Source organism: Neomonachus schauinslandi, chromosome 6 (genome assembly GCF_002201575.2).
Source record: "Neomonachus schauinslandi chromosome 6, ASM220157v2, whole genome shotgun sequence".
In the NCBI taxonomy this organism is placed as follows: domain Eukaryota; kingdom Metazoa; phylum Chordata; class Mammalia; order Carnivora; family Phocidae; genus Neomonachus; species Neomonachus schauinslandi.
In genome coordinates, this window is record NC_058408.1 from 106,999,712 (window position 1) to 107,103,362 (window position 103,651).

General features: G+C 53.5%; 2 protein-coding genes across 3 annotated transcripts; one reads left to right on the forward strand and one right to left on the reverse strand.

Moving 5' to 3' along the window:
- The first annotated feature begins 5,126 nt into the window (after positions 1–5,126).
- On the forward strand, positions 5,127–11,863 carry PPIF (peptidylprolyl isomerase F). 2 transcript variants are annotated; one of them, XM_021699637.1, is made up of 6 exons: positions 5,127–5,397; positions 6,585–6,615; positions 7,150–7,238; positions 8,995–9,091; positions 9,597–9,672; positions 10,854–11,863. In XM_021699637.1, exons 1-6 carry the CDS (start codon positions 5,194–5,196, stop codon positions 10,987–10,989), a joined length of 633 nt encoding a protein of 210 aa, XP_021555312.1. In that variant the 5' UTR covers positions 5,127–5,193; the 3' UTR covers positions 10,990–11,863. The 2 variants fall into 2 exon arrangements, with proteins under 2 accessions (XP_021555312.1, XP_021555313.1); XM_021699638.1 differs by having other exon boundaries at positions 10,935–11,863.
- A 23,728-nt stretch (positions 11,864–35,591) lies between these two features.
- Positions 35,592–92,743, reverse strand: ZCCHC24 (zinc finger CCHC-type containing 24). The gene is made up of 4 exons (XM_021699878.1): positions 92,491–92,743; positions 80,577–80,777; positions 43,325–43,489; positions 35,592–35,922 (listed from the first exon to the last, which is right to left on the reverse strand). The coding sequence occupies exons 1-4, from the start codon at positions 92,734–92,736 to the stop codon at positions 35,809–35,811; spliced, it is 726 nt and encodes a 241-aa protein (XP_021555553.1). The 5' UTR covers positions 92,737–92,743; the 3' UTR covers positions 35,592–35,808.
- Between the last annotated feature and the right edge of the window lie 10,908 nt (positions 92,744–103,651).

Genomic DNA, 103,651 nt, shown 5'->3' on the forward strand with positions numbered 1-103,651 from the left:
AAATAAATAAATAAATAAATAAATAAATAAATAAATAAATAAATAAAATCTTAAAAAACCCCACTCATAAAACAGCCCTGGACACACCTGAGGGTACATACACGTCCAGAGGGCACAATATCATTCCCTCAAAATCACACCTTCTGCTCTGATTCTGACTCCTCCGCTGGCCTGGGCTAGATGGGATGCATGCATACATTCATTCATTCATTCATTCATTCATCGAGGCTTTAGTATGTTCAAAGCCCTTCACCATGTCCTTCGCCTTAATACGGACAATTCTATGACATGGGCATTATTAACCCCTCTTTACAGATGAGGACAGTGAGGCTCCAAGAAGCCAAAAATGAGTTCTCTGGGGTCCACAAGAGAGAGGACCTGGGGACTTGGAGCCAAAAATGACCTCCCTGAGCTCACACAGCTACATGTGATTTGGTCCCAATGTGTCCTCCTGGGCCACGCTGGCCCCTCTCATAATGGAGTCCTGCCCCCAGCCCCCGCCAAGCGAGCACCTTGCTTCACTCGTGCGCAGCACATACCACCGTCCAAGAGCATCTTCCTTCTCCTTTGCTTTTTTTATTGTTGTTCTCTCTCTTCCCAGTGAAAACCTAAGTTTACTTTTCTGTTCAATGACCACAGTTATTTCGAATCCCTGGAGAGGTGGCAGGTGCACAGCAGGGGTGCAGAGCAAAGGTAGGGAGTGAATGAATGAAATGGGAAGCCAGGTTTCCAGCAGCGTTCTGCCTGTCTCAAAACCCACACTTTCGGGACCCGGGGCTGGTTGACAGTCACCCCTTCCCCCAGGGCCTGCCTCCATGGTCCCTCCCAACTTTTCCCTTTGGGGACAGCTTCTCAAGAAGACTTCCTCAGCCCCCAGGGACCACCCACATCATGGTGGCTAGCAGATGCATTCAGCAAGTCAGCCTCCTCCACCCTCTTCTGTGACCAGGTGGCTTGTGGGAGAGCTGAGCGGCTGGGGAGGTGGGGATAGGGGGCCAGCCCAGCCCACTGGCTGCCTCTCCTAGGGACCCACAGCACCCACACACCCAACTTTTAAAGCCCAGCCGGACTCTGGAAAGGTGAGTTTCCCCAGACCCTCCTCTTGAGCCTCTCTCTGGGCACGGTGTCTCCCACCCCCCTGGGCCTTGAGGGAAACCTCCCCTGCGGGCCTCTCCCTGCTTCCCATCATGCTCTGGTTTGCAGCGTGCTCAGGAACAGAGCCACCCGTGGTTCCTGGAAGCCAGCAGAGGGATGCTGATGCTTTCTGCTCTATGAAGGCTGGGAAAGGCACGGGGAGGGCCCCAGAGTGCGGCCATCCCAGGGGCCCATGAGCTGGGTCTGGCTTGCTTTCTGAGCTCTCAGCCAAGGACTTCTCTTCCGGGCTCCCTGTCAGCGCCCATGACAGATACTCACCTGGACCTCCCACCCTGCCCCCCAACGGAACCAAGAGAGACCAAGTCCAAGGCACATTGTCCCCGTGACTGATACGGCAACGATCATTCATGAAAATCCACCCCTTGTCCACAGCAGGGCCACTTCCCTCCCAGCCCCTCCTGGAAGGGTCTCCAGGGCCACCGTAACTTCATCCCTCACAACAGCCACAGTATTCACCCCTGGCATGCACACGGGGCTGCCTGGGAGAGGCTTGCTCAGTAGCACTTATAACCACACACTCTAAGTGCCTGTCCTGCACTTTGTCCTGTATCTCCAGGGCAGAGTTCAGGCCTGACATATAACAGGTGCTCTGAAAACATGGCTGCTGAGTCAGTCTTGCAGAAAGGGTCCTGGCAACAGTGAAGAGAGGGGTTTGTCCGCAGTCCCAGTACTTCCGGGCTGTGTAACCATGGGCAGGTCCCTGTCCCTCTCTGAGCTTCAGTTCTCTCATCTGTATAGTGGAGATCAGAACTTGCAAACTCCTGGCCCAGAGGTCCCATCTACATTGTGGATGTGTTGTTTATGGCCCATTCAGTGCTTAATTTTATTTTAAAATTCATTCCCAACATTTTAAAATAGGGAGATTTCCATAAAACCTAAGGTTTTCAGCTTTTGTTGAAAAATGAGAAGATCTGGCTATACTGGGCCCCTAGTCTCACATATACAACTGGCTGGCCTGGGCAGCAGCTACCCCTTTAACAGGGGTGTTTGGACACAGCGCTGCCTCCCCTCACTCCCTAGAGCCTTGCCCAGTATGCTTCACTTGTATATGTCACTGCCTGGCCCCCATAGGCATCTGAATTTGTCACCCCTGAATGTCAGCATGACCTGTCTACTCTTTGGCTCTATGATACCTAAAGGAATCCTACGGGATCCCCAGGTGACAAAAAGCCACTTCAGCTGAGAGGAGCGAAACTGCTGTTTCTAAGGATGACACAGAGTCTATAAATAGCCTCAGAGCCAGGTGAGTGCTGACACCTGCCCAATCTCACCTGGGCCGGGAGTCCTCGAGGGCTGGGCATGTTTCCGTTCCGAGCTCAGCCCAGGGACTGTCCCTCCTCCTGATGCCACTGAGGACAGACAGTACAAGTAGGGATGACTTCACAGCTCAGCCTCTCCGGCTTGGGCAAGAGGTAGTGATGACATTTGATTTTCCAAAGAGGGTAGGAGTAACATGAGTGAATGAGGCCAGTTCTCAGTCTGGGGTCCTGGGGATGGGGGTACTGCACCATCAATGGCTCCCGGGTGCTATCCAATACTGTTAGACCTCAGCCTGGCCTTCAGGACCCTCTGTGATTGCCCCCTACCCACACCCCAGCCTTTCAGCTTATGGTCAACATTGCAGCCTTTCCTTGAAGGTACCCTGGCCTGCCTCTGGCTTATTCCCCCCCTGAAATCTCCTCTCCACATCTTTGTGTCTCTGCCCCTCAAATGTGGTTGTGTCTAGGCTGATCCTCCAGGCAGAAACCATCTTCCCTGTCCCAGTCCCACAGCCTCCTCTGGCTAACTCCTCAGCTTCTCTGTTGCTGTGTTGTCTGTCCCCGGCTTGTCTCTCTTGCCCTCCCCATCCCATTCCAAGCTCCATGATGGCAGTGGGAAGGGTCTGGCCTCTGCAGGACTCCCTGGCCCTGGAGTCAGACAGAGTCCTCCCAGCTCCAACACTCTAGCCCTGGGCAACTCACTCACCCGTCTCTTAGGGCTTTCCTTCCCCATCTGCAAAATGGAACTGCCTCCCAGGCTATGGGGGGAAACAGACATACTAAGGACTGGGGAAGGGCTCCAAGAACTAAAGGGGTTGAGTGAATAAAGGCAGCTCTTCCCTGGGTTAGGGCTGCTCAGGCTTCGCTGGGGTGGGGGATACACGGAGGCCCCCAGGAGCAGGCTTGAAGGACAACAGGGCACCACCTATCCACCTGGAGTAGCAAAGGGCTGTGTGAGCTGAGGACCTGGAACTGACATGGGGGGTTATTCCTCTCTTCCTCTTTCAAATCTACAGTATGCACTGATGCGGGGGGATCTGGGAGACTGCTCAGGGCCCAGATGGGGCAGGGAGCATGCCAGCTCCCCACTCATGCCCGTTCTACTCAGGGCACAAAATCATGAGAAAAGAGGAGACATTCCCCAGGACACAGTGAGGCTCCCTCCTGGGCTGGACCCTGGGGAGCCTCTGGGCTCCAGGATACAGCTGGAGCATCACTGAGTGACCAGGCTCCTCGTGGGCCAGGAATAGAGAAGGGGACTGTAAACTCCCAGAAAAGGGGCAAGCCAGAATTCTAATGAGCCTAGGACACGCTGACCTCATGAATTTACTCGTGCCAGCATTTTGCTGTCTGACCCCTTCCCAGGAGCTGATTCAGGTCTCAGCTCAAGCCCACTTGACTCCAAGGTTCAGCCCATACCCTCTTCTTGAGCCCCTTGGACCTCTGAGCCCCTGCAGCTGAGACCCACTGCTGTCTGTGCCCTAGACCTGAAGCAAAGACAGTCTAGACCCCATCCATCACCGACACTCATAGCACAGTGCTTAACGGTTGACACATGCCTCTCTCTCTTGTTTATTTTACCCTTGAAACAGACCTGGGAAGAAGCAGGGTAAGGACTACCATCACATCCTTATTCTCCAGAGGGGAAACTGAGGCTCGGAGAGGTCTGAGAAGATTGGTGCAGGCTGGCAGTGGAAGATGCGGGGTGCTCCTAGCCCTGAGCAGTGCCTTCCTCACTCTGGGTCCTTGTTTCCCACCTGGAGATTGCAGGTGTTAGCTGAGATGCCCTGCCAGGGCCCCTATTATTTACTTACTGTGGACCCCCCACACCTACCACACTTCTATGAAGCCCCCCTCAACATGGGGGGTAAATCCTCCTCACCAGTGTTCTCAGTTCCCCTTCTCTTCCTGTCTTACCTTTTCACCCTTCCTTGCATTCCCTATGGAATGGCCGCTGTACTGTTTCCTGCAGGTACATTCTTGGGGTGACTGCTGTGGGAGGGGAGCCAGCAGTCAGTTGACCCCGTTGCTGGGGACCAGGCCTGTTAGTCTATGGGGTTGGGGAAGGGGCATCGGACCCAACCCTGGTGGAGGGCTGGGGCCTGGCCAGAGCCTGCTGGGCACCTGCTCAGTTCCAGGAGTGTGGGAAGAGGATCTGGTGTCCAGAAGCATCTGGAGAAAGGGCCAGACTGGGACTAGGAGGCCTGTGGTCAGCAGGGGGGTGGTCTCTGCCTGCATCCTCCCGCACCTCTCACTCTGATCCACCTCTCACCTCCACCTTCTTTGTCTCTCACCCACCGTCTCTCTTGGTCTCTCTGTCTGCAGGGCCTATGGGTGGAGGGGAGGCCTATACAGAGGGCTCAAACGTAAATTTTTGTTATATTCGAATAAAAACATATGGATGCTCATATTTTGGAGTTAACCACGTTTTAGCATATTTCCTTCTCTCTTTTTTTAATCTGGGACCCTTACAAAGTGGAACCGGCCCCCTTTAGCCAGGTCGTGTCTGTCCCTCAGGTCTCTAGACCTTGGGAAACCCATTTAAAGGAGCTCACGCTCTGTCGCCCCAGCCTCCTGGCTGCGCCTCCCGCCGGGGCCGCCAGGGGTCGCTCGCGAACAGGCCCGGAGGGGACGGGCGGGGGCGGGGCCTCGAGGCCGGCCCGGCCAATAAAGGCGGCGACGCGCGGCCGTGGCTGACTCTGCCCTCTGCGCGCGCTTAACTGTCGCTTCCGTCGTCTCCGCTCCTATCGCCGCTCTCCCGCCCCGACCTGCCGGCGCGATGCTGGCGCTGCGCTGCGGCCCCCGCCTGCTCGGCCTGCTCCCGGTCCCGCGCTCCGCGCCGCTGCGCCTCCCCGCGCTCCGCGCTTGCAGCACCAGCAGCGGCGGCGGCGGCTCCCGGGACTCGTCCTCCGCTTCCCGGAACCCGCTCGTGTACCTGGACGTGGGCGCCGACGGGCAGCCGCTCGGCCGCGTGGTGCTGGAGGTGAGCGCACTGCACCCGGCCGCGCCGGACTGGGCGTGGGGGACGCGCCCGGCGCTGTGCGCGACTCGCTGGGTGACCTTGCCCCCGACACCTGGCTATGGGCCTCAGTTTCCCCATCACTAGAAGGGCGCATCAGATTGGTCTCTTCCGGTGTCCTCTCGGCACCTTGGAGGCGGGAAGGAGGGCAAGTGTGGAGGAGAAAGTTCAAGGTCAGGTCGTCGACTGTGAGAGCCCGGCCCTGCTGGCTGGCCCCGGGGTCGGGGAGAGGTCCTGAGACCTCGCGGGGTCAGCGCCCAGACCCGGAGCTCCGGGGCGGGTGTCGGGGTTCCCGGCAGCGGGCCGGCGGGGTGCGCTCACGCGGCGACCCTTGCATAATGCAGAGCCGGCCCGGCCCTGCCCCCTCGGTGGGACTCACCCGCCTCCGGGCGCTGGGGCAGGAGCCGAGGTAGTTTCTGGCAGGCCAGCCGGCCTCCTCTCGTGCAGGGCCCCCGGGGCTGACCCGGGACGGCCCCCCTGCAAGTCGGGGCAGTGTACCCGGGGCCCTTCACCCCAACTCCAACCCCCCCCCCACGCTCCCGGACTCGCAAAGTAAGAAACAAATAGGGGCAACAAACGGGGTCGGGGGGAAGCTCAGGTGTAGCCCTCAAGCCCAAGGCCCTTTTGAACAGAGACCTCCGTTAGTCCTCCGTTTCCTCTTCTGGAAAATGGAGACCACCCTCCTTCTCCCTTTTATTTTACTGGTTCCACACCAGGGTGGCTCTTGAACCTTGGAGGCAAGAGGCCTGCTTGGATGGGGCTCTGGTCTCCCCTTACCCACCCCCACCCCACTCCCCTGCCTCTCTAAGCCTGTTTCCCCTCTGCGCATTGAGCTTGGACTGGCCTCTCTCCTGGCCCTGAGTCTCTGATGCTTGGGGCCCAGCTGTAGTAGCTCTGCCAGTTTTGCCCCTGGAAGTAGGCCAGGATGGCACTGTCCTCTCTTCCGATAGATAGGGAAACCGAGGCTGCCTCCTCCCAGCCTGGTTTCAGGAAACAACTAGCAGAGATGATAGCTCCCTAGGCTGCCTCTGGGAGCCACAGGCATGGAAGGGGCTCCTTGGCCGCTGTGGGGGTTGGGTGGTTGAGGAGGTTCCCTCCGTCACCTGCCTCTGGACTGACCATCTTCTCTTGTCCCTCTTCTCGCCCCACAGCTGAAGGCAGATGTTGTCCCAAAGACAGCAGGTAAGACGGGGCTTGGGGCCTTCTGAGTCTGGTCCAGATGGAGGACAGAGGGGCCAGGCCAGGTGGGTGGGATGATGAGAGAAGTTGGGGCACAGAGGCCCGTGACCAGATGGGAATTCCACGTGAGGCTCAGCTGCTGGGTACCCTGGGCCAGCTTTCTGTCCCTCTCTGAGCCTCGGTGTTGGCCCTGCCCACCAGGCCAGTAGAGCCTTGGAATCAGTAGAAGCACATGTAAATTTCCACCAGGACCACTTCCTCCCCGCTGGTGCCCGATGGGGCGGTAGCTACACGGCCCAGGGACTCCCTGCCAGGAGCGTGTGCTCTTGTCTCAGTGCTTGGACACTGGGACACCGAGCTGTAAGAAGGAGGTGACTTGCCCCGGGTCACACAGCCAGAGCAGACCTAGGGAGCGGGCCTGGGGTCTGTCCACCCCCTGTTCACTTCCTGGGGGGTAGAAGGGTGCTCGCTAGAATGAGCAGTGACCCTGCAGTTGCGGCCTGGCCCTGTTGACCTGCCTCTTCCTTCAACCCTCAGAGAACTTTAGAGCCCTGTGTACCGGGGAGAAGGGCTTCGGCTACAAAGGCTCTACCTTCCACAGAGTGATTCCATCCTTCATGTGTCAGGTATGGTGGCCCTGTCTGCCTCGGTTCCCCGTCTGTGAGGGGGGGTGATAACAGGGGCCACCTTGTAGGGTGGTTGTGAGGATTAATGAGATACCGAAGGGAGAGCGATGGATTACTCTGTGGGCCTGTCTTCTCACCCAGAGACGGTGGAGCGGGTTGGGCGGCCCTGGCCCTTGAGCAACAGGGCAGTGGCAGGATGAGCTGGCTGGCGGAGCCTGTCGGAGGGACCGGCATTGAGATCTGGACGTGCACGGGGGCGGGGAGTAGATCTTCAGGCTTTGGAGGACCAGCGTATTCAGGCAGTCTCTGACCAAGTCCCCCTGTATGTCCCACTGAGCACTTGGCACGCTTGGCGTGGGAGATAGGGAGGGAGGGAGACAGCACCGACAAGAACGAACAGGTCTGGACTCGGAGCTTCTCCTTCTAGAGCGGGGCATCTTTCTTGGTTAAATGAATGTTCTTTAGTCCTGTGTGCTGCCTGTTTTTCAAAAACATCAGTAAGGCTGTGTCAGAAGTTTGGGGATAGATGTGGACAGCAGGGACTTCCCCAGGGGTCGAGACCCCAGCTGTGTGGGGGTCACCCTCTGTTAGGTTAGACCCTGCTAAGACAGGGGTTGGGGTCTTGAGGCCCACAGACCATAGAGGCAGGGGCATGAGTGTCATGACCTCTTTGAAGTCCTTCCAGCCCAGAATTCTCTCCCCCATTCCCTCCACTCCGACCTGGGGCTGTCATCCTATTGTGGTGAGTGGCAGTGGGTGGGGGCTGGGCCTGCTGACGTGTCGAATGTGGTGACTGCAGGGATGGGAAGGGAGGCTGTGGCCATGGGACAGGCCTGGCCAAGCCTGTGGCTTTCTGCCGCAGAGGCCCTCCCAGCTCTGCCCAAGGGAGGCTGTGGATGACGCGGGAGCTGGAGGGGCTGTCCTGAGCCAGGCTAGGGTCTTCCTCTGAGCAGCATCGGGCAGGGTGGGTCCTTCCAAGGCTGGAGGGCTCTCTGAGGCATGAGTTGGCAGCACCGGGAGGCCCAGGCCAGGGTTTTGAATCATCCCTGTCTCACGGCACCCTGCTGGCATTTGTGGGTGCTTAGGTCAGGCTGGTCGGGTCATCCCTGTCACCTGAGGATTATATCTCCATGAGACCTTGGCCAGGGGCTGCGGCTGGGGCTGACAGCCACTGGGCTCTTCTGGCCACTGCTCCCTTGGAAACCTCGGGCAAGCTGTGAGGAAGGATACTGGGCCTGGGGGGATTCCGTCCTGGGTCTGCAAGGTGTAGGGAGGCTACCGGGCCTGGCGAGGGGGGAGGTGCCCGGCAGGGAGTGGGGCTCAGCGTAGGGAACTGGCTCTGTGTTGCTCCCCCGACAGACCAGACATGGGCACTGGGTCCCTCCCCTGGCCACCTCCCTGTCTCCCCTCCAAGAGTTGTGGGTAGAAAACTAGGTCACTACCTACAAATCATCTCAGAATGGCCATTAGATCCTTTGAGAATCATTTAAAAAACTTGCCCAGATTAAAAAAAAAAGTGAATCATGTGAAAGGTAGGGTAGTTATTAATGGCAGAAAATATTGAAGCTTTATTTTTGCTTATTTTCCTTGTTATTTTATGAGTCCGGACAACCTTGGATGTTTTCTGACCCCTTGGCCTGCGGGGCTTCTGGCTGGGTGGGCCCCAGGTGGGTTGGGGGCCACCTCCCCGCGCCACGGCAGCCTCCCCCTGCCAGTTCTGGGGGGTGGCCGCTCAGAAGGTGCTCTGTGCTCACAGGCCGGCGACTTCACCAACCACAATGGCACCGGGGGCAAGTCCATCTATGGAAGCCGCTTTCCTGATGAGAACTTCACACTGAAGCACGTGGGACCAGGTGAGTGGGGGCCGCCGTTCCCCGGTCTGAATGCCCTGAGCTCGGCCCGGACGCTGCCATGCCCACCATGCCCACCATGCCTGGGAGGCTGGGACCGATTGCCCCATATCCGGTGATGCTCCTTCCCTCCTTCAGCACTCCAGGTTGGAGTGTTGGTTTTCCTGGAGCTTTGTCATGCTGAGCTCTCCATTTAAAAAACAAGCCTTCCTTTGAGACGCTGGGAGAGAAAGCCTTTCAGCAAAACCCAGCATTGTGTCACGTTTAAGACCCAAGATGCAGAGTGCCGAAGTCCCATTCTGGCCCTTCCACAGAGAGCTTCCACAAGGCCCTCTCGTCCCTGGGGCAGCACGGGTGGGCAGGCCCCGGGGAGCCGCTCGTCCTCTTCATGCTCCAAGACCGTCAGACCCCAGTGGCCTTGTTGTGGGGGGAGCGGCCGCTCTTGTCGGTAGCTTCCCAGTGAGGTGCCTCCTGGGGCAGCATGGCTTCCTCCTGCCTGTTTTTGCAGGTGTCCTGTCCATGGCAAATGCAGGCCCCAACACCAACGGCTCCCAGTTCTTCATCTGCACCATAAAGACAGACTGGTGAGTCCCCCGCCGTGGGCTGCAGGCCCGCTGGGCATGAGGGGTGGCCTGGCAGTCAGAGGAGGGTCTGTGTGCTTCTTGGGGAAGGTGGCGTGAGGCTGCACTGCGCTCTGGGGCAGGAGCCCTCAGCTGGGCTGTGTGGCCATGTGGAAGAAGGACCAAGTTTGTAAAAGGACTGAGGGAGAATGTGGGTTGTTCTTACAATTGTGTCTATGGTAGGCTTCCATTTGCTGTCAGCTGGAATTTTCTCCATGTGTTGTGCAAAAGGACTTTTACCACATACGTTTGGGACATGCTGCAGAACCTACCAGGCCTCAAGATGGCCTGTGGAGGCAGCCTATTTGCTTGGTTTAAACTGTTGTTTCCCGGCTTACCTCGAGCTTGGAACGCACCTTGGAGCTCTCTTGCCCACGTGCCTGTGGATCCCACCACCTAATAAGTTCCTCTGCCCAGAGTCACCTGTGTCCTAGCCCTGAGGCATATGGGCTTGAGGGGACAATAGCAGGCCAAGAGCTAATTTTTTAATAAAGCCCATTTCCTAGGACTTTAGGAGAGCTGAGTGGTAGGTGGATACCAGCTGTCTCTGGCCCCCAAGCCGGAAGGGACAGACATGTCAGGGCGTAGGCAGGCCGTTGGCTGGCTCCGCCTGTTCTTCGCTCCTTCCGCAGAACCCCCAGCAGGGCCTGCAGTGCTGCCCTTGGCTGTAACCAGTGTTGACCTTGCTGCCACTGGACTAAGCTGCCTTTTGGATTCTTGGAACTCTCTCAGATGGAGAGCCGTGCTTGCTATCTTGGCTCTTACCTTGCCACTCATGACCATTAAGATGGTCCTATTTACACGGACCTCTTATTTCTTGAGAGTAGTTGGATACCCTGTTCACTCCCTGTGCAGAACAAGAATAATTCACTTTCCATAGCTGAGGCTACCAGGATTCAGGTGAAGTGGCCCGGGGGCAAGGTCACACGGCAGGGCAGGCAGCACGTGCCCCGGAAGGGAGGGACCCTCTGGTGTATTTGGGGGAGCTCCGCAAGGCTTGATACCGGAGCCGTAAGGGGTGGGTCCAGACTTTCAGAGTGAGTCCCTTCCAGAATCGCTGTCTCCGATAAATAGTTCCATGACCAGGTGACAATGACATTGGGTGGCATTGCACTACTCATATTCTTCCCTGGCTCAACTCACAGGTTGGATGGCAAGCATGTCGTGTTTGGCCATGTCAAAGAAGGCATGGATGTCGTGAAGAAAATCGAATCTTTCGGTTCCAGGAGTGGGAAGACGTCCAGGAAGATCGTCATTACAGACTGTGGCCAGTTGAGCTAACCGGCCTCGGCCACAGGGTGCTGGGCTGGTAGTGGCTGCCCACGTGGTGACACACCGAGGCGGCCACGTCGGACGCCAGCAACAGTGCCCCGTCCGGTTGCCTGTGTTCATGCCGCTATCACTGTGTGCTGGAGGAAGGCCTCTGCGGAGCGTCCGCTCTCCACCGGGCTCGCCACGCTGCTTCCCCAGTGTCCGCCCTCCCTCACCGCCCCATTTCTGGACGAGTATCACGGACATGATGTCACCACTCCTCATCAGGCCTTCTCTGTGATCCCCCAGCCCAAGTTCACCCGTGCCTTGGACTTCGTGGGGTGGTGATGGCTCAGCTTTGGGGACAGGTTTCTGCCTTTTCCTCGGCCGAGCGGGGAAAGCCAGCTGCCGCAAAAGGGCCATTATATCTGGGTAATGACTTCTTCTAATTGGAATAATTTGACTAACAAGATTGCCAAGAAATGAAGCTGTGACACTTAACTACTCCGTGCCATGGCAGGACCCCAGTTGGTGGCCGAAGCCACAGAACCCCAGAGCCTGGCCTTTGGAACGTAGTTGGGGCTTTTGTGCACGGTCCTCGGCCACGGCATTTATCCCCGGCCACTGTGAATCCTCTTGGTTTGCTGCTGGGGTTTTTGAGGAAGGGTCCGTGGGGGTAGAAGCAGACGAACCTGGGAACAAACCCACTGCGTACTGTGCCTAGTCCGTGAATTGGTGAAGAATGGAAATAGCCCAAACGTGCTCTGGAAGAAAGCAAACATGTCTTTTCTGGAGGGCTTTGATTTTTGTGTGTTTAATATATCTACTGATTTTGTATGTAGTACACTTGTGGGACATTTATTTGTGTTCACTTGAAATGTGAAAATAAATCCTATTTTCTATGAAAGACTATCTGGCGTCTGGTGGTTTTAGGAAGCAGGGTTTATAACTCTAGTATTTGGAGCCAACCTTTATTGAGTTTCCGCACACATGTCTGGGCTATGCTGAGGGCTTCTACTTGGACTATCTCAGTTAATCACTCCAGCAACCAAGGACAGTATTGTTGTCATCCTCAGAGATGAGATGGTCTCAGACAAGCAATCTTAGCACCCACCGCCTGTCCGTGAGCACTGGCTGACTTTCCCCCGCCCCAAAATCCCAGCTCCACTTCTTGGTGACCCCGAGTCTGTTTTCCTCAGCTGCATAATGGGGTAATAGTAATGGGCCATCATTTTAATACACACTCGAGTGACAGGGATGATGACATTTCCCATGCGCCAGAGTCTTAGAGAAGGATCCGTATTCATCTAAAGTTAGGTGTGGAGTTGACTATCCTAGATTTGCCACTTAAACTTGGGATTCTAGGTGATTCTGAACTCACCGGGAAGGCAGACTGGGGAGTGGGAGAGCAGGATTCAGAACTCAAACAGCCCCAGAGATGGCACAGTCTGAGCGATAGAATAATCGCATTCTGTTCACAAGGTGAACGGAGTTACTTCACGGGGTTCCCAGAGTCCGATTATGTGCGCTTCCTGTCATTCTGAGGTCACAGTGGCTGGAGTTGGGTCACTTGGAGTCCTGGAGGGTTTCCATGAGGGCAGTTGCCAGAGTTCAGCTGCATGGACCGGGAGCTCAGCTAGCTTAGCAGTTTTTAAACAATTCTCAAGAGCCGTAGGGGTCCCCAGAACAAGGGGGAGACAAGGGACATGGGCCCCTAAGCTCCATTTTCAATCAGATACCCTCTTTCCTTATTGAGGCTCTACAAGGGGTTTCATTTGAAGAATGGGATCTTGAGCCCAACAGTAATCAGGATAATGGTGATAATAATTGGTGATTACTCATCCAGTCCAACATTTTACAGATCGGTGAACTGAGGCCCCAAGCGGGGTCACGATGTCACAGGCGACCCTGTGAGAACAGGGGTATAGTACCTGGGACGCACCAATCCAGAGGGCTCCCTGTGGGGGGCCTCTCCCAATGCCCCTTGGTCCTTCCATCCCCACATACAGAGCTCTTGTGACTTCTGAGGTCAAAGCCACAACTTCTGTCCCTGTGGAGTTTTCTCTTGACCTCTGGGGACTCTAGGGAAGCAGTGATGCCGGTGACAAGTGTGAGGGGCAGCCCCTCGAGTTGCGACCTGCTGGCCCCGTGGTGATTTCTGAGAGTCTCAGGGTCACAGAGCCTGTGGGGCTTGCGTCGTCGACTTCACAGAGCCTTTCCCTTTCCATGAATGGGGAGTGTGTGTGTGTGTGTGTGTGTGTGTGTGTGTGTGTCCCTCCAGAGGAGTGCAGTGTGGAGCAGGGGACTGGAATGCAAGAAATTGCCTAAACACGGAGTTTCCAGAAGACGGGGCCATTCACTGCACTGGCCAGTTCTCTTCTAAGCACCCCGCCCAAGGGCCTGGACCTGGTCTTACTGGATCAAGCGGGAGCCTGATACACAGGTAAGAGGGTGACTTGCTGGCACGTAGCACCTAATGCACGAAAGAAACGGTGAGTCATACACATGCTGTCGGATGTCATCGTGTGATGCCATGGGAGCACAGGGTGTAAATATCTGGAATATCCTTTTTCTGAGACAACACATGATAAGCTTTTCAAAATGACTTCGCTGAGGTGTGATTTGCACATAAGAGAACTCACACATTTTAAGTGTACAGCTCCATCACTTTTGACAAATTCACACACCGGATTAAGTTCTGGAGCATTTCCATCTCTCTGGAGCCGCCCCTGTGCGCCTTCCCAGGCAGCCGCTGAATCCTGTCACTGTATATGACTCTCGCCTATTCTGGGACTTGGTATAATATGGAGTCATGCAAGATTTGCTTTCTGTGCCTGACTTCCTTCGTGGAGCGTGTGTGAGAACATGGGAGAATTTAACGCACCTCTGGACTCTCGTGTGTTGCTCCATGAAAGGAATGTCTGTGAATGTTTCCCGGGTCTGGTGAGGCTGGAAACAATGCTTCTAGGAATCCTGGGGTGCTGATAAAGCACGCAGAGTCCTGGGCCGCACATGAGACCTATTGAATACAGATCTCTGTGGGTAGGATGTAGGAATCTGAATTTTAAGATAATAATTCTGAAGTTTGAGAATTTGAGCACAGGCCAGGGTGGGCGACATTCAAAAGGAAACCACTAGACCACTAGCGTCATTGGATACTTCTGGAAACACTTTTTGCTGGAAGCTCTGGGGATCTGGAGCAAGCCCTCCACTTACAAAAGGTGCCTCGTGACTCTTGGATGGTGAGGGTGAGCAACCTGTCCAGCCCAAGCTTTGTGGGCTACTGCTCTTCCACAGGGCTGGCAAACATGGCTTCCCAACGCCACAGCGTAGAGAGCTGCCTTTGAGGGGAGGAGCCCTGTGTGGGGGCCTCAGCTCTTCCTTTGTCATCAGGAGGAGGGTCTGGCTTGGGTGGGTCCAGACTGGACAGCATTTCTCAGTGAGTGGCTTCTGGGAATCAAAAGTCAGCTGGGTGTCCGGGCCACTGGAACAGAGTGGGTTGAAAAAGTCTTGGCACCACTGAGCCTCCCAGATCAGTCTCAGCCTTAAGAGGCTGTCCAGAATTATGATGGTATTATTATTATTATTATTATTATTATAACATTATGACGGTTAATTTTATGTGTCAATTTGACTGAGCCATGGGGTGCCCAGCCATTTGGTCAAGCATTATTCTGGATGTGTCTGTGAGGGTGTTTCTGGAGGGGATTAACTTTCCAATTGGTAGACTGAGTAAAGCAGATTGCCCTCCTTGGTGTGGGTGGGCCTCATGCAATTGGTTAAAGACCAGAATAGAACCAAAGGCTGAGTAAGAGGAACTCCTCCTACCTAATTGCCGGAGCATCAGCCTTCTGCCTCCCAACCAAAACATCTGCTCTTCTTGGGGCTTGAGTCTGCTGGCTTTTGGACTGGAGCTTACACACATCAGTGCTCCTGGTTTTCAGGCCTTCAGACTTGGACTGGAGCTACACCAACGGCTCTTTGGGGTCCCCAGCTTGCCAACTGCAGATCTTGGAACTCCTCAGCCCCCATAATTGCATGAGCCAATTCCTTATAATAAATCTTGTTCTATATATATATATATATATATATACACACACACTATTGGTTTGGTTTCTCCAAAGAATCCTGGCTCATTTTTTCTTTTCTGCTTATAAAACCAAAATACGCTTGTAAAAATTCAAATGTTACATAAATATATAATATAGAGAATCTAAATTACCTGTAACACTATTATATTAATAGTCAGTATGGGTTTCTGCATTTGCTTAGGGTATAGAATGCTGCAAAAAACACTCTTGCCCCAACAACCGAAAAAAGGCGAATAAACTATAAAGTCATGACTTTTCTTGAGTTCGTCGGAAAGGCAACTAGGCAATCTGAGTTCTGAGGAGAGAGGACAGCCAAACCATCTCACCTGTGGCAGGAGCACTGCAGAAAGATCCGGCCACAAGACAAGTGAGGAAGATGAAATCCAGTAAAATTTTATTGAATTGTTAAGGCAAAGGACGGACTAATTTGTCTGGAATGGCTGGGGCCCCTCCGCGCAAAGCAAGTTCACATTCACTTCCAGGATCTCTTCCCCAGGCCTCCACTGGATGCTCAGGAGAAGGGCCCGAGACCTGCCTCTCTGCTGAGAGTCTGCAGTGATTTTCAGCTCTTGGCATGAAGCCTTGCTCACTTCCTCAGATGCTCTCCTATGAAGCAAAATTCTGAATCCACTAGGGAAAGGGCCATATTCCCTTCATCCCCAGGAAGAAGTAAAAGCTCATGCTGGCTGGGGGAAAGATGGAAAAGAACATCCTGTAACCCCCTGGGAGGGGCAAGAAGCCATCCAGGGCCCGAGAACCCATTCTGATACCAACCAGAAATCAGCTACCCCTGGAGAAGAACAAAAGTGCACCCAAGACATGCCTAAGACTGAAGCCGGACCAGGATAACATGCCCCTACCCCAAGCTGCGGGACAAGGAAAGGCATGGAGAGGGATACCGTCTATGCTGCCCCAAGCTGGAAGTAAGGTACAAACACTGAGAAGAAGCCTGCCACACCCCAGCTCCACCCCAAGCCCAGGTGGCTGCTGCTGCAGGAGTCTGCATGTGGGCCTCTGAAGGTAAGGACGGCGACCACAGAACCCATCCCAGCTCAACTCCTGCCTACATCAACTAATTCCCCACGATAGACCCGAAACAAAGAGCAGCATGCCCACTGCCCAGAGCGCACACTATACTGCTGTCTCTTCTGTTGTACAAATAACATTCAGCATTCAAGGGAAAAACACTGTTGATAAATAAAGCCATCAACAGAATCAGGCTCAGATATAACCCTCCCAGATGGGGACATTAAAATAACTGTGATTAGTATGTGGAAGTAACTAGTAGGAAAGATGTACAACATACATGAGCAGATGGGGAGTAATTTTAGCAGAGTGAAATTATAAGAAAGAGTCCAGCAGAGATACTACAAGGAAAAAAAATATATATATATACCGAAAACGACACCAAAAATGGAGATGTCGGGGGATGAGTTCAACAGTAAAGTCAGTACAGTTGAGGAATGTATCTGATTTGCCAAAGGATTATAGATATGACACCAATGGACCATCAACAGAAGAAAGAACAGATAAATTAGACTTCATTTTAATTAAAATTAAAAATGTTTGTGCCACAGAGAACACCAACAAGAAAGTGAAAACCCACACAATGGGAGAAACTATTTGCTGATGCTAGGATGTAAAATAGTCCAACTGCTTTGGAAAACAGTCTGGCAGTTCCTGGGATGACTGCACACAGAGCTACCAATTCCACTCCGTGGTATGCACCAGAGAGAAATGAACATCTACACAGCGACTTTTATGCAAATGCTTACAGGAGCATTATTGATAACAGTCAAAAGGTGGAAACAACCCAAATGTTCCTCAATGAGCAAATGGATTAAAAGTGGTATATCCACATGGTGGAGTATTATTTGGCTATAAGAAGGAATGAGGTGCTAATCCACGCTATGACCTGGGTGAAGCTTGAAAACATCATACTGAGTGAAAGAAGCCAGTCACAAGAGACCACAAACTATATGATTTCATTCATATGAAATGTTCAGAACAGGAAAATCTATAGAGACAGAAAGTAGATTAGTGGTTACCTAGGCTGAAGGGGTCGGTGTCGGTGGGGGGCTAAGTGGGTGATAGGTAAAATGTATGAGGTTTCTTAATGGGACAATGGAAATCTCCTGAAATGGACTGTTCTGGTGGTTGCATGTATCTGTGCCTAGACTCAAAACCATTGAATCGTGCGCCTTAAATGGATGAATTGTATGACGTGTGAACCATAGCTCAATAAATAGGCTTAAAAATATATATTAGCGAAGTCTCACAATTCTTTGGGTGTATGATCTGTTTTCTCTGGAGTCCTCTCGTTCCTCTGGAAAATGCTGAGATTTGACCTAGTTATGGGAGCGGTGGAGGTGGGTCTTGGGCATGGCCGTTCAAAGCATCTGCCCCAGATGAAGTGCTCACAGTGTTTGTAAGCAGAGACGCCTGTTCTTCTCTAACACAGGAAGTTGAGCTATTTCCACTCGCAAGGAGGGGATAGGATGACATGAGGGTTCAAGCTGTTAGTTTCATTTGGGTCCAACCAGATGTCCCCATTACAAATTTCGGGATCCCATTCTTGCCCTTTCACATGAAAAACTTAGGGAGACTATGAATTTAAATGAACTTAAACAATGAATGGAAATTTAATTCAGCAACCTACACAATTAAATGTTGGTTTGGTTTTAAGGGATCTCAGTCTAGTGTCTGTAAGAAATGAGAGAATCTTTTCAGAGTTTTCATGGAAGCTCTCTGGTTCTTGATCAGAACTTAAGCTGAGAATTTGTCGTTTTCTTTTGGTAAACAGTCAAGCATGCTCAAAATAATTCATCCCACATCACAGTCCTTATGGTCATCATCACTGCTGTAATAATCAAGTGGGGCAGCCACCTGGCCTCCCAAGGCACATGCCTCTCTCGTCACATAACCACAGGAGATAACGTGATTCATTGTGATGTCACTGCATGCCACGCATTGCTAGTATTCCACTGCCCACTAGCAGGTAGTCCAGCGCTGCCTTCAAGCCTGAGGACACAGCCAAACAAATCTCTAAATCCCATCTTTGTGGGGTTATCCCCTATGACCACTGGCCAGTGTTAATTCTATATTGGTCAGGGTCCAAACAGGATAGAGAAACAACACAGTAATTCTAACAGGGAAGGTTGAATATAAAATTTATATGCGGGCACAAGAGTAGACACATAGATCAGTGCAACAGAATAGAGACTCCAGAAATAAACCCATGCTCTTATAATCAATTAATCTATGACAAAAGAGGCAATAATATACAATAGGGAAAAGACAGTCTCTTTAATAAATTGTCTTGGGAAAACTGGACAGTTACATGCCAAAGAATAAAACTGGACCACTTTCTTACACCATACACAAAAATGTGTAAACTCAAAATGGATGAAAGACCTAAATGTGAGACCTGAAACCATAAAATTCCTAGAATACATAGGTGGTAATTTGACATCAGCTGTAGAAACATTTTTCTAGATACTCTTCCTGAGGCAAGGGAAACATAAGCGAAATTATAAACTATTGGGACTACACCAAAATAAAATACTTTTGCACAGCAAAGGAAACCATCAACAAAACAAAAGGCAACCTACTGAGTGGGAGAAGATATTTGCAAATGATGTATCCAATAAGGGGTTAGTATCCAAAATATATAAAGAACTTCTACAACTCAACACCAAAAAACCTTAATCCAATTAAAAAACAGACAGGGGATCTAAATAGACATTTTTTCAATGAAGACATACAGATGGCCAACAGACACATGAAAAGATATTCAATATCACTAATCATCAGAGAAATGCAAATGAAAACCACAATGAGATATCACTTCACACCTGTCAGAATGGCTAAAATCAAAAACACAAGAAACAACAAGTGTTAGCGAGGATGTGGAGAAAGGGGAACCCTCTTGTATGTTGGTGGGAATGCACACTGGTGCAGCCACTGTTGAAGGCAGTATGGAGGTTCCAAAAAAAATTAAAAATAGAATTACCATATGATCCAGTAATTCCACTACTGGCTATTTATCCAAAGAAAATGAAAACACTACTTTGAAAAGATATATGCACCCCTATGTTTATTGCAGCATTATTTACAATAGCTAAGATATGGAAGCAGCCCAAGTATCCATTGCTAGATGAATGAATAAAGAGGATGTGGTATATATATACAATGGAATACTACTCAGCCATAAAAAAGAATGAAATTTTGCCATTTGTAACAACATGGATGGACATAGAGGGTATGAGGCTAAGTGAAATGAGTCAGTCCAAGAAAGACAAATACCATAAGTTTTCACTCATATGTGGAATTTAAGAAACAAAACAAACAAACAAAAAAGACAAACAAAAACCAGACTCTTAAATACAGAGAACAAACATGGTTGCCAGAGGGGAGGTGGTTGGGGGATGGGTGAAATAGATCAAGGGGACTAAGGGTACACTTATCATGATGAGCACTGAGAAATGTATAGAACTGTTGAATCACTATATTGTGCACCTGAACCTAATATAACATGATATGTTAATTATAATTGAGTAAAAAAAATTATTAACCGTAACATGGGTTTATCTACTAAGGGGAAAGAGAACTCTGAAGAATTAAGTGTCTCTCCAGCGCCCTCTACTGATAAAGTTTAATATAATTCCAGATGTAAAATGAGAACCGTTAACAGTATCACAAACAGGGCAAGGGAGAATTTAGAGCTAAGAGACAAGGATCACATGTGGTGCATTGAGCTTTGCTTTCTTATCCAGTCTGACAATCTCTACCACTCAATTAAATGTTTAAACCACTTATATTTAATGTAATTATCAATATCATTAGATTTAAAATGACTGTCATGCTATTTATTTTTTCCTTGTCCCATCTGCTTTTTGTTCCCTTCTTCTTTTGGATTGAGCTTTTTCTCTCAAATGATTCCATTTTATCTCCATTATTGACTTATTAGACTTAATTCTTCATTTTATATTTTTAGTGGTTTCTCTAGGGTTGCAATATATAGTTTAACTCACCACAGATTACCCGCAAATATATTGTACCTCTTTACATATGTGTAAGAATTGCTGGATCATATAGTAATTTTATGTTTACTGTTTTGAGGAACTGCCAAACTGTTTTTCAAAGTGGCTACAAAATTTTACATTTTCACCAGCGGTGTATGAGAGTTTCAGTTTCTCTACAGCCTCACCACACTTCTGATTATCTATCTTGTCAATTCTCTCCATCGTAGTTGGTATAAAGTATTATTTCATTTCAGTTTTGATTTCACTAATGATATTGAGCATCTTCTCATGTGTTTATTGGCCATTTGTATGTCTTCTTTGAAGAAATGTCTACTCAGATCTTTTTTCTGTTTTTAAATTGGGTTGTCTTTTTATTGTTGAGTTGTAAGAGCTCTTTGTATATTCTAGAAACAGTCCTTTATCAGATATGGGATTTGTAGAGATATTTTTGCTGAGTTAAAATTCTAGGTTGACAGTTTCTCCTTTAAGTAATTTAAAGATGCTGCTTCCCTGTCTTCTGGCTTGGATTTTTTTTCCCCCTTATGCAAAGTGTGCTACAATTTTAATCTTTGTTCTTCTGTATGTAATGTACCCTTTTCCCTCTATCTACTTTTAAGATTTTCTATCTGATCTTAAGCAAATTGGATTATGATGTAATACATGGTTTTCTTTATATATTTCTTGTGTTGGGTTTATTGACCTTCTTGGGTTTATAGATTTCACAAATTTTGAAAATTTTTCTTTTTTTTTTTTTAAAGATTTTATTTATTTGACAGAGAGAGACATAGCGAGAGAGGGAACATAAGCAGGGGGAGTGGGGGAGGGAGAAGCCGGCTTCCAGCTGAGCAAGGAGCCCGATGTGGGACTTGATCCCAGGACCCTGAGATCATGACCCGAGCTGAAGGCAGATGCTTAACAAATGAGACACCCAGGCGCCTGAAAATTTTTCATTAATTATTTCTTTATATATCTTTCTCTTCTTCCTCTCCTTTGGGGAGTCCTAATTTGTATATTAGCCCAACAGGAGTTGCCCACATCTCATTGATGCCCTGTTCTTTTTTTTTTTTTTCAGTCTTTTTATATTGGTGTATTTCATTTTGGATAGTTTCTATGACTATGTCATCAAGTTCACTAATCCTTTCTTTCTTTTTTTTTTTTTTTTCAGACCACCACCACAATTTTATTCTTAAATAAATGCTCAGTCTAAAGCCAGGTTAGGCAGATAGGTGGGCCTAATGCAGAGGAAGTGCAGGTTTTACTAATCCTTTCTTCTTTTCATTTGCTGTTAATCTCCAGTGTATTTTTCATATTTCAGAGATTCAAAATTTCAGAAAAATTTTTTCATCACTAGAAGTTTGATTGAGGTATCAAAAAATATTGTTTCCATGTTTCTTTTTAACATGTTCATGCTTTCCTTTACCTTCTTGAAAATACAGAATAGAGTTATAATAACTGCTTTAATGTCCTCTCATCCATTATCTGTGTGATTTCTGTGTCTGCTTTTACTTATTTCTACTTCTTTATATGCCTAACTTTTAATGGATGCCAGACATGTTACCTTATTAAAATGTGTTGGATATTGTTGTGTTCCTGTAAATATTCTTAAGCTTTGTTGTGGAATGCAAATAAGTTATTTGGAGATCATTTTATTCCTTTGAGGCTTGCTTTTGAGCTTTGTTGAAGAGACCAGCGCATCTGTTAGTGAAGGACTAATTTTGTCCCACTTCTGAGGTCATATGGTTCTGTGTTCTGCCCTGTTTATTATGAGGTTTCTCAATCTGGCTGGTGGGGACTATTTCTGTCCCCCTGTGAGCTTTGGGCATTTAGTTCTGCCTGTTCCTTCTGGGGTGGGCAGCGGTCCTTTGGTCAGCTTTGGGTCATCTCCTCACACGTAGGCACCTATCTGTTCTCAGCTAACTGGGTGAGGGGGGCACTCTGCACAGGTCTGGACCCTCTCTCTGGGATCTTCCTCCTCTCCATGCCACTTTCCAATCTCAGGGCAGCTGTCTTCTTTCCAGTGTTCTGATTCAAAAATTCTACCTAGCCTCTGCCCGTTAAGTTCCCCAGTCTGTCTCCTCCAGTAAGGGAGCTGGCTGGGCTGTGTGGCTTCTCCTGTCCCGCCCGGTGACCCGGACACTCAATCCAGGCAGTACTCTCTGCACACCACAGGCCTCACCTCATTTGCTTGCGCTTCCTTTTCTCAGGAATCCCTGTTCTGTCCAACAGCTGGGCCCGTTGTGTCCCACGTTTTGTCTGTTGATTTAGTTGTTTAAAGTGGGAGGGTGACTCCAGGCCCTCTGACCCCAGAAGCTGAAATCTTCTGTATTTTTTGAGTTGTTTACAAGGGGAATACTTTCCCTTCTTACTTGGGTGATATACAAGTCAGCTCAGGGCGGGGGAAGTGGATGCCCACAGGCCCCTCCAAGAAAAAGCAGCCGGCCCAGCTGCCCTCAGCAAGCTGCAGGAGAGGAGTGTGGGTCAGACCTCACTCTCCCTCAGGCAGCCCCGTCCAATACCGGGCAGCGGGCAGCATCGCAGCCTGTCCCTCGCCACAACTGTCCACGCTCCCACTGGGCCAGGCCTCCTCCCCGCACCAGCCCCAAAACTGTATGGATGATCCCAGGACAGCCTCTGGGATCACAGCTCAGAGGAATCATCAGAGCGAAGGATTCTAGATGGAGCCGGATGCCCTACTGTGTAGGTGGGGAAACGGGCCTGGAGGGGCACAGCAATGAGATCAGTGACAGTAGCCTGGACCCTGGCTCTCCTGACCCCAGATCTTCCTGCTGCACAAAACAGAAAGGTGACTAAGAAAAAAAGATCGACCAATCAACAGGTACGTCACATTAATAAAAGGATAAGGACCATATGATCCTCTCAATAGGTGCAGAAAAAGCATTTGACAAAGGACAACATCCATTTGTGATAAAAACCCTCAATAAAGTAGATTGAGAGGGAACATACCTCCACATCATAAAGGCTTTCTATGAAAAACTCACAGTGAATATCATCCTCAGTAGGGAAATACTGAGAGCTTTTCCTCTATGGTCAGGAACAAGACAGGGACCGTCCACTCTCACTGCTTTTATTCAACACAGTACTGGAAGTCCTAGCCTCAGCATGCAGACAACAGAAATAAAAGGCATCCAAATCAACAAGGAAGGAGTCAAACTTTCACCATTTGCAAATGGCATGATACTATATAGAGAAAACCTGAAAGACTCCACCAAAAAACTACCAGAACTGATAAATGAATTCAGTAAAGTTGCAGGATACAAAATCAATGTACAAAAATCTGTTGCATTTCTATACATAATAATGAAGCAGCAGAAAGCGAAATTAAGGAATCAATCCCATTTACAATTGCATCAAAAATAATAAGATAACCTAGGAACAAACCTAACCAAAGAGGTGAAAGACCTGTACTCTGAGAACTATTAAACACTGATGAAAGAAATTGAAAATGACACAAAGAAATGGAAAGACATTCCATGCTCATGAATCAGAAGAACAAATACTGTTAAAATGTCCATACCGCCCAAAACAATCTACACGTTTAATGCAATCCCTACCAAAATACCACCAACGTTTTTCACAAAACTATAACAAATTTAAAATTTGTATGGAACCACAAAAGACCCCAGATAGCCAAAGCAACCTTGGAAAAAAAAACAAAGCTGGAGGCATCACAATTCCAGACTTCAAGCTATACTACAAAGCTGTAGCGATCAAGACAGTACGGTATTGGCACAAAAACAGACAAATAGACTAATGGAACAGAATAGAAAACCCAGAAATGAACCCACAGTTATATGCTCAATTAATCTTCAACAAAGCAGGAAAGAATATCCAATGGGAAAAAGAAGTCTTTTCAACAAATGGTGTTGGGAAAACTGGACCACTTTCTTGCACCACAAACAAAAATAAACTCAAAATGGATTAAAGACCCAAATGTGAGATCTGAAACCATAAAAAATCCTAGAAGAAGACAGTAACTTTTTGACATCGGCCATAGCAACTTCTTTCTAGATAGGTCTCCTGTGGCAAGGGAAACAAAAGCAAAAATAAACTGTCAGGACTACATCAAAATATAAAGCTTTTGCAAAGCAAAGGAAACAGTCAACAAAACCAAAAGACCACCGACAGAAGGGGAGAAGATATTTGCAAATGACATATCAGATAAAGGGCTAGTATTCAAAATATACAAAGAACTTATTAAACTCAACACCCCAAAACTGAATAATCCAATTAAAAAATGGGCAGAAGACATGAATAGACATTTTTCCAAAGAAGACATACACATGGGCAACAAACACATGATAAGATGCTCCACATCACTCATCATCAGGGAAATGCAAATCAAAGCCACAATGGGATGTCACTTCACACCTGTCGGGATGGTTAAAATCAACAACACAAGAAACAACAGGTGTTGGCAAGGATGTGGAGAAAGGGGAACCCTCTTACACTGTTGATGGGAATGCAAGCTGGTGCAACCACTCTGGAAAACAGTACGGAGGTTTCTCAAAAAGTTAAAATTAGAACTACCCTATGACCCAGAAATTGTACTACTAGGTATTTACCCAAAGAATACAAAAATACGAATTCACAGAGATACATGCACCCTGATGTTTATAGCAGCATTATCTACAATAGCCAAACTACGGAAACAGTCCAAGTGCCCAAGAACTGATGAATGGATAAAGAAGATGTGATATATATATATATATATATAATAGAAAATTACTCAACCATAAGAAAGAATGAGATCATGCCATTTGCAAGGACATGGATGGAGCTAGAGTGTATTATGCTAAGCAAAATGTCAGCCCGAGAAAGACAAATACCATATGATTTGACTCATATGTGGAATTTAAGAAACAAAACAAATGAGCAAAGTGAAAGAAAAGAAAGAAAGAGGAACCAAGAAACAGACTGTTAACTATATCAAACAAACTGGTGGTTACTAGCGCGGGGTGTGGGGGGGTGGCGAGATGGGTGAAATAAGTGATGGGGATTGTCGTGATGAGCACTGGGTATTATATGGAAGTGTTGAATCACTACATTGTACACCTGAAACTAATATTACACTGTATGTTAACTAACTGGAATTTAAATAAAAACTCTTATGTTTATTTATTTATTTTTAAAGATTTTATTTGAGAGAGAGAGAGAGAGCAAGAGACAGCACGAGTGGGGAAGAGAGGGAGAAGCAGACTCCCCACTGAGCAGGGAGCTTGACCCTGGGATCATGACCTGAGCCAAAGGCAGATGCTTAACCGACTGAGCCACCCAGGTGCCCCCAAATAAAAACTTTTTTAAAAAGGTAAAATGAGGGCGCCTGGGTGGCTCAGTTGGTTAAGTGACTGCCTTCGGCTCAGGTCATGATCCTGGAGTCCCTGGATCGAGTCCCGCATCGGGCTCCCTGCTCGGCAGGGAGCCTGCTTCTGCCTCTGACCCTCCCCCCTCTCATGTGCTCTCTCTCTCTCATTCTCTCTGTCTCAAATAAATAAATAAAAAATCTTAAAAAAAAAAATAAAAAAATTAAAAGGTAAAATGATTGACTTTTAAAAACAATAATGCTTCAAATCCTTCTATAAGGAAATGACAGATACATTACTCAACAAAGAAGTACAATCAGCTCTTAGACAAATGAGGCAGACCTGTGTGTTAACAGGGCAAGATGACGATATAGACAAAGCTGGTCAGAACAGCATGTCAAGTATAATCCTGTTAACGTGTGTGTGTGTGTGTACATCACATGCACACAGATTTGTAGAAGCAAAAAGACTATGGAATGATATGGCCAAACCCCTGACAGTAGCGCTCTCTGGGGGAATTTGGGCCACTGGGTATTTTCACATCCTAGTTCCTATTTCCCTGTGTTGTACCCACTTCATATCGTGCATTCATTATTTTTATAATCAAACTCAGGTATTAGCACTTGTCGATATTGTTCATGGGTGATGAGGCAGGTAGCCCTGTACAGGTGAGGTCAGGACTTAACCTGGAAATGGGGAGGAAGAAAATTCCCCCCCAGGAAGTTGCTGTTCTCAGACTCTGCCACCAGAGGGCAGCAGAGGACCGGCCGATTGTTGCAAGAGGCCTGAGGGGCGGCGCGGTTGGGGGGTGTGGGGGCTTCTGAACTGGCAAGGATGTCAGGGAAGAGAGAGCCTGACCACAAGGTTTGAAGCAGACTCCACTGTGGTGCGGGGCTGGGGTCAGTTTCCAAGGGAGAGGAGGACGAGATACATTCTAGGCAGAGGTTTCTTGCCTCAGCCCAAGGAGGAAACTGAGGCAGAAGCCCAGTCAGCACTGAACTAACAGGGTGTGGGTGCCTGGGGAGGGGAGGAGAATGGTCTACTGCCCAAGAGCCGGCAAATCTAAGTCCCTTCCCAGAAGCAAGGCCTGGGCTCCACATCTGCCTCCTGGTCAGGGTGAAGGTTTCAGAGCACAGAGCTCAAGGGTTAAGAGGCAGAGGCGGAGGGGGATCCGGGGGAGCCCACTTCTGAGCAGCACAGGCTCAGGGGACTGTCACCACCTCTGTGAGGGCTGCAGTAGCTAACAGTTCCTGAGCACGTTCTAGCTGCCAAGCACTTCGCCTCCTTCTAGTCGTAACAGGGACCCTCAGGGACATAGAAGGGCATTATCCCATCTTACGAGCGAGGGAACCGGGGCTCAGAGCGGGAGGTGACTTGCTCAGGACAACAGCTGATAAGCTGTGGTTCAGTGTCCAGTCCATCTGACCCAGAATCCCTGCCAGGATGAGGGTGGGCAGGCCGAGATGGAGGTCGAGGCAGGTACCATGGTCCCAGACTTGGACCCCAACTCGCCCCATGGGCTGCAGGAGCTGCGTGTGGAGGGGCCATGGAGGCCGAGCCCGACCTAGAGGAGTGACCAGAGGTGGGGGCGGTGGCACGATGAGAAGGGGGAAGAGGGCACTGCTGCTTGGCTCCCAGCTTGGTCTGCGTGGGGACAGGAAAAAATACTCTTCACTTCCTGGACCAAGATGCAGGATGTGGGAAGGTGGCTGGCCTGCGTGCGCGGCTCTGGGGGGAAGGAAGAGCAAGGATCCAGGGAGAAGAGGCACAGATGCTGGGCCTGGCTGACCCTGGGGACAACGGAGGCAGAAGCAGTGTTCCCCCTCATCCCCCCGAACTTTTCAAGGGGGTGGCGGGCAGGTTGGGGGCCGTGATGGGGCTGGGCCTGGGCTCTGGCTCCCACACGGCCTGCAGGAACACCACGGGGCCTGCACTGCGTGGTTATTGGCTCTGAGCAACTGCAGGAAGGTTGGCAGGCCAGGCTGGGCGGGTGTGAGGGGGCTGAGGACAGGCCAGGCCAGCCCGGATGTCTGACTGGCTGTCTGGGAGGGCACACACCTGCAGGAGATAGGCATTGGGCCCTCGGGGCTGGACATAGCCCTGGGGACAGATGTCTCTGGGAGGGGGTCCGGGGAGGGGCTCTACTCTTGTAGCCAGATGAACTTGGACAAGTCACTCCACCTCCCCAAACCTCAGCTTGCCCATCTGTCAAATGGTACCCATCCTCACGCCCAGCTCCCATCACAGGGTGTTTGCAAGCATGGAAGTCACATGCTCAGTGGCTGGGGCAGCAGGGGGCCCGCTGAATGCTGGCCAGAGCTTATTTACTCATTTATTCCACATTCAACCTGCCAGGTGCCAGGCTACATTGGCGCTGGAGACACAGAGAGAGCCCTGGCTGCCAGGTGAGAGGACCGTGGAGGGCTCTGGGTGTGGGTGAGGCCATGTCTGGGGTGCCCCCCCACCCCCACCCACACCAACACTTTGCCTCGGTGCACTCCCTCGGCCTGGCTCCCCTTGCAGCTCGTCTCCTGCCCGGGAGTGGAGAGTGCAGGACATCAGGCCCCAGGCACCCACGCCTCACGGGAGCCAACCTCACCATGCTGCCCATCCTGTATTCTGGATGATTTAGAAACAGAGCGCAGGCCTCGTCTCACCTGGCCCCATACAGCCTCCAGCATCTAATAGACGAGGACGTGGTGTTCACGCCCCTGATGCTGTCGTCACGCCTCACCATACGTGGACTCTCTCAACCGTTTGAGATACAAGGATGGACTTTCGCTCCCTATGTCAGGTCAAGGGTTGGGGCTTGGCTTCTCCCACCTACCTGAGGGTTCCGCGGTCCCCAGCTCGTGGGGAGGGACTCGTGGGGAGGCAGATGGGCAGATTCACATGGGGTCCATGACTCTTCTGGCTGGAGTTCCCTCCTCCCTAAAAGTGACCCTTGGGTCAGAGGGGTCAGGGAGAGGGGCCACCCTGGGGACCCCCCAGCTTGTGGACACTGCAGGAGCACTGTTCTGGCTGGAGAGGGTGTCCCAGGGCTCCCCACTCCCACGGGACTCCCCAGGGGCCACAGCCAGGCGTGTCTGTGGGCGGGTGTGGGTGCATGTGTGTGAATGTGTGTGAACACGTGTGTGGCGGGGCGAGGTGAGCGCGGGGCCTCTAACAGCTCTGGATAAAGTGGGTGTGTTTAGAGGGGCCTTTGTGCCTGAGGACAGACTGTTCCTGGCTCTGCACAGCGTCCCAGGGAACATCCAGATGCCTGACCTTGGAGGCGACAGCCCTCCCCCAGCAGGCCGCCCCCCCTTGTCTCAGGTCCTCCTGCCCCTTCTCCCTCTCCCAGAGGCCAGGTGGGAGCCTGGCCAAGGCAGCCCTGGCCGGGGAGCCGCTTGGGGTGGTGTTTGGATGCCGGACCCTGGGTTTCCCAGGCCAAGGGGAGAGGGGTCAGGGTGTCTGAGGGTAGGTGGGGGCCTGACTCCCAGCTCATTGAGGGGCCCAGCCACAGCTCAGGGCACCAGACCTGGCCACAAGGGAGTCCACGGGGAGTCTCCCGTCAGGATCAGAAACTGCACCGAGTGTGGAGGTCAGAGGGCGCAGCAGAGCACCCCACTTGCAGTTTGGGGCATCATAGCCCCCTCTCCCCCCAGGCCTCTGTTTCTCTACCTGCCATATTGGCATCCTGTTCCCTGCCCTGGCTCCTGCTGGGGCCGTTCGGGGCACCCGTGGGGCCGGAGAAGACACGGGCCTGAGGCTGGATGGCGGCGTGGCCCAGCCTCCTGGTGTGAGGAGTCACAGCGCGGGCCCGGAGGACGAGAAGTGGCCGTCACAGAGCGTGTCCGCCGCGGCCTGCCAGTGTGGCAGCATTGTCCGTGGCACACGGGTAAGGACACGGGGGCCCAGCGTCACACACTCTGAGAAGGGTGCTAGGAGCCTTGTCTAGGTCCCATGAGGGGTCCTAGGGCCCCCAGTGGGTGCTGGTGCCGAGACGGGAAAGGCGCGGGGGTCGAGCGCTCTGGCCTTGGTCTCCCTCCCCGTGTCTAGAGCAGGCACCAAGGGGGCTCCGTGTGCCAAGGCCTGGGCTCAGCCCCAGTGCTGCCTCCGCACCCCTGCACGGGGCCTGGGAACTCGGGGCTCAAACCCTGCCGCTGCCACCTGCCCGCTGGGCGAGCCCGGGCAAGCCTTCCTCTGGGGGCCTCGACGTGGGCCCGTCAGAAATGTGAGGGGTGCGAGCCGGTGTCGGGCTCCCAGGGAGGCAGGGGCAGGCCCAGCGCGGGGCTGTCCCCTCTGGTGCCCTGACACCCCTTTCCGAGGTGGACTCTGCTCTCTCCGGGGCCTCGCAGCCAGCTGCCTGACCGGAAACCTTTCCTGTCCAGGGGAATTACTGGTTTGCACAGCTCCGGGAGATGGCGAAACGCAAGCTGTGTTTGCCTTGGGTTTGTTTTCTTTCCACGGAAAACAAAACCAAACACACACATGGGCGCAAGCACACTGACACACCAGGGCAGATAACCGAATGTTAACCTTGCGGCCTCTGCCCCCGCGCACAGTGGGTGCCCAGTGAGCGCCTGCGGGGCCAGTCAGTGGGCCTGGGGGCCCTCGCGGTGGGGAGGCTTGGCTGCCCCTCTGACTTCCTGTGTGATCTCTGGCAAGGTGTTGCTGCCTGAGTCACGGACGATGGGAGCAACGGAGCCACGTCCCTGGGGAACCCCCGGATGCCAAGCCAGGCACTCGGCCTGGTGCTTACAAGGCCATCTGACCTGTCTGATCTGCACACTATCCCTGGGGAGGCCGGGGCTCAGAGAGAGGCGGAGGCATGGCTCAGCCTCCCACGGCCAGGGGCGGCAGGGCTGTGCGCACAGGGACACTCTGACAGAGCAGGGCTCAGGTCCCCGGATCTGTGCAGATCCCTCCTGGGGAGGGCGCCCCCTCCTGGGCTGCCAAACAGGCACTCCGAAGAGGTGATCCCCACTTCCTCCTACCGTGCTGGGGTTGGTCCCCTTCTCCACTCACCTGCTTGGCTCTGGTTCTGAGTTCAGGTTGACTCTGGCCCTATCGACCGCGTCACTCACCATGAAGGCAGGCATCTGGGGGTGAATGTGCCGGCAAGCAGGGAAGGGCTTGGTGGCTTCTGGGAGTCACTGGACCCTCCAAATAACACAGGGGGCACACTCCCTGCTTCTGAAGTCGTACTCTGCTCCTGCCTGTTCCCCGCCCCTCCCCCACTGTGGTCCCCGATCCCAAAGACCCACATTTTTTTCTCTGCTCTGTCTCAGAGGCTGCAGTCTGGAGGCAAGGGCTGGCCCACAGACACATGGTTTGACCTATATACTATTTACAACTTTAGTAGGCTAGTTGCCAAATTTAAAGTTGGAAAATTTCACATAACCACCTGGATTTCCAGGACACCCCCACCCCCATCTAAGCAGTATTTTCTTAGATAGCAGTAACTGGCTGGAGCTGAGGATGGGGTGCCCCGCCAGTGTGGTCAGAACCTCTGCCCACCGGCTTCCCCGACCCTGACATCACCACTGGCCCCACAGGATCATGAGGGACCGTTTCAAAGCCTGACATTTCTCGACATTGTACATTGGACTTCTCTGGGGGCTTTAAAGACCTGAGGACACAGGCCAAGTTCTCGAGAATCTCTGGGGTGGGACCACAGCTCCCATCGTGATTCCAGTGAACAGCAAGATTGAGAGTGACCAGAGCACTGGCCCCGGGCCAAGGGGCCCCATGTGTGGGTGGCTTCTTGAGATCCATGACTTCCTGTCTGTGGCTCTCAGCTAGAGCCCCACCTTGTGACAGCCTGGCCTCATCCTGGCTCATTAAGAAGAGAGAGATTCTCTGTTCCCTCTCCTGGGGACTTCCCAGGAGGCCTGGACACTTCTGATTGCTCATTGTGTGATGCCTGGGGTCTGAGGCCCAAATCTTGGACTTGGCAGGAGGGCCAAGTGTGGCCACGGCGGTGGGGCCCAGGGCTGCTGCCTCCAAGGAAGATTCACTCCTATATATGGTCACCCGGGAGTCCCACTGCTGAGCTAACGTGTGACCTAATGTGCTGACAATCTCGCCCAGTCTGGGGCCCGAGTTGGGGAGGGCCCTGACTCTGGAAAGAGTGTCCACTTGGGGGCAGAGGGGCTGGGAGCAGGCAAATCAATGGCGTGGAGGCAGGGCAAGGACTGGATGACCCAGACCCGGGACAGGAGAAAGGCAGCTCGAAGTCCTTCCCACCCCACTTGGCCTCATGAATCTGTGAAGACGTCCAGCTCCCCACTGATGCTCTGTGTAAATAAGGAAACCCATGAGCCTTTCTTGCTTTTAAAAGTTCTTTTAATACAGCATGAGAAGGCTATATTGCTATAGGCAAGCTGTATACAGATTTTCCAGGAATAAGGCACACAACGGAATGCCATCCCGAGGGCAGCCCTTCGGAGAGGTCGGGAGCCTTCTCCATGCACCTTCCGAGCTGGGCCCACGGGTTCTGTTTGTCTTTTCAGCTGGACACACACGTATTAACAGATACAGACACGGACAGGGTCACCACACGGGAACGGAGGAGATCCGACGACGAGGCTGGCGACAGACAGAGATGGGCCCTTCTGCCACCAGCCCTTGGGGGACGGCTCAGCCACCTCCCTGAAAGCTGGAACGCCTCCCAAACTTCAGGATTAGTTGTTGCACTGGGCTACAATGTAGTGATGTTGGATTAAATATTCACTTAGAGTAGATTCAACTCTATTAGATGTTGGAGGGCAGGTGTAAGGGCTCTGGTTGGCACATCCTAGTTCAAAGAGCATGGGGCTCAGAGGCGAGGCTCAGATGGCCAAGCCCCAAAGAGGGGCACGGAGAAGTCTGCCTCCCATTTCCTCTTCCGTCCTGGGCCCGGCTGACCCGAGCCCTCCACCAGGCCAAGGAGGCCATCTCTGGAGCTGACCAACCATGGAGGGGCTGGTTAGTCATCCTAGGCTGGCTGCGTAATACTGCGAGGCCCCTTCCTCCCCTGGCCCACACCCTGCCCCCCGACAAAGTTAATAACCAGAATAACAAGATAATAACAAGAAGGTGCAAGAGAATGGAATACAATGCTGTGTTCGTTACCCTCAGCTGAAGAGGATCAAAGGGGTCACTATTCCCTTTTTGGCTACGTATCTAATAATAGCTTCCCTTAAAAAAAAGCAATACTTTCCAAAATACACATATGTATAAATACAGGACACGAACATATTAATAAGTCTAAGCACTTGAATAATATGCTTGGCTACTTAATACTGATATTTTCATCCAAGGAAAACAACACAGAATAACAACAATATGGCTTAAAGAATTGCAAAGATTTTTTTTTTTTCCTCCTCAGAATTATGTACCAACTTCATATAATATTCTATGTAGACAATATTTCCTTCTTAATGTAGTTCAGTTGCATACTTTTTACAGATCAAAGCATAGTAAAAAATCAAACCAAAAACAAAACGAAACAAAAAAAAACCCAACAACAGGAAAAAAGAGAGTTCTCACCATAAATATTTTCTTGCAGCTCAACCAGAAGGTTTGCAAAACTACGTCCAGAAATCTTCATTTGATATTCTAGTGCCCTCCTGAAAGCTCTGAAGTTTTGAAAATGCCTTTGTTTTTTTTTAATCTCAAAAATCGAGCAATTATATTTTTCTTTTTTCTTTTTTTAAAAAAAAGGCCCTCAAATATATACAGACAAAGATCACTGTGAAGATTTTTTTCGGGAGAAGGTAACAAATTCAGTGTCGTGAGAAAAATTGGTAACCAGAAGAAATTTTAACATCTATGATTTTTTTTTCAAAATACACACATAGTATTTTTCTTAAAAAAAAAAGGAATTCTGTGTCAAGTATAACTCAAAATAAATACAAATTCACAAGTAGAACTATCGAATACTTCATATGGGTTAAACACTGTTATCTCTCAACTAGATCACTAGATCTACTGACTGCAGGCGATTGTCCCTTTTGAACATACAAACCACACACTTTCTTGTTTCCTGGGCTCTCGGGCCCTCTGAGCACTTAATCCTCGCGGTACCCGGCCTGGACAGCATCGCCTCCTGCTGCCCACAGAGAGCTCCCATGTTCAGCCAGACAGAGCCATGCAGGGGTGGGGAGTGCGGAGGGGCTGCCTCGGGCAGGAGGGCCCAGCCCCCACGTCAGCCAGCTCTGCACAGATGGGGGGGCCGGCAGCTACCAGCTGGACAGGCCTACTGACAAGGTCACTTTGGGGTGATATCCCATTTCCTACTGGCCCGGGGAAGGCTCTGGCCTCTAGCAGTCTGGAGCCTGCATTCTTTTTACGGTGTGGGCTGCCCCCACCACCGCAGCATGGTTGGCAGGCTCCGGGCCTCCTGGGGCCAAGGTCCCCCTCTGGGGCCAGGTCTCTGGAAGGGTTGGGTCCCGGTCCTCGCGGCAGAGACCAGAACACCACCCACCACTGCGGACACTACCTTCCGCAGTGCGCTAAGATGACAGTAACAGCCTTCTGCCTAGGGACAGAGAGCCTTGGGCCAGGACGACTCCAGCTCACCTTGCTGCCACGGAGAAGACAGGGAATGGCTGGGAGGGATTCCTCAGTGGCATTGTCGGTGGGAGGCGAGGGTGTTCACAGTTGGTTGCTGGGCACTCTGCCCCTGTGGGCAGCAGGGAGGTGGCCACGGGGCTCAGGCTGGAGCAAATACCCTCTTGTTAAGTGCTCAGAGGACACAGCCCCCCGACATCTCCCCTGCAGCACCCCTCCTCCCCCAGGCTGCAAACGCACTCATGCCATCTCTTCAACTTGCTCCCTGGACCCCTGGTTATCACTTCACTGTAACTCCTCAGTTGTACACAGCATTTTCATTTGAAAACAAAAGGCGACCGGGCCCCAGTTGGGTGACCTTGAGCCATGGTAAACACTGAATTTCAGGTCCATTTCATGGTCTGATTTTTTTTTTCCCACAGAGGCACAATGTTAGGGCAAAATCAAGTGACCCAGTCCTGCCAGCCGGCTCTCTCCCTCTCCCTGGGAGAAAGGAGGGATGACAGGACAGTAAAAATAGGGCTTCTCACGGGGGAGAGAGGAGAGAGGCGAGCGTGATCCCTCCCGCCAGCCAGGACAGCGGTCTCCCTGACCAATGTGACTTGCCCAGAGGCCTCCCTGCTCCCTTGGGAGGTAGGAAATCATTGTCCCCATTTTATAAACAAGAGGTTCTGTAGCTTACATCGGGGTTGCCCTGTGTGAGGGGGGATCCTTCTCCCTCATTTTTGCAGGGGTGGGGTGGGGACATCAGGCAGGGCAGGGGTTACAGGCGGTGACAGGGGGAGGACCGGCATCCCTCAGCTCTATCCTAAGTGACTGACGGGTGACCGTGCGCAGTGTGGTACTCGGTGGGCCTCTCCAGATAAAGCTCCACGTGAACCCCACAACACCAGAACTGAAATGAGCCTGTGTGCCCCGGAGCCCCTCTCTCACTTAACCAGTGGGCGCCCTGAGGGCCGGAGATGAGAAGTCCTTCCCGAGGCCTCGTAGTGTGTGAGCAGCAGGGCCGGCACGAGAACCTAGGTCTCCAGACCACCAGGCCTGTGTCCGTCCTGCCCGAGGGCCTTCCCCGCCGGGCCCTACGGCCTCGATCAGGGGGTAGACCCCAGCATGGGTGGGGGTGAAGGAGAAGGGTAGGGAAGGGGCCTGACAAAATCCAATCCCAAGCGGGAGAAGTGTGTGGTGTGGGGCGGGGGAAGGCATTGTCTGATGGGCCCCAGGTCACACCGTGGAACCCTGTCCAACATTCAGCGCCTCCCTGTCCCTGACCTCTGGGTCTAGGGTGTGCAATGTTAATGATGTCACAGGCAGTGGGGTTCGGGGCTCATGGTGGGCAGGGGGCAGAGATGCCCACTCCCCAGCAGCTAATAGAACAAATGTCAGCTCGCCAGGATTGCTGACTCAGACAGGACAGAAACATAGGGCTCTCTGAGAGTGGCTTTGCACACAGGGCAAACTGGAAGGTTCTGGGTAGAGAAGGAGGCCTGGCTAGTCTTGGGGAGACAGTCCCCTGCAGGCTTTGGGATTCACAGTACATTTAGTGCACTTGTGGCCAATACAAGGCTGCTCACCCCAAAGGGAGTCTCAGAGGAAGACCGCCGGCAGGGGACACCAAGGGCTTTATGGGGTCCTGGGTGCTGACCTCTGCTCACCCCTGTCTCCTGCACACAGACCCCAGGCCCACCTGGAGAGAGCCCCAGAGAGCCGGTGTTCCGTGGGGGCGGCCGTGTCCGTAACACTGTCAGCACACACGAGACGAGAGCGTAAGACACCCCTGCCCGGTGTGTAAGGCCGCGAGGCTGCCCCCACGCACACAAGGACACGCGGCAAGGCGGGCAGACAGGGAGGGGCGTCTCCTGCGGCGGCGGGGCCGGCTCACTGCACCCGGCGACAATAGTAGCCCAGGACCTTGCACTTCTCGCAGAGGTGCTGGGGGTGCTCCTTGCTCTGGTCGGACACGTCCAGGCCATCGGGCTTCTCCAGGGGTCTCTGCAGAGAGGAAGGGGGGAGTGGAGAGAAAGACAGAAACACAGAGAGAAGCAGGGAGAGTGAGACAGATGCAGAGAGAGGCACAGAGAGAGCACGAGACAGACAGACAGACAGACAGGGGTGGGGGTGCCCGGAGAGAGAGCCTGGAGTCACCGAGGTTGTTTCCCTAGGGGCCGGGGGCCCTTCCTGCCCCTTGCCTGTGGCCGGTGCGCGGCCTGGGGCTGGGGCTCCTGGACCCGCACGGTCTGGACGCCACTTTGCCCTCCCCCAGGACTGTCGGAGCGGTCACCCCCGAAGTTCACAAAAGCCCGGGACCCAGGCAAGACGGTGGTGCACGGACATTACCCGGATGAGGGTAGCGAGGCCCAGAGCGAGGAGGACCCAAGCCCACCTCTCCTGACCTCCAGCACACCCGGGGCTTCTCCCCAGGCTACCTGTCACTGCTGTGCTTCGGGCTTGGGGTAAATGAGCCCTCAGCTCTGTGAGGTTAGCAGCCAGTGCCCCTCGCCCCAGGGCCTGGCACAGTCCTCGCCCTGTCCGTTGAGTGGCCAAAGGAGCAGAACTCCACGTGTCCCAACAGGGAAACGGAGGCCCAGAGAAGGGAGGTGGCTTGCCAGACCTGCGATGCTACTCACGCACTATGTGAGCTCAGGGGGCCTCAGTTTCCGCATCTGGAAAGTGGGTCATCATTGCACATCGGTTGTGGGGCCGTGGGAAGAATCGGATGTCGAGATGTTTGTAAACTAAGCAGCGTGAGGCATGCAGGAAAGAGCACTGCTGCAACATAAGGAGCTTCCTGCTCCCTCTTTCCCTCCCATCCTGGCTCGCAAAAGCCAGCAGAGACTTGTTTCCTTGGAAAATTTATGGAGGCTATTAGGCACACCTCCTGAGGCACAGAGTTTCTTGGCTGGCAGGCGAAGCCCCCAGCCCAGAACGCCCACCTGCAGAAGGGTCCCCTGCCTGGATCGCGGGGACTCAAAGGAAGGTGGTCGGTGACAGCTGGGACGCACATGCTGAGGAGGGGGTCAGGAAGCAAAGGCTGCTGTGGGGTCACAGAACCTTGGTGTCAATGGCCGTGACCAGGGATGGTCCTGGAGGGAAGCTGCGGGCAGACTGCAAACCTCCCAAAAGCAGTACCTGGGCTTTTCTGGCCCCTCAAGCAATACCCGGCCCGAAGTGGACACTGAGAGCAGTCTGCGAAATGGAAGAGCCACAGGGCTCCAGGAGGTGAGCACAGAAACGGTGGAAGGGCAGGGCTCTGATCCAAGGGTCATAAAACCCATCTCTGTGCTTTCAAGCCTGAAGCCATGCAGAGAAGGTGTGCGAAAAGGACAGGAGCCTTGGCCTTGTCCAAGGGGCTTTAAGATGACCGCTTTCCTGGCCAGGGGAGAGGAGGAAGAGTTTAGCTTGAACTACGCACAAGCTGTGCGACCTTGGACAAGCCACCTGGTCCCTCCGATCCTCCATCTTCCCATCTGTAAGAGGGGGCGTTGGCAACACTTTTCTTGTGGGGTCCTTGTTACAACTCAATGGAAAGAAAGAGCAGAGCAGACAAAAGCTCTTCATATAGCTTGTTATGATTACTGATGGGGGGGGCACACCACCAAGGAAAGGGGCACTGAGGCAGTGATTTCAAGCTGGAAGGCCCAGGAAGACCCCCTGACCTGCTCTCCCAGACATCTCAGGAAGACCAACAACAACCCATGGGCATGGCCTGCAAGCTGGGGCTGGGGAGCTCCCTGGCAGCCGAGCAGCCCGGCTGTAAGAAGGGCTTCCTGACCTGGAGCTGAAATCTGGCTCCCCATCCCTCCACTCTCATTATCACCGCCACACAGGGGCCACACACTCCCATAGGTCTGAGAGAGGCGACCCTCAAGTCTCCCCTCCCCCAGATCAAACTTGGCCTGGTTTCCAGCTCTCCATGCTGGCCAGGGCGCCTCCCTGAACCTGTCTTCCAGGTGGGGCCACAGAGACCAGAGTCGGCAGGCCCCACACCACCCCTGCCCCCCATGGTTTACACCCCACAAAGCACTGCCACGCAAACCCTACCACCTAACCTGACAACCTCACTGCGAGGGGCATATTACTATCCTCATTTTTTACAGACAAGGAAACCGAGGCCCCAAGACAGTAAGGGTCTTGCCCAAGGGCCTGCAGCTTCACCTATCTACCCAGGGCTGCCGGGTAAGAGCTTTCTCCTCTAGAACCTCAACGCACCCTTCCGTAACCTGGGTGGGAGCTTAGTAACATATACTGTGTGCGTGATGGAGAGAGCAGGAACTGAGACGACTGTCTTAAAGCCCACTTACTAGCCTTCAAGAGCTCTGTAAGACTTAATAATGGCTGTGTGACCTCTAGAAGTTACTTAACCTCTCTGTGCCTCAATTTTCTCTTCTATAAAATGGGGTTACTAAGAGTACCTACTTGATAAGGTGTTTGTGAAGAGTAAATAAGATCATACATGCAAAGTGCTGGCCAGTATTAATACCATGTATTATTGCTACTATCGTTAGTATTATGGAGGGCTGGGGGCAGGCTAGGGGCAGGGAGCTAGCTGAGTCCCCGGGGAAATGCCCCTGCAATATCTTCACCATCCCTCCTCCTTGGCCGTGACCCCATCCGTGCCCTTGCCCTCCATGGGTCTGGGCTCCGCTGAGTGGAGGAGCTAGGGGAGGCCGTCAGGACGACTCCCCTCCACCAAAGGAAAACATCCAGCTGCTGGGATAGATCACCCCAGGGCCGTCCCCACCCCCATCAGGGAGGCAGAGCCCTTCAGTGTTTTCTTCTCCTGGGGGGCAGGGGCTGCAGCTGGAGCCTGACGGGAAACAGATGTGGCAGGGGAGGGAGGAGAGGGAAAGTGGAGGGTTCTCAGGGGATGGATGCAGCACAGGTCAGAGCTCGGTGGGGGGGCGGTTGGAGCAGGAGAAATAAAGCAGCCCCTCTCCACCACGGGGGGCTGGGGGCGGGGACTCCAAGTCCTCCTCTCAGCTCTTCAAAGGCCCCTGATTGCTGGGGAGTAGGGTGGGGGCACCCCCCTCCCCACCCAGCCTGTAATCTCCCTGAGGGGGAAAGGCCAGGAGAGAAGCACGCGGAGTCCAGGAGAGGAGACTAGAGGGGCTAGGCGGTGGGAAACTGGGTCCTAGGCCCCCTTAACATCGCCAGGCCGAGGAGCCTCAGTCTCCCGGCTGCACGCAATAGGGCTCAACAAATAGGGCTGTCTGACTGCGAGAGGGGAAGAGCAGAGCCGCATATTCTCAGATCCTTCTGGTTGGGTACCTATACAGAGGCTGAGCCTGAGCGTCGGGGTGCACTGCCTCCCTGCCTGGGTTGCAGAGGGTGTGAGCATTATAAGCACCAAGGCTCGCAGACCCCCAGCACACACCCAAGCCCCTGTACCTCTGAGCCCCCACAGGAAATGGGGCGTTACCGACTCCCCTCCCCAGCCTGCCACCGCGACCTGGCCCCCCTGCTGCCCTCCCGCTCTGGCCCCAAACTTGATCCTTCTTCACCTTCATCCTTCAGTTTCTCCCTCTGTACAATGGGAAACCAATAGAGCTGACCGCATGGGGTAGCTAAGAGGTATCAAGCACTGGTACGATTTTTCCCTTCTGGCCCTCTCCCTTCACGGGGATGCACCTGCGGCCTTGCCTCCTCTCTCCCGCCCTGGGAGCACGCTGAGCCCTTTGCTCCGGCACCCCCAAGCCTGTGCGGCTGAGCGGGGACACATACTGATGGCTGCCTAGCCTCAGGCCTGGGCTCCCCACACTTCAACAGACTGTCTCCAAACACAGCTGCAAGTGCAACTCCACTTGTCTCCTGCGGACCCTGGGAAGACCACGTGGCTTCTCAGGGCCCTGCTTGTTCTCCCTGTAGGAGGGGGACGAACAGAACACCGGGTCTGAGCACACAGTACGCAGGAAGGGTGTGGGGGCTGCTCAGCAAACGGCACCCAGAGGATGATGCGGGCCAGGGTTGCCCCAGGCGCCAGTTGCTAACTGGCTCCTGTCTCTCCTGTTGGAGGGCCTGGCAGCCCTGGAACTTGGTCCTCCTTCAGCACCTACTCAGATTTGGGTCCTGAGGAGCCCTTGATGAAGTGCGCCCAGTGAGAGAAGCCATGAATCCCGCTGAACGGCACTGGCCATGCCCAAGGGGCCCTGGGAGAGCAGAGTGCAACCCAAAGGGGAGTGTGCTCTTAGTCTGACACAGTGGGCAAGGGGTTTTTGGACTGGGGTCTCAGACCTTCTCAGGAATTGGCAGGAAATCAGGAACCAGGACACCGTGTCTCCTTTAAACTGCCCACCCCTGGCCCCATAGCCTGGACATGCTCCTAAAACACCGGGCCTACCCACTGGGTCATCAGGCCTGTCCTGGCACTGCTGGGCCTCAGTCTCCCCCTCGACGCCATTAGGATGTGGGCCGGGGCCCGCCACTCAGGAGACCCCCGTCCGCCGAATCGCCATGGCCAGCGTTGAGTCTATTTGTCCGTGTACCACAGTGTGGCTGATGGGAACCACAGAGACCCTCGGGGGCAGTGGGGGTGGGGTGGGGAGGGAGGGTCTGCAAACAGAGGCAGTGGAAGCCAGCATGAGGGGCATGAAATCACAAAATGTTTCCACCACGAGAATCTGCTCAGAAGGCTCCCCCGTGTTCCTAGTAGAATAAAGACCAAATTCCAGGCCACAGCCTCTGAGCCAGCCGCATGCAGCTGGGACCCCACCTCCGACCTCTGCTTCATCTCTCAGCGCCCCCAATGCTCTGTGCCTGACCCTGGCCTCCCCATTTTGCACACACTGTCCCCTCCCCCTCGGCCACTCCCTTGCAGCCCCCTCCACCCTCCACCAGAGCTCAACCAACATCAGTGCCTCAGGGGAGCCTTCCCCAAGAGCCCCAAAGCCCACCTCCCTTTCCATCCTGCCTCTGCCCCACCCCCCCGCCACTGCTCCCACCATCCTTCTCAGTGACTCAGCCTCCACAAGGAGGACTGGCCCCAGCCCTGGCTCCTCAGTGCCCCCACGATGTCATCAACATGACCTCTCCCACCGTCCCCTTGGCCGCACCTCGGACTTGGTCTTCTTCAGAACCCTGCCCCCTGTGCCGCCCCACCCAGTGCAGGCCCCCCGCTCCACCTCCCTGCCCATCAGGAACCCCCTGGCTCCCCAGGATCACGCACCATCACACTTTTGCAAATACACCAACTCTTCAGCTTTCTTCCCTCAGAAGGTGAACCTCTGCCCTGTGCCGCTGTCCACAGACTCTGGGCCGCATCTGCCCCGTGACCCCCACTGGGGCAAGTCACAGAGCCAGGCTGGCAGTGCTGGTGAGAGTCATGACCTCACACACCTCCCAGCGCAGGGGATGCAGCTCGATCTCTCCAGGAGGCCCACTTCCTCCTTCGTCCTTCCCCAAGGCCACCCACCCCTCCTCACCCTCATGGCTAGTTGAAAACCTCCTGTCCGTCCCATTTCTCTGAGAAGACAGAAGCCTTGGAAGGGAAGCTCCTCTTCTCTGCACCAGCAAACCCACCAACCTCCCTAACCACCCGCCACGTCCCGCCCCCCTGAGCCCACGGTAAGGCATCGCCCTCCCCTGCCTGTATCATCAAACTTTCGCTTCCTTCTGGCTCCTCATTTGCCTGTAACGTGCTCCAGGCCTTCCCATCTCCATCATACCCGCCTCAATGCCACCTGTCTTACCGCAGCGACTGCCCCATCGCCCTGCTGCTCTCCACAGTCAAAGCCCCTCGAGGAAGAGGACAGTGCAGGTATTCCCTCTGCAGCCCAGCCCCACAAACCCCTCCCTCCCCGGTCATGGCTCCACAGCCACCCCCAGCCAGCAGGTCCCGTGAACCCACATCCCCACTCTGCCCTCACTCTTGACCTGCAGGGCATCAGCTTCGTGGCTCGCAGAGCCGAGATGCAGTTCAACAAGATCTCCATGTCAGAGTGGTGCCCCATGAAGTTTGAGGACCACCTCCTTAGTGCCAAATCCCAAGGGCACTTTTCCACGGCCATGATAGCTGACATCTCTGCACCAACCACACCTGTCCCCTCAGATGGCACAGCCCCGACCCCAGGACTCTATGCTCCTCCGTGCTCCTCCGTGCTCCTCCTTGATGGACTTCTCCTCCATCTGACCCCCCAGTGTTGGGCTTCTGCAACACATGGTCTGGGGAATTTTGTCTCCACTTTGTCTCCATTCTGCAGGAAATCTCATCCACTCCCTAAATACCTTAAGGTCAATGATGCCCAAGTATGTAGGAGCCACCATGACTTCTCATATGAGCTGCAACATAACAAATCCAACTTCTTGACATCTCAACTTAGATTTCCAGGCACATCTCAAATGTAACATGCGTATCAGAGAACTCTTGCTTTTATCTGGGACACCTGGGTCTCACCCTGCCCTGCCTCCAGCCCAGGCTGCCCACCCCAGTAAGCCCACCTCCATCCACTCAGGTGTGACTGTGCTCATGGATTCCTGCCCCTCCCTCACCTTCCACATCCAACCGGTGACACTTTGTGTCCAACCCAGGTCCAGGGCCAGCTCTTTTCCCAGCATGCACGGGACTTTAGCCATGACTTTCCCACTGGTCTCCTTACTTTTGAGCACCCAGCTGCACTAAGACTAATCTCTGCATACATCAGAATAGTCATCTCAAAATAAAGCTGAAAGCTCTTTGCTGTGGGTTTTGAGTGGCCCCCAAGGCTGGGAAGCACCCCATTCAGCTTCCCACCCCATTCCTCTTGTTTGGTTCTCCTGATCCTTCACTGAGGTTTAGGCTTTGAGCACCCAAGTCCTTAAGGCCACAGGGCATTTGTACCAACTGTATGGTCTTCTTAAGATTGCTGTCCCCCACGTGTGACAGGTCTGGCTTCCTCCCATCCTTCAGGTCCCAGAGTAAACAGACCTCCTCTTTGCAGCCTGCAGTGAGTGGATCCTCCGTGGGACAAGCTGCCTCACCACGTCTGCCCCCCACCCTCCAGCACGCCCATGTGCACCTTGGCCGCTAGCCCCACGCACGGTGCCTGGAACACTGGAGCTGCCCTGTGTACATCATGAGGCAACTGGGCGAACAAATGAACAAGACGCGTGTTCTCCGCAGTGCCCAGCTGCCCCACATCCCCGCTCATCCCGCAGTAGCACCTCCACTCATCAGTTTCAGAATTCGCCTAGGTCTGCGGTCTCAGGGTCTTGCTGAACCTCCTTCCCTTCCCGGGAAAATGGTGCTCTCTCACTCCCATTTCAGAGGAGACCAGCAAAGGGCCAACTTGGAGAGATCTGGTCTCATCCTTGTCACATGCAGGAGTAAACTAAGGCCCAATAAGGAATAAAATCGGCCCCGAGACCCTTCAGAGAGCCCCTCCAGCTGCTGCCTCCCAGCCCCCAGCCCCGCCCGGCTCACCTGCTTGTGTGGATACACGTTGATGTGGCACTTAATGCACTCCTGCCCCATGTTGGCCCACGAGTTCCCGCTCATCCATTTTCTCTTGCACTTGGGACACTTGTACTCGCCGAAACAGCGTTTTTTGCCCTGGTACGGGGTCAGACCCTCGCCTTTGGGACGTGCCTACAGGACAGGAAGCAAACACAGGGCACTGGGGTCCACCAGGCCAAAATGATGCCCCTACAGGGTCCCCACAGTCTTCCCCATGCAGGTGGGGGGGAAGGCGCCTTTCGTCCCCAGCCAGAGAACACCAGGGCCACCCCCAGAGCACGCACGGGAATCCCAAGGCTGGGAGACCCGATACACATCTTTTCTAGATTTCAGGGAGCAAAGTACATGACAGTGGCCAGGAACAACTTCTCTGACTCACGGCATAAAAGGCATCTAGGGGTCCCATGCACCTGCACACAGGTGCTCTCCAGCCCCCGCCCCCCGGTGGTGTGGTGTGCATGGTCACTGGCAAGGCAACACGGGCCCAAGTATGCAGTCTGGGGTGCAGTGAAGGGGTGTCTCCCCTCCCCCGGGGCCTGGCCACCAGCTCCCTTCCTGGAGGCCATTTTCACTTCCTTACCCCAGCCTGGAGGTGGGCTCTCCATTTATAAACACACACAGCGTACGCGGATGCACACACATCCCTGACCCTCACTACACTCGGTTCTACGCCTTCCCTGTTTTACTTCATAACCTCTCTTGGGCATGTTAGCATTATAAGATGCATAATGACATATCTTTTCCCTGCATCAGGACACACAGACCTACTGACTTGCGTTTAACGGCTGTACCAGCATGGAGTCTCCGCGAGGTCCCGTGTCTGCCAGGCGCCATTACGGAGCCTCTGGGTGGGTGCACTCTTGCGCTCTTATCACAGACAGTGAGTGCTACAGTGAAGAATTGTGTGGGTGTGTGTATCACATTTTGCGCAAGGGAGAGGACATTTGTGGGATAAATTCTCAAAAACAAAACTGCGGGGTGTGTGCACTTTTAATTTTGAAAAGTAATGACGAGTTGGCTCCTGCCTCACCACACTGCAGGGGCACCAACGTAATGACCCATCTGCTTGCCAGAAGTTTCCACCATCGCCAATCTAAGAGGTAGAAAATCTCAGAGCGGCTTTGACGTGTATGTCTTTTATTACGAACAACAGAGAATTCCCCATGCATTTAAGAACCGTCATGTTTCCTTTGTTAAGTGTTGGTGTGTGTCCTTTGTGATCTTTTTTCTGCTGCGGTTTGTTATTTTTCTTGTTGATTTGTAACTGCGCTTTATCTATTAAAGAGACTGGTTCTCTCTTGCATGGTTTTTTTATTTTAAACAGCTTTAGTGACACAGGACTCACATGCCCCACATTTCACCCGTATAATGTATACAATTCAATAGGTCTCAGTATACTCACAGAGTTTAACAACCATCACTACAAGCTAATTTTAGAACATTCTGTCATACTCCCCGGAAAGAAACCGTGTATCCATTAACAGTCACTCAGACAGACTACCTCCACTTTCTCACCCTCCCCACCCCCTGGGCAGCCACCAGTCTATAGATTTCCCTGTTGTAGCTAGTCCGTTAAGAGGAATCATACAATAATTGTCCTCTTGGGCCTGGCTTTCTTCTCTCCGTGTAATGCTTTTAACCTTCATCCAGGTAGTAGCACCTATCAGTACTTTATTCCCTTTTGTTGCCAAATAATACCCCATTGTATGGACACGCCATGTTTTATTTACTCATTCATCAGATAATAGGCATTTGGGTTGTTTCTAATTCTTGGCCACTGTGAATAATACTGCTATGAACATTCATGTACAAGCTGCAGGGTGTTTTATAAAGCTGGATTCGTTACCCCAGTATTGAAAATGGAAGATGTCACATAGAACTACGACCACATCGGTCCGGAAATCTCAGTGGTGACCATCAGCTGGGGCCGAGGAAGGTCCTCTCCACTCCAACCAGCGGCTCCCCGCATTGATGTCTTGTCCTTGATGCTTGCAGGCTCTGGGTCTGAGACGGGCTTAAACACAGGTTCTACGCTGGGACTCTTCAAAGTATGGGTCCTAGACTGCATCAGCAGCATTCCCTGGGAGCTTGTTAGAAATGCAAACTCTCAGGCTCCACCTTAGATCTACTGAATCCCAATCTGCATCTTACTGAGAGCCCCAGGGAATCCATGTGCCATTATGCTTAAGCAGCTCTGGGCTACGAGGTGATCTGTTTCTACAGTAGTATTTCTCTGGGTAATTGCCCATTAATGAAGGAGTGCATAAAGGTTAAGCGCCCAGACTCTGGATCCAAATCCTAGTTTTGTGATCTTGGGCAAGTTACTTCACAAGGATAATGACAGGAACTGCCATATAAAGCTGTTCCAAGGATTAACCGAGATAATACATGGGAAACACTTAGGACAGTGCCCAATACATAAAACAGCAGTGTTAGCTATTATTATGATTTACTAGTACAGAACAACAGCAGCATATAAAAGTGATGACTGCTTCCTTCGGGAATCATGTCTCTTATTTCCAGGAGCCAGTACCACCACTTGGTGACAGCCTACTAGAATTTCAGGCAAAACACTGAAAAGGGACATATGTGCTGAGTATGTAAATCTAAATCTAGAAAGTGACAAGAATATTGCCCTGATCTTTTGGGTCTGCTGCCGAATGTCTTTTGGATCTTTACTGGCCTTCCTGGCAGCCATGATATCCTGGGAAGGAGGTTCAGTCTGAGCTCTAAGGCAGGGCTGGCTCTCAGCACTGGCAGGTCTGTGAGAGCGGCTCATCATGCCAAGGGGAGCACTCAGCGTGTAGTCAGCGTCCAGGCTCCAGTCAAATTGCAGTAGAGGGGTCAACTTACGCCTCTGAAGGCACTTTGAGCTCTGTTGGTCTCAAGTTAGCGGGTGTACAGTGAGCCCTCTAACCCCTCCCGGGGCCATCTTTCCTACCTGGTGCCTGTAACGCACGGCATCTAAGCCACCCCAGCTTCTGTGGCCTCCCTTCCTCAGTAATCCTGAAAGAAGTACTGCGTGAACTCTTCCCTAGTGTCTCCATTCACCAAGGCACCTCCATTCAGAAGGGAATGATAGGGAGGCCTGGGGGGCCTCACCAGTGGTAGGATTTGAGACTCCTTGATTGAAAGAGGAAATCTGGGGGCCATTGCCAGCCAGGCCCACTCTGGGATCTGGCTCCACAGGCTGCTGGATTCTGAAACTGACAGGTCCTACAACTGGGGCAAAGCGGGGGCCAGGCATCAGAGGGAGGGGGCACTCAGCCGAGTGAAGGGGGAGGGTCGGGGGGGGGGGGGCGACAATTCAGTTCCCAAAGAGTCTCTGCTTCAGAAATGAGCAGGAAGGAAACCCACACGAGAAAGATGATACAGAGTGTGCCCCAAAGACCGAAGCAGGCGGATGAGAGGCAGAAGCGGGGAGGAGGGGGGGGTAGTCAGGAAACACCACAACACCAAGTAATTAGAAAACCAGCCTTCCAGGGCGCCTGGGTGGCTCAGTTGGTTAAGCGACTGCCTTCGGCTCAGGTCATGGTCCTGGAGTCCCTGGATCGAGTCCCGCATCGGGCTCCCTGCTCGGCAGGGAGTCTGCTTCTCCCTCTGACCCTCCCCCCTCTCATGTGCTCTCTCTCATTCTCTCTCTCAAATAAATAAATAAAATCTTTAAAAAAAAAAAGAAAACCAGCCTTCTGGAGCCATCCATCACGGAGTGTGAACTGCTGGGCAGGGCCCAGGGACGGGGGCTCCGGCCTCCTGCAGGACCAGAGGTCCTCAGCACACCATTCCCACCCTGGGAGGGCCCTGCTCTGACTCCTCACTACATGGGATGTGGCCCACACCACGGATGTCATGGCCAGATGCTGGTGATGGCATTCCACCTCTGCCTGGGACGATCTGGGGGACCCTCCATCAGTGTCTCCACCTCTCTGTGCCTTGGTTTCCTCCTCTGGAACCCCAGGAGGATGGAAAGGGCCCACCCCCCAGCGCTGCTGGAAGGATGGGATGCATTCATGCCTATGAAGATGTTAGCTGGGTGGCTGGGCACTGCAGGGGCTCACTGACCATCAGCAACTTCAGGATGATTTTCTGCTGGAGCTGGTAACGGCTGCATTCTGGGTGAGGCAGATGCTGGGGCTGAGACCAGGGGGTAGAAATCACAGGAGGAAAGCTCTGAAGATGGGAGAGGGCCTGGGTAGAGGCTGGGCTCACTATCCCCGGTGCGGGGGGAGGTGGCAGCCAAAAAAGAGACTGCGTTAGGTGTCTTCACCTTCTAGAATTTTCAGAGAGGAACCCAGAAAGATAGAGGAAGGCCTCAGAAGCTCTGCAGGTGCTGCTGGTAGAGAACAGAGGAAAGAGCAAAGAGGGCAGACGTTTCTGAGGCACCACCATGGCCTGTCAGGCTCCCACTCAACTCTCCCCATAACCCTGTGGGGCAAGGAATATCATCAACCCATTTAACAGATGGTGAAACGGAGGTGGCACGGGGAAGGAGCAGGACATGCCAAAGAGCTTCCAGCGTGTGAAGAGCAGGACTAGGCCCGGCAGGCTTTGCCACAAAGCTACACTTGGCTGCCCTTTGCTGTCTGTCTCTCCGTAGTGTGTCCCCAACCACGAAGCTGAGGCCTGTGTTCCGGAGGAGAAACCCCCCAGTCCCTCTGCACAGCCCAGCCTGGTGGTTTTGCCCTCCTGCGGGCAGAGCGGAGAAGTGACCTGCAGGGCAGGGGTGAAGAGGCAGTGGATGCAGGGAGGGGAAGACGGGCCAGCGGGCAGCTCTCTCTGCTCAGCAGTGAGGAGCCGCTTCCTGGAAGGACTTATTCCAACACTGTTTATGATTACAGAGGAGGGCAGGGCCAAAGGGAGGAGGAATTTTTGATGGAACAAAGACTTCTCTACCCCCCCCCCCCCCCCCCACTGCCTCCTCCCAGAAAGGCCAGCCTCTTCTCATAAAGTTCAACATGAAACAGACGGTGACTGCCCACGGCTCTGCAGGGGCCGCCCCCGGCCCTGGCTGTGGGAAGGATGCCAGGTCTGACCTGCTCTCTTGACCCAGGCCCCTGCCACGTACTCCTCTGGGGAATCACATCAGCCAGCAACCCGGGCAAAACTCACTGGCACTCAGACACCACCCCCCGTAGCACAGACAGGGCCTCTGGGGGTCAGAGAGGCAAGGCAACTTGCTCAAGGACACACAGCAGACCAGGGACTGAACTGGGAGGTGGGGCTGCATCCTCGGACCTCCATACCATGGCTAGAATCCCCACACAGGGCAGCCTGGGAAGTGGACAGTGGTGGCTGCTGTGGGGGAGGGGAGGGGGAGCTGGGCCAAGGAGCAGCGAGAGCAAAGCAGGGCGGGTTGTGGGAGGGGCTATTCAGGCAAGTTTGGGAAGAGAGGAGGGTGATGCTGACACTATCTGGGCACTTCCTCAGAAGGGCTCTGTGCTTTTTTCCCAACAGCTCATGAGATTTCTTATGGTTGATGGTAAGATGGTGAGCTCCCTGTCACTGGGGGTATGCAAGCAGGGGACTGGGTAAACAACTATCAGGAAGGCTGCCGAGGGGGCCTCTGTCTTGGTCAGGCAGTTGGACCATGTTATTCTGAGGGCTCTTCCATCTCTGTAGTACTCCAACTCCTGTTGCTGGGGAAGGCCAACCAGCAGGTGTGGAGTGGGGGCCCTCTCAGACACTGCTGGGGGTGGGGCTGAACAGGCGTATTTCCTATTAGATTCTTAGAGCACAACTAGGCGACAAGCCTTCAAACTTTTAGAAATGTCCATTCCCCCAGCAGATCTATTTCCGGGCAACTGTCCTAAGGAAATGATCAGAGATGTGGACCAAGAGGGTGTTCAAGAATGTTCATCACGGCATGATTTATGACATGAAAAACTAGAACGGGCTAAACACTCAACCCCAATGCTCTGGTTCCCTCAGTGATGTTACACCCACTGGATGAATGACAGCGAAGCCGTTAAAATACTCACGAGGAATTTTTTTAAGGGTTTGGGGAAATGTTTATAAAGAAAGCAGGACAAGTGATAGGCTATAGCGGCTCTCCAGAGTCAAACCGTAAAAAGGAAAAGTGGGCATGAAAAGGGCCGGCAGCAAGAAGGTCAGAAGCGTTCAGAGGTTGCCTCCGGGAGAGAATTCTCTATTCTAATTAATGAACTGTCTTTAATGAGTAGGTATGACTTTGATGGAGAAGATGATGACGGTTCATCAGCCGGGCCGGCCAGCCCCTCCTGCCCACGAGGGGGCGCCCTATGCTTTCCCAAGGTGGTGGCAACCCACGGAGATGGCAACTCAGTCCATACTTGCCCCCCGCTTTGCCCCTGCAGGTGCGGCCGCTGGGGTCCGCGTGCTGGACGCTGGCCGACCTCTGGCTGCTGGCTGTCCTGTCCGTAGAGCTGCCCTGCCCCCAGCCACGGAGCAGACTTCCCACCTCCTAGATCCTAGCCGCTCCCTCAACTGAGGACAGCTGGGAAGTATCCACACCTGTCACATGACATAAGAGCTTGGCTGGTCACTCTGCCAGTCAGTTTCCCTGCCCCTGCTTCCTGGAGTCCCACCCAGAGTGAGTAAGCCTTGAGGGTGAAGCTTGCTCTCCTCTTGGCCCCTTTTCGATAGAGTCCCTTTGGCAGGGAGAGGACATTGTCGTCTTTGGTTAGTTTGTGGCAGAGAATCCCGGGGAGCCTGGGCCCAGGAGAGGGCAGCAGGGTGGGACTGCTGAGGCTCTGTCCCCTGCATGTCAGCGCTCCATGCCAGGTTCTGCCCCAGGCCTCCGCTCTTGGGATATAGGCTTCCAGCTGTGGCCCCAGCTGCAGGCCGCACCCCAGCCCTTGGCCGCACCACCTCTGCCTGCCTGGGAGGGCAGCCTGTGGCCAGCCAAGCTCTGCGACGGAGGAACAACCATACTCCTTTCAAGTCTCGTCAGGGCCAGGCTCTCTTTGTATTCTTACAACGACCTCCATCTCATGCGCTAGGCATGAGCCGTCCCAGGTTTCCGACAAGAACACTGAGGCACAAAAAGGTTAAAATGACTTGCCCAAGGCCACACTGCCAGCAAGTGGTGGAGTCTGGATTGGAACCCAGGCCACCTGACTAGAGCCCACTCTCTCAGTTGCCCTGCCAGGCTTGCGCAAAGATGAGGAACCCGCCCAGCCAGGACGCGGAGAAACAGGGATCGGCTGCTACCGTCATGGGTCCCGGCATGCTGGGTGGCCTTGGGGGCGTCCCTTCCCCTCTCTGGGCCTCAGATTCCCCATCTCCAGAATAAGGGTGGCACTGACTGCTGGACCTGCTAGACAGGGTCACTTTCCCTCCAAGGCCCATAAGTCAACGTGTGCCTGGCAGCCCCACTCACTCTCCCCTCTCCGCTGCGGAGCGCGAGGCCAGCAGCCCACGGTGCATCCAGCGGAGAGGTAAGGGCTGTAGCCAGGAGGAGCAGGGGGAGGAAATAAGGAACAGATGGGCTCCTTGCCGGCTCCCGGTCCCACCCTGTCTGCATGCTCTCCTGCAGCCGGGTGCCTGAGGTGCTCCTGGCCCAGAGTCGAGAGAGGAAGAGCCCTGGGTCTCAGAAGTTCGAGATGCCCTTCTATACGGAGGCTGAACGGGCAGGGGTGGCTGGCTCATAGTCCCAGGATCCTTTGCGCAGCTCTGCTGGCCCTTCCTGGATAGTTCAAGAGGGTCCTGAGGACCCTTTCTGGATGTTAGGGGTCCTCCCTGGGGGACGTACTGCCCCTCTCCTGGATGCTCCTCTCTTGAGCCCCCCTTCCTCGGGCCCACCTCTTTGCCCTCCCTGCTGTCTGGGCCGATGGAGGGTGAACAGGGGCTGTGGCCAGAGGCCCGGGCTTGGGCCCTGGCCCTCCCATGCTCATCAACAGTTTCTTCACCTGCAAGTGAGGGGGCTGCTCTGGAGGAGCTGGGACACCGACATCTAATGAGCACCTACTATGTGCCAGCCACTTCCCAACCACAGCCTCCCCATTTGACAGAAGAGAAAACTGAGGCCCAGAGAGGCCAAGCAACCTGTGCCAGGCCCCACAGCCATGGAGCCAAGACTTGAACCCAATCTGCTAGCTCCAAAGCAACACTTCCCTCCTCTCCATGAAACAGCTGTGGGAAACCAGAGAACAAGCCTATTCCTAGGAACACGATCCCACCTCTGACCTCCAGCCCCTGGCCCCCACCTCAGTTACTCATTCATTCAACTAACAGCTATTGAGTACCTACTCTGCACCAGGCCCAGTGGAATATTCCAGAAAGACAGATGAGGAATGTTCTCACAGTGAGGCCTTCCAAAGGGCTCAGCCCCGTGACCCTTTCTCCAACTGTGGCCCACACCAGTCATGGACACCATCAACCTCACACTTCTAGGCTCTGGCCCAACTGAGACTCACACCTGTAGAAACACTCTTGGACCCATATCCTCAGGCTGAGGCTACGCTTCACCCTCCCAGGTGACACTTGAGACGATCTCTAATCGATGCAACAGCCCTACAAAATCAGCACTCTTAACCCTAATGACAGAGAAGGAAACTGAGGCTTGGGAAGGGGGCAGTGACTTTGTCCGAAGTCACATAATTAGTAGGTAGTGGGGGGAGGGCAGGTTCTGAGCTCAAGTCTGTCCCGTGCTGAGACCCACACTTTTCCTTCCCTGCTTTGGGGACCCTCCAAAGACCCCCACACTCACGTGTCCACACACACACGGCCCCTGGAGGCAGGCAGGAGGGCCGCCTGGGCGTCTGCAGCCTGGTCCAGGCAGCTGCAGGCTCCAAGGAGGCCCCAGAGGAAGCAGGGATCAGAGAGACAGGTGGGCTGGGCCCGGCGGCCCGCAGGCTGCTGGGAGGGAGGAAGGACGCTGCAAGAGGCCACCCTGGGTTTCCTCTGGAGCCTCAAGGGCCCCCTTGTCTGAGCACAGGCGTCCTGGCCACCTCCCCTGGCCCCCTCCCCTTTTCTGGGTTCCTGCCGCAGCCCAGCATGGGCCCAGAAAGCCCAGCCTCCTGTCACCCCTCCCGCCCCGTTCCCAGCCCAAAGCCACCGCAAAAATGCCATCCTGATTCCACAACACTAGGGTTTGTCAAAGTGCCGGGAACAATGGGCGCTTTCACAGTGCCAGGAAAAGGTCTCAGGAAAACCCTGGGGAGGGGGCATGGAATGGGGGTGTAGAGAGGAGGGAAGGGCGGAGAGAGAGAGAGAGAGAGAGAGAGAGGAAAACAAGGTGGAGGGGGGGGCAGAGACATCAGGAATAAGGGACAGGGAGCGTGGGGTGGGGTGAGAGCCGAGAGTGAGCAGGACAGGGCAGCAGGATGGGGCAGAGTCTGGGAGAGGAGGACCAGGGAGTGACAGGACGAGGTGCGAGAAGGCGGGAAGCGAACTACAAGGGAAAGCGGAAACGGACACACGGAGACCAAGGAGCCTCTCCAGCTCCCCCCGCCGCACCCCCACATGCCCTCAGCTCGGTGCCTGTGCCCCGAGGAGCCCTGGCGACAGTGGGGCAGAAACCCCTCTCTCCAAACGCCACCCCGAGGCCAGGCAACGTGAAGCACTTTGGGGCTAAACTTTTTGGAAAGCAAACACTTTTGAATCACATGAACAACCACTCCCTGAGTTATCTGTTTCCTGCTTCTGGCCTTCCTCCACTAGCAAACCGCATGGATCAGAGCTCAGGGGCGGGGAGGGGAAGAGGGGCCAGTCCGAAGGGGTGAAAAACATCCGAATCATAGCTATTGCAAAAGATGTGGATTTTCCTCCCTCGTGTGCCTGCAGAGAGAGTCGCGGCCGCTGTAGGAGATGGATGGCAGACTTGCAACCACCCTGCGGTTGGCCCATAGCTGGATGCCACTGAGTCTGAAAACCATTTGTTCGGAGTGGGCCTCCACGTCCCCGCACATCCCTGTTCGGGCGGCCCGTCCGCTCTGCGAGCCCTTTCTCCTGACTGTGCCCCCTTCTCCCGCTGCAGACACAACCTGGGGTCAGCCGGGCAGCCTCCCTCAGGTACTTTAATGACCACAGCAGGCTTGGACACTCCCCTACCCCACCCCCACCTGCAGGACTGAGGCAAAACACCGAAGGCATTCGGGACCCTTCTCCATGGGGCCCAGATGACCTTCTAACCTTAGTGGCAGCGACTCCCCCTCCTACAAGACCTACACTCAACGTCAACAAAATCATTTTCTGCAAAAGCTGTGTCCTCCTCCCCACCCCTACCCCTGCCCCAGGCCTCTGCTCTTGCTGTTCCGGATGCGTCAAATTTTTCTCTACCTGGTGAATGCCCCTGCATCCTTCAAGGCCAAGCTCAAAGGCCACGCCCTCTGGCCTCCCCCATCCCAGACAGTTAACTGCCTCCCTGAGGTGCTTAGTCCATCTTCTGAGTCCCAGGCTCCTGCGCTAGCTGAGAACCCTCCCACTGCCTCCCCCAGAGGAGGCCCCAGCTCCCAAACTCCCAGGGGACTTTGTGGCCTGCACCACTCGCTTGGCTGCGGGTCATGTCCTGCCCTGACCCTGCCTCCAGCATGCCAGGGATGATCCAGCATGCCAGCGATTTCATCCCGAATTTAACCATTTCTGCCTTCTCGTTTCCCACCAGTCTGTACATGTGCTGTGGTGACGAGGAGCCCTCCCATATCTCCTGCTTCCCTCGGAGCACCGGGCGGGGCTCAGAGCACATGGGCACTGCCCACGATGGGTGAAGTGTGAGGGCCAGGGCTGAGGTCACACTGGCAGGAGGGGGCAATGCTGGGGCAATGCTGGGTCCTGGTGTGGGCTCTTCTGAGGCCGTCCCTCGCCAGGCCAGGCCAGATGTGACCAGCCCAGTCCTACCTGCTAGAGGAAAGCTCTGCGCTAATCCTAGGGGTGCTGCTGGGGACAGGAAGGTTACAGTAGAATACCCAGTGGTGATCTTCACCTGGGATGAGGCTTTGGTACAAGGGCCACAGCCCTGGGAGGAGGGGACAGGGGAACTCAGCTCAAAATAGCGATGGGGGAAGGGTGTGGAGGGTGGCCCAGAGCCAGAAAAGAAATCTGATCTGTCCTGGCCGGTAAAACGCTGAAGTCAGCAGTTTGGGGCCACTCTGGCTGGGGCCAGGGCTGGGGCTCCCACGGCGGCCTGGAGGGAGGCTGTAGGCCCGACCTCCAGCCTCGGTTCTGTCCTCACATCAGTCTCTCCTCTCTCTGGGCTTCGATCTCCTCCTCTGGCCACGGAGGGGTAGAAAGAGAAGCAAGATGTCCACCTCTGAGAACCTTCAGCAGGTGAGTGCTGGAGCTTGAGTCGCTCGGGAGACCATAAGCACCACAGACGGGAAAGGACCGTGCTGAGTGTCCACCGCACACAGTGCTGGCCACGCACCTGACCTGCAGGTGGCTTCATCGTGACCCCGTTTCCAGATGAGGAAACAGAGGCCCAGAGAGCTTTAGTCACCTGTCCAAGGCCATCCAAGCAAGTAAAAGGCAGGCCTTGAACCACTCCAGTCTCGTTGGCTGTTGTCCAATTCCCTCATTGCCAAGTGAGGTCCCGAAGGCCACGGACTGGTTTCAAGGCCACCTGTGGCAAGTGTAATTGGCAGAGCAGAGGTGAAGAGGGTCCTGTGGGCCAGCCCAGGTAGCTACCAGCTTTTCCTGTGGTTCCACGGTGTCGGACAGAAACCAGAGAATGGGCTATGGGCAGGGGGGTGGGTGTGCATACGGACCCAGGTGAGTTTGTGTGCAGGCATGCATATGTGTGCATCTCATGGTCACTGCCAGGCATCAGACCACAGCACAAACCCCCCTGTGCTCTTCCCCTTCGGGGTGAGGACCTAGCAGAGGAAGAGAGGCTCTTAGGTGACTTTTCCAAAGGTTCACAGGGAGGCAGAAGCCTCCCATTTCTCACCTCCATAGCCCAGACTGAAGCAGACCTTGCTTCCTCACCCAGGGACTAAAAAAGTCTGCAAAGCCATCCCTTCCCCCCCTGTCCCCAAGGCAGGAGTGCTCAGTGCAGCATGGCTCTGGGGGAGCTCTCTGCTTTATGCCCCCAGATGCTCCGTTCCCCTCCCTGGGCCCCAGGGTCTCTGCTACAAAACCAGCACGGTTCCTGCCTATGTGCAGCATAACCCCCCCCCCCCCCACCCCATCTTCACTCTGACCCCTACAGATGAGGAATCCAAGGCACAGAGAGGTGGGGAGATTTGCCTGAGGTCACACAGCCAGGAAGCAGGAAATCCAAACCCAAGCCTGGCTGACCGCCACAGTACCACGTGCCTCCCAGAGGGTCTCCACTCTGATTTTGGGGAGTGGGCATTGGAGGTGTCCTTGCCCTTGTCTGGGGGCAGCCCCACATGGGGAAAAAGTGTACCCATCACTGGAGTGGGAGGCTGGCTAGTGGTACTCGTTTTCACATTCCCCTCTGTGCACACCAGTCTTTCTATCTGGCATACCTTGTCTCCCACCCCCATCCAGTGGAAGCTTCCCCCCGGAGGCTTTCCTTGCCCACTTCTGCCTACAGGGACCCTCCTGGTCTCCGGACCCTGGGGGGCTCATCTTGTCGCTCTGGGCCCTGACCCCTCAGGCGGCACAAGGGCCCACTTCGTGCCTGTGAGGGCACGGGGCCCTCTGCTGGGGTTCTGAGCCAGATCCTTTAAAGTGCTGGTGGGGTGGCATGAGCCAGACACACAACCCTGCCCTCACGGAGTGTCTCTGCCAGAAGAGTGGTGCAGGAACCAGGCTGACCGGTGCTAAGTGCCTCACTTAATCAGCACAGTGGGAGGAATATCGACCCATTTTCCCTACCAGGGAACTGAGGCTCATTTCCAGAGCCACCCAGCTGAGAAGTCTGCATTCCATTTCCCTGACTCGAGATGCCCACGCTCATAATTCTGGAGCACAGGTTGTTTCTCAGGCTTGAGCCTACAGCCAAACCATCTGGTCGGCAGGGGAAGGGGTTTCGCTATAACATAGGCTGCTGGTTCCATCCCTAGAGTTTCGGAACCAGAAGGTCTGGCGTGGGCCTGAGTTTCTGCATCTCTCACAAGTTCTGGTGATGCTGATGCTGCCAACCCCGGGGACCCACAGTGGGAACCATCGCTCTAGATGATACTGGTAACAGTCCATTAAAGTAGGCGTGTCAGTCAGACGCTGTCTTCTCTGCCCTGCTCCCCTCCCCACATGCCCGTTCTATAGCCCTGGAAACTGAGGCACCCAGAAGGCAAATGACTAGCCCCAGCCATATAGGAAGTGAGGGCCAGAGCCGGGAATGGAGCGCAGGGCTCCTCGCCCCGGGAGCTGGGCTGACGGCAGGACGGAGAGGCTGCCGGGCTGGAGTGGGGCGACAGCCTGCAGTGGGAGGAAGGGCCATGTCTCTGAAAGCAGGACTGGCGGTGGTGGAGGTGGCGGCGGGGTGCTGGGGGAGGGCTGGCCTGGCCCTCCTGGCTCGGCCCCAAACCTGTGACTCCTTGGCATCTGGAAACCATCACAGGGAACAATGAAGGGAGCAGGGGGCCTGGCTGCTTGGGGCTCTGGCCCTGTCTGTTCAGGAGAGCACAGGAACTCAGGGCCCACAGGCATCCCCTCCCTGCTGCTGTTTGCCTTGGCACTGGCACGAACGGCTCCCGAGGGGCCCCGCTATCAGGAGAAGCCAGTCCCTGAGCTACAGATGTTGGAGCTGATGGCCAGATTGTGTGCCCAGAAGTCAGGAGATTCTGGCTCAGCTCCCTGCCCAGGTTGCAAGTCCCCTGCAAGCTCACTACTGTGGCTCTCTGGGCCTCAGTTTCCCCACAGGAAGCTCAAGTACCACCCCACTGGGCTGGCGGCTTACCATGTCCTGGCATGTATGTGACCAGCTTGGTGGCTGGGCCTGTGTGGCCCCTGGGGGTCCCACCTGTCCTCTGCAGGCCAGCAGGGGCCAAAGAACCAGGCCCGGAGTGGGGAAGGGACAGAGGAGTGGTCACTGTGTGCACTTACCCCTCCCGCCACAGGGTCTCCCATTCATGCCCTCAACACTTCATGTACCGTGTGCCAACTATCTACGAGGCACTGAAGCAGGGTGGCTAACAGGATGGATGGAACCCTGGCACCCAGGAGCTTACGGTCAGGTGGGAAAGAAAAACCCAAGCATCTCATCCAGATCATTACACATCTGAAGCTGTGGGGTGCCACCACGGGCCGGCGGGGTCTCTTCTTCACAGAGGGGGGCCCCACGGCGGGGCCTGTCCCAGCTTCTGAAGCCTCACAACGGAAGGCTTCATCCCAGCTCTGGCACGCCGCCACCACCAACATGCTCTGTGACCCGAGCCCAGCCCCTTCCCTGCCTGGGTCACAGTCTCCCCTGGGTCAGTGAGAAAGGAGGGAGGAGAGCCAGGAAGGCCAGGCAGGGTCATCCTGGGTGTCACTCCAGCTCCTTGCCACCAGAGGGCTGGCGTGAGGAGGATTCTCCGGGCAAGGAGGGTGTGATTGGGGTGGTATCCACCTCACTGGGCCTGTGGGCGGGGTGCTGGCATTCCTGGCCCAGGTCCCTTCTGGTGCAAACCTTCTGCAAGTGGACAGCACGCAGGCTGGAGAAGCAGCCAGAGTTTGAGCCCCGAGGCGGAGACCATCACTTCCTTCCACCTCTGGGCCTATAACAGGCACTAGTCCTGCCCTGCCTGTGCCTCACGGCCGTCGTGCCTTCAAAACAGGACCCTGGATGCAGGAGCACTTTAGAACTACGACTCTTCGTCCAGGAATTCTTCCCTACCAGCTCTCCCAGCAGACCCAGCCTTGCCCACTGCGGGCCACTGTGCTTTGTACAAGGGATGCCCCGCTTGGTTCGTGTGTCTGTTGCCTCGTCCTCGGTCTCCTCCCCAGGGGGAGAGACCGTCTGGGATCCTTCTCTGATCCCAGGGCCCAGCATGGGTCTGGCACAGAGCAGGGAGCCTCTGGGGAGGAGGTGAAGGACAAAGTGACCATTTTGGATCTTACTATCAGCCTGAAAAAAAGTAGCTAAGGGAAAAAGTCAGAAGGGGTTGGGGAGGCCTGGGGAGGGGGGCGGGCAGCAGCCTGGCAACTTCCTGGACAAGCATGCCGGCTGATGTTCCTGGTCCTCAGTGTGGCTATTGTCCCTGCTGATCCAGGGACTGAGCTCAATAGGGCCTCTGTCCCTCCTTGGACAGGCCGGCCCGCGCGGTGGCATCCCACCCGGGCAGCTGGGAGGCGAGGGCCGACACTTCCTGTCCCCACTGCGAGTGTTCAGAGGGGCAGGGGGAGGGGAGGGGGCTCTCAAGACAAGTGCCCATCTATGTCCCCCAGAGGAAGGCTGCCCAGCTGGGGGAGGAGGTTGGAGAAGGGAGAGCAGTGCTGGGGACTTGCTCACTCCTGTGCCTCAGCCCCTTTCCTCCCAACCAGCCCTCCCTCTGAGCTGGGCCACTCTGGCCCTCCTGCTCTCCTTGAACAGGCCAAGTACATCCTTGCCTCACCTCTGGGCCTCCGTTCTTACTGTTCCCTCAGCCAAGACTGCCCTTCCCATAGACCTCTCCCATCACTCCTTCTTTGCTTCACCTGTCTCTAGCAAGCTAAAGCCAGGAGCCAAGGGTTTAAAATTGGGGGTGGCCAGATTAGCCTGGCACTTCCAGAAGGTCTCCGGCTGCGCATGGAGAACTGATTGAATGGGGGGAGGGACTGGCTGTGAGGACACCAGCTAGGGAGGAACTGCTGCCCCGTGCTGCTGAGAGGAGCTGCTGGTCCTGTCTGGGGAGCAGCGGCGGAGAGGAGAAGGTGCCGGACTCGGGAGACAGACAGGAGACTTGGCCCTGGGGAGGGAGAGCCAGGAGTCAAGAATGACTCTGAGGTTGTCTGGCCTCAACCATCCTGCGTGGCTATGGGGGTCGGCCAGGGACCCCCTCTTGGCTGGTGGTTGGGGCGGGGGGGGGGGAAAAGGGGAGGGTGACAGCAGTGCCCTGCGGCTGGCAGTGACGATGGAAGGGGGACTGGCCGCAGCAGTGGTCGATGGGACAGCCCGGTGACAGCTGTCTGCCCTGGCTCTATCCCTGAGGCCTGCCCTGAAGAGCCGCCTATAAACCTGTCACCTGCGCCTGTGTCAGACGCCCCTGGGGACAGGGCCCATCCCAGAGCTGACGTGGAAGTGGGGGGGAGCTACCCTGCCATGGTGCTATAATTACACACACACACACACACACACTCCCCTGCCAGGGAGCACACAGCCTCAGCGCAGGAAGGGCCACGCGGGAAACAGCCAGGCCACGGGAAGCTCCCACTGCTCCCAGCTGCCTGCTCAGCCCCAGAACAATTGCTTCTTCAGAGCCCAGAAGGAGGAGTCAGTGGGAGAGGTTGAGTCTCAAAAGGGAGAAGGCCCAGGAGGACAGGAAAGAGCCGGATGCGGTCTCTGGGGAGGCGAGCCACTTCCAGAAGCTCTCCCAGCACCTCCTGGAACCACCTTCTCAGGGCTGGGACCCCACCATGCTCCCTGAGAGCCTCCACACCCAGGAGATAGCTGTTCAACCTGTCTCCGGCCACGTCACCAGGACGGCACATCGCCCCTCCCCAGGGATGACGGCAGGGCAGTAACTCAGTACAGGGATCCAAGACAAGCCCCCCAGAAGCCCACCATCCCTGGGCCCTGCTGCTCACCCGCACGTGCTCCTTCCTGGTCCTGGTCTCCTACCCGTGCCTCACTCCCAGCAGCCGAGAAGGCCAGGATGGCAGGGTGGCAGGAAGCTCCTAGGAGATGCTGACATGTGGAGGCCCTGGAGCAAAGCCTCCGTGCTCTGCCCACAAAGGGGCATTGAGCCCGTGCACCAAGCTGGGCCCTGGGCAGCCACAGGTCTGCAGACACGCACGCACGCACGCACCCCCCACAGGCATGACACGCACAGGAATGTCCCAAGGGCACACACCTTAAGATGCCCTGCCAGCACCATTTTAAGTCAACCCACAGGGAAGCGAGTGGTCAGGAGGACAGCAGCGGCCCTTCAAGCTGCTCCAGGACCCAAAGGGAGGCCGGTCTGCCGAGCTTCCGGTCAACCTCACGGCTCCCCGGGGCTTGGCGGCAGCGTGAGCCCCTGTGCGAGCGTGTGCACCAGCGTATCGGCGAGGGGCGGACGTGCCAGGGTGCACACTTGGAGCTCTGTGCACAGAGCCCCTGCTCTACACCCATCTCCACAAGCTTCGGTGGGGGGCAGGGGGGAGGCCCAGCCACAGGCGGCTCTGGGCTTCTCAAAAGGACACAAAGTACTGCCTGGAAAGCTGAGGGAACCACGCTGAAGGAAGGAAAACTGCAGCCGCCCTTCCCTGTTCTGGAAAATGTCTTTCTATGCCCTGGCGGCCTGAGGAGGTGGCCGCCGTCTAGCTCCGGAGCCAGCCAGGCGCAAAGTGCAAGAGGGCGCTGGCCGGGCGGCTCCGACCTGGGTTCGAGTCCTCCTCTGCCGTGACCAGCTGCGAGCGCCCGGGGGAGTTGCTGAACTTCTCTGAGCCTCGGTTTTCCATGGCTCCAGGGGGAAGAATGACGAGTTTTGGGTGGGGAGCAGAGGAGATTTAATGAGCTGATGAATGCAAAGTGCTTGGCCCAGAGTTGGGACCCTGGAACTAGCGGGGCTCATCATTATAGGGACACCCACCTAAAAGCTCAAATGCCCACGGCCTCTATACTCTTTCTTCCCTATCTTGCCAACCTTTTTAAAACCCAGGAAAGTGTCTGAAATCCCAAATTACCCTCCCCCCCGCCCCCTCCCCCAGTAAATATAAATAAGCCCAGTTTCAGTCTCCTTCAGCAACCACGAGGAACAGGCCGGAGCCAGGCTCGGGGCTGCGGGTGCCGAGTGGGCAGTGGATGAGGCTGGCCTCTGCCCCGTCCCAGCCTGTCCCTGTCAGGGTTTCCTGTATAGAATCTCAGTTAATCCTCTAACCAAAAAAAAAAGAATCTAGGTTAGGATCCACCGGTCCCCAGAGAGGAGCTTTCTCGAGGTGACACAGTGAGTACGCCCACCCCACGCCCCACTGCTCCCAGCCCACCGTCTGCCTCCCAGTCTCCCAGCCTGACATGCCCTGGCGCATGCCAACACCAGTCCTGCGGGAGTGTAACGGAAGACGGTGTGGTCTGACAAGCAGGAAACGGCCAGGGGAGGTCATGCGGGGCAGGGAGAGCCGCTCCTGGGCCTGGTGAAAGCCGCCATGCTACCGGCCAGGAATGTGTGATCCTGAATTGCTGGGCTGGTCCCCATCACCACAGAGGAACCTAAACGTTGACTTGGTCCTATAGAAGGTCCGTGGTTCTGTGCAGAAAGCAAGGCCTAAGAAGGACTGGCTGGAGGGCGCCTGGTAGTACCCAGACGCTTAGAGGAGTCCAGGCCCTGGGCACCAGCACTGTCAGGCAAGTCACCTCCTGCTTCTGGGCTTCAGTTTTCCCATCTAGAATCAGGGTGTGTGCATGTGTGTGTTTAGGGGCAGGGCTTTGGATGGGATAGACCCTAATGTCTTGAGCCAAAGCTGACACCCTGGGAGATGACAGCACTAAGTGAGCCCAAGATGCTGCCATGCACGTCACCCATCGGCCTTTCCGCTGCGAGGTCAGACATGCCCTCATACTCACCCTGCCCTCCCCTCCTCTACCGCGATGCTACAGCCAGAGCCGGAGCCCAGAGGGCTCTGGGGGGGGGGGGTGTCTCTGCTCTCCCCACCCCCACTCCTTCCCCCAAGAGAGGCCATCCAGGCCAAGCAGGGGAGGGGGCACCCATCCAAGCTCTCCCTGGGGAGACAAATGCCAGGCTCCAGGCCCTGGCGGCCAACTGCCTGGATGAAATGACAGATCACAGAGTTGCTGAATTTAGAATTGTTTTTAAATGTTAGTACCGTTAAGAGCTTAGATTTTTAGGATCCTTGAAAGTCAGTCTAGGGCGCCTGGGTGGCTCAGTTGGTTAAGCGACTGCCTTCGGCTCAGGTCATGATCCCAGGGTCCTGGGATCGAGTTCCGCATCGGGCTCTCTGCTCCTTGGGAGCCTGCTTCTCCCTCTGCCTCTCTCTCTCTGTCTCTCATGAATAAATAAATAAAATCTTAAAAAAAAAAAAATAGAAACTGTTTAAAAAAAAAAAGAAAGTCAGTCTAATAATATGTTAGAAGCAGAGATGCAGGGGATCCTCATTTTAAAGGACAATAATAACAGCAGGTTGAAATACAGAGAAGCGTGGATGAATACAGAATCGCACGGTTCAGATATGGAATGATTATAGAACCTCAGACTCTTAAAATCATACAATTCAGAATAACCAAGTGTCAACAATCATGCTGCATAGAAGCCTACTTCCAGAGAACAGTAACACTTCGTAATCATGTGATCTAAGAAATCTGGGATTGAAGATCATACAGTGTTAGAAGGGGGACCACTGGAATGTCCACTTCCGAGTTTCATGGAATCCTGTCATCTTGTATTCCTGGGACCTCAGAAGGACAAAGATGATTTGCTCACTTGCAGAGGCCCTTCCCCTGCAGCACTTGCCTGAGCTCCCCACCACTTCAGACCTGGGCAAAGGTACACACCAGAATCACTTGGAGAGCTGAAAAAATGCCATGGGTAGGCCTACCCCAGATTTCCTGAATCAGAATTTCTAGCACCAAATTTTTAAAAAAATTCTCAAAGTGATTCTACTGTGAAGTTCCAATGGAGAATCACTGATCTGGTCCAACTTTCTTCCATGCTACAGGTAAGCAAACAGAATTCAAGTAATGGTCCAAGGACCACAGCAGTGGTCCCTACACCAAGGTCAAGCCCCTTGGCCTTCCCTTGCTTCCTCTACCTGGACCCCTCTATCTCCAGGGGCCCTGTTCCCAACTCGCTGTGTCTACCTCATAGCCCCCCTGCTCCAGGGGTATTCCCAGTGGTCTTGGGGACCAAGTGGGCCAGGACAGAGTGAGATACCTGGAAGCTGCTGGACTCACAAAGCCAGCCCCTCCCTTCGCCCCACCTGCATGCTCCAAGCCCTCTATACTGTTTCAAAGGGTGGCTAGAGGGACACTAGGAAGGTCATCAAGGTCAATCCCAAGCGTCCAGAGTTGCCTGTAATGAAGAAATGCCCCAGGCGTGGGGAGTCAGAAGCCTGGGGTCCTCGCTGTCACTAGCCTGCTCTGTGGCCTTAGACAAGTCACCTGGCCCATGTCAAAACAGCCTAAGGCAGAAAAGCTGGACAGAGAACCTCTGGAAATCCCTTCCAGCTCTGCTTCTTGACCTCTCACAACATGGCTACACATTTAAGGGGATGGGGGCCCTCAACATCCTTTGCTGGCTTGTTCTCAATTAGTAAGTTCCTTCTTATGTCCAACCCAAAACATTCCAGCCACTGTTCCAGCCCTTTGCCTTTCCGCATGAAGATGGAGACAGTCTGGGCACAGACGCCCTTCCCTGGCTCAAAGGCAATCCCCAGCTTTCCTGCACCCTGGCTGAGGATGTCCCCCTGCCCACCCCTGTTGCAGGTCGGGCTGGCCTTGCTGACTCACAGGGGGGCTGTACACCCAAACAAATGGGGGTGGCCTCATCAAAGCCACAGAGGCTGTCAGAGTTTGAATCTGATGTGCTCCTATCAGGGACAGAAGCCCTGCTGGGCCAGAGTGCTTCCTAAAATGAGATGGGGATTTCCACCCAAGAACCCCTATCGGCCTATGGAAAGGTGGCCCAAGAGGCAGGCTCAGAAATGGGGAAGTAGGAGTCCAGATATTCCTTAGACCAAACTGTAATGTGCCCAACAGTCACCCGGGAGTTTGTGAAAATGCCTATTCTGATTCAGCAGGTCTGGGGGAGGGCCCAAGGTTCTGCATTTCTGGCAAGCTCCTGGTGATGCTGCTGCTGGTCCACGGACCACACTTTGAGAAGCAGGCCTTTAGGTGTTCATAAATAAAATATTTTTATTCTGAAGAACCCCTTACTTTTGTTCAGCTTGGCTTGCAATTCGTTCCAGCCCTGCTGGCTCGTGAGATCCACACAGCAGCTTTGAGGGGCAGATGGGATGTATATCACTGCACAGAAGGAGAAACTGAGGTAGAGCAAGGGCAAAGGGCTTATTCTAAGTCACCCACCTGGCTGTGTTCCCTCCTCTAAACTCCTCCTCCTGTGACTGGTTAGAACCACACAGCTTAGCAATGAGTGGCCTCACCCAGCAACTCCCTGTCCTGTCTACCACGCAACTGTGTAGGCCTGGGGGGTAGAAGCCAGCTCCTCAGCCCTGAGGCCTCTCAGGGGTCCCCAGGGGGCCCTCACTGAACTGTCCTGGTTACTGATCCAGCTCCTGATGGGCTGAGTAGGTGGAACAGGGGGGTTAGGAATCAGCCAGGCTGCAGAGCCATGCTCCTTGGGCTCAAATCCCAGCTATGTCCTTGGCTCCTGTGTGACAGGGAATTCTTCGCTGTCTCTAAGGACATCGACGATGTGCAAGGACCCAGCACGGTCCCTGGTACATGGAGGATGCTCAGCCGATGTTAGCTCCCTACCTTCCCTACATTCCAATGGAGTCTTGTTCATTTCTTCCTTCCTTCCTCACAAATTTATGGCAGCACAGCCTCTGAAGCAAGACCTCCTGGACTGCATCTGTGCTGTGTGACCCTGGGCAAGTCACTTACCCTCTCAGGGCAATGGGGAAAATAGGATCCCCAGCCCAGAGGGCTGCAGCAGGAAGTAGATGAGTCAACATGCGTAAAGTGCTTAGAGCAGCAGCTGGACATAGTGAGCGCCCCCCCCACAGGCAGCTAATGTGCCTTCTCGCCTCTCCAGATGACGGCCCCAGCTCTGCAGCAGGTGCCCCAGCAGACATAGGCATCCAGGGTCAGAGCTGCAGAAGCAGTGAGTACTTGCTGAGTACTCACTGTGTACCAGGACTTCCTAGGCCCACCCACCCCTGCCCCAAGATCATAATCAGAACACAAAATACTAAGCTGGTTGTGTGTGGATCTTTGGGGAACACAAAGGAGGGAGTCACTGATGAATAGGGACAGCTCGAAAGGCCGGTGGGAGGAGGGGACCCCCAGCCCTGTTTGAGCTTCGTGCTCCCCAGCAAGGGGCAGAGGAGCTTGGGCTTCTGGCAGCTTTTACTCCTTGTCATCATGCTCACCACCTTGGAAACACATCCCCCTCCTCACCGTCACCCCAACCTGTGGGATGAGAAACTGGCTCCCATACAAAGCCTCCCTCCCTAGCCAAAGCCAGGGAAGTACCAGGATACAAGGCAGCGAGGAAAGCCTGGGGCAAGAAGGGGGCACACTTTCTCCCACAGCCTGGTCTTTGCTTGGGTCAGAGCACAGCAGGTGCACAGTGTGTCCTAGGGGACAGAACCATTCTTGTGGGCCGAGAGGGGCAGTGGGAAAGGCTGGGCCCTGGAATGGGGCCGACTTGGCCTGATCCTCGCCAGCTGTAAGACAAGTTACTTAACCTCTCCGTGCTGCTTTGTTACAAAACAAAAGAAGGAAGAAAGGAAGTGAGGGGGAGATGAAGAGAGAGAAGAAGGTAGGGAGACGGACTGCAGAAACAGCGCAGGCTAGAGTGAGAATCGCATCAGCCAGTGACGGGGGTGCTTTGTAAGCCAGGCAAGAGGGAGGTCTCATTTCCCCTGGCTCCCCACCCCACTCCATGGGCATTCCTTCCCGGCACCTGCTGTCCAATTTCTCTGCAGCCCAATCTTCGACATGGTGGGGAGAGAGCCCAGCTCTTAAAGGCTGGCCAGGTCAGTGGTGCCCAGTCCCCGAACCCAGAGGCCAGGCCAGCTCCTTCCCCAGACAAAACCACGGGGTGCAGGAGGACCCAGAGCAGGCTCTGTCCCCGGGCACCACCCCAGACATGGTAGGAAGGGATGCTGCTGCCGTCACAAATGCATCTCCAGGGCCCAGGCACAGAAGAGGGCTGGTATCAGAAGCCCACATACCCTCTTGTCATTCAGGCAAACGTTCTGTGGGCTGCACTTGGCTGCTCGATGGGCAGTGGGGGCAAATGGCACAACCAGACAGCTTTCAAAACCCACCTGCCTGCCTCACCACCTCTGGAGCTCACACAGGTCCTGACGCGGGCTCCCCGGCTGACCCCATTTCAGAGGCTCAGGCAGTGTGAGGGCTCAAGGGCAGGACAGGCTAGGCCACAGGTGACCAGCTACTGAGAAGCAGGCCTGGGATAAGAGCTGCCCCCAGAGCTCATGCGTGCCCCTCTGCCGGCCAAGCAGACACAGCCCCCGCCTGGGCCAGGCCCCCAGAAAGTAGGACAGAGGGTTGTGTGAGGATCAGCCCAGGGCTAGGCAGGGCTCAGCAAGACAGGGAAGCAGCAAAGCGGGGGGCATGGAGGGGCACAGGAGGATGCTCCACACGAGAGGGGACATGTGGGCTGGGCTGGGAGAAGATAGGAGAAACTGAGAGAGAATTACCGGCCAAGGGCATGGCACCGGCAAAGTCCCGGGGCACGGGAAGGCTCAAATCTCAAGTGGCAAACACACGGGCATTGCCTCCTGGAGCCGCGCTGGGGCCACATTCCAGGCCTGGAGCAGAGCAGAGCCCGCATCATGAGGGGCCTGGTCTGTCCTCTGGGCACTAGATGGAGAGACAATACAGGTGAGAAGCCATTGAAGGCCTGGGTTGGGGTGCTGGTTATGAAAACTGGGGTTCAGAGAGGAGAGCCTGTGGGTCTAGGATGGCTGGGAAAGTTGCCTGAGGGAGGGGGATTCCTCTGGGCTCTGAAAGGGGGTAGGAGGGAAGAGATGAGGGAAGGGCCCTGCAGGGTGGCGGCGATGGCATGAGCCAAGGCAGCGGCTGAGAGTCCCAGGTGTGCGTGCGTAGGCGCAGGTGCGGTGTGCACCTGTGTGTGTGGTTAAGCGGCCTGGCGGGGGTGGGGCAGGGAAAAGGAAAGAGGAAGGTTCAGTGCCCGTTGCGTCCCAGGCTGCTTCTCATCTACCTCATGAAGCCAGGCTCTTCACAAATGAGGGCCGATGAGGCTCGGGAGGCCCCGCAGTGTACTGTGTAGGACTAGCAAGGGCTGCCATTTACCAACCGCCGTGCGATGCCAAGCTCTGTATCACCTGCTTTGCCCACACATTTCCCACAAACACCCTGCAAGGTGCGTGAGCCCATTTTACAGATGCCCGGGTACACTGTACGACAAGCACAAGGACACGCAGCTGGGAAAGGGCAGAAGAGCTGACTGAGCCCAGCTCTGTGAGATTCCACCGCCCTGCACTCTCCCGTCGTCAGTGAGGTTGAGGGGGCCAAGGGATGACCCCGTCAGAACCTTCCATGGTTCTGAGCTACTCCAAGAGGAAAAAACTATGTGAGAGGGGCAGGCCAAGAGCCTGGCACACAAGAGGCCACGGGCAGGTAAGGAATTAATGAGTGAGTGAATGGGGTCCTTCAGTGTTCAGAGGAAAGCAGTCCCTTTGGACTTGGAGAACAGGAGAAACCAGAGAAGGCTGCCTGGAGGAAGTGACACTGGGGAGTTGTTCAGTCCAAGGATGCAACTGCTTGGCTCCAGCCCTCCAACCACTAAGCCCTGCAGGTGGTTCAAGGACCAGGGATGGGTCCTGGCTCCCCGTTCTGCCAACATCCCTGTCCCTCGAGGCCCAGCGGCAGAGGATTGAGAAGGTAAGGCCAACTGACACGGCAAGATTGCTGGGGGCTCTGAGACACCATCTGTGGTCCATTTAAAAGGAGAACTGGCAGCTGAGGATGTGAAACTGGCCCTCTCGGACTCTTTCCTGCCAGGCCCGGGACAGCAGGAAGGATGTACAAGTGGCTACCCAGGGAGCCCCCACACCCTGCACCCCGCCTCTCAGTCCCTCCCCCCACCCCCCACCCCCGCAGCTGCTCCCACTTGTCTGTGCCAGGGCCAGCACTTGGCTGGGCCAGAGGGGAGCTGACAGCCCAAGGAGGCACTGGGCATCTTCCAGCCATGCCCCAGCGCCCTCCTCCTAGAGCACCCACTTGGGCAAAATGGAGCCTCCAGGACCCAGTCCCTACCTTCCTGTCCTTCAACAAACCTGGGTGACCCAAAGTCCTAAGAGGCTGCCCCTGCCCCTATCCCAAGGCTCCTGACGATCCCTCAGCCCCTTTCTGGCCCGTCCCAGAAGCAGCCCCCTGTGTGGGACCAGGATGGGATGGGAGGACTGGGCCCCTCTGATAAGCCCACAGCCCTGAAGCACTTTCTCAGACCTCTGGAATGTCCTAAAACAGTCTGAAATAGCCGAGCATAACAGTAAGGATGGTCATTAACACAATCACAACAGCTAACACTTGGCGTGTGTATGAGGTGCCAGGCTCTCTGTTAAGCACTACAGATGAGAGAATTCATTTATCCTCACAACATCCCACGATCTTCATCTTACAGAGGAGGAAACTGAGGCCCAGGGACATTCCATTAATTGTCCCAAAGACACGCAGCTAGTACATTCCAGCGCTGGGGGTCGAACCCAGGACGGCTGGCGTCAGGGTCTGTGTTCAGAACTACCCCACCACAGGGACGGGGTCTCAGAAGAGGCTGCCACACTGGCTTTGGGGTCCTTCTCCGGCGTCAGCACCTATGCCGACCAGGAGGCCCTCCACAGTCCCCCGCCAACACCCATCCCGGCTAACATTCCCCGAACGCTTGACACATTCCAGGTCCTGTGCCAAGCAGCAGGACGTCACAGCCCAAGCCCCTCGGCCGGGCGGCCAGCCCCAAGGTCCGGAGGAACCCCTGCAAAACTACTCTGTATACACGCAAGCCACCAGCCCCGGGCCAGCCCTTCCTTGCTGGAGTCACATAATGATGCTGTTTGTCTTCCCTCCTTCCCTCCCTCCCTTCCTTCCTTCTTCTCCCCTCCTCCTTCCTTCCTCACTCTGTGGATCCTTCATAACATGTAGTCCTGGCCCCATGCTGCGAGAAAACCTCAGTTTCCCCACCAGCATACTGATGGCTCTGAACTAATCAAGGATCCTGAGCCCAATGTTCTGCAGGGAAAATCCTGTGTACCCTCAGTCCCTCTCTGCCTGTCCCCTTCCCAGGCTCCAGCCCCTCTGGCCCCAGAGGACACCTGGGCCTGCAGTGAGGGCAGGGCTGGAAGGGGGCGGGGGGGCTGGAAATCCCAGTAGGCGTCAGACATGGGCTGGAGGTCACAGCTCTCCCTGCCTCCTTCAGAGCCCCCCAGGGACCCCAGCCTGCTCTGGCCTGGGGAGCAGTCCAAGGGCTGGGGTCCAGGGGCTGCAGAGGTCAGAGTGGGGGAGAAGGAGGCCTGGGCTAGCCTTTGCTCTTCCCTCACCTCTTGTTCCTCGCCTGAGCAAGACCCTAAAACTATTTACATACCGCCTCTAAGGTTTCAGCTGTTCTAGGATCGATTCTCTCCCTGCTCTATTTTTCTTCTTCTTTTGCAATCTCCAAGTAACCCGAGCCGCCAGATGGGTGGGGGCGATGATTGTTTTCTGTCTGACATCTGGATTTCATTAGCAGCCCTGGGCATGCTGACTCAGGAACAGCAGCTCCCCTGGGCTCAGGCCCTCCCCGGACCCGTCACAGGGCCCGGTCCTTCCCTGGACACAGGAGGCACAGGAGATGACACCCCTCAGACCTCCCTCAAAGATATAAGCAGCCCCCTCCCCACCACCACCAAGAACGTCCTGGGAGCGAGAGAGCCTGAGAGCTTGGAGGATTTCTGCTCCCAGCTCAGCGCCTGATGGGAGGCTGCCAGGCTGAGTGTGGCTGGGCCTGACCGCCAGGAAGGGTGGACAGAGGGCTTAGGGCAAGGACACCGGGTCCTGGATGTCCTGCCCTCATCCACACCCCTGCCTCTTCCATCCAGAGATGTGAGTGAGCCATCAGGGCTGGGAGTCCTGCACGGACCCCAGATCGCAGATACATTTTGGAGATGAGGAAAGGTGGCCCAGAGTGGTCACCATGCCCCAGAGATGGTACCTTCTTACAGTGTCTGGAATTTGTCCCCTCACCTCCAACCTTTGCTCACCCTTCCTTGCCCAACATCTGGTCTTATCATCCGTCCACGTTACTGGACTGGTTTTGTTTGCAGTCTTGCCTCCTCTGGCCCGGCCTCCAACTGCCACCAGTGTGAGCTTTCAAAATGCCAATCGGAGCATGTCACCCAAACCCTTGGGTGGCTGTCCCCTGCCCTCCAGATAAAGTCCAAGTTTGTGCAGCTTGGCACGCAGGCCCTTCACCACCTGCTGTGGCCACACCTCCCTCTCCTCCCCTCAGGCACCCAGCGCGCCAGCCACAGCCAAGGGCTCGCGCTTCCCAGAAAGCACAGCCTCGTTATTTACACGCTTGCTTGGAAGCCTTCCCCACCCCAGTTCTAGACTCCTCCTCTCAGAGGCTTCACATGAAGCCACAGGCCGAGCCGGTCCTGCGCCACAAACCTCAACCAGAGCCCTGGTCATCCGGAACAGCCCGCAGTGTTTCTGTCTATCCCACTGAGGACAGGGATGGAGCCTTATCGAGCATGGGCCTGGCACACAGTAGGAGCTCAGAGATGGCTGGGCAACTGTAGCGTGTCTGGGCCCAGCTCTGTCCTGGGCAGATTATGCATCCTGGGCACAGAGGTGGCACCGAGCCAAACCCCCACCACAAACACCCATACCCATGCAGGTTCCAGCGGGCTCAGAGCAAAATGCTACCACTTGGGTCTTCAAAGCCTGCCACGCTGGGGCGCAGAAGCCAACATGAAATGCGCAGGTAAGCCTGCAGGTGGGCCCCGCAGACAGCAACCATGCCTCTCTCAGAGCCAGCTGGGATTTCTGCTGCCACCAGAGCTGGCAGCCCCAACCCACCCTGGCCTTCTTGACTGTACTGGGGGCCGCAGACACCCTGGGGCTGGGCCAGTACTGCAATCTTCCAGACATAACAACTTGGCCAGACTAGGTCTGTTATGGTCTCTACTCACATCGTCCTTGCCGCTCTTCATTTCCAGTAACCCATCTTTGTAAAGAACCCTGACTAACAAAAATAAATAAATAAAGAACCCCAACTTTCTGAAAACTAATGATACTCTACATGTGAACTAAAATCTAAAAAAATAAAAAATAAATTAAAAAAATAAAGGCGCGCCTGGGTGGCTCAGTCGTTAAGCGTCTGCCTTCGGCTCAGGTCATGATCCCAGGGTCCTGGGATCGAGTCCCACATCGGGCTCCCTGCTCTGCGGGAAGCCTGCTTCTCTCTCTCCCACTCCCCCTGCTTGTGTTCCTGCTCTCGCTATGTCTCTCTCTGTCAAAAAAATAAATAAAATCTTTTAAAAAAATAAATAAATAAAGAACCCTGACTTTCTAAGATTGACAGTGGAGATCAGACTGGATGCTAAGGCAGATCATAGACCCTAATTTAAAAAACATGGGCTCTGGGGGCACCTGGGTGGCTAAGTCAGTGGAGCATCTGACTCTTGATTTCAGCTCAGGTCTTAGTCTGAGGGTCGTGAGATCGAGCCCCAAGTCGGGCTCCATGCTCAGCGGGGAGTCTGCTAGAGATTCTCTCTCCCTCTCCCTCTGCCTCTTAAAACATAAATAAAAAATAAAAAGTATAGGTTCTGGAATGAGGAAGGCCTACGTTCCAATTCTATCTTTGCTGTTTTCTAGCTACATGACCTTAGGTAAGACACTTAACTTCTCTGGGCCTCAGTTTTATCATCTGGCAATTGACCTGATAGAGCTTTTGGGAGAATTAAATGAGTTAATGCATATTTCACACCTAGCTTAGTGGTCAACTCAGCACGTACAGACTAGCATCACTGTTGTTAATATTATTATTGCCCTGGAACTCAACGCCTGGCACAGGGTGGAGACAGCTGCAGGCACAGGGTTTTCAAGAACCAAATGGTAGACATTCTTGACTCCTGGACATTTTAGGGTCAGTACTGACATTGGCTGGAGATGGACCTTGGCCCAGGCACAGCCTCACCCCCCAAAAAGGGGCTGCCCTTCAGCATCATTGGTAATTGGTTTCCAGCACCTTCTGCATCTGTTTCAGGGGGCTCCCAGTCTTCCTGTAAAGTACCCAATCCCCCTCACACTGCCCCCTGGGACCTATGAGAAGCCCATCAGTCCAATGGCTGAACTCTGGACACCTCTCTCCACCCTTAGGATTGGAAAAGAATCATTTAACAGAGTACCAGGCTCCTGTACACTCTGTAGTATGTCCTGGGCACAGAGGTGGCACTGAGCAAAGCCCCCACCACAAATACCCGTATGCATGCAGGTTCCAGTGGGCTCAGAGCAAAATGCTACCACTCGGTTCTTCACAGCCTGCCACGCTGGGGCGCAGAAGCCAACATGAAATGCGCAGGTAAGCCTGCAGGTGGGCCCCGCAGACAGCAACCATGCCTCTCTCAGAGCCAGCTGGGATTTCTGCTGCCACCAGAGCTGGCAGCCCCAACCCACCCTGGCCTTCTTGACTACACTGGGGGCCACAGAGTATCTCCTGGTTCCTGTATGCCACCACCCAGGCTGTCGGCAGTGAATGCCTAGGATTCCACACATTCTACCCCCAGTTAGACCATTTAAGATTTTAAAAGCACTGAGACCACTCAAAAATCATCCCACAGGGGAGCCTGGGTGGCTCAGTCGGTTAAGTGGCTGCCTTCGGCTCAGGTCATGATCCCAGGGTCTGGGATCGAGCCCCGCATCCGGCTCCCTGCTCGGCAGAGAGCCTGCTTCTCCCTCTGCTGCTCTGCCTGCTTGTGCTCTCTCTCTCTCTCTCTGTTAAACAAATAAAAAAAAATCATCCCACAAAAGGGGAGAAGAGAAAGGATCAGAAAAAATATTTGAAGAAATAATGGCTGAAAAGTTCCCAAATCCAATGAAAAACCTTAATCAACAAGGAGCTCAACAGAGTCCAAATAGGATAAACACAAAGAGATTCACAAACAGACACATTGTAGTAAAATTGCTGAAGCTAAAACAAGGAGAAAATGTTGAAAGCATCAAGAGAAAAATGACACATCATTTACAATGGAATTCCAACAATATTAACAACTGCTTCTCATCAGACATGGAGGCCAGAGGGCAGTGGGGTAACAGTCAGTGTGCTCAAAGCGGGGAGAAAAAACTGTCAGCCAAGAATTCTATACCCTGCAAAGTTATCTTTAAGACATGAAAGTGAGATAAAGACACTCCCAGATAAACAAAAGCACAGGATTTCATTGCTGGCACACCAACCTTTCAAGAAATACTAAAGGAAGTTCTTCAGGCTGAAAGCAAGTGACCCCAGACATAATGCAAATACACATGAAGAAACAGGAGCTCTGATAAGGTAGTTATGTGATTATAAAACACAGCACAAATGAATTTTTCTTTTCCTTTCTTCTCTTAGTTGATTTAAAAAGCAAATGTATAAAAAAATGTATATTACTGTACTATCTGTCCTATAACATTTGGAAATGTAAGATATTTGCCAATGGTAGCACAGAGGAGTCAGGTAGAAGCAAATCTGTCTTGGGCTAAGGATATGACTCCAGGCGGTAACTTGAGTCCACAGGAACAAATGAAGAGACCTAGAAGCTGGAAATAAAAGAGCTAAAATGCTAAAAGCTATGGACATATAACTGCTCTCTTTTCTTCTTCTAGCTTCTCTAAGACACATAAAATTACATGAAGTAACGATTATAACAAGTATCGTTGAATTTGCAACATACAAAGATGTAATACGTATAACAATAATGCCGCAAAAATCAGGAAAAGAGAATAGAGCTATAAAGGAGTCATATTTCTAGATCTCACTGGAATTAAGTTAGTATAAGTCTGAAGCAGATTTTATATGTTACAGTATGTAAAATAAGCCCCAGGACAGCTACTAAAGAAATAGCTTTAAAAAGTGAAAAAAAATCATTAAAGAAATCAAAATGTCACATTAGAAAAGTATCACTTAATGCAAAAGAAAGCAGTACAGAAGGAACAGAGGAAAGAAAAAAGACGTGAGTAATTCAGAAAACAAAAAGTAAAACAGCAGACCTAAATCCAACTGTATCAATAATCTCATATATCAAAAGAGCATTAATATAGCATTATTGATAATATGAATGGATCAAACAATCCAAGCAAAAGGTAGGGATTGCCAAAGTGAGTAAAAAGTGAACCAAGATCCAACTACATGCTGTCTACAGGAGACACAATTTAGATCTAAAGATAGGAAAGTAAAAATGAACAAAGATCTATCATGTACATAAGGAAGCTGGCTATATTAGTATCAGAAAATAGACTTTAAAAAAAAATGTTACTAGAGATAAACAGGGACACTCTAGGACCATAAAAGGATCAGTTCATCAGAAAATACAACAGTTATAAACATAGGTATAGCTAACAAAGGAACACCAAAATACATGCAGCAAAAACTGGCAGAATTGAAGAAAAAAGGGGCACCTGGGTGGCTCAGTCATTAAGCGTCTATCTTCGGCTCAGGTCATGATCCCAGGGTCCTGGGATCGAGCCCCACATCAGGCTCCCTGCTCTGCGGGAAGCCTGCTTCTCCCTCTACCAGTCTCCCTGCTTGTGTTCCCTCTCTCGTTATGTCTCTCTCTGTCAAATAAATAAAATAAAATCTTTAAAAAAATTTATAAAAAAAAAGAATTGAAGAAAAAAATAGTTAATTGAACAATAATAGAGATTTCAACACTCCTACACTTACAATAATGGTTACAAGAATGAGGCAGAACATCAGCAAGGGGACAGAAGACACCAACAACACTGTAAACCAACTAGACCTAACAGACACCTACAGAACACTACAACCACCAACAGCAGAATTAATTCTTCTCAAGTGCCCACGAACCATTCTCAAGGATAGCCCAAATGCTATGAAACAAACCACAACAAATTTAGAAGCACCAAAATAATACAAAGTATGTTCTCTGACCACAGTGGAATAAAAGGAGAATCATTTTTAAAACACATTTGGGAAACTCACAAATATGTGGATATTAAACAACACACTTCTAAATAACCAGTGGGTCACAGAAGAAGTCACAAGGGAAATCAGAAAATACTCTGTGATGAACAAAAAGGAAGATACAACACACAGAATTATGGGATGCAGCTCAGAGGAAAATTTATACCTGTGAATATCTACATTAAAAATAGAAGAAAAATGTAAAATCAGTAACCTAATCTCTCCATCTCAAGAAATTGGACAAAGAAGAGCAAACTAAACCTAAAACAATCTGAAGGAAGGAAATAATAAAGATTAGAATGAAGAATTGAAAGCAAAGACTCAGAGCTATCTGCACACCCATGTTCACAGCAGCATTATTCACAATAGCCAAAAGGTGGAAGCAATCCAGTTGTCCATTGATGGATAATTAGATAAACAAAATGTGGTCTACACACATGCACGTACACATGCATGTGTGTGCGCACACACACACGTGCACACGCACACACACACAGGAATATTATTTGGTCTTAAAAAAGAAAGGAACTTTTGAAACTTGCGTAAATGAACCTTAAGGACATTATGCTAAGTGAAATAAGCCAATCACAAAACGACAAATACTGTGCGATTCCACTTACATGAGGTCCCTAGAGTAGTTAAATTCATAGCAACAGAAAGTAGAATGGTAGTTGCCAGGGGTTGGGGGAGAGAAAAAGATGGGGTTATTGTTTAATGAGCACAGAGTTTCACACAAAAAAAGAGAGTTCCATGGATGGATGGTGGTGATGGTTGCCCTACAATGTGAATGTACAGTTGACCCTTGAACCACGTGGGGTTTGAGGTGCCAACTCCCGGAGCAGTCAAAAATCTGTGTATAACTCATGACTCCCCCCAAACTTAACTACTAATAGCTTTACTAGTAACAGAAATAGTCAAGTAACCCATGTTTTGCGTGTTACATGTATTCTATTCTGTATGTAATAAAGTTTGCTAGAGAAAGGAAAATGTTATTTAAAAAATCATAGAGAACATAGTTACTGTACTGTATTGTATTTACTGAAAAAAATCTATGTATACGTTCAAACCGAAATGATTCAAGGGTCAACTGTCCTTAATACCACTGAATTGTATATGTAAGAATAATTAAGATGGTAAATTTTATGTTGTATATATTTTACCACAATATTTTAAAAGATGTGAGTGAGGGGCGCCTGGGTGGCTCAGATGGTTAAGCGTCTGCCTTCGGCTCAGGTCATGATCCCAGGGTCCTGGATCGAGTCCCGCATCGGGCTCCCTGCTAGGTGGGGAGCCTGCTTCTCCCTCTGCCTCTGCCTCTCTCTCTCTCTCTCTCTGACTCTCATGAATAAATAAATAAAACATTTAAAAAAAAAAAAGATGTGAGTGAAAAATAATGTAATAGAGAACAGAAAAACAGTACAGGAAGTCAAATAAACCAAAATTTGTTTCTTTGAAAAGTTCAGCAAAACTGACAAACCTTTAGCTAGATTGACCAAGGAAAAAAAGAGAGAAGACTCAAATTAGGAGAATCAGAAAGAAAAGAGGGGGACATTATAACCAACCTTACAGAAATGAAAATGATTGTAAGAGAATACCACAAACAATTGTATTCCAATAAATTTGATAACTTAGATGAAACAGACAAATTCTACAAAATACACAAACTACAGAAACTGACTCAAGAAGAAATAGAAAATCTGAATAGATCTATAACACAAAGAGATTGAATTCATAATTTTAAAAATCCACCCAAAAAAGAAAACCCAAGCACAGATGGCTCCACAAGTGAATTCTACCAAACATTTAAAGAATTATTTTTTTAAAGGTTTTATTTATTTATTTGAGAGAGAAAGAGAGAGCATGAGGGGGACAGAGGGAGAAGCAGACTCCGTGCTAAGCAAGGAGCTCAATGTGGGTCTCAATCCCAGGCAGACGCTCAACTGACTGAGCTACCCAGGTGCCCCTAAAGAAGAAGTAATATTAATTCTTCACAAACTCTTCCAGAAAATACAACAGGATAGAACACTTCCCAAATCATGGAACTGATAATTACTACTTGAAAGCAATATACTAAGTGAAAAAATCCAGTGACAAAAGACTGCATATTATATGATTCTATCTTTATGAAATGTCCAAAATAGGCAAATCTATAGAGATAGAAAGTAGAATATGAGTTACTAGGAGTTGGGGAACCAGGGCGGGTAGTGATAGCTAAAGAGCATGAGGTTTCTCTTTGAGGTGATAAAAATGTTCTACAATTGGGGACGCTTGGCTGGTTCAGTCGGTGGAGCATGCAACTCTTAATCTCAGGGTCGTGAGTTCAAGCCCTACACTGGGTGTAGAGATTACTGAAATAAATAAAATCTTTTAAAACAGTGTTTTATAATTGATTGTGGTAATGGTTGAGCAGCTCTGTGAATATACTAAAAAATCATTGACTTGTACATTTTAAATGGGTCAATTATATGGTATGTAAATTATATCTCACTAAAGGTCTTACCAAAACAAGCATTCCCACTCCACTTTTAAATATTATATATGCTGAGCTCATAATATTTCATTTGAAACAGAGGTTTCCATGGCTTATAAAAGCCTTGTCTGCCCATTCCTTCATTCCGGAAGACTTATACTGAGCATCTGCTGTGTGTGGTATCTTGGGCCAGCATGGGGGTACAGAGATGAATCTAGCCCAGCACCTGCCCCTGGAGCTTGTGGTCAGCTGAGGGGTGGGGAACATCTAATTATCTTCCAGCCTACCAGAATACCTTCTACCTTGCCAAACAGGCACACTCTCCATTGTTACCCAAGGGATAACAATGCTAGCCAACATTTATTAAGTGCTTACCAGACACTGTGCTAAGCACTTTCCATGCATTCCTTCTTTGAATCCTCACAACATTGCTATGTGTTAGTGTTCTCATCAGCTTTGCTTTACAGATGATGAAATTCTTGTGAAAGGTGGAGGAGGTCCTTGGGCCTGCAGGAGTCTCTGATAGAATCAGGTTTGAGGTGGAGCTGGAAGAGGGCCTCTACCAGCTCAAGAGGGAAACTGAGGCCCCAGGCCATGAGCATCTCAGCCTGGACTGGTATAGGATGCTCAAGAAAGCAAAGAGCATGGAGGTCCCAAGACTGGGGTTCTCACAGACGTTCTGCCCTCTCCCCAGCACTTCAGCTCTCTGAGACTATTTCTTCACGGGTAAAATGGGGCCGGTACTTCTTCTGCAGAGTGAAGACACTATGTAATCCATATAAAGGAATATAAAGGAAGAACCAGGGTTTGCACTGTGCTGGAAATCAAGAGACACTGAGGTCAGGGACCGCCTGCCCCCACATTTAGGAGAGGGCCCAGGCATGCACACACACTCACACACACACACCTTCACCATCCCTCCACCTCTGCCTCATCATCCCTTGCCTTTGGATACTGGTCACCCTTCTTCCAACAACCTGCCAAGCCCACTCAAGCCGTCCTTTTCCTGGAAGCTTTCCCAGGCTGCCAGCTTAGAACAGGCACACCTCCTCAGAGCCCCAAGAGCCCCTGTTGGTACCTGAATGTCACCTGCTGGCTAGGGTTAAAATTCCGGCACCTCCACAGACTGGCTCAATGATTCTGTATGAGTGCTTGACTCACTCAAAGCATCATATAACAAGAGGCTAATGAGAGACTTGACACACTGGGTAATTGTGAGCACAGGCTGTAGGCAGGAGATGATGAGGGAAGTTTCCAAGGTATAGTAAGTGAGAGTCCCCTCGCAGGGGCTCAGCTGGGGAAGGTACAAGGGGCTGCTGCCTGGGTGGGCCAGGGGCACATCCTTGAGGACCAACCAGATCCTTAGCTGCCTGTTTGCTCCTCATCCCATCCGGAGAACCCCTGGGGGGTAGGGGCCTTACCCTGCACTGAGATCTCCTCATGCCAAGGGCCCCTGGTTTACTGCATATACTGAGGGCAGACAGGGCCCATGAGAGTGTGGGGTCTGGAGGACAGCCATCAGTGGGCCAGCTCCCATACTCAGGGTCAGGGGCGGACTTCTCTTGACCAAGGGTGAATGGAGGCTGAGATCACTGGTATACACAAATCCCCAGGACTTTTACTAAAATGCAGTCATGGGTTGGGCCTAAGATTCTGCATTTCTAACAAGCTCCCAGGCGACACTGATGCAGCAAGGACCTAAAGCATGGCACAGCTATTTCTGAGAGGAGCAATGAGCAACAAGCACATCTTGGCCTCCCATTGGTCCGGAGGCACCCAGCCCCACCCAACCACACCCTGGGCTTCCACCATCTGGAGGGTAAGACTACACGGATTTTCTGAGTTTCCAGGATCCCATTTCCATTACATATGTAAAATAAAAGTAAAAATACACATTATAAAAACATTAGAAAATATGAAAAAATAGTAAGAAAAAGAATCACGGATCCATCTTGTACTGTATTTAAAACGACCTTAACCTCTCTCCCCAGGATGTCAGAGCCATGTCTGTCGGAGTCAGGGGTCATTCTCTGAGTGGGATCTGACCCCAGGAGCCCCACGCTGTCACAGCGAAGCACTGGGTGGGAGACAGGGGCTGCTCTCCACACTCTCGATCTCCTGGCCCCTTCCCACCCCAAGAGAGATGCCCAGCCTGTGGTGCCTGAGGCCTTCACCCAGACCTACCCTGGAGACACAAAGAGGGGGGTAAGGACCTCTCACCTCCCCCCTCACAGGCCAGAGACTGAGGAAGCACAACAGCAGAGGAGGGAGAAGTGGGGTCTGGGGGAGGGGGTACACATCTGGATTCCTGGCCCAGAGCCCGCATTCCTTCCCTGTGAGTGTGAGGAGATGGGGTCTCTCTCGGGAGAGCTGCGAGGAGGCTGCTGGCCCCCGTCCTGTCCCACTGTAACAGGATGCACCCTGGCAGGAAGACTGGTGGAGACGTTAAGGCCCGGAACCTCATTTGTGCGTCCTTCACCCCAGTTGCTCACTAGCCAGGGCAGGCCCAGGCTGGGGCTCTGTCCCAACCATACCAGCCAACCTTGCCTCAGAAATACCAGAGGGGAGGGGCGCCTGGGTGGCTCAGTTGGTTAAGCCGCTGCCTTCAGCTCAGATCATGATTCCAGAGTCCTGGGATCGAGCCCCACATCGGGCTCCTTGCTCTGCGGGGAGCCTGCTTCTCCCTCTCCCTCTGCCTGCCACTCCCCCTGCTTGTGCTCTCTCTCTCTCTCTCTCTGTGTCAAATAAATAAATAAAATCTTTAAAAAAAAAAAAAAAAAAAAAAGAAATACCAGAGGGGAGAAAAAGGTGGAGACCAGAGGGCCACAGGGCCGCTTGTTTGTGGAAGGGGCCCTGGGGCGGGGAGTGTGTGGGGTGGGGGGCTGTTCGGCCTGTTCTACCCAGGGAAGCGGGGCCGCCTTACCTGGGGGCAGTCCTTGATGTAGTGTCCTTTGTTGAAGCACAGGTGACACAGGTAGTTGGGGGGGGGCCTCTTGCTGGGCTTGCGGGTCTCAGAGGTGAGGGTCAGGTCCGAGAAGTGCTCAGTGAGGGAGCTGAGGCCATCAGCGATGTTGTTGAGGGAGCCGTAGGGCGAGGCGCTCTTGTACACGCTGCTGCTCGGCGCCTGTGGGGGGACAGAAGCTGTGAGGGCTGCCCAGGCCTGGGCACACTCGTTTGCAGCCGTGGCCTCAGGGCAATATCCATGGGCACGCGCACGCACATGCACACCCATGAATTCACACGGACTCCCGAGCTGCCCGGGGGCTCCGGCCTCCTGGAGCCTGAGTTCATATTCTAACCGTAGCTGTCCGTCTGCGGGCAAGCCAGTGAACCGCCCCCTCTGGAAAACGGAAGTAATGATGGCCACTTCCTAGGGTGCCTATGAGGCTAAAGTGAGGTCACTTTATCTCCCACCTGGCACTTAGGAACCACTCAATAAGCAGTGATGAGGAGGAGGAGGAGGAGGATTATTAGTTCTTTACACACCGCCAGGAGGTAAGAAGGCGTCGTAGAAAGCAACCTGTTAGATCTGGGGCTCTGCCTTTTACCAGTCACTTATCTCTGAGCTGACTCCGTTTCCCCATCTTACAAGAGAGAGGAGCATCGGCTTGTAGGATTGTTTCCATTGTACAGAAGAGAAGAGTGAGGTTCAGCACTCTGCCGGGTCTCCTGTGGCACGAGGCCTGTGCAGACTGTGTCCAGGGAGCCCCGGGGCTGGCCCAGGCCCGCGCTCGGGGAGCCCGGGAGGGAGCGGCCCACCTCTCCCACCTCCAGATGACAGGAACCAGATGTCTTGCCTGGCTTCAAAGCAGACGCGGCCCAGGCCCCCTCCTGGTGTATACAGCCTCTATTTATAGGAGTCACGGGCTCTGGGCAGCCAGGCACACTGGAATTTGGCAAAGGTGGGGCCTGTGGTGAAGCTGGCAGGGAACAGCCATGGTCCCCTCTTCCTGGGGAAAGGCCAAGGTTGTAAAGAGGCAGCTCCTGCAGGAGGGTCAATGACAAACCTGGGCACGGGGCCTGGGCATCCTCTGGTCCCAGCTCAGGTGCTCAAGGACTCCAGGAGGGAACCATAGACCTTGGGGAGCCTTGAGTCTAATGGGAAGACAGCCTTGTTCCTGGAAGTCCCCAGGCCGCTAGGGGAAGAGAGCCCCTGAGAGGAGGTGGCCTTAGGCTCCCTTACGAAGATGGGGCAGATGGAGGCTCAGAGTGGGCACAGTCCTGCCTGTGTCCCCTGAGTGTGGGCAGGGAGGGAGGGGAGCTGAGAGCAGGCCCCAGGAGACCAAGTACCCCTCCCCCAACCAGGACAGATGCCACCCCTCACACATGTACACCTCAGCCTCCCTATTTGTTCCATCTCTGGGGGCCTGGCATTCCCTCCTAGAGGACACAGCCCTCACCATCTGGGGACCACCACTCTTCTTGGCTCCCTGGACACTCTGCTATGTGGCCTGGGGCCAGTCCTTTCCCTCTCCAGGCCTCTTTTCCCTCTCCTATAGGCTCAGACTGGAGCCTAGGATCTGGAAAAAAAGACACAGATACCACATCCAAGGCATCCAGGCCAAACACATAGTCAGTCAGCCTATGATGTCTGGGCACGAAACTCAAAGGCTCCTGATGACCATCTCCATTCTACCACTGCCCAGGGCTACCATGAAACCCAGGACCAGTGGAAAATACCACACAAACTTGCATTCAGTGTGAGGGCAATTCTCCAGCTCTCAGAGGAGCCAAGAGAGAATGGTCCATCCTGACAGGAAGACGGTCTCCCATCCCTGGAGGTGTGCGAGCCGATTCCGGACAACCTTAAGGGGTATGCGGAGGGGTCCAATGGCCATGGGATTCGATGATACCAGTCACATCTACTGAGCACTTACAATGTCCCAGGTACTGGAAACTGTACACTTACTAAGATAGCTGATGCTCACCACAACCCTATGAGTCACTGTCCCATTTTACAGATGAGGCAAGTATGTCCAAACTTGTATTGAACGCCTTGAGAAACTTTTAACAAATACAGTTTTCTAGGCCCCACCTCAGATCTACCTACCAAAGCAGTCAGTCACCTGGGACCGAGAGCCTAGAACCTACCGTTTTATTGTGGTAAGAAATACATTACATAAAATCGACCATTTTAATTATGTTTTTAAGCATACGATTCCATGGCACCGAGTACATTCCCGTGACTGTGAGACCATCACCTCCATCCATTTCCAGTACTTTTTCATCGTCCCAAACTGAAACTCTCTCCCGCTGACACACTAACTCCCCGCTCCTCCCTCCCCCAGCCCAGATCTGCATGTTCAAGCTCCCCGGGGCAGTCTGTCCAGACCGCCTGGCCCTACCTGGCCTCAGGAGCACCTGGACTTTCCACCCACCCAGGTTTCTCCTGAGCTTGAGTGGAGGCCCCTCCTCACCCAAACTGGCCTGAGGGAGGACAGCATCACCACGGCCTCCCGGAGAAAAGTTCATCCAAACAAGAAACTCCAAGCTCCAAATGGTGTGACTCACCCTCATGGCTGGGAAATGCAATTTCACAAATAACAACCCTCTTCATTTTTTCCCCCCGTTCTTTCTTTTCTTTTTTTCTTTCTTTTTTTTTTTTTTTTTTCTGGATAAGATTTAAGCAAGTTCACAGGAATCGGGACTGTTTTGGCAGCAAACTGTCAAGAGGAAAGGGAAATCTGGTGGGTGCCAGAAAGTGCATTAATTACACCCTGAACAGCCTCTTCCCCTGTCTTGTGGCCACACTGCCCTGCCCACGGGTGACCCCTCGGGCGTCCCTGGACAGCCAGAGGCCTCCGGGCAGCCAGGGGCCTCCGAGCAGCCTGTCCTCTCCCCAGCAGCTTCACACCTGCACCCCCCACCTCACGAGGGTCACAGCTTCTGTCCCATGAGCAACTCCGGGTAGAGAAGTGCAGGTAGAGCTCTCCTCTTCACCGCCTCTCCCCCGTCCCTTGGGTGCTCTGGCCTGTCCCTTCTGGCGGCTCCAGCTCCCCAACTCAAGAGGACACCACGTTTGAGCAGGAAGGACAGAGCAGACAGCTGACCCAACCGCTCTCAGGTTCCAGATGGAGAAACTGAGGCCCGGAGCGGCCCGGGGCACAGACCAGGGCACACAGCCAGGCCTGAGGGCCACGAGTCCTGCTTGCCGGCTGGCTAAAAGGGTGGGTGCGGCAGCAAGCTGTTTCCTCTCCGAAGCCCCAAGGAGCTCCAGCCATGGAGGTGAAAGGCGAGTTGCCTCTCAGCCCTCTCCACGGCCTGCAGGGACTGGACACGCCGTGTTCCCTCCTCTCCAGCTGTGGAGTCAGGCCCGGCCCCGGGCTTCCCATCTGTAAACTGCAACCCAGAACAGGGACGGAGGGCAACATGGATGATCCCGGCAGTCCTGCTTTCTCAGGGTCCAGACACCAGCTACTGAAAGACACCCCCAGAGCCCGACACGCAGAGGGCACTTGGTCCCCATGGGCACCACCTGCTCCGAGTCCTGCTGCCTATAGCTGGAGGGTGAGGCCCAGCGGGAGCGGCCCTTCATCAGGTAGCTCCTAACTCCCAAACAGCCACGCTGCTCCACCTGGTGTCCCACGGGGCACCTGCTTCCCTCCCTCTAGTTCTGAACTGGCTGTCCCCCCCACAGGAGGCCCTCTCTGTGTCCATCCAACCCCCTCCAGGACCTGGCCCCCAATCTGGTCATAACTCTAGTGGTGTGGCCTTGAACCCACCCCTTCCTCTTACTCAGGCCTCAGATGTCCCTGCCTCCTCCAGGGGCCTCCTGGACCTCACGGCCTCCTGTCCAGCAGGGCTAGGCTGGGTGGGGATCACCCCATGACTCTGCTGACCCTTGACCGAAGGAGCTCTGAAGCCTCTCCATTTCCCCACAAGGCTGGACATATCGAAAGGCAAAGATTCTGCAACAGTCTGTCACTCCCAGAGCCCAGACTGTTTCTGCCATTCCTCACACCTGCCACTGTCCTGGGTGCAGACCATCACAGGCAGAAAAGGGTCTGGGAACCCCACTTGAAAGACGAGGTGATGAATGCCCTAACACCTTAAAGATTTAAGTTGGGGGGTCTCCGAGTTGTCATGGACTAAGTCAAAGGCACTCTCACCCTAAAGATTAAGCTGCTCTGGGCACTGGTTAAGGGCAGCCCCACTACTGTGGTGGATGGAAGCTATTGGACCCAAATCACCAGCCTGAAGGAAGAGACCACCTCTCCCTCCTCCCCACTCCCAGCAGCTAGCGGTTAGTGTGGGATCCTCATACCATACCCGGGGGACAGAGCATCGGGCTCCTGCCCATCGCTGGAACTTCTCCAAGGCTCTGGCTTGGCTGTTGGGGAAAGTTAGAGGGGAAGATGCTGAAACCTATTCTGATCCTGCCTGTGTCATAGACTTGACTGGATCCTTTCACTTTCTTGGTTTTCTTATACCTGCAAGAACACTATTTGGATGGGCATTACTGGCTCCATTTTACGGAGCTGGAAACTGAGGCTCAGAGAGGCTGAGCAACTTGCCCAAGGTAAAAGAGCCAGCATGTGGCTAAGGGGAGATTCCCACCCAGATGAGCTGGCCTGTTATATTTCAGCTCCTACATGGCTTCCAAGGCTTGGCTTCTCCTACGGTAAGGAGAGCCAGAGGAAAACACAGGTGGGGACCACTCTCCCTGGGCCTGCGACTTCATGTTGCCAAGCCCCTCGGCCCTGGCAAGATGAGGCACCACCTTCTCTGCGCTCTGTGAGGGGTCTGGGCCCTTGGGCTGGGGGTTCTGCGGAGGGACCTGGGGTGTGGAGGCTGAGATTTCCAGGGCTGACTCAACCGGCCATGCTGTGCTTTCTCCTTTCCCCCCTCCCAGGACAGGAAGAGGGCGCAGCGGGAGGGGGGCAGACAGGAGTGAGGGCAAGTGCAGAGAAGCCTGCTCTGGAGAGAGGAAACCAGTGCAGAGAAGAGAGGAGAGGTAGAAGCGCACCCGCAGAATAGGACATGGCAGTGGGCAAGGCTATGAGAAGGGGAGCGTCCGAGGACGTGTGGCCAGAGTAAAGGCTGAGTCCTGCCTCCTCCCCAGACCAGAGATGGCCCTGAAGTGGGGAGGAGGGACTCTCTGATCCTAGTCCCCAGCTCTTCTTTCATCAGCTGGACAACTGCTTTCTTATCCCAAAAAGTCACCCCACACGCCCTTCCAGACACACAGACACGTGCACACGCGTGCACACATACACACCCACACCCCTCTCTTTAACACAAGAAACCATTCATTTCACAAATGGCTCCACCCCTTCTCCAAGGGGAGCTGCACTTCTTCTACCCCTGGGTCTTCCCCCAGAGTCACACCCCCCACCCCCCCACCCCTGATCCACAAGAACAGGTGGATGTGTGCTGCGCTCAGGGACAGAAGGGGACAACCCGCTGGCAGGGCAAGGAGTTGGCTGATGGGAAAGTGAACTCACACCTTGACTAAAGATTTCTCAGCTGTGGTCAGAGCCCAGCTTGGCTCCTGTTTCTGGGGTCCAAAGCTGACCTGTGGGCCAGGAAGGTGGCAGGGCTAACCGTTGCCAGAGGCAGCAACCCCTCGCCCAAGACCCCCAAGGGCTCCACGGCCTCCTGGAGGCCCATTCACCCACGCGTGCCAAACACAATTCCCCATACACAGCTGGAGCTCAATGAAAGATTCTAACTTAAATAAGCGGTCCATGTGCCTTTTGGTGGGGGGGTGGGGAGAGAGAAATGGGGAAAAGACCCTGAGAGGGAGGATCACGGTGGCAGCAGGACACAGCAGAGAAGCCCCAGGGAGACCCTCCCTCCGGACTCCATCCCTCCGGCTCCCACCCAGCTCACTGCTCACCTGACAGGTGCCCACATCTTATAGCCGTATGCCCTCCGCCCCCCCACTAGAGCGTAAGCGCTGGGGACCAGCTGCCTCTCACTTCCAGACTGTAGTCATGGAATGAAAGCAGAAAGCATGAATTTGACAACCTAAGGGCTGAAAGGGACATAATATTCAGCCAGTCCCCGGTACCACTGAGGTTTGCAGCCTCTGGAGCAGGGGGCCTCGGTTTGGGGTCTGTTGTCGTCACGGGGGGGGGCGCCATGACCCCCTTGAAGTCACGTGCAAAGGCGTGTCTGTGTGCGCACATACGCCTGTGCTCTGTGCATGAGCACCGAGAACTCTCGTGCTCTTCAGATTCTCGAAGAGGTCCATAACCAGAGAAGGTCAAGAACCCTGAGCGCACCTAAGTTTCTGCTGGGACACCTCTAGGGACAGGGCTTTATGATCTCCCAAGTCAGCTCTTCCCAGGTAATCAAGCAATCCATAAGCATTTCCCCGGTGAGATAAAACAGGAGATAAGAGGTTGAGGAGAACATTCACGTGGTCACAAGTCACCCATCCACCTAACCACTGAGCACCCGAGCACCTAGTCAGCCCCAGGCACTGCCCAAGCAACAGCAGGTGGAAAAAGACGGGATTTCCACTCTCAGCGTGCTGACAACGTAGCTGATGTGACAGACCCACGTACAGCGGGTGTTCCTCCGCACTAGCCAATGCTACGGCACGCTTCACCGGAAGCATGGACAGCTCTTCTGTCATGGGCCACGGATGCTGGAGGAAGGTGTGCTCCCCCGTGGCAGCTGGGGGACGCCTCTCAGAGAAGGGGCAGCCTCTTGTGCCAGAAAGAAGTTGGAATCTGTCAGTTGTTGAGGGCAGGCAAGAGTGTTTGAGGTACGAGCAACAACCAGTGCAAAGCTTAGTGTCTTCACAAAGCTTCACGGTATGGCCAGAGGAGGACAGAATAAAAGATTATACTCCACCACAACCACCCCCACACCGCACAGACCAAGCCTCTTGAGACCTAGGCTGGAGCCCCGGTCCCGCCACTGATGCCCTGACTATGTCATCCTCCTCTTGAAGAGCCTTGGTTTCCCCACCTGGACAATGGGGACGCTGCACACAGACTATGACATGAGACAAAAATGCTAGTAAATGCTCATGGCCATCCTCTGACTCTCTCAAGCCAGGCCATCCTTGGACTTCTGTCCCCTGGAGCCCCACACCGGGTTCCTGGGGAGGGGCTGGAGCCGTGGGTACCACTGAGGTACGGACACGGCAGGACAGCTGGGACCTGTGACCAGTGCCCCAATGCCTACTACTCCTCAAAAGGTCTGAGGCCGGAGACAACATGGCAGAGGCACTGCAGTCCCTGGTGAGTGCCTGCCCTGCCCTGGGGCCCCGAGAATGACCCAGGGGATAGCCAGCACCATGAGCCACAGAGCCAGCTGGAGCTGGAATCTGGAAGAGTTCCAGATGTGGTTCTGCCACTGACGCTGAGGGTGACTGGCCAGGCCTGTTTTCTCTTCTGTAAAACGGGGGCTCTGAAGAAAGAGATGGCAAGAAGAAAGCACCACCCAAGAGTAGGGGACTGCGACTCAGGGCCATCTTCTCTGCGAGGAGCCCCTTTGTATGCTGACAGAGCCTGGCTAATTACAAATCACTAATCCTGCCTGCCTTCCTCCCTCCCACCTGACTCAGAAGGTCCCCAAGTTGTGGTCTCCCCTCTGAGTCCAGGCCTGCCCGGTCAACTTAATTTGATGGAGTGAGGATCAGGCCACCTCAGCCTGCAGGCCCTCGAATGATGGTCCTCCTTGCCTGAGTCAGAGCTCAGCTTCCCAGGGCTGGCCAAGGGAGCCAGGCAGCCTCCCAAGCTCTGCTGGGCCGGAAGGCCCATTCCTCCTAGGACCGGGCGCTGCCCCCTCCCAGCCAACCACACAGACCACAAAAGTTGCTAGGAACGACTCCAGCCCCAGAAGCCCACTCTCAGGCCCGCTGAGGCAAACCTCCATTCTCACACAGACATGTGGCTCTGTTCACACATCCACACTGGTCAGGCAGCCTGGGCTCACCCGCACCTGTGGACGGCACAGGGACACACAAAACCTTCACAAGACTGTCAAGACCTGGGGGCCTTTTAAAGCAGGACACCTTGGTGGCTCCTTGAGTGTCTAACAGCCCTGTCTGCGGAAAGCCTTGTGACACCCCTCCTGCTGTTCTCAAGCCTCCCGTGGACAGACCAGGGCTGCGAAGGGGGGGTCTTCAGTGCTGCAGCCGATTGCGCTGGGGAGAGGGCTTGGATCAACAGCTCCTGGAAGAACGTCCTGAGGGTTGGAAGGGATGTGCCTCAATGGAGCCGTCCCTGCATCTAGTGATGTTCAGAAGAACACTGTCAAATGTTCTACGCCAAAAACATTCTCTGGTCAAATACTGATGGAAGTGCGGGGCTGAAGAAAGGTAAATAAGTTTCCATGCTGCAAGGCTTCTCAGAGCCTTCACAATGCTGGCGGAGGGTGGGGGGGGGCGGGTAGCATTGTGTGTCTTTGACCCCAAAGCCCATCCCCCCGCCTCCACAAACCATCATTTGACTGTAGGGCCATGTCTGTTATCCCTGGAGGAAGAGGGAAAGATAACGGCCCCCCTCAGACTCTGACCTGGAATGGGACAGCCATAGCTCCCCTTAAGGGAGTACAGGTCCAGACGTCCCTCTGAGGGGCCCAAGAGCTAATGCTCAACAATGAGGGGTACATCTCCTTTTCTGGAGGTAGAGTCCCACAGCCCCCACGCTGCTGCGAATTTAAATTCCAAGCTAAACTTGGCAGGGAAGACCTCCCCCCAGAAGCCACCCAACCCCCACTCCCTCTAAGAACGGCCTTCCTTGGGTACCTAAGGGGAGAGAGGAGGGGCTCAGCCAAGAGCCCCAGGAGTCTCTCTACAAAGACATATAGTTGTTGCCACAGATCAGGGGTTGAAACTGAAGCTCACAGGGCCCATATTCTAGACCGAGGCCTTTTTTAAAAACCACACCAAGTGTCTGTGCCTGCTTTGGCCTGGCACCCTTACCACAAGCTGAGAAGCTGAAAAGCCCCCCCCCCAGCATCCAAGACACCTCCTGGTGCTTGCTCCTGCCCTCATACACGGACTCTGCCATCTCTCTCAGCTCCCGGGGCCAGTGTTCCACTCAGAACCCTTGGCTTATCTTCAGCTTCCAGAGCTGAGGTTCCAGGGGCACAATGGGCTTCTGTGCCCCCATGTCCTCAACCCCCCCGCCCAAATCCCAGCTGCATTCATGGTGTTTTGCTATTGTGGTGGGAGCAGCCTGGGGGTGGTGCAGGAGGGGGTGGGCTCTTGGCAAAGGGACCGGTGCAGACAGGCCATGGTCAGCGGTCAGCATGCAAGTCACATCCGCAGGCACTGCCACCAGGCCTGCCAGGCCTTGCACAGAATGGCGATGCTCCTGAGTCCCTGGGTCCCTTCGCAGAGTCCCCTCCAGCCCCCACAGGATTTGCTTCTTCTCCAACCAGCCCCTTGGTGGCATTCAGGTGGGGGGTATTTTTTCATGCCTTCTCAGCCAGTTGCTATTTTGGAGCCATATTAGGTCACTGGCTGAGCCCTGGACACAGGAAAGCCCAGGAGCACAGCTGGGGCTCCAAGAGGGTTTAGGAGGCGAAGCGGGTGAGGGGTGAGAGCAAGTGAGTCTAAAGCCAAGAAAGCCTTCCGAAAGTCCGCCGGCACAGCCCTCCAGCCCCTCCAAGGAAGCCACTGGCCTGCAAGCGTAGGAGAAGCCCCTCTTACCTCCCCCAACTCAGCCTGTCTGCTCGCGTACGTATCTCTCAAATCCCACACATACCACCCTAAGGGGCAGCAGAGACTAAATTCAACAGATGCGTAAACTGAGGTCCAGACAGAGACAGGGTGTTCCCCCAAAGTCAGGTCATAAGAGACTTTTTTCTACCATTGTTCTGCATAACCTTTACCATCTCCTTTTACACTAGCCCCAGAGAAGGAATGTACCTCTTCACAGGGAAACTGGGGTGAGCAGCAATGAAGTGACCAGAGACAAGTTTCACTGAGGTCCAGCTGGGATCCTGGATGTTAGACATTTCCAAGAGAAGGCACCACATCCTACCCCTACAGAAGACCCTGGATGGCCCCAAACTCCCAAGCCTCTCAGCAGGGACCCACATTTGGGGAAGAAGGCCACCATCGGGTAGGAGCTGGGGGAGGCTAGTAGAGGCTGATGATTATGGACCCCCCACTTGACCTGTGAGGGGTGAGAGTTCACGGTCACGTGGGTCATGGTCACTGTCCTCCCTTGGGATTCCCACAGCACCTGTGCAAAATTACCTACCACTCACATTGTATCATCTTATCTATCTTCTCATCCGGGGCCCCCATTGGCCTGTCCCTGCTTCCCCAAGGGCCCACACGGAACTCAAGAAATGTTTGGTAGGATAACAACTAAAAAGACCCAGGCAGGGAGGAAACACCCAGAACCTGTACCAAAGTCACTGGTCACTGCAATCAATTCCCTGAAGAGGTGGCAAGGTCTCTTATAAGAGAGAAGGATTCCCAGCCAAGAATAATTCCTCCCGTGGAGAGAGTGCTTTACAGTTTACAAAGAGCTTTGGTAGATAGATGCTTTCGCCTGGCACCAAGTGGTGGCTCTCCAGACCCATCTCCCTGCACTATGCCCAACCGGCCCAACACAGGTCAACCAATCCTTCTCTCAGCTCGCCTGGTACTGGCCCACCTCTAGACCTCAGGCCAGCGTTTTATATGTCCATGTCCCCTCCTCGTCAGTACTGGCAGAGTTGAACACATTATGGGACCAGAAAGGGAAACCCTCTGCCTTCCCCCTCTCATCCCTAGCACACTCACATATTCACAGGCCCTTCTCCCTGACCCATTCAGGACTCTGACTCTCCTAAAACTAAATGCCGTGCTCAGGTCCAGAAGGAAAAGGAACCCTCAAGTGTGTCCTCTCCTCCACTCCTTCCCCCTGCACTTTTGCAGGGAGAGCTGCCAGAAGATGGATGAGTGAAGGCCACAGAAGGGTATCTGCAATTCCCAAAAGTGGCAGGAGTAAATGGGAGGGGTGGGGGAGGAGGAGTCCAGCTCAAAGGAGAGAGGAGTGGTATCTAGGAAAGCTCTGGAGAAGACCTCTGAAAAGGGGCTGGGAGGTCCTGGCAATCTGTGTATTTATCTGGCTGGGGAAGACTCGCTGCCCCTTCCACTTTGTAACCGAATCCACCCAACAGGCAGACTTTGCAAAGCAGCCAGCCCAGGTTTCTGGAGAAGGCACTGGGCAGCTGAAACCTCTCCCCCTGGCTAGCCCCCCTCCCAAGAGCTCAAGAGGATTTCCCTTTCATTTCCTTCCAGGCTGGGAGGGCGGGGGACAGCGCAGTCTGTGGGGTCAAGCCCTCACAAACCACTTCCTATGTGGCTGGGGGAGGGCAAGCAGCTGGAGGATGTATCTGGGGGTCCCTGTGTAAGAAGAGCAGGAAAAACCCTGCTCTCCAGGGTGCCCTTCGGGTCGGCCACCACCGAGGTCGGAGGAGAAAAGATTTTAGGCCCCTGCGGAGGAGCTCTGAGCAGAATCTGCACTCCCGGTCCCAGCGAGCGGTGGCCAAGAGGGGGATGGGGTTGGGCGCGGGAAGGACACTTGGAAGGGGCTCTCCGCCCTGGCCGCGCCCGGGCCGTCTGGAGAGAATCCGGAGCCCCCCGCCCAGCCGGGGCTCCCCCCAGTCCCCTTAGAGCAGGGCGCCCCGGGCTGGGATAAGGCGCAAGAGCGCCCCGCCCGCGCCCGAGCTGCTCCGAGCCGGGCTCAGCCGGGAGGTGACGCGCTCTCGGAGCCCCGGGGACATCGGGCGGCGAGTTTGGCAGAGCAAAGCGAAGCCAAGCCAAGCAGGGCCGGGCAATACGGAGCCGGGCCGGGCCAGGCCAGGAAGAGCGGGGCCGATTGGAAAAGGCCCCGCGAGGTCGACGGAGGGCGGGGGCGCGCGGGGGCACCCACCTCTCCGCGCTGCAGCTGGAAGAAGCTGTTGAGATAGCTGGAGTGCAGGGGCGAGCCCAGCTGCTCCGGGCGGCCCTTCCCGAAGGCCAGCTCTGGGGGCGCGGCGCCGGCGGGCGGTTCGGGCCGAAAAGCATCGAAGGCGCTCGCCTGGTGCGTGTCCTGAAGCGACAGGTAGACCCAGTTGAGCAGCTGGGCGGGCTGGTACACCGAAGCGGCGCTAGTGTCGATGGCCGACAGCAGGCTCATTTTGCGGCGGCGGTGCCGGCCCCTCCCCGGCCGCCCGCTTGCGCCCCCCCCCCCCCCGCCGGGGGGGGGGCACCGGGGAGCCTGCGCCCGCTGCCCACCGCCCGAGCCCCGACGGCGATCGCCCAGTGCCGTGCGCCCTGCGCTCTGCCCGCAGCCACCGCCGCCGCCGCCGCCGCCGCCGCCTCCCCCCGACTGCAGCCGCAGCGCGCGCGGGCGGAGGAAGGAGGCAGCGAAAGTTGGGCAGGAAACTTTTGGGCCCGCCCCCTCCGCGCCGCCCGCCCCGCCCCGCCCCGCCCCGCCCCGCCCCGCGATCCGCTATCTGCCTCAGTGCTGACCCCTTCGGCTCCGTGCCCGGGGGCGGGGCCCACGGAGGCCCCGCCCCTTATGCACCGTCCTTGCCTTCCATTGGCTGTCTCATTGAATATGGAGCAGTAGTGAGGCGGGGCCAGTGGGGAAATTAGGGCTCATCTGTGTTTGCAGCGCTCTGCTGGCCCGCCCATGGGCGGGCCCCTCCCCGGCCCCCCCCCCCCCCCCCCCCCCGCCCTGCTCCCGCAGCCTGCCGGAGCTCAGGACTGCCCCGGCCTAATCAATCTGTTCTCGCTATGCTTGGCGCTCTTCTGTCTCTCGTTCTTCTAAATCCTCTGCAATTATTTCATTTTCACTCGTTTTTCTTGCCCTGTTTTTCTTCTTTTCTCATTTTCTCTCCGCTCTCTTTCAGATTAGTATCTCCTGTGTCTCTGTCTCTGTCCGGCTCGTCTTTTTCTGTGGTTCTGTCTCTCTTAAGTGCGTGTGTGTGTGTGTGTCGTCTTTTCTATTTCCGTCTAGTCTGATGTGTTTCTCTGTCTCTCCCTCTCCCCTCCCAGACACACGCGGCGCGCGCGCATAGACACACACACACACACACACACACACACACACACACACACACGCCTCCCTCCCTCCCTCCCTCCTCTCGCTATCACCGTAGGACCCTCCCCCTCCCACTTAATTCCTTCCATCTGCGGAATCGCTTTGCGGGCCGGCTCCGCCAAGGGGGGCCCGGGTTCCTGCCCCAGGAAGGACTCCCAGCCTCCTTCCCTCGCCTTCCCCCCCTCCCCCTCTCCCTTCTCCTATTTCTGTTCTGCGCCGGCCTTTTCCTCCGCCCAGACCCCCGGACCCAGCCCAACCCGGTGCCTCCGCGGGCCGCCAGGACCCCAGATGGGACTGCGGGAGCTCGGGAAGACGACTGTCACCCATCTTCCAGAACGACCCAGCTACTCCAAGTATGCCTGGGGGGAACCTCCGCCCCCTTCCCCTCCTCCGCCTAACACACCCCGAAGCCCAGGGCCTTCACCCTCTCAGTCTGGGGCAGTCATCGGGCGCCTGCGCTACGCCATCGCCAGGGAACTGGAAGCAAGGCGTCTGGAGGGGACCTAGTCACCTCTCTCACCTCACCCCTGGCTCGGGAGCCATTCCGTCAGGCGTTCAAGTGCCAGGTTGGCTACCTTCCAGCTCAGTGACCTCCCCATGGCGCCTAACCTCTGCGAACAAGCCTATTTTCTCCTCTGTAAAATGGGGATGGTCAGGGTCCTTCCTCTGGGGATGTTTATGAGCTGACCAGTTTGAGTTTGGTAAGCACAAGGCATTCCATAAAAGTCAGCTCTCCACCACCCCCTCCACGAGGATTTCTCCCACTACCTGCACAGACAGCATCTGTGGGTGCTTGGACCTGAATGGGCTTCAGGAATGTGTCCCCCTTGCCCACCATGTCACCAAGAACCCCTTCGATGTTTTTGTCTCAGATCATTCGATGATGTCAAAGATTCTGTCTATCAAACGATCTGTGATTATTAATACAAATGATAGTGCTTATATCAGGTATATTTTAATATATGTTTATTTTTCAGAGACCTATCCCTTTACATTTTAAATCAGTGTTCAATCTATTTGTTTAAACAGAAGGTACACATTTGTTAGAAATACATGTAATAACTCCTGGAAATATTTGGAGTCATCTCTGGAACTCTACTATTATCTTTAAGGTTCCAAGATGGGAGGAGGAGGAATAGGATTTAAACCACAGACTTAGGGCGCCTGGGTGGCTCAGATGGTTAAGCGTCTGCCTTTGGCTCAGGTCATGATCCCGGGGTCCTGGGATCGAGTCCCACATCGGGCTCTCTGCTCCTTGGGAGCCTGCTTCTCCCTCTGCCTCTCTCTCTCTCTGTCTCTCATGAATAAATAAATAAAATCTTAAAAAAAATAATAAAATAAAATAAAAAAATAAACCACAGACTTAGACTTTCCCTGGACATTTTAGAGAAAACCGTTGTTCAGAGAGGGCACATCTTCCAATTGCACAAGCAGGCAGTCAGGGAGCACAGAGGAGACCCTGAGGCACCCAGGCCCAGCCCAGAGCTCTCTGTCTCTGCCCCCCACTCTCCTTCTGGGTCAAGGGAGTCCTGTTACGTAGCAGTGCTCGCATTTTTCCCCAGTATGGGTGGCACATTCACCCTGCTTCATGGGCCAGCAGGTACCACCAGGTATAAGGCAATAAACAGGAAGCAGTGAACCTATGGAGAAGGGCTAGCTACTCAAAACCTTTCTGTCATGGTTCTCAGCCTGAAACTCTGAGTTTATCACCTGCCCAGAGAGACATCTGCTCTGGGGTTCCCTGTCCTTCAATGATTGGCTGCTGTGAGGGTTCTTGTCATACCTGGCAACCCTGCTGGTGGCCTCTGCCCATTTTTCCCCCTCCCCACCCCCACCCCTGCCCCATAGTTCCCACACAGGGCCTGCTGCATAGAAAGTAGATGATCCCCAAGTGTTTGCTAGGTGGAGGGCTGAATGGAGGGTGGGAGGGGTGGCCTGATTTTGCTCCCCTTTGAAGCCTGAATGGCTCCCTTGGTTTTGCACTTTGCTTCCTCCTCTTGCCCGCAGCACACCTGCCCAACACGTGAGCTCTGTACCCAATGAGTAATCAATAAATATGAACAACTGACAGGCAGTTTGCCTGAGTAGCAGCTGGTTGCCCTGAGGTCAGCCCCTCAGCCAGTCCCCAAAGAGTCCCTGAAACAGCACCTCCTGTGGGATGGGAGGTGATGGGTGCGGAGGGCCAGATGGGTATCAGGGGCCTGGGTACCAGGCTCAAAAGACCCACCCAGGCCCAAACTCTGTGCCTCCCCTCGCCCCCTCACGTACACATCAAGAAGCCTTGCATTTAAATGTCAGAGGTCCTAGCCTAAGCCTTCGCTTCAGAGAGGAGGAGGCCCCGTGGCCCAGAGAAGGAAAGCGATTTGCCCAAGCTCACCCGGGAAGCCTGATGGCTAAGCCACCTTTTCCTAAACCACTCCACATCCTCATTCCCCTCTCATTGGTCCTCATCTGGCAGTCTACTGGTGTGGCAGCTCTGGCCCCAGAAACGGAGGTAGGAGGGAATCCCAGGCGAGGCTTACTTAGGTCCCTGTCCCCTTCCCTTTCTGGTACTCGGTCTACCTCATGGTCTCCAGAATGGGACAATGGAGAAAAGATGGGATTTGGAGAACAGAGACCTGAACAAGTGGCCTTGGGCAAGTCTCTGCCATCTCTTTTTAAACCTCCATTTTCTCAATTACTGACTGAGGTGGTCAAGTGAGGATGTGAACAAGAGGACGGTGCTTTGCTAACTCTGAATAAGCCACCATTCAACAGGGAAGCGTGGTATTAATAATTGAAACAAGAGAAATACTCAATTTATCTGGAGTGGTGGTTGAGAGGAAAAGGATGCATGGAGGGGAGTGTTTGTCCCTAAAGTTCCCCAGACAATAGTCTGATAGATGTTTGGGGGAGTTTCAAACCAAGAGCTTTGAGCTCAGAGAAGCAAGAGGAGCAAACAGAGGTCTCCGTGGGGGAATCAGCCTCAGTTTGGGCTTGAAAGGCAACCAGACATGAGCAGAGGAAGAAGAGGGATCTTCATGACCATGTGCTAGTTGATGCTGCTTATTTCTCTAAAGCATATAGCATGGTGACTTACAACCCTTAGCCCTCTTGAACCTGCCCACACTCCACGCCTCAGCAATAAACAGCAAAGTGCACCCTGGGAAGGCTGAGTGTTGTCTCTCCTCTGGGCCAGGGCTAGGCATTGGGTTCCTTTGGACTGTGTGTTGACACAGAAGGTGTCGGTTTACAGCAGTGATAGCAAAATGGCAAAGACTCTCCCCGCATGCGCCACTGCCCCATCCCCCCACCCAGGACAGAAATCACTGAGCGCAGAACTCTTCCCCAGACATGACTGCAGATTCCTTCTCAACACAACACTCTGGTCACCACGAAGGGTGGAGTTGACCCAGAAGATGAAGACTATTTACTGTCTCCTCTTCCCATGGACACAGAGTCCTTGTTGCCAGGGCATATAACTCGGTGACTGCTAGCTCGATTTCAGCATCTTCATGCAAGACTCTGACCGTCAAACCATGGGGGCAGCCTGACCACTCCGGGCCCCACCCACAGACTCATGACTCTTGATAAAAGAGCCACAAAAGGTGAGGGGATCCATGAACCTTAAACTCAGCCACCCATTCTGTGTCGGTTCCGAGTTGTGGAAAGTGCCTGGGCCTTTGGAGACGGTCCATTTCCCAGCTGTGACTTCGGCGAATTGATTATCCTCTGCTGACAGTTTGCTCATGTGCAAAATCTTCTCCCTTACTTGAACCCCAGGACATAGGAAGGCATTGGATGCTCTGATGGCCTTGGCCTCTGGCAGGCCCTCAGAGGGTGCTTGCTGGGTTTCAAGGCTGGACATGTGCATGAGCATGAGGGGCACCAGCCTGGATGTCAGAAGCCTCGGGTTCTCTCACCTACCATTGTACATGGCCCGGGGCAAGCTGGCCGAAGGCCCTGGACATCTGATCCCCAGAAGTCATCGGAGCAGGCCTATAGGCCCCTGCTCCCTGAGGAATAGCCCTCAGAAAAGTGCTGGGGCAGAGATGGGTCCTTCTTCACACAGGAGCTAGAGGAAGCCATGATTCTCCTCCACTCCTTTCAATTTCCCATCACCTTTTCCTTAAAAACAAAAAACAAAAAACAAGCTATATACATTTTATCGATAGCCCCTTAGCAAACCTCAATCTGTGCAGCTATCCCGGGCCCCCAGGGCTGGAAAGAAGATGCCTGGTCACTCAGGACCTGTGATCAAAACGTGGTCCTGTGCTCTTGTAGAGCACTTGGGGGAGTGGCTCTGGAATTTCCATGTATTTAGGCTTATGAAGCATCTGTTTGGAAAAAGGGGATTAAAACACCCTAAAGTTGAGTGCATAGCACTCTCTACACTGTTTTGGAAAAAGTCTTGCCCATATCAAAGAATGGAGAAAGTTGGCTGATGGAGACTTTGGGAGGGGCTTAACCTGGCCCTCGAGGCACCCCTTGGCCTTTCTTGCTTGCTTAGACAATCTTTCCTTGGCCACCCATGAATAAAGTCCAAACACCTACAGAGCATGATGTTCAAGGCCCTGTGGGCCTCTGGCTGTTGACCTCCTTCGTACCCTAATTGCCAGCTCAATCTACCTTCCAGCTTCTAAACCACATGTGTTTCCCCCCTGCCCCAACAAAATGAAACAACTGGCTTTTCCCATTCATGCAAGGCCTTCTTTGCCTCAGGCCTTAGCATATGCTGTTCCCCTGGCAGGAATAGCCTCCTCTGTTAGCCTCTTGGCAGTCTGCTCTCACCCTTCAAAACCTAGCTGAAAAAATGACTACCTCAAAGAAGAATTTTGTAATCATAACCCCTGTTCTTACCCTCACACCCGCCCATTCGATATTCTTTTATTCTTGACTAGAGGGTGTTTGCATGGCATTATGATGTTCATAGAATGGTCAGTCCTCCCTTCCCACCCCTTCCACCCAGCAACACTACTGGACTATGACTCCTTTGGCTGACTCAGCACTGGAGCAGAACCTGCCCTCTGTTTACTTAAGGAGTGAGTGAATAAACTCAGCAAAGCTTTGTGGTTTGTGGACTCAGAGACAGGAGACCGTCAACTCTGATCTGGAACAACTCAGAGACTCGAGGATTGCAGAAAGGCAGGGGGGCTCTGGCAAGAAGGGTCACTGTTCACTAAGCGTCCATGTCCTCTCTCCACTTCCCAGCCTCCCTTGCAGCTGGGGACAGCATGGGACTTGTTCTCAACAACGGACAGCGAGTAGAAGGAGGGTGTCTCTAACGAGGCGGCAAGACGAGGTGTGGCTTCCCCGTGGTTTCTCTCTCCCATTCTTGAGATGGGAAGTGAACGACTCCACGACAGAAGAGGGCAGATCACTGAATCAGCGCTGCGAGAGATCTGAGGCAGAGAACCTCCCAGACTGTGATGTGCACTACGGACAAACTTTCTGCTCTTCGGCCACTGAGATTGGGGACTTATTTGCTGCAGAAGCAGTCTGCTGTAGCTCAGCTAATGGAGGGGCTCGAAGATGATCTGGTTCAAAAACCTCTTTTTACCCATTTGAAAACTAGTAGTGAGAAGAGGATAATCATGTGGCTTCTGGCTCTGTGATTTTGAGTTGGCCCCTGAAACATTAGGGGGTGACAGCAGTCACGTCTTCTGATGTCCAATGCCAACCTTGTCCCTCGCCCTCAGCCCAGCTGCATGCAAGGGCATTAACCATAACCCTAGCTTTGTAACATTATTTTGCAATTAATTATTTATAAATGTAATCAGCCCCTGCGAACAAACCAGCCAACATAAAAACTAGGACCTTGGCAATGACTTGTATATACCTATGAGGTCTACCCCTAGCCAATCCCTCAGGCTCCCCAACCCGACATAATCACCGTCTGGAACCATTTCCTTGCTTTTCTTATTTAGAAAGTCCTGCCTCATATATGTGTATTCTAAAAATATATGTTTGCTTTGTTCTTTTACATGATTATAAGGGGGTTGTCCTGTTTGAAATCTTTGAGACTTACTTCTTCCACTTCTCATAGTACTGCTAAAGTTTAATCATATTAAAGTCGTGCCACTGTAATTCATTCATTTGGATGCTATATCCTAGCCCATAGTGCAACTGAGCTCACCCTCCACTCAGCCACTCTTCGGCTGATGGCTCTTGACACAGTGCACCTAGGACTCTTCCTGACATACACTCATTCATAAGAGCATCTCTTGAGTATATGCATTTGCTGCATTGTAGAATATGTAGAGGTTCACCTTTTCAAGATACTGCTAAATGTTTCCAGCATAAGAGGTCCCGTGGGTCGACACCCTCCCCAACACTTGATTTCAGACTTTTTAATGTTGCCACAATGTGTGTGCAGTTAGTCCTCTTGACACTGCGGCAGGCTCCCTGATTTCCCTGGACCTCAGTTTCCAAATCTGCTGCAGGGAGGTGATACTCAGAGGGCCTCCAAAGCTCCCAAAGTGAAGATGACGTGGAGACTGGGTGGTGTCTGTGTGGGAGACATGAAGCCAAGGAGCAGAAAGGCAGCCTTGCTTCTGCCGTGGCCCTCACAGCAGGCCGCTACTCCCGTCTGAAGCCTGGGGACCTGGCAGGAAGGAGAGAAGGAGCACCTGACCCGCAGAGCTGGGTGCTCAGCTGGAATACGGGAAGCAGAAGCAGGCAGAACATGCGCCCTCAGGCTGGGAAAAGATTCAGACCCTCCCAAGAGGCCAGCTCCTCACAAACCCAGGCTTAGGGGGTTTTCCTGTTGGCTCCTGAAGTGGTATTAAGTCAAGGATATTGTTTACCCTGGTCTCTGCCATTGATAAGACAGAGAAAAACAGCTCCAACAAAAACATTGATGCCACCAGCCCTTCCTGCCCCTTGCCTTCCTGATTAGAGTCCTTGTCTCCTGTGCTCCTTCCTCCCTCTCCTTCCAGAGACTGTGATTCAGGCCCTGACGCCGTGTGGGATGGAGGGGTGGAGGGTGAGCTCAGTTCCCACGGTCATGACCTCCGTGGGCTCCAAGCTCCATCTAACCCTGGACCTTCCGCGTGTCAGAGCTCAAGGCTCCAGGGCAGTGGTGAGCTAGAGCGGACTCACCCCTCTACAGTTACCCTCTGTAACTCACTGGAGCAGACTGTTCCGTGTTTACGGATTTTGTAGGCCAGTTGTTAAACACCGCTATTATTAAACATTAAATTATATAAGATTACAATTAAATTACTTTGAACACAAAGGTAGTAAATACTCAGAACTCATCAAGTCCTAATGATTTTATTATGCCTTACTGTTACCTGTGCTCTTGATAACAAGAGCATTCTATTTTCATGGTAGAAATGCTAATGGCGTGTTCCTGTGCATTTCTTCCCAGTATACATCGGTCACCTGAATCCGACCTTGAAACTGGTGGGAGTATTTATACCATGGAAATCAGTGAATGCTACAAATCAAGGATCTTTTTTCTTTTCTTTTTTTTTTTGGAGAGCTAGTTGTTAAACATTAATCACTGCTCCTAGGCACTTCCTCCAAATCCCCCCTCTGAGGTCCAGAGAGGGCTTGAGATTTGCCCGAGGCCACACAGTGAGTCATGGGTGGTACAGAGAGGAGAGTCCAGGCCTTCTGAGGCTTCCACCACAACACACACCACACTCGTCCCATGGGTCTGTGTTACTGTAAACTCTCTAGATATGCAGAACACTATCTCATTTTTTCTCCATTTTTAAAGGAAAGTCTTTTACAAAGGCTGTGTATTATCATTGTCAAAAATGTAAGCCACCTGTGATCCCACCAGCCAATGATAACCAGTGTTAACATTGTGATATACATCATTCTAGTCTTTTCTCTCTCTTTTAACATTAAAGCAGATCAAAAACTTCACGTACCGTTTATGGTCTGAATCCTGTTTTTGTTTTTCAGCTCAGCAAGATAATATGCCATCTTTCCAAGTCAAGAGTTATCCTTCTCCAAAAGATTGAGTACCTCTTTCCGTGACAAGAGCTACCTTTTGCAGTCAGACAGAACTGGTTTAAATCTCTGCTCAGGTAGGTATTTGCTATGTGACTAAGGACCAGGAAAGTAACCTCTCTATGCCTCTTCTGTAAGATGAAGACAGTAATAGCCCCTATTTCATTGCATTATCCTGAGAATTAAAAGAAGATGCATAATGCTTTTAACACTGCTGGGCAGAGAGGAAGCTCTGAGTAGCTATTAACTAAGTTTTTTGTTTTGCCTTAATGTTTCACCATGGGTTGCTTTCTACCTGTTGTGTGCTTTCTCAGGAGCTGATGCTAAGCCTCAAGCAGGAACAATTAAGAGGAGTGAAATTGCGCTGAAATTGACATTGCCCAAACAGAACTCTTGATTACCTGCAAATCTGCTCCCTCCCCATGGTAACCCATGTCAGTAATCAACACTGCTGTTCCCCAGCAACCCAAGCCAAAAACTAAGTCATTACTAATTCCTCCCTCTCTCTCCCTTTACATCTAATTCATTAATAAGTCCTGTCCATGCTGCTTCTAAAATACATCCCATGTCTGCCCATCTGCCTCTGTCTTCACCGCCAACATCCCAGTCCAATCCTCTATCCTTTTGTGTCTGGATTTGTGCAACACCCTCCTCACTGGTCTTCCTGCCTCTCCTCTTGCTTCCCCCTACTCCCCCCACAATCTATTTTACACCCAAGGGCCAGAGCAATATTCTAAAAGCAGTGTAACCTGTAGGTTACAACCAGTTAGTGGGTGTGAAATCAATTTAGTGGGTCATGACCTGATTTCATTTTAATGAAACAGAAGAATTGGGACTATCAGAATACACGGCACCAAATATCAATTGTTTTGTGACATTTTTGTTTTATTTTGATACGTTTAAAAACCATGTTTGTATACATACCTGGTGTACCTGGTCATGATATAACGTATATTTCTTTCTTGTGTGTGTGTGTGTGTGTGTGTGTGTGATAGGCACACTTAACATAAGATCTACGCTCTTAACAAATTTTTAAGTATACAATACAATATAGTTAACTGTAGGCACTCTGCTGTATGCTAGATCTCTAGAACTTAAGTCATCTTGTATACCTGAAACTTTGTACCCATTTCCTCCTCCTCTCAGCCCCTGGCAACCATGGTTGCACTCTACTTCTATGAGTTTGACTATGTTAGGTTCCTCATGTAAGTGGTATCAAGTCATATGTGTCCTTCTGAGCCTGGCCTATTTCATTTAGCACAAAGTCCTCAACATGTATTTCTTTTTCTCTTTTTTTTTTAAAGATTTTATTTATTTATTTGACACAGAGAGCGCGAGCACAAGCAGGGGGAGTGGCAGGCAGAGGGAAAAGCAGGCAGAAGCAGGCTCTCCGCTGAGCAGAGAGCCTGATGCGGAACTCCATCCCAGGACCCCGGGATCATGACCTGAGCCAAAGGCAGACGCTCAACGACTGAGCCACCCAGGCGCCCCTCAACATGTATTTCTGAAGCTACCGTTCTAAAACATCTATCAGATGCCACTACACTGCTGTTCAAACTTCTCCGACAGCTTCCAGCCCACTTGAACCAACCCCAGAGACCTTCCCCTTTCCCCAGGCCCTACAGGACTGCCCTGCCTCTCATCTCAGCCTCTCTTTTAGACGCTGGCCTTCTTTTCTTCTTCTAACATCCTCGGCTTGTTTACCCCTTAGGGTTTCTTAGGTTACGAGCCAACTCCACTGCCTGGGCCACTCAGCCCCAAATATGTGCCGGGCTGCACGCTTCATACGGGCTTCACCTCAAACATTGCCTCCCTGCTCACATATCTGTTCACTTACGTATTTGCTGTGTCCCCCCAACTTCACCCACCTCCAAACCAGGATGTCAGCCCCCTGAAGACAGGGGCCTTGCCTAGCACATGGCACACAGTAGGACATCGCTATGTGTTGGTGGGTCAGTGCACTGACCGAGCACCTAGGAGCTCTCAGTGTCTTCTCACACCTGGAAATGAGCTCGCAGCTCTCCCTGAGCACCTCCACACAACCGCCCTTGTGACCTACTAC

Bases quoted from the DNA above. Each gene is read 5' to 3' on its own strand.
- PPIF (XM_021699637.1), top strand. From the start codon at position 5,194: ATGCTGGCGCTGCGCTGCGGCCCCCGCCTGCTCGGCCTGCTCCCGGTC. The intron at 5,398-6,584 runs GTGAGCGCACTG...CTCGCCCCACAG, and splicing joins TCGGCCGCGTGGTGCTGGAG to CTGAAGGCAGATGTTGTCCC. The intron at 7,239-8,994 runs GTATGGTGGCCC...CTGTGCTCACAG, and splicing joins TTCCATCCTTCATGTGTCAG to GCCGGCGACTTCACCAACCA.
- ZCCHC24 (XM_021699878.1), bottom strand. From the start codon at position 92,736: ATGAGCCTGCTGTCGGCCATCGACACTAGCGCCGCTTCGGTGTACCAG. The intron at 80,778-92,490 runs GTGGGTGCCCCC...GTCCCCCCACAG, and splicing joins TCCAGCTGCAGCGCGGAGAG to GCGCCGAGCAGCAGCGTGTA. The intron at 43,490-80,576 runs GTAAGGCGGCCC...CCTGTCCTGTAG, and splicing joins ACATCAAGGACTGCCCCCAG to GCACGTCCCAAAGGCGAGGG.